Here is a 115,747-nt window from a genome sequence, read left to right as displayed (position 1 = left end):
AGTGATGTAAGGTGGAGTCTGACAATAGTTCTGAAAGTAAGAACCAGAATTTTAAAGTTGATCCTGAAAGAAACTGGCAGCCAGTGAAGAGATTTAAGGATCGGAGAAATGTGAGTTCTTCTACTAGAGCGGGTTAGAATTCTCGCTGCAGAGTTCTGAATCAACTGCAGGCTGCAACGTTTAAGTTTTGTCCACATTTAGTGTTTTCACTGAGCCATTGTTCGATTTTTAGCAGACAATCGACTCAGTTGGATTAAAAGAGCAGTAGAGCTGGATGTCATCAGCAAAGATGTGGTAACATCAGGAAATGTTGTTTATATAATACACATTATGACAGAGGCCTTGAGCCTAATGAACTGCTCAAGGGCTGAAAATGGCCCCCTGGCCAGACTTTGGACATGCCTGATAATGGTTAATATAATGATGTCATGGCATCAGGTTGTTCGCTCTAATGACGAAAAGGTCGGAGAGCTGGCACAGGTTGTTCTCATCTTTCATCCAGAGCGTTTCTTCCTGCCACAGCAGGCACATTAGACCTCATAATGCTGTGAGAAATAATTTCTATTTCTGTCTTAGTGTAGCCAACACTCACGCTGTGTTGAGCTGCTGAGAAGATGAAATCTGTGCTGCGTACACCTGTGGTTAATTTAGGGAAAAGATGCATTCATATTTTTCGTGATTCATCTGGACCATATTACAAGAAGTAAAAAGGAAGAACCCATGAATAAATGAAAACGTCAAGTCAGCTGCGGCATACTTAACAAGACGACCCACCAAAACGACTGAGAGCAAAATCAAGAAATTAACATTTTTTTTGAAATGCCCCGGGTCGTCGTCCACGGCTCAGTTTCTACAAATGCGCGTATCTTTGATGTGCTAATGGGCTGTTTGGATTCCATGCATCAGGCATGTTTTAAATGGTGGTGGCATTCCCAACAGCAGCTACTTCAGAATGAATTAAAAATCCAAAACAGCTGCCCCCAGTTCAAACGTAGAAATCGTTCTTCAAGTCATCTGAAGATTGTTGACCATGAGGAGACGAAGTGTGGAGATGCCAAGGGAGCTGGTTATCTTCTCTCCCGACGAGCTGAAGCCAGGCAGGGTTGGGATTTAATTGCACTTTCGGTTTGTTGATGCCAAAGGTAAGGAGTCAGCAGGAATTCCCTTTGGCACAATTAAAACACTGGTAAATGTGGTAAATAATATCCTGGTACTGGAGTTAATTTTCAAAACAAACTTTTCAAAGAAAATCTACTGAGTTCAATTTAAAATTATTAAAGTTTTATTTGAAGGTGTGCCCCCAGTTTTTATTTCTTCCTTTGATCATTTTTTTTATTTAAAAGGCGGTTCTGGAAAAATGCTCTCTCAATATCAATATAAACAACTGTATATCCTGTAAGGGGTTTTGTTCCAAAGAACCGACCCCTCCCCAGTCTCGATATGTGGTGGTGGTAAAGAAGGACACAGACACAGGAATGAGTTTAAGAGAAAATGCTTGTTTAGTGAAATATGCAAAAGTCAGAGAAACACACATGATTATGGGCTCTTAGCAAAGCAGAGATCTATCACAGACACGTCTTTGAGTGCCAAGCGCAAAGTTCTAACGAAATGGCGGATCTTTTATAGTATGAATATTCAGGTAAACGCCTCTGGTCAGTAACTCTAAACACTTGTCTTCAAAGATGGCCGTGCCACGTGGTGGTTGTGGAAAGTTGCCGCAGTTTGATGTTGTCTAGAGAGAATTTGTTTATCAGTTGACTTACACAGATGTATGTCCTTGTCCTTGACTAGCTGGCACTATCATTCATGCACATACGTTGGACTCACAAATCTGGTTGCAGAACTTATAATTTGTTATAATGGGGTGAAATGTAGAACGCAGTCGATAAAGTAAAATACAATTTACAAAACAATCCTTTAAATTGTTACTTCACAACTCTGGCGTGTGCACTAACACGTCCCTTTGTGAAGACAGCCAACCCTCTAAATAAAAGTTCATTTTAAATGTGAAAACAACCTCACATTTGAACAATTGCTGTCGCTTTACTTGCTGCTGTCTGATTTGATATGGTCTTCACCGTCCAGAGAAATGGTTGATGAAGAAGGAGAGATAATTGATGGCATGGCTTTATATTGATTTTATGTATGTGAAATAAAAAAAATGTACCTGCGAAATCAACAGGCAAGGGGCAAAGAAATGTGTATCGGAGTAATAAAATCCTCCTGGAAACGATCCTTATTCAAGTGCATTATATACACAGTGAATATGAGTTTGACCTTCTATTCAAGTGTGACGTCTGTATCCAAGTAACTGCTTCATTATTTTAATGGAAATATTCTTTCTTTGGGAGCTTCTGCAATCCAGAAACACATGTGGGGAGCTGGTCTTAACACTGACGCGCAGCCATTAATGTCATTTTCTTCAAACTCTGACACTTTTCAGTCCCTGCCTCCTCGTATTCGTGCAACACTTGTCACCGCAAGAGACTGATTTCCATGTTCCTGCTGTAAAGAACAGAAGGATGAAACAAGCGTAGGATCAGAAGATTGTTGAGGAGTGTTGACATACATGCGTTCATGATGTAGGCAGGTGTTTGCGTGTAGGTGTAGGTCTCTTTGTGCGATGAATATGCAAGCGTGTTTGTTTAAGAGTGTGAATCAGCCCGGGGTAGGCAGGCAGCTCATGTTTCTTCTGCTTGGCAAGCAGAAGAGATTAGATCGGACTGACCTCGTCATTTAAAGCCCAAGGCTCTACCTCTGCCAAACAACAAAATTGGCGTGGAAAATGGTTATCTTTGAACTCTGAACCCTCATGTGGGCCTACCTTCCTAAGGAGCGGAGCTCCCATTGCTTCTGGAGGGAAAAAATCAAAGTGATAGTGCAACCTTCTGTGTTGACTTGTAATTGTTCTTTCTTAATTAAACACTCACAAGGTTTTTAGGCAATAAATGTGTTAAATAGAGAAACTTTCTTACTTCTTTATTCAATTGTAGATGTGTGAGGATCTATAAAACCACCTAAATAACTATATAATAATATAATAATAACTATGTCAGTCAGTGTTCATTATTCTAAGAGGCAACTAATGTGTTGATTTGAGTGTCTCTTAAATTGATCTTGGACCTCTATTGTACTCGTCAGTACGTGTCTGTTTGCGCAACACTCAGTTTATTGAAATATTTACATTGGAAAATCTGCCCACTGAAAAGCCGTTTCAAGCCGCTTTCAAGCTACTTGTTGGATAAACAAGGAAGAGAGCGATTAGCGCTGGCTATAGGAGGAGTGAAGCCCATTATTACGTCATATAATGGGTTGTTCTTTGAGATTTCAGATGTGGGAGAACTTTATAGAGTAATAACTTCAAATCACCATCATGATGAGGGACTTACTGCATCTGGGAAAGAAAGACTTAAACAATAAAATTGAGTAATTGAGGAAAAGATATTCACTTCTTTGATAAGAATAGTTCTCAGCCTGGCACTGGTTCCACCAGATGTGTCTTCCAATGTTGCTTTGGCTGGTATTCACATCAGGGGCACCATTATAAAGCTAACCAATGCCAACACTGCTTGTGATAATTCAACATCCATCAAATGAAAGCTAATAGATTTTTTTTTTTCAACAAGTGTATAGACAGAAATATATTTATAAAAACGTATATTATATAAAATATATATTTATTTTCTTTTTTTGGTCTCTTCCACAATTAAAAAACACACTTTTGTTGTGCAGATGGGTTAGACACAATGAAGATATTTGTTATGTTGATATACTGTATATTATATTTGTACCAACAAAAAAAAAAGCCAAGTGAATGTGTAAGGAAATATACAGGAAGATGTCATTTTGTGTAGATAAGATTGAGTCAAACCATGAATATTATGAACTCACTCCTGTATCCAGCCAACAAAAGTTACCCACACTCATGACTGGAGACTCGGCGGCAACAGGAGCTCCTCAGGTTAATTCACTCATTTTATTTTTCATGAGCATTGACGAAAGTCCTCCCAGCTTTAAAAACTAATGAAGTATAAGCAGAGCAACTTACTTGACATTCAATTTAGCAGTTTAATTAATTTGTCTTTGCTTGTTTGTGATTATAATTCACAAGTCTTTGAACGCTTGTCTTTATTGTTTCATCGCTCTGCTCACTTTTTCAAATTTCCCATGCTGTTAATTAGTTCCTGACTTGATTATTTTTGTTTGTTTGTACTTGCCCTAGCATAAGACAAGCTCTTAAATTGATTTTCCATCCTTGGCTCCTAAACTTAACTGAATCAAGGAGCTTGAACATTCCAACAGGCGGAGACAGTTAATATTTATCTGGATGCCTCTTTAAATTCATCACTTGGGTAGCAGCAGGCTCTGATGCGTGTCACGTGGCTGATTTATACACACTTTCTACAGTAACATAAACGTGTGTGTCTCTCACTGGCTGTTACAAGCTTATTAAGACGACAGACGATCTGGACTAATCATTAGATCAGCTTTTTAACCGTCCCGAATAACTGATTATCTCCAGCTGTGAGCCTGTTCAAATCAGGGATTAAACGATTTGTATTTATTCCAGCTTGCTCTTGTATGGGGCTTCTTTTTATCTGCCCCAAACACATCTTAGGAGCAGCTGAAACTTTCCTTGATCTTGACAGTGAAGCCTTGGGATATGGCAAAGCAAAAACCATACCTGTTCTTTTTCCACAAATACGATGAGGATATAGAGTTTCCTGTCAGCTTATGTGAGACTTCAAGAGGATACAGCGCTTTTATTTTACAAGAGAAAAACCAGGAGGGTTTAATCCCAGATCTAAAAATATATATTTTGAAAGGAATACCCCACTGATGTTTCTATCAGCAGATAAATAAATATCAGACGAGGCTGCGGGAACGCAAATGACAGCTCTTGCAACAATTCCCTCAATATTCACAAGATAAAAGTATAATCTTAAAAAGTAGGCATCTATTTAAAAAAAAAATACAAATAAAATAAGTAATTGATATTCAATCCTCATTACAGGGGAAAAGATGTTAAAACTTTCACAAGATACCTTCAGTCAACTGTGTTTGTGTTTCAACACCAAGCTATAGTGTTTTTAACTCTGTTAACTGAATCCATTAAAGCTGAAGTGATTAACTAACTATCTTCATTTAATCTTGAACTATAAACAATAACAAAACATTTCACAGTATAATTTTGTTCTAAAATTAATTATTTAAATCAAGAATGGCCGTGATTAGTTGAGTGTAGTATTTGTTAAAGCAGCTGGGCGATTTTTAATTGAGCGACTCCAGTGGACTAAAGTGGTAGTGTTTAGCCCTACGGGAGACCACATTTCCCATGAGCACTCGCTAAACGTCGCAAAATGTCTGGGTTTGCAGCAGTTCGACGAATTTCCATTGGCTGAATGAAGGACGGATATCAATGAGGCAATTAATCAGATTGTGGATAATGAAATATTATGTGTTATGACGGCTTTGTATATAACATCACTTGAACTTCATGCTCACAAGATCCGTTCACGTGTGCTTGTTCCGAACATAATGTATAGAATGGGGTAGAAGTGACATCTTTTGATAGCTGTAGAGAAATAAAATAAATTAATCATGAGCAGTTCCTAAGGAAACATAAATGTATACACACTGGTAATAAAAGCAATAGACAAAGTAACACAATGGGAAAATTCATCTTCTATGTTTCATCAGATAGATTTAATATAAAAATAACAATAATTACCAATAAATCATACAGTATAAAAAAGAAAATAACAAAAACTATGTACAGTATATAAAACAACACAGTAGATTAGACACACCTAACAGTAAAACCATGTCTTGAGGAAGTCATTTTTACTGGCTCACTTAAAAGTTAGGAGCTACTGAAGTGAAATATATACATCAGGCCTGACTAAAATAAGTTAGTAATGCTAACTAGTAAGTCCTGAATCTATTGTTCTTTCAACTCCATAACAAATCCTTTGTTGTACTTACAAAACTTGCAATTAACGTGTTCTCTCTCAGTGAATTAATCATTGCAAACTAATATCACATACAAGATAAAAACACGGTGATTCAGTATCACTGATTTTTACACATATAAATATTTAAGATAAACGTTTGTTGTCTTCATTCATTGAATGTTTTTTTTCTTTTTAAACATTTGGGTTCGTAGCGTGTCTGGTTGTGTAAGTGTGTTACTGTGAACTATTACATGGTGAATATTTATCGGTACCACGCAGGTTTTTGATCGATAAGATGAATATTTTGACTCGAACATTGTCCAGGAAGAACTCAGCCAAAGCAGCGTCAGCCGTGAATCCTTTCTCGTCTCTGACCTCAGGCCAGCGAGCAAAAACCGGTGACGAGCCTTGACCGTCCTTTCATCCGAATAGATTCTCTAGATTCTTCTTTTTTTTTTCTTTGTCACTACAGACAAAATTATTTTTTTCTTTGGTCCAGGTTCAGCCATAGCAGCGCAATGACGGGTCTCTCGCTTTCTTCAATGCTTAGCCCTCTGTATACGATAGGCGGTAATGAGGAAGTGACGTATGCTGTAAAGAAGTTCATTGTTTACATTTTTTGCGGAGCATGTTCCTACCATCCCCACAAACTTTTAAAGTGAAAATAAAAATCACACGAAACACCTCAAGTCACGGTATATGAGTCATTCAACTAGTTTAAGTTGATGTACGAAGTATTTTAGTACAAAAATATTAAGGTACCAAAAACGACCCAGTGCTGCTTTAACAAATATCTTTCATTATATAATTTTAAATTTTATGGAACACCGTGTAAAGTATGTACTGCAACCACTGCGCCACTGTGTGCCCTAACATAACATAACATATATCAATGAAACCTTCTGGATATTTTTTACAGGGATCAGGTGTTTATACTGCCAGAATGGTGAAAGCTGGTGCTAAGCATACGGAGAAGGTGACCATGCCCATCATGCCTATTTTAGTGTGCCCATAGCAAAACAGATCCTTAGCATCTGGATTTTGTGCATGACATGGAAGGAACCAGAAGACCATAGTCCTGCTGAGTAGAGACCTGTACGCTGCAGTGTCCAGCAACAACTGCTCCACTTAAAGGGCAGGAGCCCAGACTTGAGCTTGATGGATATAGGGGTCCCTGAGATGAATTTGTGGACACCAGCACTGACAAAACACGAGGAGAAGTGGTTTAGCTTTTTCACCTTTGCCCGAGTACTGGGTAGACCAGGTTGTAGGTGCTGTTGGAGGAACATCGACAATTTCCACATGACCGGCATGCTGCAGCTCTCTTTCATCCTGTGCCATTCATCTCCATGTTGTTGTGAGAAGTGGGGTGGGGGGTAATATTCACCTCGATAGCTAGAGCTATTTAGCGGGAATTACATTTGGCCTGCTATTTATAGAATTATAAATAGAGGTTTGCTGCATCTATGATAAAGTTGTCTCACCTGTTCAGCATTACCATACTAGTCGAATAAGTGATATAAAGTAGACAAAGAATAGCAGCTTTCTACAGGTGTATACTGTAGCAGTGAGAGAACATCTGAAGCTTTCAGTCTTTTCTTTAGATTAAAAGATGTGACCATGAAGAGCAAATTATGTGTTTCCAGTCGAGGCTTAATGGATAGTGTCTGCTTTGTTTTTAGCTAGTGGCAGTGGACAAGCCTGAACCTGTGATGAAGTGTGCAATGTGGTGGGAGTCGTGAAGTAAGTCTAAGACTGTTTGCCTGTAAGGCCTTTGAACAGTGTTGTCCAGTACATTATCATCCCTGCAGTAGTTGCTCAATTTAGCTACTCCCTGCCCTGAAAATTAAGTATTAATCACACTTGGATTTAAAAATCATTACCATTAGGCAATTATTACATTGAACTATAACTTATTTTATAAACGGTAAACTACATTAAATGAAGCATAAGGAACCATATCCATTGTTTTGTTTTGCAACTTTGCAATAAAAATAGATAAGAGGGTTAGAAAGCCAAACCATTTTAGATATTGTTATTTAGTCATGAGTTTAAGGGCCCCTGCAATGCCAAACCAACCTTTTCAAGTATTTTAGGATGTTTTTATTTGTGTGTTTAAATTTGAATTAAAAAAATCCATGCATTTTTGTAGGCATTTTTTTTTGCAGAGACCAGATGGGTCAACATATTTCCGCAATATATATACATCACAATGTTGCCATTTTGCATATATCCCACCTCCTGACCACCCCCTGCTGAACATTGCGCCTCCCCTCACTGATGCCCTCAGTTTCTGATGGTGACCTAAGGAGAGAAGAGTTCAGTAACTCAATCTTATTTTTTGGGAGATATCCCACAAAGCTTTCCATAAAATGTATGTAATAAGTAATTTGAAACAATGTATGCATAAATATTTTAAAATTATCATTTGTTGTCCACAATGTTTGTTTTGTTTAATTTAAAGACTAAATATGTAAAAAATATGTTAAAAAGTTTATTTGTAGCGGGAGATCCCAGTCTCTCTGCTCCGGTCTGAAGTCTTTCTCATTGAAACACCTTGCAAGTGAAGTGCCCATGAGCAAGATTTACACGATGGCCTAGTAGCTTCCACTAAAAAAAACAAGCTTAAAATATTGACTTATTTAATATTTTTATGAACAATTCCTAATGTTGAGGCTTCAATACAAGATTGACGTTAAAGACCAGCACCATGGAGGAATTTGGATGTTTTGAAGTGTGTCATTTTGGACGAAGGTGAAGAGGATGACAATTGAGAACGAGTCGCAACATTTAATGGTTATTGAAAATGAATTTGGGTGAACTATTTGTTGCACACTTAGAACTATAAAGTAGATTCCAGGCGTGCATTGGTTTCGATGATTTCATTCCTCTGTAAACAGAAACACACAAGCGCTTGACTCGGCTGCTTCGCACATGTCCATCGAATGAATCTAGAGCCGAACGGGCCAATATTTAAATTTACACATATTATCAAACCTTCCATTTTCCGTCTCACCATAAACATTCACAACATTCTCACACATGCGCACATACAATACATACTTCTAATTTAAATACAATAACTTGTCTCGGGTAATGCACAAACTCAGACGCCTCTTGTCAGTCTAACACACAAACAACTATCACACTTTCTATGTGTCACTGACATTATATTACCATTCGCGTCACTCTTATTAACTTTCTAGTACATTCACCCACCTGTAGACAGAAACACACAAGCACTTGACTCGGCTGCTTCGCACATGCTCGCTGTCCATCGAATTAATCTAGAGCCGAACGGACCCAAAAAGACCCTAAAGCTGCCCAAAGTGCCTGCTAGAGTTTTCCCCGTCCCTGTCTAAAAATAGAAATATAATTGTTCTGCACACATGAATGATACAAATTAACAAAACTCACACAATAACATAAAATAATGAAAAATAAATAAATGAGAAATAAACAAATAAGAAAGGGGTGCTCTTTCAATATACTAAATATTACTATTGCTCCACATATTTCTTTAAGGACAGATTTTCACTGAGTCCATTTTTCAAAAGCACAGGACAAATGATGCGTCATGAAGAAACTTTTTTTCACGTAGTGTGTATGAATTATGGATTTAGTGGCGTTCGTAAACTGCTTATAAAACTAATGTAACAGCTCTGAACCTTGGAGCAGCTGCTGTGCCCTTGATGAAAACACCTGCCGGCTCACAATGATGAAAATTAATGTAAGTACCGCAGTCATTTAAAGGCAAAAATGGTTAAAACGAACGTTGTTTTTTTTTACAGTTACCTGCTTCCACAAAGATGAAAGTGTTCACTTTACACTTGATTTGTAATTACTGCTGAGAGTTCTTCAAAGCCTCTATGCATTTATGTATTCTTGTATATGGGCTGAGATCCTGCAAAAAAAAATTAAACGCTCTAGACAATAGGTGTGTATTGTCTGTGTGTGAGGGTCAGCAATATAAAAACTATGATAGCACCTGCTTATTTGAGAAACAAACACGTTTCTTTTAAAGACAAAATGAGTGAGTTGGAAAGCAACGGCCTGATGCAGACACATGTAGTACATGATTGTTTATACTAAAAAATATTATTAGCTTTTCTTTCTGATTTGATTTTCCAGAGTTTTGATTTGGTTTCTCTTAAAGTTTCTGCCTCTCAACAAAAAGTTGTTTTAATTAATACAGAAGAGTCTCGTATCTAGTATGAATCACAGGAGGGCGGTGGAAGGTGGTACTAAACAAGTGCGCATATTACCCAAAACCAGTAAGTCTAGCCCATCCTCTTTAACCGTGAAGGTTAAAGAGGGATTTGGCTATATGTGGTGGTAAAATAGAGTGAGAGATGTCATCCAAAATGTAATCAGGTTCTACCACAGGTTATCAGATGGCATAGCAATGTCAGAGTGTGGCAGAATGTTTTTGTGTTGTAAAAACTGTGGCTCAAAGTTGATCCTGGTCGCTTTACCTCACATAACACGTCTGGAGGACACTGTAGAGACTTTTTTTTTTGACTGGCTGTGACTCAAAAATATTTTCAGATTCAGTCCTTTTTCAAAGACAAAAACATGTTTTTGTTGAAAGCTTGGAACTATGATAGAATTAAGTGGTGAAGAGATATGAATTGGAAAAGGAGCACACGTTACAGCGGAATAACCAACCACGGCTTCAAGAAAGTAAAAATGAGTTTTTCGGCTGTCGTTGAATATTGATACGGCACATTAAGAGCCCTGATGGTGAATCATTAATGGGCTGGAAAGTGCAGTGATTTGAGCTCCCGCTGGGCTGGTACATTGGAGAGTCAGGCAGAGTAAGTTTGAGGAGACAGAAAATAAACAACTTGACATTGATTGTTGGTTTCTAATGAAAAACAACAAACTGAATCTCTTATTTTCTGCACTAATTGAAATTCCATTGTAGATTATCGATTCACAGAGAAATCTTCAAAGTCAAATTCGAAACGTTTTTGGTGAATGAATGAATGAATTTTAATTAATTTTGTAAGATTTTGCAAATAATTTTATTTACTTCATGCAAGGAATTCACACTGTGACTAGTTATGAGGGATTTGCTTATTTGGAGTTTTCGTTAAAAGTACTCCCCATTTTTTTTATTTGTGTGGCTTTTTCGATCACTTCCATTTTTTTCCATAGTTTAATCCAGCATTTTTTTTCTTACATGTCCATAAAACCAACTCTCCTTACTTAGTCACATCTTACTTACAAGTCTTCCTCTCTAACATGCAGCAAGTATCTCAACATGACGATGCTCCGATTTAAAGTTATTACTTTATAAAGTTCTCCCCCATCCAAAATCTCAGCCAAAGAGAGGTTACGAGAGTAGACTTTATAACATAGTAATGGGCTTCACTCATCCATCAAGATGTCTCCCTTGTAGGTTGAGACATCGTTGACATCGTAGACATCGTTGAGACAGGTTGAGCGTTGTAGGTTGAGACTTGTAGGTTGAGGTTGTAGGTTGTATCATGATAATAAGGTTCCAGGGTTGAGTCAGTACTTGGGTGACTTAGGTCAGTCTGTCAAACTGAGCCTGAGAAACCTGGGTGTTGTATTTGATAAAGACATGTCTCTTGTTCAACACTGCAGAAAACTGACCAGAAACTGTTTCCTTCAACTGAGAAAAATCTCTAAACTTAGGAAAATGTTGTCGGAACATGATCTGGAGCTTGTAATCCATGCGTTTGTTTCTCTTGTCTGGACTATTGTAACAGTTTGTTTTCATGTCTTAACAAGAAGGAGCTGTCTCGCCTGCAGTTGATTCAGAACTCTGCAGCGAGAATTCTAACCCGCTCAAGTAGAAGAACTCACATTTCTCCAATCCTTAAAACTCTTCACTGGCTTCCAGTTTCTTTTAGGATCAACTTTAAAATTCTGCTTCTTACTTTCAGAGCTATTCATGGTCAGGCTCCTCCTTACATCACTGATCTGATCCAGCCTTACACCCCAGCTCGGGCTCTGAGGTCTGTGGATCAGAATCTACTTATGGTTCCTCGCACACGGTTCAGGACCAGAGGAGAGAAATCTTTTCAGGCTGTTGCTCCTAAGCTTTGGAACAATCTTCCTCTCTCTTTGCGCTTGATGGAGTCTACTGACTCCTTTAAGAAACATCTTAAGACGTTTCTATTTGTTCAGGCTTTTCCTTGATTTTCTGGAACTCCCGTTGTGTTATCAGTTTTATCTTGATCTTTGAAATATATACTTTATTGAATATTGTTTTGATTGTTTAAGCGCTTTGTGACCCTGGTCTAGAAAAGCGCTATACAAATAAGAATTACTTACTTACTTACTTACATGTGGGATTGGTGACCTGTGGTGACAAACCCTAATTTGACTAATCAATGCAATAATTCGGCTGTCATTTGTCCAGTTCCTTGTGTGACTCTTGATAATGTCAAAATGTATTTAAAAGTATTAAAAGTCAACAGGGAAACTATTTCTCCATGAAAGCCCAGAATAAAACACAAATTCATATGCTTTGAAAAACTTTTTTTTTTAAATAAAAGTTTTATTTCTAAACATATAAAAATCATTATTTATGTCCTTCCTGCAGTTTTACATACCACTACACGACACTTACATGTTCTGTTACAAAGACCCTGTTTCTTCTGAAATAGTATAGAAAACAGAGAATATCATTCAAACATTTGCATGAGCCAAGGTCTATTTTTCAACTGTAATGTAAAGAAAAAATAGATTTTTTGGAATGTTAACAAATTTCAAACAAGTGGCTCCATTAAGGTGACATGTACAACCCCATAACACTTACTTTCTTTGTATATGTTTAATTTTGAGTTGGATTTAAATGTCAATTGTATGAATCTAAAATTATATTGGGAAATGTATATTCTAAAATCAAATCGAGATATTTTCAAGACTGGACAACATGGAATGTTATGAAAATAATTGTTTAACTGTTTATTGCCAGACTGGATTTAACTCGTGGATCATCACAGACACAGGTGCTCCCAATGTTGAAGAAACAGACAATTCCAGGAAATCCTGGTTTTAGTCTTGTTCCCATCATCTGGATTGTTTTCACATCATCTTGGACCTCCAGTTAGGATGCAGGCTCTTTCAGATCTTCATATGTGCTTCTGCACCCATCAAGATGGATAGATGGTTGGATGGACTCTATTAATCCCTCTGCAGATCTCCATCGGGAAATTGGGACTTACAATGGATTTCTTTTCTCTTTGCCTCTTCTTATTTCATACCTGAAATCACTTCTGAAAATTGTGTGTATGCATTTAAATTATTTGTTTTGTGCAGTCGTAAAGAAAAAGAGTGATGAAATATATTTGCAAACATCCTTGCTCCACTCTCCTGCATGATGTCGGCTAACATCGTGATCTAAGGCTACTAAAATATTAAGATTATCCAAAACTAAGTGTGTCTGCACATCTGAAACAGCATTAGATACATGAAGTGTGTAGCACCCAGGCTGCTCTGTTTCCATGGAGACATGCGATCACCAGCATTCATTTGCAAACATTCCTCTCAATCGCCTCCTCCTTCGAAAACACATTTGGAGAGTTTTCTTCAAAACTGTCTTGTGGAATAAGAGGTTTTCTTAAGTTTGATGGCTCTAACAATGCTCCTACAACAGTCCGGCCGTCACTCATTGCAGCAGAGGAGCTAAATTTAGCAGCTGTCATATGTAGACCAGGTGTGGTGCACGCTAGGTGTTCCTCACCAGAGAAATGCTTCACTGAAACCAGTATCATGCTTTTCCCACAAAATCAACAAACTGATTTAGTTTTGATTCATCATCCATCCAACCATCCATCCGTCCGGCTGGCCGGCAAATACTGACAGCATTTGGATGTCAGGCTTCATTCAGTAGTTTCAACTAAAATTTGCTGAAAATATAGCTAGAACACAAACAAGTGGATGCTTAATGAAAGAGCTGCCATTTGTTTGTGTTGTAGCTGATAATAGGTAACACTGGTTTGATGCAAGGGAAACAGAACAGGAAGAACGACTATGAAAAAGTAAATAAAAAAATATTTGGATCTCTCTGGTTCAACAGACACTTGAGAGGATCTGGGTTCCATTTTTCTTATTGAATTATCTTTATCTGCACATGTCATTTTTGTTTGACATCTCCTGGCTCAAATGTGGGTTTCAATATCTTGAATAATATTAAATATCGTTAGCTACAAGTCACTGGTGGTGAGTGTTGATTCAGAAGAACAGTCCGACAAGGATGGAGGCACAAGCTGTACAGAAACATTGACAATACAAACAGTTTAACAAACACTTATACGCAAACACTAGTGACGCCTCAGGGGCCAAACTCGTCTCACTATTTGCCTTTGTAACCTTATCTTAACAGAAATCCGTTAACGCCTAAAACAGCCACAGCAATGTCTTGAACATCTGCCTGATACGCTGCTCATTTTATCCGCACCACCACTCGTTTTTCATCCCAATGCATTTTTACTTACGCATCTCATGAAAGGTTTCAGCTATCCTGTTTCCCTAAAGACGGAATGTTCACAGCTTCACAGCTCTGCTGCTGCTGCATCCTCACGTTCACCTCGTCTATTTCAGGACTCTAACAACACAGAGTCATGCAAATCAACGAAGCTCACGTCAGACTAATACTCGGCCACTTCTGATCCACATCAAACTGCGAGATAGAAGTCTTGAGAGAAAGCATTTGTTTTTCTTGCTGCTATGTGGCGGCAGCTCATTATGTTGATTGCCGCTTATTGTCGCTATGGTGACGAAAGGTGCGGCTGAGAAAATCAGAGTTATAATAATTCATTTCAGGCTAGAGACTGAATTATTCATAAGCGTGGGCTTTCTACATCAGCAAAGTCAGGTCCGTTAAACACTGTGATTCAAGCGTATCTCTGTTTAACGGCACTTTTGAAGAAGCCAACCATTTTTCTTCATGAATTTACCATGACAAGGACCTAAACATATCACTAATGATCTAACATTGTGTAAGGAAGACCATTTATATTATTTATTTATGGAGTCTCTCTGGCACTTTTCTTTAAACTACAAGCAACTTCTCTGATGACTGATTTTCTTTGTTTATTTGTGACAGTTTTTATGGTTAATATCTTTAATCAGGTAAACCTTTCTATGTAGAATATACTTAAAGTGGAACTAATGTCATAACCCAACTTTCCTGACTTACTCACATGTTTCACAGTTGTTGAAGTCCTTCAAGATGCAGTAAGTCACTCATCATGATGATACTCTGTTTTGAATTTTAACTTTGAAAAATACACAAAGTACTCCTGCTCCAGCCAGCTATAATCACACCCTGCTTGGTTTATACAATGAGTCAAAGTTTGCCCTCAAAACTAAGGAATGAGTCTAATTTTCCCACTTAGAAATAGGACTCAAATAGGATCAAATACAGGTATGTACAATATACTACAAACTCGTTGTACGTTAGCTTGACTAGTCGACATATACTAGAGCAACAAGTTCATTACTAACGTTAACTACATCTCCCTTATTCCCTATATATAATTTCCCCCAAGATGGCAGTCGCATTGACTTCTTATGCTCCTGGATTGACAGTAAACAACAGCATGTCTATGGAGTATTTTGATCTTATTTTAGGACAATTTAAACATGTAGTATGTCACAGCTAATTGGATCAATTTGAAGTCAGATCCAAAATAACAACTCATCCTGACCTCTGAACTAAACATGGCCGTCGGACTGTCTTAAGAACAGGGTCGGAGCAGTTAAGCATGGAGATAAAACACAAGATCAAAGCCAATTTAAAGGCAAAAGAAAGCATTGCACACAGAGAAAAAAGAGAGAGAAGAGGGCTGACTTGGAAAGGAAGCTAAATGCTAGCAGACAACTGATCACTCTTCCTGGCAAATTATAGCATAGCATCTGTGCTATTAAACAACAAGAAACCAGACAACATGTCCGATCAATGGTTCGATAGATTATCTATGTGTGGTCTTTTTGCCTTACGTTTTTTTTCCAAGCCCTTCAGAAAAATAATAATATAATAATATTATTATATATATATAATTATATAATAATATAATTGATTATTTTCATTTGTTATGTGGTTGTGACTCTTAGTCTTTTGACAGTTTTTGTGCTTCCCAATTACTTTAAAAATGTTTACATTTTAATAGAATTTCATTTTCATTTGTTTATATTAATCCCTCTCATTTTTAATCACTGATAATAAAGAGTCACCTTTTACTTTTGTATTTTTCAAACTGTCTCAATGATCTTAGTACATTTTATTGTCATTCCATTTAGGTACTGAATGAAGCGAAATTATTTTCGTGGGCCTGGAAACGACATCAATACAACAGCACATTGAACAATACAAAGCATGAGTGAAAAAAGTCCTGAAGTTTCAGGCTTTAGTCTGGTGGTCTGCTAGTATTCAGCTTCCCTAGTGAGTCAGCTCCCGCCTCTTCTTTTTGCCTTCAATGAAACTTTAATTTTGCCTTTAATCTGCATAAGTTGTTACATCCAAACTGACTTTAAACATTGAAATAGTTCAGCTGAGACATGCTTCATTTGTCTGAAAATTTAGTAAGTAAGCAAGTAAGTAAGTAATTTTTATTTATATAGCGCTTAAACAATCAAAACAATATTCAATAAAGTATATACTTTAAAGATCAAGATAAAACTGATAACACAACAGGAGTTCCAGAAAATCAAGGAAAAGCCTAAACAAATAGAAACGTCTTAAGATGTTTCTTAAAGGAGTCAGTAGTGTCCATCAAGTGCAAAGAGAGAGGAAGATCGTTCCAAAGCTTAGGAGCAACAGCCTGAAAAGATTTCTCTCCTCTGGTCCTGAGCCGTGTGCGTGGAACCATAAGTAGATTCTGATCCACAGACCTCAGAGCCCGAGCTGGGGTGTAAGGCTGGATCAGATCAGTAATCTACACTTATGGTGTTTTTTGGTGTCAACCCAGGAGCTCAAGAAGCCGCTTAACTACTGCGACCATCTTGGATTGTAGCAGTATATGAGTATTTAAAAAATGAAATAACTTCAGTTTGTTCAGTTTGTCATCTTCATACAGACCATTTCAATATTTGGTTGGCAATATAAAGACGAGCAAAATGTGCGTCATTGTCTTCCCGGCGACTGTTAAAAATTCTAATTAAGAACATCGTTTCTTTTAACCCACTTCAGTGGCCTACATCTCAAAGAGACGCTCGCCGTGCGGCGGACTCTCCCACGGCGGCAGGGGGCGGGGCCTCCTCGCGGGGGTGGGCGCTGCCATCCTCCCGCTGCGAAGTTTTCAAAGTGAACAAAGTGCTCGGGCGGACAGGAAGCTCGGGGAGACGGAACCTCGGACTTTTGCTTTGGCTTCAGGACCGGGGGTCAGGTGCGGCGGGTGAGAAAAAGGATTCCACGTTGAGAAAGCCGTGCGCGTGTCACGCCTGGCGCTCTGAAGCGCGAGGATATTTATGAATAAGATTTATTCAGTTGGAGCACAAAGCCGTGCCTTCTTGAGCGGAGCGCCGCCCCTCGGAGCTGCGGCGTGATCGTGGGAGAGATTGATCACCGTGTCTGGTGGGTCTGCGGTGAGGGATCGAGCCAGGACTCCACAGATCGGCTCCCCCAGAAAAAAAAACCCAAAATTTGTGGATTCCACCGTTCTTGCGTTTTCACGACATCACTCTCACAGGGAGCCCCGCAGTCTCGGGTGTGAAGGGGGGAGAGTGGGCTGGGTCAGCGTCCACGCACACGGCCACAGACCGAGGAGGACACACGCCGGAGGACACCGGTCGAAACAAGCATCCAAGGGAGCAGTGGATTTGACTCGAAGATCCGAGCAGGAATATTGGAGGTGGACCCCACGATGGCAGCCGGTGCGCTCCTCCTCGCGTGGGCACTGTTGTGTAAGTCCTTCTGTCTTTTCACTCCATTAACGCTGGGACCTTACAGGTAGAAGTGGGTTAGGCTGCTCACAAAATGCAGATGCCCCGAGGACAGCTGTCCTCAACTGGGTTAATGTCATATTAAGTCTAAGATGAACCCCTCTTACCACCGCCTGACCTGCAGTAGTGAACCTGCTATTGTTATTGGATCATACTTTCCATGACTGACTGTCCTCTGGAGGAGTTCTTCATCTGTCAGATGCTGACACTCTTTGAGGTTTGAGTGTCATTTCATCTGGGGGATGAGTCTGCTCATTTTTCAACCACCAGTCGGTTCTTTCCCTTCCTATCTTATCAAAACCAGAACTCCTCTGGTCAGTTGACAAAATGGCCACTTGACTTATTTGGATGTTGATGATGGAGTCCCGCTTGATAATGGAAGTCAATGTTCGGTTGTTACTGAACATTTATGACGAAGTGCATCTTGATTGCGTGTAAATGCGTATAAGAATACCACCAAGTTATGGTACAATGTACAAAGCTCTTGCTCACAGTACTCTGGAGAGACTGTCAAACAGGATAACCAAAAAAATTCAGTCTGTTGTGGTTTAATTTTAATATCGTTTACACAACAATGATTTCTGTGCGTCATCCTGGTTAAATTTGCTAACGCTTGCGTAAAACAACCCTGTTAATATATTTCCGTAAACTCATAAATCCCATTATGTAATATTTAGCGATTTAAAAACCCAAAATACTGGAGTGTGTGGCGGTGGCTTGAGTTTATAGGTCCAAAAGCTGTTGTCATCATTTACAAAAACAAACAAGAAAAGGTTTATGTCACTAAAGACACCAGCATCAACAGAGAAAGTCATAAGTGGAGGTGTTATTTAATAGCATTATGTTTTTAAATCTAGATAGATAGATATGACATTATTTATCCCTTTGAAATGGTCACATCAAAGCAACGGACAGAAGAACAAAGCGCAAAGAACATGAACAAAGGGTTTTGATCTATCAGAATACAAAGGATAAACATAGACTTGGGTCATCTTCTTCAACACCCACACTCCTCTCTACTGCCCCCAAATGCAGAGTTAAATGGCGTGAGGAATGAAGGAGTCCTTGAGTGTTCTCTGGTTCAGCTTTTTTCCCAGAGGTCAATGGTGCGCAGACTCTAACCGAGGCGAAGATCACTGGTCACATCCTGACAGAGCTAAATGTTACATGCCGCTAAATCCAGCTGTTAGTTCACCAAAAAATAAGGCTTCACTCACTTCCTACTAGCCCTCACATTGACTAAGAGCTGGGATATCTTCAGAGTAACCAGTTCCTTTTTAGAGTTAAATTAATAATAATGTATACCCATTTGAATGAGGCAAATGACCTTCAGTTGTTGTCGTCTTCATCTTCGTCCCAAAAAAATCCTTAATTCTCTGCGGTGCTCGTCTGTAATGTCCATCTTGTATTTAAGCCATAACGAGAGGAATTGTTACAGGAAACTTAAATAATTCTATATTTTAAGCTTGTTTGAAGCAGAAGTTTAAATAATAAAAAGCGATTAAAAACAGGAAATAGTAGGTGTAAATATTTCAAGTGTTTCCAGAGCTTGCATTGTCTACTGTCTACAATGCAAACACTTGCTTAAAATACAAAAAAAAATCTCCAAACAATTTCTCTCATCCAGGCATCAATACAAGATTACATTAGAGACAAGCACCACTGAGATATATGGATGTTTTTAGGTGTCTTTTTGGATGAAGACACAGACAAAAGACCACGGAGCGGCATTCACGTCATTGAAATTGATATACATTATTGCCTTTAATTCTAAAATGGTACAGATTACTCAATCCCAACCCTTAGTCACCATGAGGTTGAGTAGAAAAAGAGTGACGTTAACATTTTGGGTGAACTATCACTTTAAAGATGCATCGCAGTGAAAACACAGTCTCTCTCTGCACTTGAAAATGTAAAACAACAAGACATCCCAAGAGATTGGCCCACTTTACTCTAGACAAATGACTACTACTACGCTAGCCTGTGCAACAAGACCGCATTTGGTGTGACTTGGCACCAAGTTGTTGTAAATTAAAGTCAGAGCTTTGAACCGGCACATGCAATAATTTTGTGCTGCCATGTGAATATGATTAATAACAAACATCATATTATTTAGCAATGGTACACACGAAGATGCTTTACAAAAAGGTACAGAAGACAAATCATGAGTAGGCATTTTTGAACACGTGGGTTTTAAGGACTCATTTCAAAATCTGGTCTGAGTTGGAGTTCCTGATAGGTTGAAAGATTATTAACGACAAAATCAGTCAGACGGCGCATAATTCAACCAAAGAGCTTATGTTACTTGACTTAAAAAAAAACCACAGAATTTAATAAAATCAATAAAAATAACTTCCTAGATTGTAGAAATGTCTTGGTGCATGGCAAAAGCTAAGTTCCCCACACCAGGAATCAAGTTTGTGCTATCAAAATATTCCACTGTGCAATTTATTAGGCTAGCAAAGCAATGAGTAGCCCCGCAAGTGAATGAACACCTTCCTCACACAAGGCCATTGTGAGTGATTCACGCTGACGCTCACTAGCTTGCGACACACCTGGTCTGAGAACATGAAGTCATCTATACTTGTGTTCCTTGGGTTTGTTCAGTTTCACAATACGGGAACACAAACACACCTAATGACACATATAAACACTCACACCAGCATAATTCCTGACACACACACACACACGGCACATCCTGCATGTCTCGAACAAACACCAGATGGCTTTTCTGTTCCGGGATAGGAGGTCTGTGAAGGGGGGGCAAGGGGGTTGCTGAGGGAGGGAGGGGGGCTATCGAAGGCCCGCTAGAGGCCCCATCTTACTCGAGAGGATTACCCGTCTGCGCATCACTTGGCCTTCAGTCAGCTACTTTCACTTGCCTGTGATTTATCCGCATCTCGGCTGAAAACGTGAGTCGACTTGTTCACTTCGCCTGCACACGGAAAGATTCAGACCGGAGCATTCGGATCTGTTACATAACAAGATGCATCATGTGGCGATGGAGGAAGGTGTGAGGTGGATAATTCACGTAGTGAAGGTGTGGGTTTTCAGGAATGATTAATGCCAACCGCTGGAGATTTCCTGTGCCAATTATATAAGAGTTTGCTGCTGTCGCTATTAACTGATTGAGTGATTAGACCTGCATCAAGTTGCAAGATGGAGCCATAAAGTTATAATCAGACAGTAGTTTTTATTTTGGACTTAAGATAAATCTGTCTGAATCCTAGGTAGTTCGAGTGTCGAGGGGTTGTTTTCGTGAGTGAGGGGAAGATAGTGATGTTGGAGCAGTGTCTTCAGTCATGAGTTTAAATGGTTTCTGAAGAGACTTCGTATTCACTTGATCTACTCTCACAAGTCTCGATGACATGAAATGCAAAAGCTATTTGGTCATTTGTGCAAGCAAAACATATATTAAATAGTATAAATATATATACGTTAATGAGACAAAGTTTAATCCACTAAGCCACATGTGGTGAAACCTATCCAACTGTCTTGTCATGAAATTTTGGAAAAAAAAGTTAAGCGATGAATGAAAAAGCTGTTTCAGAGACATCAGAAAACTCAAGTCTTGCAAAGCTGCAATGAAAATTAGTTGAGTTATTGTTGATGGGAACTGATGGATAAATTGTATATTGTCTTCCTAAAAATGTGTTTTTACAAGCCAAACCATTCAAGGATTATGAACTTAAAAATTAATACTTTGACCATTTGCTCAATACTCATTGTCTACTCATCGTTGTTGACGGTGGCTGACGCACAACTTCCTGCCATCGATTTAATGTTGTAGAAGAGTATTTGTCTGAATGTTGCTGTGAAATATTCGCTGCTGCTGTTGTTGTAATCAGCATGAGAAACTTTGCAACCTCTTGTATTTGTTAGTCGACACTTTTACTGGCTGTGTTTATGTGCATAGCAACATTTAGGTGTCAACATCGTAAAAGTGATACTGCAGTAAAACCCGTCTTCCACTCGCACAGAGGTACGCACAACTTTATCTTTTTAAAGTTTCACTCCAAAACACTGATCATAAATAAAAATGTCTTCTTGTGAGGCAGAAGGAACACCAACATTATTTAATTGAAGGTGTACCAAATGTATTCTTTTATCTAGTCTAAATTGATAAAAGGCTATTTTTAAATGTCATAAAAGCATGTGGGTCGTGGTCCGTGATATTCACGTTACCATGATTTTCAGCGCTTCCTTGTGATCCTTTCAATACCACAAGCACATGTTCTTATATCGAATCCTCTCCATAGATTAAGATGTGTCTGTCTGTGACATTTCTTTGTTTGCTCTGTGCCGGCCACATGTCCGAGGTGTAGGCAATACGTCACATGATTAAGCAGAACACAATGGAAAGATTGTTTCAGTGACTACTGTGTTATTGTCATCCAAGAGAAAGCTCATTATGACCAGTAATCACATTTACTGCTGTGTGCATGTGACAATGGTAAAATGCTGACAGCAAAAATTACTAAGCAAGTTTTCAGCAGCACTTCTGTAACTTAAATGGTTGGTCAGCCATTTGCGCAAATCGCTGGCGATCGGGAGCTTGTATTAGCTGGGATTTTTGCAAGCATTGCTCGCTAAACCTGGTTACCAGTGCAGCTCGATATGCAGGCTGGATTCAGAGCTCATGGGCATAAAGAATCTAGAGCGCCATACTCATGCAAGTGTGGACAGACGAGGAGGTTGAACGGTTATAACTAGTCACACTGGACTACAAATAGAAAAAAACTGAGTTTCAACCAGAATTTGTGCGTTTGTGAGGCCCCTGGAAAGATCAAAAATCTAAACTTGACTATCTCATTCGCCACATCTAGCTTAATCAATCTTGATCCTACAAGTCTCCTAGAATACCAGGTTTTGTTAAGAATTTCACTCAACAATTCAACAGAACACAGTCTGTTTCAAAAATGTTAGTGAAGAAAACGACATACAATTTTTTTTGATGAAATACATGAACACCTCCGAATGATAATTGTCAAAGTCAGTTGAAGTCAGTATTTAACCTCTAACATGTTCAAGGTGTCTCTTTTGCCCTTGATTTAATCTTTTTCAAATGTATCATCTTCTTCCTTAACCCTTGTGCAAAACAAATCAATGACCTCCAGCACTGCATATGTATTTCTGTCAGCCAGGGAGGTCGTTCACCTTGACCCAGAGACAATACTAGGGATACCACAAACACATTGGTTTTCGGGGACTGGGTCACCATGACCCAAAGACGACACAAGGGTTTAGTGTTCTTGTTGTTGTCTGGAGATGATAAAACAACAATGTTATTATTGTTTTAACGAAAAAGTTGTTGTCTTGTTGGAAAAGTTGTTAGCACAAAGTCAAGATATGCTGTCTTTCTAGGTTTAGTTTTTCTGGACTTTCTTTACTGACATGACTCAAAATAGAAAAATGAACATGGCAAAGATCTTATATATATATATATATATATATATATATATATATATATATATACACAGTTATATGTGAGGAATTGAGTATTTTGAACGGATGTTAAGAGACAACAGTAACAAAAAACAGGTTTTCAGATGCTTCTGCCAAATTTTGTCAAATATTTTCTTTTCTTTGTGGGTCACAAACAAATGTTCTATGTTTGTGATAATAATGGTGTTTAAGTGGGATGATGATATATATTTTGATTTTTTTTTAAATACTCATGATGTATGATGACATTTCTCAACTGGCTGTACACAAGCATCGTCCGGCTTCAGTGCAACAGATGAGAGAATAGAAATGGCTACCTATAAACCTTTACTGCAAGCTCTCATCACCTAATTACTATTGATTAGTACACATTACTTAGAAGTCAAAGTAACGTCAACAATATCTAAGCTCAAGAAGAAGACAAACAAATGTGCTATCTTGTTCCCTGTCCGGTAAATAAAGGGTTAAACAACATTGTAAGTCAATCGATATCAGAGATTCTCAGCTTTTAAGTCCTCTCCCTTCCAGTGATGCACAAAACTGTTACACTCGTCAAGATGCTGCTTCAATAGTGACGTGATGACAGATTTTCTGGAGGAATGTCTTGCCGCAGAATCACAAATTGATGGTCAATGCTTATGTGCATCTATACGCAGTGTGAATATGTGTTTATGCGTATTGATGTCTGTCAGGTTTGTAATTCTTCCTGCACATTATGAGTCATCATAAGACATTATAAAACTCATGTTGCGAGTTTACACGGCTCAGGAAACTAAAGGAGACATTCTACAAATCCTTAATTATTTCCACTTTTGAATTAAATATGATTTATTTTCTTTAAACATTTCACATTAATTAAAAAAATATTTTCAGCCGTAGACCCGTATGTTAATATATTTTACAATATTCAATGTTTTCCTGTCATAAAAAATGAAGTTATTTTTTGTCATTTAATCTTAGATTTAGAAAATTAACTTTCTAATCTTCAACATATACAAAGATGGAAAAATAATAAAGATATTTTGATTCAAATTGACCATTTCAAGAAAACCTTTCAGATAATGAATCTATGTTAGACTTGTGAAGAAATAGTTTGATTTACATGGTCCATTAAATGTTCTACCTTTTGACATTTAAAGAGTTGTGAATTGAACACATAGTTGCGATATCTTCAGTTATTCGGTTGATTTGGATGAGGACTTTCATCAGCTTCATAAACGAAGCAGGGACATCAAATCTGAGTAGTACTCAATATTGGAGGAGACATCTTGGTTTATAGAAGTTAGCTGAAAGTGTAAAACGTGTGGATGATTTTGGAGGGAGTGGTTTTTGTTTACTAGGCTGGCTCCAGAGGACCAATGCTGGTCCTGAATCAGTCTGAAACTGTTAGGTTAAATCTATTTGCAGTCTTCCATTCTGCTGCATTTAATAGTGATTTAAAAAAAAAAAGAAAAAAAAGTGAGTTTAAATTCATCCTCATTACCTCTGTCAAGTCACCCAATTCTGCCTGCTCGCATAAAATCTTCACACGTTGTGGGTACATGTTCACTAATCTTCTATGCGGAAACAAATATGTCTAAATATTTCATTACATTTGGTGAAGAGATGCTCCAGGCAGCGAATGACCGTTCATGTCTCTGGATTTAAGCTTTTAAACACATGCGTGTTAATACACTTACCTGCCTGCTCACAAAGAACGCAGAGCGCACAAAGATCCCATTGACAGCTGCCTCTTCCTCTCTCAATAGCTGCGGATGCTTAAAAAGCCAGGCATAAAGGATTATGCATATTTTAACTCTAAAAATACACAAGTACATCATCCCTCCTTCTTTATTGATGCTGAATTCAATCATTTTTCCTTGCAGGATTCCACAGTGTATTAATCAATTTGAGAGAAGACACACGCATATACAGGAATAAATCTGTCCTTAACCCAACGATCGGCACCAAATTGAAGCTCCTTTTTGTGATGGTATTATTTTATTAATGCAAGGGAAAGCAAAACAAACTTTAGTGCTCAGAATGCACACTTGAATTTTAACTATAAATCACTTGTGTGTGTCAAACTTGAGCATCACAATAATCACAGTAACATGTTATTTGGCATTGGAAGACCGACATGTGCACACTGGCACTCGAAGCGTTTCTGGTTGAGGCTGCTGTGTTCAGGTTTCTCTGTCAGGGAATTCAGTGGGATGTGCAATGCCAAGCCTCTGGAAGGTTAAAGAATGTATTTTTTTTTTAAACTTTAATTGGTCTCGCGTCTGTATGACCCCTTTATTATTCACGCCTTGTTATCTGATTTAAGAGGCTCACTTTGTTCCACCTCAACACACTAAAATATATATTGACTTTCTTTCTGCTCTGTCTTTCTTTGCTACAACAGGAAATAAGAGTAAAAAAACATCCTCAACCGATGTTTACATTGTGTTCTTAAAGACATTGTCCACATAATCCTCATCACGCTAGTTTAAAGAAGGTATTGGATATTCTGTTGAGTGATGGAGAAAATGCATAAAATAAAATTAAATAATTTACATTGTATTGAATTCTTTAATGTGTTGACAGAAAATGTAACGTGATACATTCTATGCTCCATTATAGCCATCACAAACACATTTTGTTCGTCCTAATATGTCTGAGAACATCCTTAATGGCCTTTAACATGATATTCTGTGTTGACTTCATGTGATTGCACTACATCAGTCATAACTATGTGTTGCATAGTGATTATTTTGACTTGTTGCATTATTAACTTGAGTAATGAATAATCCGGACAGAAGAGTGTAAATACATCCGCAGTGAAAAACCCTAATTTTGGAATAAGGTTCAGTTTGGTGAAGCTGAGGGACGAGAGATTCATAGCTTGGACTACAGGTCAGTACTTGAGAATGCAGTGAAGCTTGCAGGCATCTCAAACTTCACTAGAATTCAGAATCAGCGCTGCCTCTCCCTGAAGCCCATCCTGAATAAGAATGACAGCTGCCATTGACACTCATGTGTGTGTATGTGCGTGTTAGTGTGTGTGTATGTGCGTGTTAGTGTGTGTGTATGTGGGTGTGTGTGGCTCACTCCCTTCTCCGGTCAGCTGTTAGCACGCCGAGGATTCGTCCCATGTGTTTTCCAGCTACAGCTGACACAAGAGACAGTTCTGTCTAGACGGGAAACAATACGTCGGGTCTTTTGATTGCAACTTTTATTTTCTAAATTTGTTGATGATTCTTTGAAAATCTTAGCTGTAGCTTGTTTTCTCTGTGTTTTGCAGCTTCAAAATTGTTGTTTGGATCACAGGCACGACTCTGTGTGAACCCACAACAAAACTCCCTTTGTGCCATTCTTTTCCCTAGATCGTCACTCTGTTGACTCGCATGACAATGGAATGATTGCTCAGCGACTAAAACAGTAAATAGTCGTTGCATTTCAGAGGGAAAACGAGACGTCTGCAGGTCGTCAAGTATCAGTAGACTGAAGGGTGGGTGATTGAGGGGTGTGTTTTTCTCTTATCTGACAAGTTGCATAAAAAAAACCACACGTCAAAATGCTGCTTTTTAATCATGCCCACGAGGCCGGTAAAGTCTATACGAATGACTTCACGGGGAAAACTCTCGCTGCTGTTTCTTTGTCTCGTCTTATCAGGAACACATCTCCCGCTTGCCCCTACTCTGAAAAGATTCCATTTCTCTGCGTGAAAGACTTTTATATCCTTTTAATTCTTAAAACATAACTGGAATTAATGCATGTGTGGAGGTTTGAAAATTAATTTTCCTAAAGGGCAACATGATAAACTGGAGCTATGAATGAATTAACTTAATTTTGAATGAATTAACTTATTTATTCAAATTATTTGTGCTTAAAAAATAACAAAACACCAATTTAACCAAAAAAGCAGAATCAAAAAACATAACAAAATCCTGTAGTTCGGAAAAGGAGTAGGAAGAAGTAAAGTACTTTAATTCTTTTTTTTAAATTTTTCTCTTGTTTGTGGCACATTGCCACATATTTTTACACCGATATCCATTTAAAAAATTCATATATTTTAATATATAAACACTATAACATAATATAGTGTAATATATAAGCATACGCTAAATAGGTATGAAAACACGAGATATAAATAATATACATTATACATTATTACTATCATCGTTGGTTCTCACATGTCCTCTTCCATATACTTGTTTATAAAAAAATGTTGTACCTCTTTTTAAACACATTGATATTTGTACTTTGTTTTATTTCAGTCTCCGCACTGTTCCACAAAGTTACATTTAAACAAGCTTGAGTCTTCTTAAAGTTTTGTTCTCCCCTTTGATTATATCCCCCCTCGCTTTCCATGAACGTTCCCTGTATGTTTTTTGGCAATTGATTATATCTTGCTTTGTACAAGTTACCGTTTTAATTTGACCAGATCTGTAAATTTCAACATGTGGGATTTCATGAAAAGCGGGTTTATGTGATCTCTGTATTCTGTATTGTTAATTGTCCTAATTGTGGTTTTCTGTATTGTTTATATTGGCTTCAGGGTGCTCTTGTTGATGTTTCCCCAGACGTCAACGCAGTAAGATAGATATGGCAAAAGTAGTGAATAATATAGATTATGCATTGATTTTAAGTCAAGAATATGTTTGATTTTCCACAGAACTGCAGAGCACAGTTTTGCATGAATGTAATTTACATGTGGTTTCCAGCAGAGTCCAAGATCACCACCAGGAATTTAATTGAATGTACTCTTTCTACTATAGTGTTTTCCATTATCAGTTTCACATTACAATCCATTGTTCCCTCCCGAACAGCTTGTCTTTGTTTTGCTTAAATTCTGTCATAATTTGTTTTTGTCAAACCAAATTTTCTTTATTTCTGTTTTGATTGTCTTGCAAATTTTCACCAGAAAAGAAAATGTTAGTGTCGTCTGCAAACAGAATACATTTCAGTAGTTGTGATACTTTACAAATGTCATTCATATAAAATATGAATAGCTTTGGACCAAATATTGACCCCTGTGGTACTCCACATGTAATGTCCATCAGCTCAGATTTGTGTTCATGTATCTGCACAAACTGTTTCCTGTTTCTCAAATAACTTGTTAGCTAACTCAGCCCAATTCCCGATTCCTGCTTTTTTTTAGGTCTGCAAATAATCAAATTGCAATTTTTCTATTGTCTATACAATTTGTCATTGTCCTCCATAAGTTCTATTAGCGCTAGTGATGGCGATCTGTCTTTTCTGAATCCATATTGACTTTGAGAAGTTTATGTTTCTCAATGATTTTGTCCAGTCTGACTGCAAAAAGTTTTTCTAGTATTTTGGATGGGTAGAGTAGAGAAAAAGGCCTGTAGTTTGTGTAATGGTGTCTGTCTCCGGCTTTAAACAACGGTATGACCTTTGCTATTGTCAGAAAAGAAACACGTTTTATAAAATAAAGATAGATATATAATTTATTTTTGTACAGTATTATACAAATTCAGAATGTATAGTTGAGATGAATTAACCTCTACAATTGTGGGAGAAATATAGTGAAGTGTCAAATATGTCATCACACAAAGGTGTCATTATATATTTAAAATGTGTATTTCAAAAATATACATTGGAAAACTAACAGAAATATTGATAATTAATTTCTGTGTATATATATCTTTATATATTATTAAAACTTTCAATTCTATATATGTTTATTCAATATGAAAGTCAAATAATTTAAATGTTTCATCTCCTATTGTTGCAATGTTGTTGTTTTTCTTTTCCTGTCTGAATGACAAATGAACGTTTGTTCACCATCTGTTGATGACTTAAAAGCACTTATTGTTTCACATTTGTGTGAAGGATTCCCGCCCAGACATCAGCACATATGCACAGATTTTGAATATTCAGGAGGAGAGTAATGAAGTGCTTGAATGTTTAGTTGAAGAGTAACAAATAAATCAGTGAAGTTCTTGAAACTCAGGTGTTCTGTTACGTTCAAGAGATATAATGTGAGTCATGTGAGACTCGTACGAACCGTGACTAACGTCCCATAAGTCGCGGCTGAAAACTGAACTTGGTTGTATCCTATTTGAGCCACTGATTCTTCCTCCCGACTCAGATCTGAGCCTCTGTGTCATGTGGGTTCATGGGGAGATAAGCGAGTGTGTGTGTGAAGTGAAAATGTTGCGAGAGCTTCCTGGCTGCCACTGAGGGAGGAGCAGCTGGAGCCGAAGTCTTCTGCTTTGTGTCTGATCCGACCGCGGCACCACTGCTGAGTCCATGCAACCTCCTGGTGTCAAGCAAGACTCCTGGTGTGCTCGCCTGTGTCACTGTTCCCTCGTACCTGTCGACCTGTCCACTGAATAACCCCATAATACCTCCCTCCTTCTTCAAATAGTGCTAATTACAAACTGCCTCCCAGTGCGATGAAGAGACATAATTTTATTTCTGAGTCTGCCGGATCTACGTCGGCCAGTTAACCCACCTCGTCCTGCTCACTAGAAAGCGCAGCCAAGCTCCATTCCCTCAGGAATTGATCGTCTCCTCCCCCATGACCAGCCAGCCCGAGGATTGTTGCTGCCGTCGTTCAGCCACACTCCCCTGCTCTCGGCTTGATCCTCTGATCTGCTGGGACAGACTCTGGCGGTGTAGCTATGGTGACCGCTTCACACCTGCACACAGCTGATCCATATTCAGCAGAACACACTTTCCTGAGTGAGCAAGTTCCAGCATGAATTTCTCTATAAAGGAAACACCTTTCTGTTCTTTTCATGCTCGTGTATAACACCTGAGCAAGGATCTGTTAGGCCTTCTTCACACCAAACGGGGGTTTCCTTCTCGCATGCCTATATTTAAAGGGTTAGTTCACCCAAAATTCAAACTTAACCCAAATTTCTACTCGCCCTCATTTCGACTAAGTGTTATCCGTTCCTTTTTAGTATTATAGGCAAAAATGTATATCCATTTGAATCAAGCGAATGATGCTCAGTGGTCTTCATCTTCATTTCCTCCTAATTAATGCATTCAAAAAACATATTTATACATTTGTAATGGTCATCTGTAACATCCATCTTGTATTGAAGCCTTGACGAGAGGAATGCTTCCTAAATTCTTTTTATAAGGCTAAATTTGAAGGTTGTTTGTGGCAGACGTTGAAGGAATTACAAGCGATACAGACCAGAAATATATCTTGCTTTGGATTTCCTTTTTTTTTACAATAACTCTAAAAAGGAACAGGTCACTCTGAAAAAAATAATCCCAACCCTTAAGGCCTTGACTCACCTCGCCGATTACCGGGCGTCGGCGGTGTCAGCCATTCAGTGCATCAAGTACCTGTGGTGTGTCATGCCCAGTCTAGAGTCGAGAGTCTGGCTCAATGGTCGATCTGATTGGTCGAGTGCTAGGCTAAGCTAGCGAATCAGCGCATGACAATGAAACGGAAGTGACTATTGTAAACAAGCAGCGATGGCATGGATGAAACTACACTTTTATCGAAAATCCACACCAATATTATCATGTGAATGAATCGGATCAATCCGGCGCAGTCTAGACATGGTAATCTGGTCCTTTCACATGCATCCAGCGTACATTATCATAACATTGGAACACATCTCATCACCTCCTGCTCCATGAACTCATTCATTTACGTTAATGTCTTGGATTGTTGTCCTATTCACATGTGAGTCACCTTCATCTCAACATTTGTCAATTATCACCGTGGTCATTTTGTGCTAATAATGATACACAATATTGTTGACATGACTTTGATGATCATTCTAAATAATCACAATTATTTCCTTGCTCGACACATACGGAAAAGCCCTCCGAGCTGCTGCTGTGAGATCCAGGCGTTTTTCCTGCGTCGTCTTTCTTCCACGACAAGAAGATCAATGGCTGACGATGCCAGTCGCTTCATTTTCGTGTCGTTATCCATTGTATTTTTATTTCATTTTTCGTACGACGGATTAAAACACCGACCTTTCTCGACTAGTCCCAGAGCATTTCCGGTTTTCACTTCTCTCTGACGTCACGTACAAGTGTCACCCGCTGTCGCACATGCGCAGAACGTACACTTTTGTCTCTTCGGTGTGTAGCGAGGCATTTTTTAGAGGGACGGGGCCAGAATACACTGGACTGCCAGTCAAGTGAAGGCCTTTAGTCGACATGAGGGTGAGTAGAAAATGTTGGAATTTTGGTTCAAGTCTTCTATATTGGATTTCAAAGTGTGTTTCCAAACTCTTTGAATGGAGTTTTGGGTTTTGTTTAACTCATCTGAAAGACATGCAACAGTAGTGTAATGTATTGCCTGGGAGCAAATGAAAGAAATGGGACATGAAACGAATGAGGAAAACAACCAGTGAACAAAAGAGTTAGAATATTTGTGGGCAAAAAAGTTCCATCAGAGTATTCTACTGAGTCATCTTTTTTGGAGAACCTCTGTGGTCGCGTGCCACATTACACCAACCGCTGGTCAGATGGAGTACCGGTGGGAACAGCCTCAAGGGAACCGGGAGGATGTGACGCATTGGAAGCTCACTATGATTCGTAGTGTGAAAACCCCCCCATGTGTCACTGCAATGTCGAGACACACCAATGATTCATGATTTATACTTGTAATCTTTCAGACAATTTAAAAATCAATACGACAAAAAATATGATTTTAATTTATTAGTTCTCTGTGGCCCGCTAACAAGAGCCTCACTGGCCGTTGAGACGTCGGTCTATACAACTGTCTCCGCCACTCGTGAAGGTTGCGCTTCTGCATCAGGGCATGAATGTACAACCGTGTTTTATTACTTCCTGCCTCATGGGAGGAGGAGAAATGAGTGACAAGGGCGGCAACGTCTTCCTAAAGCTGACTAATTAATAGTTAATTAGCTTTCTTCCCATCTGCTGGAACGTGAGGTCTGATAGCAGGCTGCCAGTCACACACACAACATAAAGCAGATCCAGCTGTCAGGCTCAATTGTGCGCGAGTAAAAGATGGATAACGACGGAAGATACTGATCATTTTTACATGGCCTGGCATACATTTTAAGCAATTAGCGCAAACATGGCTGTATGTTCTGGGGAGCACTCACCGAAGACGGAGAAACTCTTGTTTTTCATATTCTAAGAAGTGAACTGAACAGATTGCTTTGTTGGTGAGCGGAGCAGGGGGGTGGTTGTGGGGGATCTGATCTGGGTGGCAGGTGTTCATATGGAGCTAATGGCCTTGGCCGAAAGGAGTGGCCCAAAAAAAACGTGATATGTGTGTGTTGTTGAGCCACATTTTCAGCGCGTGTCAATGTCTTTGTGTTCTGTACAGTTGAGCGTCGGATGATTGCCATCTTTAACTGCTAGCCTCGGCACTTTCATGTGGCTCACTGACAGCCCGCTTTTTATGTTCTATTCATCACCGTCCCAAACTCTCTGTGGCCATCTGTCACTCTGTAAATGTTTACCGAGCTGCAGCAATAAACAGAATTTTTAATCTGACAATATTTTATATGTCCTACCTCAACCATGAACATGTGGTGGGAGGAAAACTATGACACAAGCAACTCATTTGCCATTGACTTGAATGGCAACAAAACCCTTCCAACACTTAAAGCTATTTGAATATGAAAAAAGTAAAAGAAGACCTTCAAAGTCAAATTTGACTCACTGGGCTGCGGCTTAAACAAGGTCTGAACCACATGTTGGGCCTTCAAAGAAAGTGAAAGACAGAAGCTGCATATTTAGCTCATCTTATGAAGTTTAGTATCCTTAAAGTCCTAAAGACCTGCAGACTCGCGGTTCTCGCCTTCCATAAAATTCTGATGTGTTTTAATATAGGCTTAGATTGCACAATCCAAATGTCACAGCAACTGTTATATTAAGAATATTTATATTATTTATATCCTCCAAAACTGGAGGTAAAACCTGAAATCTATGAAATGATGACCTACTACAAGGAAGTGTCTACACTTCAGGATCCAAGTATTCTTAAACAGGAAGCAGTCGTTATTGTTAAATATTAACTGTTAAACATAAATATGATGGAAGATGCCACTTGTGTTTGTGTTCTGAAACTGTGTGAAGGAAAGAGTGTTTTAACAGCCAACGTGGACGGTGTTGGATGCTGTTTCAGAAACTTGGCCACTTTTATACATCTTAGTGCATATTTTTGAGGCTCATTCTCTGTTGACTCTAGAACTGTTTTAAATAATGTCAACTTTGACTGTCATTGTCAATGTTGCTCTGTAGCTAATCCGAACCAGATTATTCAATAATTTTGCCTCATTCAATTCACCTGGCAAAAACCTGGAGCTATAAAACTATTGAACACTAGTCCAGGAGACATTCTTGTGGCATCGTCAGCCATTGATCTTTTCTGAATGATTGATTCTCTCTCCAAGCAGCAAGTTTAAATGTTGCTCATTCCTCACCACCACAGATCTAGACTTAGTCCTCATGATTCAAAGCCCCCAGTTATCCTTCTGACTCTCCATCATCCCCTGATTTGTGAACAACACACACAGATACCTGATATTCCAACAATCATGCTTCTTTTCGAACTCATGGCAAGAGGCGTTCACTTCAGAACAAAAATCAATCCACTCTCTCACTAAGAGGAGCGTCTTCTCTGATTGAAAGTTTCCTCTTTGGTGGATTAGTCTCGGGTGGTTTTCATAATGGATGATGCAATATTTCTATTCTATTATTTCTGCCGAAGCACTTGAACCCTCATCTGCAGCTTGACGAGTTGCCATGGCAACAGCGTGTCAATCCAAGGACCGGGTTGACTTTTGTCTGCTGTGATCGAAAAGGATATTTACTCCAATGACTTTGCAGCGAACACTAAATATTTCACCACAGCCTTTATGATCTGAGGCAGGAGAGACCTTCCTACCCAGCTGCATTTTTCCTCTGTCGTCCTCTTCTTCAGTGAATTATTCATCCATAATATGGTTAGTATAGATCGCTATCCCAACAAACACCACTTTATTTATACATCAAGGCACTCGTTTAGTCCTGCCGTATGTGCATAATGTTTTAGACTCTCTAGACAGAAGAACAGACTTCATGAGCTGTGCTGTATCTTCAAATAAACATGTGACACTCTGAATAGAAAACAATCACTACGGTACTTACATCTCCATCAACGAACAATGGCCTAGATCACATCGGTCATACACAGGCCTGGGCCGGATCCAACCCATCAAATAATTGATGTGGTCTGCAAAAGTTTCATACGGGTTTAAGTGTCTCTCTGTGTCAGTTAAGTGCCAAGACTGTTGGATAGATGGTGTCTCTCTGATGACTGCGGAAGAGGTTTCTGAGACTTCGAAAAGGGATTGAAGATGGTCTGATGGAAGGTTAAATTAAAGTGAATCAGTCCGTCTTTGTCTTCGACCAACATCCTATTGTGCATGTGCAGTAGAAGCCATGACCTCCTGTAACCTCCCACTGCTTTGATTCTGACCCAAACAGCTGTTTCAGGAGAAGACACAGATGGGGTCGTGCCATCGTCTGGGGAGCCATTGTTACACAAAACACTGCTGATTTACAGCATTGTGAATCAGCTTACACTTTGTTTACTGATATTGATGGAATAAGTTGAATACAGCTAAGAATAAAAACTCTTTTAAAGCCCAAAAATAACACTTTTCCACTCAGATGTTTGAGAATAAGCAGCATAGACTTCACAAACGTCAGAAATAGTCCATCTTTCAAGAGTTATGCGTGTTCAACAACTGCGACTTTTGAAGGGCGTTTGTCGTTCAGGTTATTTTTGGAAAGAAGTTTAAAAAAAAGTTTGACCTTCACTTGGATGTTTCCCTGTTAGAGGAGAATGTGAAGAAATGCCAACACAAATGATCTTATCAGTAACCATGACAACTGTGAAGCATGTTCCAGTGACTTTAGTAGAAAGCTGAACAATTGAGCGCTTATTATGTTATCTTTGGCTTAAAAGGAGAGAATAAAAAGAGAATACCAGATTGGTTGATAATTCATGTACTTGATACATGATCAACTTGTTTTGAAGTGTTTGGCGAGACCTGGCTTGATGTAGTTCACATGTTAATTTGTTGCCTTATCTATTTTCAAACATGGCCTCTCTTGAGCATCCCACATGTGATGCCACAGAGTTGCCAAAGTTGGTGTGTACTGGTGAGATTTCTGTAACAGACTTTTAAATTAAATTCTTCCACAGAAATGTTCAGAGTCTGTGGAAATCAGTGTTTTTGTTTCTCATAGATGTGTTCGTAATTGATGCGATGAATCTAACAATGAGTACTAAAATAGAGTGATGACTAGTATTCAACTTATTTATTATTATTTAGTTCTTTTTTTAAAATTAATGTATAGTCTGTATTGAGTATTGATTTCGCTTCCATTTTCTGTTCTGCATAGAATCACTTCAATAAAATTGATTTTATCTTTTTTATCTAGAAATGAAGGGCTGACACTCTCTCTTGTGATCAGTGTAGTTGTGTTGCCATCAACGTTTCATAACTGCTCTTGTCCAAGTCTCAGCAGGAAGCCAAATAGTTTCTAGACATGCGTTTTGACAAGACTGCCTGTCAGGGAGTGTTTTGTCTGATAACAACTTTCTCCCACAGACATGTCTACCTCTGATTCCTTCTCTGCTTCTGTTGTAATCACAACACCTGGACAGTCTTCCCCTGTTTGTAAAATGATGACCTCCAGAACAGCCGCTCCATCTTCCCCACCTTCAAACACGCCTGTGAACTCTGATAAAAGCTGTGTGTGTAATGGGCAGTTGCTGGAACTGTTTGTCAGCTGTGTGCGGCGCCTGTCAGACCGGCCCTAATGGAAGTTGAACGCTTAATCTCGATGTCTCGATTTGTTTCTCGACCTCGGACCCGCTCTCCCACCTGTCTGCCTACTGACAGGCGTCCGACTCTTTGACGTGAAAATATCGCACCGTGTTCCCTAATTAGACCTCCAAGATTCCAAAATCTCAGAGCTGGTGATGGAGATATAAACACGTCCCTGCTGCCTCTGATGTGAAGTGATGATAACGCTGGAGTGTTCCAAACTTGTGGAGGAATGAGGGGAAATGGTCCGAATTGGAATTTGTGATGCCGCCTACAGCCCATCTATCAAAGACGGACGTATTAGAGCGCTCTGAGGCCTCCATCACTCACTCGCATGATTAATATTAGGCTGGCACGAGTCCCTGCTGCTGTGTACATTGAGAGAGCCAAAGCAAATCTCCTTTGCTTAAGGATAGAGTTTTAATAATTTCTCTCATAAGACCAAACACCGGCAGCATCAACACAGACAGGCTCTACGAGTAAACCCGCTTGCCACTTCAGACGCAGACCGACTTGTTGTTCTGTAATTAAACGATTGAAACACAAAAAAATATTATTTGAGTTTATCTTATGACTTCATTTGTGGATTAATGTCTGCATGAGCATAGCAACTGCTTCCTCTCACATGCAGTTTCTGGTGAATTTGACTAATGGTTGTTAAGTTTTGACAATATTATGAGCTGATCCACAAAGTAGGTAAAGTAAGCATGTAGAAATGTTACATGTGTTCTGACCCCCGCAGCTGTTAATTGTATCTGAATTATACTTATTTATTCATTATAACATTTAGTTTCCAATAAATCAAATAATATTTCTATATTTTGTACTTTTTATTATTATTTTTATTTATTCATTAATTGTATTTATTAATATTGTTGAACTTTGATTTAATGAAAATATCTTAAAATAAGACTTGTATCTCATTTACAATATCGTGTTTTAAAAATGGTAAATCCATATCGTTAATAAAAAATATATGAACTATTTAATAATACTTATCATTAACTATAATATTTTATCAGCTATACTTTGCAAAGTGTTGTTTTTGTTAGCTTTTCTAGCATTAACATTACTACTCTCGCCAGCGTCTTTATTTATCTACACAGGCCTCCATCATTGAACAATCATCCATCTCAGTGTTGTAAACCAAATTTTATTACTTTAGCATAATTTATTCAAATAAACAAGAGTGGACGTAACAAATAAGGTGCATGACTAGTTGTGTGAGGTAGTGACGTTGGCTGACATTCAACCTGGATGAGAGTTCAAAGTGCCTTATTTATTGAATTCAGAAAGACAAGTCCCCTAAATAGTGGTCCTCAGGATCAGCCATCACAGCAAGAACATTGCTGGGTGTAGTTTGTATGTTCTTTGTATGCTACTTTTTGGGTCTTGAATCCTTCCACCAGAGACCGTTTAATTGACGACTGTAGGTGTGAGCGTGGGTGCAGGCAGGGTGTCCAAGAAGAGATGCTAGCTGAGAAGGAACTCATCATGTTTTTCAGTGGTGATCAAACATGAAAAAATAATAAGGTAAAACCTAAACCTGTCGCCTGAGTTTCAGATGCTGCTTTCCCAGTCCAGGCGTCGTTATAATCGCTAGCATCCCCCTGCGAGCTAGCACGAGGACCCTTGATAATAAAGATCCACAACATTTTTCACAAGTGTCTCTTTGTGATGGTAATTGTGAAGATAAAGAGCTCTATTAACATAAGAATCAACATTGGCTTTAGCTCAGCAGGTAGGATCTGCTACTCTCCCGATGATCAAGGATGTAAAGCGTGACTCTGGCAACAGAGTGAGTCAATTATCACCCTGCAGGACCCCATAATAAGCGTGTCTGGGTTTATTTTACGGCATGATCCCGGGATACAGCCATGATCTCTTTGCTGGCATATCCTCTCTAAACGCTTTTATTACATATGTGCTTCTTCTGCCTCTTTCATCTTCCTCCCTGCAGGTCTCCCTCCTCTGTCACACTTTTGCTCTTTGGTAATGATGTTAACAGGTCAGATGCTTTTCCCGCCCCGGAGGAAGAAAAGATGCAGATTATTTTGAAAAAGACGCTTGGAGATGCTGTTTTTCATCTGTCTCCATCATTTCATCATGCATGAACTACACATGAGTGCATATTCACTGGGCTCTTTGCATTTTTTTGTGTTGCTCGGCAACTCGCAGGCATCTGTCGCTTTCTTTTTAGCATCTTTTCCCTTCTTCCCCTCTCCTCATCCCGTCTTATATTCTGCCTCGCTGTCTGAGTATCTTCAGAAGGCTTTAGATCTTGAGGATGAGTCTGCTCCTCCCTCGGGAAGACGGGACACTAACTGGGTCCTTTTTAAAAAAAAAAAAAAAACATCGCACTGGTATGTTCATTATTAATTCATGTCTCCATGGCTGGAGTTAATTCACTTCTCTTCGTGGTAAAGTTATTTTGTGCTGAAGTTTAAAAGCTCCAGAGCTTATGATAATAAAATGTGCAGCAGGGTTTTCCGTCTTAACCATTTGACTTTTCAGAACAAGGCCGATGCATTTTAGAACTTTTCTGACACAGTCGTTAAATTATCATTTTGGACCTTATTTACACACTAGATTTAAAACTATTAGGCTAGTATTAAGGAAAATGGGAAACTATAATGCTTAAATATTTCAATTAAAATTAAACCGTGTAACTGAATCATTCCGGAACTAATTTATTTGTTAGATTTTTGTAAACGACATCATAAGTGACAAGGAAGTTTGTCCCTCTGTGATACATGTTTTAACTTAAATCATTCAAAGAGCTGATGTGGCTTTTTATAAGAGTTGTGATATTTTATTTTAAATCATTCAAATTTCAAAAGAAGGCTACTGTCCAGAGGAAATCTCATCATGGGCCATCAACAGCCTCTGTGTATCCTGGACTGACCTGGAGGAACCAGGACATACAGTGTAGAAAGTCTGCTGCAGATGCTAATGGTCTTACCTGATAATTGCTTTATTTAAATGATATATAAAAACGTGGTAAAGTAAAAACCACTCTACTGCCCCTTTATACACACACATACCTGTAATGTTTTCATATCGCGTCTCCATGTCACACAACACTGAACGTACATCTGAAATGTCAGTCCTTGATATTCCAAACTCGATCTGCACCGGATCAATAAATAATGCATTATTGCGCTTCATTGCCTCTCAGTGCCACCGTGTCTGAACTATAGTGTCTGATGTGTAAATGAAATACGGACACATACTTTCATCTGTGGCTAAGACATGACTGTGATCATGTAGCAAACGCTGATGCGGCTCTCATGTTGGGTGTGAAGCCCGATTCAAACGGTGAAACTCTGTATCATAGATGACAATACCCCAGACTGTCCTTCGCCTCAGGGTGGCACTTAATGACTGTATTTCCTGCCGGGCAAAGTCACCCTGCTGTTGTGTTGGGTGGGCTAATGCTGATTGATTTATGTATTCGTCTATGGTGGCTCTGTTAGGTTGCAGATATGAATTCATCTAGTAGAAATATTGGGGGTGGGCTGGAGTGAAAAGGAGGAAGGCTGTGGTGGCTTTTACATATAAATATGAAAATGGGACTTTCATACTTTTATAAAAAAGTTTAAAAAAAATTGGGGTATTCCATTGTTACTATTTAACCTGTTTATGACAGGATAGTTGCACAAGCAATCTGGCATTATTTGGATTTTAATGTGTTAAAACTGAGCTGAATCTGCAGTAATTAATAGTCCTTTATTCTTCCCTCACTTGGAAGATTTGTATTTTCCTGGCAGAAAGTTCACATAAAAACATTAAACTTACATCATTTATATTAAAAAAAGAATAACAAAAAAACCTCTAATAAATGAAATAATGAAGAATAAAAAAAACAATGATCACCGGTAGAAGAGTAATAAATTGTAAAAGATATATATATATCAAATTCAATATTACTGAAGGTTTTTTAATGTAATAACAGCTTATAATTTAAAAAAGAAGAAGGGGGGGGGGGCGGAGAAAAGAAGCTTTCCATTTGTATGTTTTATTGTCCTGGAACAGAAAAAAATGAAAGTGATCCCTGTTCATTTTTTATTGCCCATTTTATGAGAACGGCATTTGATTTTTAAACAACTACAATTATTTAAAGCTCATGTTGGCTACATAGACTGATTTGGAATTTTAGATTGACAGCTTGATACCACACGTAGCTGCACTTTTATTACACACCTCAAGGTGTGTAATTATCCAGTGTCATTGAGGTGTGAGTCTGAGCAGGCTAGTGGTCTCAGTAGTGCCACTGAGAACCAGACACCAGCCACAAATGATTGGATTACCCCCCCTCACCCTCCCTATTTTAACCACTTAGCGTAATCCTCTTTCCAGTCTTCTGTGCGTGCATTTCAATCAACTAAACATGCCGGTAACCCACAAACATTGAGGTTGTTATCACGCTTGTCCGATGACATCGTCGGCATCTGACACGAATTGCATGTTTCCGCATTCAGCCGGCACGCTGTGTGGGAAGCTGCTGGCATCGAAGACTGAGTTTAGGAGAGGGGGTGTGGTTGAAGCGATGCATAATGGTCGACAAGAGAAGCGCTATGAAAGACAAAAAAAAAAGGGTGATTGAGAAAACGGCATCGACAAGGGAGAGAATGGCTGGAAGGGAGGTTGTATTACTAGTGGAGGGCAGTGTGTAGTGGAGAGTCCATGAGCTGTGTCAGAGACTGCTCAGGAAAACATATTATTGCTCAAGTACAATCAAGATTGGCCTTTTAAAATACATGTCAACTCTGTAGTGTGGCTATGGAGATACGTTTTTCTGTTACTATGCTGCCACATCCACTGTGAGTTTTACCCAGCTCCATCGGTCTTGTCATGGGAGAAACAAGGAGGAAAGGAAGCTAAATTAATATATACAGAAAGCAAGTGTTGGTGAGGAACTTATGATGGGTGAAACAACAAAGAAGAGAATTACCAGAACTTTCTGGAGCCAAATGAGCCTCTATCGCCAAGTGTTTCTTTAAAGACTGTGACTAATGTGCATCCTGCAGTTCCTCTGTAACATGAGAAGCAGTGATGCATCTTTGTGGCTGATTTTAGAGAGTAGTGGGAAGAACAGGCCGTCCACTGGAGATAAACAACATCTTTGCAGTTGAGTCAGTGTATATGGCTGTTTTTCACTCATCCTCTAACAAGTGGTGTTATTTAGGATGGCATGGATAAATAAACCTGTTGTTGCGCTGAAGTCCCAGCTAGTAGGTGTTTTGGATCAGTCAGGTGACACTGAGAAGCATCTGGACAGGTGATGACTTGAGTAATACAGGGCAGACCAGCATAAGTTAAATCAAGAAGTGTTTTCTCCAGCACACTCACTAGAGGACTTAGGGCAGATCATCGCTCTGGCAGCGTATCTGGTGTTAATTGCATTTCAAAATGCCAGTTACTGGTTCTTGTTTGGCGAATGTGTCTCTAATTTGGCATGCAGGCAAAGTAACGGTTGCTTGTCTGCTTTTGATTTGATTAAAATTTAATACAACTTGATCTTCAGTTTATTCCCTCTCACAGCAACACATGTCCTCAGTTTGTTGGCAGGAGAAGGAGATGGTTCCCCTGAAATCTGGGTCAACAAGTCATTGGAGGATGGAAAGTCCAACTGCAGCATGAACATGCCAAATATTACCAGTCAGCATTGAATATTTATAAATGATTGTTTACAACTGTAGTCAATCCAATATATTGACTACATTTGTTCAATTGAAATGATGCTGAGATGGATTCAGATAACGGATGCCCACAACGTAAGTTGTGAAGTAAAAATCACGTCTATGTTTACTTCTCTAGAGAAGTGGTTAAAGTTGGTTCGTTGAAAGAGTATAACTTAGAAGTAATAAGACTTGGGTGGGGTTGTTCCATCTTGATTCAGGATTTTGAAAGTTCCTTTTCAAACCGTTGCTTCTTACCATTGCCACTCACGGCCCAGTCCTGATTAGAACCAGTAGAAAATGAAAAAAAACCTTTCTGAATAAACAATAACATTTGTTGTTGTTCTATTGTTTCAGAACACATTAGTGCAATTGTTACAGAGGAAACAACAGTGGATGAAACCCTGCATTTTCAAGTCACAAGTTTGAGTTCAGATCCAGAATCTTGAAGATGTTTTATGGATTTGATTGTTTGATGGGTTTCTATAAAGTTTTATAAATGATCTCCTTTGTAGTTGTATATGTGTTATTAAAAAAAACAAAAAAAAAAACACTTATTTTTATCATTTAAAAAAGGCAGTACTGTTCCATGAATCATAATTTAGATAGTCGAAAAGTTGTTTTATAATAGTAAACAATAGATCATCTTGTTGCAGAGAAACAAGCCCAGATTCTTATTATTAGTTTTGTTTTTCATGCTCTTAACATAGTCACCGTGCCATATTAATAATTTCTGTTTCTATCTGTCATAACTTGAAGGTCAGTCTGTGAGAACAATAGCTGCACGAAACAATCCGTGAGGAAAATAAAAAAGGTTGCGGACCCCTGGTGTAGCATCAGTCCAAGTCTCACCTGATCAACCACTTAAATGAATGAACCATTGTCGAATATGAGATGTTAATGTATGTTTCAGCCTTTTTTAATGGAACTGAGTGCATTAGTCATCCTGGAGTCAAATATTGCTCCATGTCACATGATACGAGTGTCTGACAAACATTGTTGACTGATTCTCTTGCTAATCCTGTTTCCAACTCCTTCATTGCTGCACTTAAAACCCTCAAATCAGAGAAGGATCTTTGAGTAAGCGCCTTATTAATATTTATGAAAAGAAAAGAGTTGATGAAAAGTGTCCTACTTCCTGAAGAGACTCTGATCCTTAGCAGTGCCGGGTGCAGAGTTTTTGTTTAGATCTTGTCGATACATCGGACATCGTCTTAGGAGTCGCATCAGCTCGAGAACACACGAGTGGAAGACCAAGATAGATAGATAGATAGATAGATTGATGGGAGTAGACGGAGAAGAAGGAGGTGACGACTAGACTGTTACCTAGATGGAGATGACCGTTATATCAGAGGTCTGCTTAATATTCCACTGATTTGAAGATATCATCATTTGAAGTGGGTCTTTTGTGTTTTTATTTTACTCTCTTTTCAGTTATTTTTGTGTTTCAGTGGTTGGTTTGACAGCTTGACATTAATATAATTTATTTCCTCTTTTATTATAGCATTTTTATTTGGGTTTTGGCATTTCATAATTGATTTAATTTCTATGCCTCAAAAACCTTTGAGTGGAGTGACTTCCTCTCTGAAGGTTTTTGGCGACTAACTTTCTGAGCTGCTTTTTATGCATCTAGTCTGACTTCTGTGTTTCCCACAACTTGAAAAAATATTGTATTTTTTTTTGGAGATGACATGAGGACATGAAGTGGAGAAAGAATAAGGATGTTTAAATCAAATCATCTTGTGATAAGCTGGACAAAAACATTTTAACAGCAGCTCTGTGGGAAAGCACAGAAGTAGAAGTAGCAACAGGAAAAAAGTACTCTATAAGATACAAGGTTGAGAACTTTAGAAACACAATGGTGAAGGACACTCTGTTGGGTTGTGTTTATAATACGGATGACATGAAGCAGGTTGTTCTTTATGCGAGCCAAAGCTGGAGGAGACCTAACCTTAAGTGGGCTGTTGCTGACGAATAAAGATGATGACATTTGAATACACTTTTTGACAGACGTTCTCAGTGTAAACTAAATAGAAATCATCACTGAAGTTTTATCAACTCAGAACATTAACGCACTTTTATAGGAACATGCACCAGATCATGAATAGACGGACATAAACAATGATGAGTGCCAGCTGAGGATGAATGAGAAGGAAGGACAGTAGAGTTAAAAAGCTGTGTGGTTAATTATTTATGGCCCTCCTTTCACACAACACACATGAAGCTGCACTCTCCATTGAAACGCATGTGTGTTTCCTGCTTACTGATGTTTGTGTTTCTGACACTCCAGAGTCAAAACAAAAGGTTACAATAAATAATAAATTAATGATGTTAGCTCGAATTCCTAAGTTTAGTGATCAAATTACATTTGTTGTGTCAAATAAATATAAATTTGGATCTCCATTTGTGTGGTGGCGGGTCCTGAAGCCAGGGCACTTGAGAACCTGGGCCCTAAAACACTCGCAGGCATGTTAGCAAGCCAACATCAGATGATTATAATTTGAGACCCACATGTGTCCTTGCTGATGACTATCAAGCAGTCGTAGCAGAGTAGCGTGGATCGTTTTAATGGATTGCTTGAAAGCCAAAACGTCACTGCCTTGTTCGAAGCAAAAATAATATTTTATTTTTTAATTTTCTCCCTGAATATGTACCTGATGTTGAAAACTTTTTGAACCTCTTCAAATTCAGCCATATGTGAGCTTCGTAGCCTTTCGTATGCTGCAACAGAGAATGATTTGTGCGGGAACTTGGGCTTATTACAACTACGTTGAAACTCAACTAAGAATCTTTCAATTGGCATATTATTAAACACTTGTATGGACCTTTAAGTTTAATTGATGTGTATCCGCTTAAGTGATGGACAAGTACGTTAAAGTAGTTTTTAAAAAAAGTGAAGGATTTTTTTCTGATATATATTGAATAATTGAAGAAAACGATAAAACTCCTGTGAAGCATGTTGACTTTGTGAGCTGAGCAACATACCCTCTGTAAACTGAAGGAGTGGGTCTTTTTAAGGGTCATTCTGTCTGCGGAACATCATAGGAATCCTCACTGAGAGTTTGAATAGTAGTGATGAGAAGACGACCGACGCTTTCATTGGGATGAATTATTAAACAGTAGAAGGTACTCAGAAGATGTTTCTGACCCTTTGTGGATAACATTTCAAAGACAACACTGCTGTCTTTTGTGTAACTGTGTTTGGTGGCAGTGAGCAGGTCTTGTCCTGTAAAAGGGTAACGGTTTTAAAGATTCATCAGGGTTCAAAGCGAAGATTTACTGTGCAAACCTCATTGACCACATTTAAGACTCGCTCAACTGCACATGACACAATGTTTCTGTATCAAGGTGATGAGTCCTGGATGCTGAATATTTAAAGCCCAGTTTTGTAACTTGTGTTGTCTCTTCTTCCCCTGCAGCCGCAAGTTCTGCCGTGGCACAGAGAGTGGTGACAGTGCAGAGTGGACCTCTGGTCCGAACAGAGGGCTCCCACGTAACCATCTGGTGCAACGTGACCGGCTACAAAGAGGGCTTGGAGCAGGACTTCGAGTGGTCCATGTATTTACCGTCGGCTCCAGACAGAGAGATCAGGATCGTGAGCACGGCGGAGCCGAACTACGCCTACGCCGTGTACTCCCAGCGGGTCAACAGCAAAGAGATTTACGTGGAACGCCTGAGCAGCGATTCATCCATGCTGCACATTGCAAAAGTTCAGGCCAAAGACCAAGGCCTGTTTGAGTGTTACACACCCAACACTGACGGACGATACCTGGGCTCCTACAGTGCACGCACCAGCCTGACAGGTGAGTCACTGAAGCAGCTTATCTTCAGCAGGCAGCCATGTTTGTTAAGAGGAAAGTCTATCACAGTAGTATTGGGGCTTAATTAAATCTGAATATTGAATATTGAATTTATGTTTCAAAGGAGTGGGTTTGCTTCAGACACCAACTGTGTCTCCGATGAGGTATAATGATCATTAATTAATCATGATCAATTCATGGATTTTTATTGTATTTTGCGTTGATGTAAGTGTGTGTGCAACATGCTGCTTATCTTGCTAACAATATAAAAACGTGCTTTACAAAGTATCATGGCTTAGTGGAGTATCATGCTCCACAGAGAAGTTAATCAAATTACCCAAGCTAAATATGATTTTTATAATGATTATTTCTGATCCTTGTTCTCACTTTTTATTTCAAAACGTTTACTCTTATTTGTTGTTGAGGTTACTGTGCTTGTTGTCAATGTTAAGCTGCCACTTTTGGTAACTGTTAAGAGGCTAATGGTTGAAATCAATCCTGAAGGGTTGTAGACTCTAGAGTAACAACCACCCATCTGGGATGGAGAAAACAGGACCAGGACACAGGTCTTGGAATTCATCATCAGAATGGAAAAAAAACAACTCTAAGAACCCAGGCACATATTCCAGGCTCTTCTTGGATCCCTTACACACTGATTTCATCACGGTCCTTTAGGGACATGAACTCATTGCTAATGACGGCTCCTTCTGTTGAGCATCCCACTTCTAACACCGTTTGTCAGGAAGGGGCGACCACACCTGTCCTAACTAGGGGTCACATACAAGTAATTTGTTTTGTGTAGTTCTGATACATTCGGGGGGAGAACATCTTAGTTTTTTTTTGTGAGCTGAACTGTTTTAAATTCTGTTCTAATTGAGAATAATTTCTGCTCAACCACTCAAAGGCTGTTAGTTGATAAGCCCAAAAGTTGTTTCCCTTGTTTAAAGAGAATCATCATTTACATATTTTAAGCCTTCAGCAGTGAGAGGAGTCAGTTTAATACAAGCTCTTCCCTCAGTCCTCTGTCTTTATTTGTTGCCCTCTGTCTTTTCTCATCTCTCTGGATGTCACAGCGGCCCACGGCACTGGTTTGTTTACTCAGCTCTCCGTTGGTCAAAAAGTGCAGTTTTATCATCCCTCTTACTCATAGAAGTGTTTTTTGAAAGTAAAAAAGAAAAGGAGAGATCTAAAGTCTAACTGGATTATTTAGATATAGCTGATAATTCTCATTAGGGAACAGTTGCATTGCATTATGGGTCATATGAGGGCCTTTAATAATTGATAGAGTACATTAGGGAAAGATGGTCATAAATTATTTTATACAAGTCCGATCCAACTCACAGGTCACTAGTTTACAAGACTAATGTGGCTTTGTCAACATGTTTTTTTAAACTTTGTACGTATTTTACTTGCGTCACATCGATGATGACTCCATGTCTTCATTCAAGCTTGAGCGTGGATGGATGGAGTAACAACCAGATAATGGATATAAAGAAGAGAGTGCAGGCAGGGTGGAGACGACTGTGACTTATCAAAGGCGGATAGTAATGATATATTATTTTTGTAAAGAAATTTAATTAAAAGCATGACGATAAATGTTGTTGATGTCAATCAAGACGGTAAGAGTCACATGTCACTTTTCCATGAAAGATTCAACCATTCCGCTACTGAAAGGATTTTGATTATTATTATCACAAAAAACATAATATATCTAGTTATCAGCCCTTCAATTCAAAAAGACTGGCTATTATACTTCCTATAATTATGATTATCCAGAAAAGAATATATTTAGTTGTACCAAATATTAAAATCAACAAGGAAATATAATACAAGTAACAGACAATTTTTGTTTGTAATTAAAACTGACCTGGTATAAACAATATTCAAGAGAACACAATATTCAAAATGTGTTATTTAAGTCCACATGATTTCATTCTTCTTTTAATATTTCTAAATTATAATATTCAAAATCCTGAATTTTCAATGCTTTTAAAACGTTTTTGTCCTGAAAGTTGATTAATGGAAAAAGTTCAATCTCAGTGATACTTCTGTCCAAATCTGTTCTCTGGATTCCTTCTAATGTACGTTTCTTCTGCCTCTCAGACTCACCTGAGTGAAAAAACTCGTGCCCAGGTTTTCTTTTCTTGAATATTTATGGAAGCGATTTGTCGCTGTGGACGACTGTAGACGGATTTGAAAACGTAAGAAAAAGTGAGAGCAGAAAAAGCAAAGGCATCCGATAATAGGTGGACAGCTGTGAGTGTCTTGTTGACACCTGCTGTCCTCGCATCATCGCTACATTCTTCTGGACTCACGCGGTCTGATGTTTGCCAACGATCAAATGAACTAATTTAAATACCAGCAGGATCATTCTGTATCAAAGTCTTCAAATCCAGAGTGGCACGCATGAATTAGCCTACTTAAGATCACAAATGATTCATGACATAATGGGTCATGTTCTAATACTCTGCGATGACGTGCACTTCTTCGCCCTAGAGTACTGAGCTGTCACATCAAGTGACAGTTTGTAGATTTGTTTTAATCGTTTTTACATAACCACTTTCTTGTCCTGACCTCCTCCGCATCTGTCGAGGTATTTTCATCACTCAGCAGACATTACTTCGTCTTGTCTCCATTTCTTTGACAGCGAAGTTAATCTCATCACAGTCACGTCATGATGTGTGAGTGTAACATTAACTTTTCACCACCTGTGGGCGCCCCGCAGATATGTACCCAATGTGACTCCATGTGTGTGTTCAAGTCTCCATCCAAGCCTGAGCATGGATGTGGGAACAACCAGATAATGGATGTGAAGAAGAGAGTGCAGGCAGGGTGGAGAAGACTGTGACTTTGCAGTAGCGCAAGAGTGAAAGCTTTACAGGACCATTGTAGTCACATTATAATAATAATAATACGTTTTTTTTAAAGCACCTTTCAAGAGACTCAAGGTCGCTTCACAATAAAATCACATAATACAATGATATTTTATTTCTAATATAAAATCAAATTGTTAATTTAATTGTAAATAATAATAAAATAATATTTTCCATTAAAAATAAATAAATACTATGTATTTTTTAATTCATTTAACAATCGGTTAAAGTGCAGCATGTGTTTCTGCTACCACAATTCAATGTCATACTTACTTGTCTCACAGAGACTCTTCATATCTATTCATGACACAGCTGTCCTGGACGAGCTCGTCCTTCTTTATCTAAAGCAGACCTAAGCAAAGAGTGTGCTGGCGTTTCACTGTATCAAAACTCTCCCAGACGAGGTCAGAGTGTTTAATTATTATATATTTATATATTTTGTCTGTTGTTTTATGATTTGTATTTAAATTCAATGTAATTTTGTAATGCAATTGTTTTTAAATATGAGGGCTTCATTTAAAGTTGAAATATCCTTGGTTTAAATGCCCTTTTATATTTCTGTTTCTCAAGTGTTTTAAAGGTTTAAGGTCATATTAAAGATCTGTTTTTGTTATTTTGACTTGAGAGACCCTCACAGCAGTCACAGAAGACACTCCGGCATCTGAGGAAACTTTATTGCACCCCCTGGACTCAGGCAATTGAGGTCCACTCTTATAAGTTGGAGAAGAATAGTAGAGAGACACATTTGTGTTGACAGTTCCACACAAGAACAGGGCGTCGGGTCGGGATGGGAATGTAGGCCAAGGCTGAGGCACAGGGCAGCTCTGCTGATAGGACACATTATTTATAGACCCGTGTGAGCGACACGGAATTTGAGTGGAGATTTTGAAGGCCTCTGATCCCGTTCCTGTATCTCTAACCTCTTAACCTAATTTCCCAGGTCAACGGTTCACAGCGGGGTCTGTGTCGTTTCAAGTCCTTCATGAGCTCTAACAGCTGTTGGATCTTTGCCAGAAAGCAATCTCTAACCCTCCTCATAAGCCCCCTCTTTCTTCTGCACCCTCACACTTTCTTGTCGCTCCATCTTTTGTCTCCATTCATCAGCCTCTGACTCATTGAGTAATTTGTCCTCTTTTGATAACGTCGGCTTTATAGGAGATTTGTTACGGGGACAATACCGATACTAGATTTTCCAGATGGGTGTGTGTGGGTGTCGCCGTAATGCACAATACTTTTTTTTTTTTATTGAGAGAAAACTTTTGATGAAAGGAAAGAGATTCAATTTTTCACTTAGCTGAATTGGACCGGACCCGTCTTTCTATTTTCATTGTTTCTTTCCAGGCTGGACTGCCAGTTCACTTGATTCAATCAAATAAAAATCTACCTCTGTTCAGTACCCTAATACCCTTAATGCCGTAGGTGGCTCCATAATGCTCACTGGGATTATTTCCTCTAAATCATACAGGGTCAATGAAGGCAGAATAATCACTGCACTCCAATTGCAGTGGGCTATATTTATATATTCTGATGCTGCATTTTACTGTTACTTTAGTTTCTTATTTAAGTGATGTATGACTCAATTATTACTCCCTTCCTTCTCAGGCTTTAAATAAATACTTTGGTTGCTTATTTTATTTTAAAAGACGTAATCGTTGTAAATGAATGAGCGATGGAAGTACAGAAGGACCTTGTAAAATGAATCCAAAAAAGATAGTTTGTTCAAATATTGATGTCTCGGTGAAATAAACACATCATCAGAGTAAACAACTAAAAGATTAATACTTTGCAGACATTTCTGGATTCATAAACATATTCCAACCACACGTACGAGTGTTTGATCTCGGCTGTTAATCTCGTTCATTATGGAGCATAAACGCAGCTTTTATTAAGCTTCTGCGGGTCAGAGTTACGCATACATTTCCTGCACACATTCCATCTGTGATTCCTCACAAATATAAAGGTGTCCCATGAGCTCAATTAGTCTTTTTCTTTGAAGTGGAGAAGCCAGAGCTCACTTAACGGCCTCTTTAAGTTCCTCCTACGTTATTTGGTAGAAGAAAAAAAGACAACAGCTCGATCCAGTCGTCCTTATCCTACGCACCAGCCTGTGCGAGAGCACGTCCAAGCCCCGGCAGAACAACAGACTCTGGCAGAGAGAGTCGCTTCTGTAACTTACCAAGACCTGCTTCACCCTCACGACAGCAGCAGAGGAGTCACCAGTCTGGCAGCAGTTTGGAATCGAGCCCCCGCACACCTTCTGTGATCGTGCATGTCCCGACAGCGGAACACTTCGGCTTTCAGATCTCTCTGCTTCCAGGAAAAAGTGGTGAGCTGGCAAAAAAAAAAAATCAAGAAAGGTGGGGATGACAAAGAGAAACGGGGACAGAAGTGCAACAATGGGTCACTGCTGTATCTAGTCAAGGATGAGCTCCTCTAGGATTGGTCGCACATCCCAGAGGCATCGAAGAACACAACTGGAGCTGTACATGAAGCAGTCCAGGCCTGGTGTTATACTGAGGTTAACAAAATGAAATCCTAGATGAAATTAATCAGACATTAATACAAAAAAATAGTGGCAATATGTTTCAGACAGAAACTGCAATTTACACAAGAATCCAGTCACAGCAATTTTCTTTGGTCATGCTGAATTTAATTCATAATTTTCTGCCTGCTCTGCGAAGAGAGAAATCCATTCACTGCTTTGAATTAAAAAGTAATTTTTGTTCCTAACAAAAGCAGCAAAAAGTCTTTCCAACGCGCAGTGTGTGGATCGTTATCTGGGTCTTTATTTCAGATGATTCCAGATTCTACATCAGACGTGATTGAAATTGAATAAAGTCAGACACACGTCAATAACTACGCAGCTCAGAGACATGATCACTGAAAATAGTCACTCAAATATCACGGATTTAGTTTCTACTTTGATAATTCAGTTTTCTAAACTATATTGAAATATATTGTAAACAATGGAAATATTTTTAGTCACTAAAAATGACATCACCAGTTTACACTAATAACGAAATATGGAATGATACATGTTGACACAAGAATATGCTTTTCTGAGCATCATACTTAATAGAAATTTAATGGTGATATAAAAAAAACAACTACTGCCTTACAGGGTGAGATTTCAAGAGAGTTATGAGGTTTCAATCCAAAATGACCTTCAATGGATCAAAACTATACGACAATACAAACTTAGTTGAAATTTTTATTTTATTTAAATAAGTTACTTTATTACTCGTCTTATTTTCTCCTCCACTGTGCCGGTTGCTTCTGTAGTGACAGTTATATGAGCACAAAGCTCTGGTTCAATACTTTCAGATGGAGTTTGAATAGTCTCCTTATAGGATTAATTAAGAGGAGATACGATTTCAAACCATTGAACTACTCATGGGTATTGATTTTATAATCAATACTCATTTGTTGCATCTCTATTATCTTCAATCTTAAAAAGAGAATGATATTAATTTTGTAAATTGACTTGATGACATTGAAGCCCATCCCCCCAAATCCTCAGAAATCATCCTTCACCAACAACTCAGAGTTGGGGTCGCTCGGTTTTATGGTTAAGAGCTGTTCGATGAACTTTATCTCAGGAGAGAGTCTGCGGTTGATTGAAACATATTAGATTTCGGGAAAGCCAATGATGGAGTGAGCTCTGAGGAGGGGGAGAGGTGACAAAGAGACATGTTTGGTGGTGAGACAAACGTGATATAGGTAGATGGCTGTGAGTAGAACTGTGAATGGAGGCATTGTCGCGGAGATGAATAGATAAGAGAAGTTGGTGAGTATTGATCGGCCTCTGCATGAGTGGAGCACTTTATCTTTCTGTTCTCTCCTTGGACTGACACCTTTGGTTATTTTACAACCTCGTCGCACCCCTCAGCTTATTCTCACTGTTCCATCACTCCTCCTCTTCTCGTGTTTCTGGCAATGAGTCTGGGAGTCTCTAAATAGAAATGCATTTGAGCAGCATGTCTTCTCAGTGCACCGTAAGTTTACAGTCGGAGACACAGATATGCTGCGCTGTAGCTGTCAGCCAGATGTTACAACTATAATTTAGTCAGACAGTCACTGCTGTTGCTCTCCCTCCAGAGCTCATGTTTTAGTGAACATCAATGAAGACGCTTTACAGCCGGACGATGATCACACTCTATGAGGGAGACCTCCAGTGAGCTTAAGAGCTACAGTCGACCAACATTTTGAATTGGATCTGGGGTTCCTACAGGTCAGGGCACTATTGACCAGACCATATAATCAAATGGTAGATTGCTTTGATCTGAACCTTAGTGATTTACCACAGTGACTTAAGTCTTAAAGATTCCTCTCAACACAAGTCTTTTGGGACATTTTTAAGAGGCCTGTCTGTTTGACGTGAACATGGTTCTGCACTTCTGATGTTGGAGACAGATGACTACAAAGCACACTTGTGACAATATGTTGAGCCATCTGCTGAAATAGTTGCAAAATATGCTGGAGTTAAAATCTGTTCTCTTGAACATGAGATAATGTAGACTGCAAAGTCTTTCTAAATGAGTTGAGGTTGGACTCGATGTTTGAACCAGCGACAAACTTGCGAGTGGAAATGGCGACACAAGAGGTGAGCAACAATTGTTACCGTCCATTAAGCAGAACCAATGGGTTCAATTCAAACCCCAGCAGGAAGAAAGAATTATAAAAGCAGAGAAATAACTACAGTAAATGATGCATGGATGCAATAGGCATAAAACAACCAAAACCCCCTCATTCGCTGCTTTAAAAACACATTGACAGTTCCAGAGTACTCATTCTTGTTACCTTTGGAGTCATGCACTTTTCAGTGGAGTGATTGGCATGATAGCTCCGCTCACGCACATCAGCTTTCTTCGGCTGGTGTCAACGTGGAGCTCGGCTTTATCTGTTTAATGATATGACAGATGACAGTTGATGCTTTGACAAGTGCTTCATTAAATTGCTAATCTGCTCTTCATTATTTGTGATCAGCACGGAGGTTTACTTAAAACGTCTAATGTGCTCTTTGCGGGAGGCAGTGCCCCTGCAAGCTGTTGTTGATGTTTCGCGGAAAATGGGATGTTGTTAAATTCAATTACAAAACCGAAACACGGAACTCCACAACAGAGACATCAGGGGGTCTTACTCAATAATCACAGACCATCACGAAGGATAAAAGGCCGCTACCCCTGCTGGACTGTCCTGAATTTCTGCTTGACCTCTCAGTATCATCACCTGAATAGAAGATGTCCATAACGTGATGATCTGCCTCCTGTGTCAGAATTAAACTTTTTAACCTCTTGTCACATCTTAAATAATATTTGTTTGCTCCGCTCATTAATCTGGTTTATTTGAGGCTTAGGATTTATTTTGCTGCTTGTTTGGACCCCCATGGTTTAATGCACTTACTGTAAGTCGCTGTGAATGAAAACATATGCTGAGTGAATCATTGCCTTATTTGCATTTGAGCAGTTGTTTGTCCAAAATTTAGTGACCAATCTGCTGTGTTGTTTGTTACCAGGTGACCAAAGTTCCTGTTATCTGCCTGTGAAGAACAGCACAAAAAGATTCAAATGAAAGATATAAGTAAACTAATAGAAGAACTCAAGCAAGGAAAAATGTTCAAGCAGTTGAAGTTGAACTCTTTCTTATCTGAGGAATCATTCTTACACAGTTATAGAATTTTGGCTAGAGGTCATCCATGATCATGAGCTCTGGGTTGACAAGGTTAAGGGTAAAGGAGATTTGATAAAGGGCGGCTGGACTCTATAAGAGATCCAGGAAAGACTCGGGGCTCAGCGATATCTATATTTTTCCAATATATCGTGCAGCCCTAAATGACACTATGGACATGGTATGAAAGCCATAGCAACAACTGCATCTCTTTTCTAGACAATACATACCTCTTCTTCAGACACTCAAGCATGTTACTATTTAACTGTGTAGCAAATACAAATACGATAGTAATCCACCACATTAAGCTCTACATTTGCATCAACTTCATAACTAGAGATAAAGTGAATTAATCAACAGTTTAGTCCGAAGTCCAGTTAAGGGGGTTCTGGTTCTGCCTAGGACCTCTACAGAAAAATATGTATTTTCGAGTGTAAGGCCAAAGTTTTTGTAGGATGAAAGTAGGAAGTTACATCAACAAAACATTTAAGAACTTTGCCATTTGGCTCAGCTCTTTCTTTAGAACAACATACTGATACCAAACTCTTATGGTTCACAATACTCTACTATACTATACTAGGATTGACAATCTGACTGTCCCTCACTCGCATCTTTACCTCACTTGTGACAAGGCCGCAAGTTTATTGGTCATTGTGAGAGTGAGATTGAAGTTTGAGTGTGTATTAAGGATAGACGTGTATTAATGTAGCCCAGTGAGACATGTCGGCTTTAAAGCGTCTAAAGATACATTCGTTGCTCACTGCAGTGTCGGGGACTCCCCATCCACTCACAGCCACATGTGCACAGCAGATGCAGAGAGACGGGCGGGTTTTTCCTCTTTCATTCAAGCAAAGAGAGGACAGACATAAGCCATCACCTGTGCCCTGCTGCTGGGCGCCCGTCGTGGGACACAGAGAATGGAGTGGGTGTATGTGGGTGGAGCGGGCTTTGCATATGTCTCGCTCCCTTCCGAGTTGGCAGCTTAGCTTAGACAGTTGCTCTATCATCTGTTGCAGTGCTAACGGTTGCGCAGTAGCCACTTCCTCCACCTCAATGAATGTATTTTCTCACCACATAAATGCGATTGCTAATGCCACATCTGGCCAGATGCCGCCGCTCATCACCATTCCCTGTAGTTTGCCATTGTGTGCACAAAAAAAGGCTTAAGATGGGGATTTAGATATCTCTGTTTTTTTGGAGGTAGAAGCTTCTGGTCGGCTGAACAACGTGGTTTTGTTCATTGATTAAAACACAGTGATATATTTTTGCAAGGTTTAAACGCAGAAACCATCAGATGGCTGAGCCTATAACGGGTACTATCCTCAGGGAAGTCTTTAATTGGTCACAGTGATTTACCATCTGGGGCTGCAGCGGGCGGATGGAGAGATGAAGTAGACAGTTGGAGCTCCGGTTCAGGGTTATGGAGAGAATAAAGGAGTGGGAGAGAATAAGTGCAGCTCTGGGAAGAAGCTTATTAGTTTTCCTTCTCGCTCCACCTCTACCATTAGAATCTTAATATACCTAATAAATGCTGCTCAGAATCGCTGATTCCATGCAAAGTGTTGCTCATGTGATCATGTTTTTCGTCTTTGCATGAGTCCAGAGAGTGCTGATGAGCCAATCCTGGCACGTTATAACAACCTCCATGATGGTAGAAGATGAGGAAGACAATCAAAAAGACGAACAGCTTACTGTCGGCTATTGGGAGAAGGAAGCTCTTGTGACAAGAGTTTTGGACTACTTGGGGCTGTCTCTTCTTAAAGTGGAGAGGGGACTGGTATTTAAATCTGTGTGTAGATGTGACGAGGAAAGGGTTCCAGTCGACGATAGCTTTACATAAAGCTACTCTCACATGCTCTTAGGAAGATTTGTCTTTCATACTCCCACCTCTCCACAGAGAACCCTCCTCCTTTTCCTTTTAATCTTTGGATTTCTTCGTCGTCCCCACACATTCACGGGGCTCCTTCAGTCCTCGGTGAGAGGCAGCATCATGTTTAGAATTTGACCGAGTGTCAGTGTTCACTCCTCCACTGCAGCCTTCTGTATTTGAACCACACATTTCTCATTTCCACTAAAAACATACATTGATTAACTAGCTGGTTTCCCAGCAGACGATGGGAGTTTGTCAATAAACGTCTGCATCAGAGAATAATATTGGACAGTGGACCTGAGAGAGGATTGACAGAAACAATAGTTTGGTTGAGGTGTGTGTCTAACATGGAATCCAGATTTTTGGCAGCCTTATACAAAATCCAACGGTCTTTGATAGGAAAATCTGCTGCTCCCACATTCCGTTGCAACTATTGTTGTTCTCTGTTCTAGTGGCTCAGATGGGTTTTGTGGGGTTAAGTACCTGGCTGGAATTCCTTAAAAACAAGATGATTAAATCACCTTTTGAGTCATATTGATCACATTTTGGTTGACATCCCTGGCATCGAGTGACGACCTATTTTATCATGGCACAGTGAAAGCTAAGCAATTCATTTTCAGGGTTTTTCTCAAATGGTATTAATGATTACTTAAGAGAAGTCAAGTTTCAAGATTTTTACAAGATTTTTTTTACAGTCGGCTCCGATTTCTGTGCCACATCGTGTCAGTGTCATAACAAAAAGGCCTTTTTTTTTATACATTTTTCACGGTATCAGAGTTTTGATGGTTGCTGAAGGCTTTAGTGAAGCAAGACTTCAAAAGGATATGTTCACTGACTGCTAATGAACATGGCACTGAAAATATGGAACAGAATAAAACCATTGCTCAACCACCCACATTGTCGACCTGGTTCTTGAACCGATCACTGCCGCCATAACCCTTTTATGAAGGTTTGTGGAATAATTGTGATCTTTAAGCTCTTGCTGGAAAACGGCTTGTAAAAGCAAGTCTCTGATGGTTGCTTTATCAACATATATTAAGGGTGCTCTATTATTTGAGGCACATTAAATAAATCAAAAATACATTTAATTTTACAGCAGTATTTAATTCAATACATAATAATGGGCTAAATAAAATAATTTGGTGGGCTGGATTTGGACCCCTGGCCATTTCTTAGATAGGCCATCAATGAGGCTCTAAACTGTGCCAAGTGAAGTAAAATATTAACATATGTTTATTGTATCATAAAGATATACAACCGTTGTACACAGCGGCAGTCTACCTTGCTCTCAAGTCTTCATGGGTAAACACTAGAATTGTTCCCTCAAACAACAAACTACAAACTTTTTTTTATTGACAGGACATTTTGACACAACTTCTTGACCCCTGCAGCTGCTCTCTCAGCGAACAGTTTTAGCTCCATGACTGGGATCTGTCAACAACGCAGTAGGCAAAGCTGAAGATTGTTTAGTACCATGCTAGAATCACTGACCCGGCATAACACCGCGATAGTTCTGGAGAAAATGTTTGGCCAAGTGAGAAAGGAATAACTCTGTCAGCCCGTGCGCCCTAGCATGTCGGAGAGCAGCCGTCGCCTCAGGCTGGACGTTTAGGTGAAGAAGGTTAAGCAGAGAAGACGGCTAATTTAGACGTCTTTCCCCTGACGGTGAAACGGTTTGAGGAAATATGTGCTTTTAGCCAACAGTGGACAGAGCCAATATCAGTGGAGACACATGGTCATTATCAGGTACGGTCCATCTCTAGCTCTCATTTCTCTCAGTCAGGTTTCATCATCGACCCGTTACGGCTTGTATTAGAGAGCAGAAAGTCTTTTTTAGAAGGTCATTGCAAATTCTACCTGCAGGGTTTTCACATTAAATCATAAGCAGGGCTCCAGCCTTCCAGTTAAAAACCCTTGTCAAGTAGTTCCAATGTCCTCCAAGATCTTCAAGACTGCGTGACACCACACTACTGATGATGCTGAGCAGGACTTCTTTAACCCTTTGCCCTCTTCAGTTAGTTGAGTTGAGTTAAAAGTTGAATAAAAAAGTTTAAACACACATACATTATCAAAGTGATTTATTTGAACTATATAACATATTTACAACCAAGTTCATGAGTTTTAAGCTGCTATGGTAGCTGTAGCTCACATTCTAACTCAATAAACACTATGCTAAAACAACCAAGTTTTTAATGGTTTACCACATATGGTTATTTAAAAAAAATAGCCTTTTCATTATCAAGCATTTAATAATGTTTATTTTCAAAATAAAAGCATCTCCTATATATTCTTATCAAAGAAAATTTGAACTCTGAAACAATTTCCTGCATTTTGAGGGCCAAATTTTGTAAAATAAAGGCTGAAAATAAAGAAAATCCCCCCTATGCCTCTTGAGACACAGCGTCGGGGCCCAATTCACACCGCAGGGGATCAAAATCCTAGCATAGGGGGCACCTATGCTGAATGGCGCTGGCGAGAACCCTGATTTTAGTCTTCTTAATGGATGGGCCAGTACAACAGACTCAGTGCATAACGTGGCCCCTTAGGAAATGTACTTGCCCGCTCCTATGCTGAAATATGTAAAGGTTGCCGATGACATAAAACGACAATAGCAAACACTGTAAAATGTGACGGCGATGAGAGTTAAAGTGTTTTCAGAGCTAAAGTAGAGATATAGGACATAGTGAAGAAAATAACTGCGATGAAGGTTCAGAGACCCTCTATTTAATGAAAAGGCCGTTTTTGCGTTTGTGGACTTGACCTAGAGCGGGACTCACTCGCCCACTCGGAGAGGTTCCATTAGCACAGACCTCAGAGCTCCTCACCCCAAGTATCATAAGATCCTTCTTTTCCTTTCACCACCGTCCTCAACATAATTTATATTTCATCTCCTGCACCACTCCAGATGGACATGGAGTGTTCTGATTATGAATCGCTGTAATCAGTGTTTGTTAAGCCACTTTTTATCTGCTTGTTTTTTCCAGATAATTGTCTTTTTCAGAGTAACAATGAGCAGTTTGTGGGTTAATCACTTGAACGTTTGTTATTTGAAGTTTATAAATCATCTGTAAAAGAATAGGAAAATGATTGTTCTCTACTCTGAAATTAAACAACATTAGGTTCCTCTGCATCAAACACTCGAAGAAAATACTGTAAGTTTCGACAGGAGAAGTATTGGTTTTGTAAATGTACATTTTTTATGTGTAATGTCCATGTTTTTTGTATTTTGAAAAAAAGAAAAGAAATGATAAACAACACTTACAGGCAAATAGCAGGTGCCCCTCCTGACTACTCTTAATGTCTTCTTCTTAATGTCTCCTTTACCCTATTTTTTTTTCTTGCTCACATGTTCATTACAGTACAGCTCCTCTTTAGAAGGGGTGTGTATTGGCAAGAATCTGGCCAAACAATACATTTTACCATACAGGGTAGGGGTGTGCATCTCTCCAATATAAGACGGTTCGATTCTGTAGGATTTGATCCGAAGGTGTTTCGCACCTTATCAAAGTGGCTTTATCAGTTCGAGAGACAGGCAAGTCTGGCTAGCTTGCAGACACAGACAAAAACCAAGTTCAGTTAACCTGATTCAATTGCCAAGAGAGTAATCCTATATAGTTCCTTTTTTAAAGTGGGTATTTTACATTAGAAATTATCCTAAAGCAATCCTAAAAATGTTATATTGGTTACCTTCATAGTGATAAGCTTAACAAAAGGCTAACAAACAAGTATTTTTGTTGTTTTTGACATGTGAATAAAGAACCATGTCACTGTGTTTGTTACTCTAACACTTTACACTTAAAGAACTTTGGAAAGCCTCTCTGACAATGAAAACAAACTTGATAAACAAGTACAATTCAACCAGGATGTAAAAGAAGTCTGAGTAGGCTCAGATCTCGAGATTTCTGCTGGAAGAGAAAGAGAATCCAGCTGTATGTGTTGTTTCCGCCTAACACTAGGGGGTGCTAGTAGTGTATATGGAGCTGATGTATAGCGAGGGGTTTACAATACAGGGTTAGAACTGTACGAACAAGAATATATTTGTATTATTGTTTTATTATGTTTTAAAAACAAAACAAAAATAAATAAATATAGAAATTTACGCTTTAAATGCTGGCGGTGTCGACTGTATCCTCTCATCCACAGTCGTCGCACGGATCTCGCAGGATTTAATTTTTCCTTATCTGCAGAGGACTTAATGTGGTCTGCCATCTACAATAGAGAATGTTTAAGTGTATTTTCTATATTTTCTTGCATAAATATTCTTCAGCAGTACTGTATATAGGTATAGGTTTCATACTTGGTTAAAGTGAGACTTGCAGTCAGTGGATTTTGTGAAGGCAAACTTGTTCCTGTACGTCTTCTCAGTGATTTTGTGCTTTAAAATGTTTTGGGAAGAGTCTGCTTGGCGTGCCTAGTATGACTGCTAAAATGTAACGGTGCAGCACTCCCAGGTACCTGGTCCTCAGAATGAATCCGAAGTTGCATTTGAAAAACTCTTCAGCAGAGTGGGAGTTGCTAATGGCTTCAGCTCTGTTGACTTCAAATATTTGACAGCTTTGCAAACACAGTTGTGAGAGCTTCACAAACCATTTCTGCTCCCTAATGACTAATGTGCTGTTGAGGTGCTAGCAAACACCCTCGCCGCCACACTCGGGCGTGATGCGTAATTGAGATTCGGCCTCTGAAACCGACTTCGGACCAGCTCTAGTAAGATGGTTGTTCATCCGTCTTTTATTCTTTAAGAAATGGCTGAAGTTATACAAACACACACACATGATAAGTTCAGTCTTAATGACCATGATGTGTTTATGGCAAAACATCAACCTCTTTTGTCAGAAAAAATGTCAATCACAGCACTTTATGGAACATGTTTGATCATTTTAAATACACTTTGGCATTTTGCCACATATAAGTGTAATGATCTATGGTAGAAATCCGTTCTTATACTTGGCAATGCTCTATTAATGCTCCCTCTGCACCAGGTCCGTTTCCGCCGTCTTTCTTATTAATGGGGATTCAATCCTCCTCTCTCTCGTTTACCACTAATGAAGTCACTATCCTCGTTCTCTTAAGTTTTCATAGCACTGGATATGCTTTTGAATAGACAATCAGCGGCATTTGGAAATCTGTTAATTAATTCTATGATTTATTTATGCAGCAAGGATGTTGCATGCATGTGGATGAATCATTTATAGTAGCATCAATGTTTACGTGATTCTGAGGGGAATGGTGAGTTGCAACCGTTAGTCCACATCTAATACCTATGATCTCTAGAACGTTGTGTGTAAATACATTGTAGTGCATAAGAAAAACGGATGAAGAAGTCATGCTTCAAGTTTAAGACTTGATGAGGAGTTGAGCTCCTCTGATGGTGCATGTGTTGTATTATAGATGGACCTCCTGCTGTGAATGGAGATCCCTCCCTCCACTACAAAGACTTGAAAGTGTCTCTTTTGCATGATCCTCCATCCTTTCTCATTTTTATCCTCTGACTTACCCACTAAATACCTGACATGTCTTAAATCATGTAGACTTTTTATTGGCTTTCTTGTAGTGAAAAAAAAAAGTTATTTTAAACAGTGTTGTTAAATGTATCTTCATCGCTCAGCTTGATCATTTGTTAGTTTGTGCGTTGTTTGTGTAGCATACTCCAGTTACCCGATAACTTGATAGTTCGCACATTTATTAAAAAAATACTTGTAATGTTTTAGGTAATGCAGATAAATAGAAATAATTGTATTTTTCTGTATGAAATATTTTTAATTACTTCCACATGCAACAATTGCCTCACTAAATTCACATACTTTTTTAAAAATGTATCCGACACATTTTTCTGAAATATTTATTGACTTGTCTTCACTGTGCACATTGCACACAAATATAAATGACTTACTTACTTGTATTTTCCTGTTGGCATCCTGCTAGTTTTAGACATAAATTATTTTGGCACCGGCATCCGAGTATTGAATGCCAGTGTAATATATGAACGAAGAGTCTATATCTAGGACACAGGCAGGGTGGTTGTGATCCGAACAAGCCTTCCTGTGGAGTGTTGTGTGAGCCGATCAAAAATTATTCTGTGCTTCATCATTTGATCTCCTCCCGCGTGTTTTGGCCAAATGTACCGGAGTAACCACTTCTACTGTGACTCATCACAGCTGTCACAGAAATAGAAGTCGGTGATGTAACCGGCAATAGCGTGTCTCCGGCAGGTGTGTATGACTGTAGTCTGTGTTGTGGGTCCGTGCGTCAACGGCTGACACCTGCTCTGTGATGTCGCTGGATTCAGATGCCCGCTGGCTCGCCTCTCCTCGAGCAGCGTTCTCACTTTCACAGTGTAATTAACAATAATTAGCCTACTGGCTCTGCCAAATGGCCACTTGCTCGGAAACAACAGTCATTGACTCACACGTGAGGCTTTTAAACCTCTTCAGCTCGGATCTTTACTGCTTAATGGAGGCATTAAGAACCTCACTATTTACTGTAAACTCAATAATATGATATGATTGCATGGCAGCTGTCACAAAGCTGCTTCGCCTGAGCAAACTGGAGATATAATGTGAATTAACAGTCAGAAACAAGTCTGCATTATAGATTCACTGTTCTTAATTCTTAAATCATTTCAATCAAATCAACTTTTACATCTTGTTTGCCCCAACTAAGTGATTACAGCTCCACTCTTGTAACCTCTCGTTTGCCGAGATTTAAGACGGGGGAGAACTTAATATAGTAATAAGTTCAAAACATTGTCATGATGAGGGACTTACTGCATCTTGGAGAGGAAGACTTTAACATTTGAATCATGTGATTAAGTCAGGATAGTTGGGTTTTAACATTGTCCTTTAAACCAGAAGGTTCTTAATCTTAATGATGTATGTTTTCATTTCCAGCATGTAAGTAAGTTTTATGTCTTCCACAATCGAGGACGGAGATAAAACTTGACATACTCTGAAAAAAAACTGAAATCTCACCCCACCTTTTTATTTGTTTTTCATGTTGTTTTTAATATAATTATGATTGATATTTATTTTCGTTTACTGTCAATCCCTAAAATCGTTTTATTTGAAAAAAATTAAATAAATTGAAGGGTTGTTAATTATCTGTTTTTCATTAAAAAGCAGCTAACTTGACAAGAGTGTTTTTGTTTTATGAAACCAAAAAAGCAACAAGCATAAAAACTCCCTGAACCTGTTCTGAACAAGGCCCCAGTTGTTTTAAACCAGAAATGCATTACTAAGAATTCCATAACTCCATTTATGGCTGTTGTCAATATCAGGCAGAAGAATCTGTGATTCCTAAATGTGGTTCTTCCATCATGCAGAAAAGAGTAAAATTGATCCATTGATCCATCGATCCATCTCACCTTGTATTCATCACGATGGCCGTGATTCCACAATTCCGCACTCGCGTCACACAAGAAGTCACAGACAATGAGGGGGTTCAGGGGGAATTAAATTGCCTGGATGGGCCCCATAAAATACCGTCTGAGGGGTTTTAAATCAGTAGAAAGAAGGAGTGAAGAAATGGAGCCTAAATATGATGGAAACTTAAGACTTGAAAACAAGTCCTTTAACCGAGATGTAGATACAAGTTAATATGACATGATAAAACAGTCTGCACAGGATGGACAGGCTGAACATAATGAACTAAAATGATTTTAAGTGTCTACATATGGTAGATTTCATGAGCTAAAATCCTGTTAAGGAACTTTTGGAATTCACTGAATACAAGTGTTTTCCTAACAGCAGACTTTGAATGTAATTGTGTGTTAAGCATATGTTTGGGTACATTGGGTCTTATGAATAAACCTGTTGTAAACTGTTTTATACATGAATAACTTATAGAACACTTCAAACAGTAATTGTTCAGGAAGCTTTGTTCTCAAGCACCTCATGCCACACGTTTGTTTGAAACATCGTTTTATGTTTCAACTCTGAGGGACCTACTCTACAACTAAATTTTTAAAGACGAGGTACACGTCCTGCCGAGAAGCTAGTCTGGGAGTATAAGCCACGCGACATACTAACAATCTTTCTTTTGAAACAAAATGTTTTTTTGGGCGCCTGTGTCCTCGTGCTGCTCTACCCATGTGACTGGACTTAAAAGTGCAGCTGGAGGGATGACAGGCTCTCTTCAGGACAGAAGAAATGAAGGTGTAAAGGGAGATGAAAGCCAGACTTGCAGATGAGGAGCAGAAGGAGTAGATTTAGTGCTTCATAAAAGATTGACACGACCACGTAGCAAGAGTCGACTGAGAACAGATTCTCTACTGAAGATGTTTTCAAGACACTTCAAGCAGATCAAAAGTCCATGACACACATTACGTCACTCTACAACACTATTGATGGTCTTTAAGTTTTTCAAAAAAGTCTGGAAAGTCGAACATATATTGATCAGATAGCATATTCATAAAAATGTATTATATCTTCGTCCTGCAGTTCTACACACTGCACTTGCATGTTCTGTTATAAAGCCCCCTTTTTTAGTGACATCATTCAAACTCTTGCAAGAGCCAGGGTCTCAAACTAGCAAGTTCACACACATTTTGTTTATTCGCCTTTTTTGGAAGTTTGACAGCGGTTAACCTACCTCATGAAACGCATACATCAAATGTGTTATAAATGTTTCTTTCCAACTGTGTGTAAAGTTTAACCTGTTAAAATGTGTATCTTGAGACATTTTTATGACAGGTTAATTGAATGTTGTGAATGTTGAAATTTAAAAAGACTTTATAAATGTGTCAACACATTGACAAAACCTTTCAAATGTGCATTTGTGGGTGTTTAAAAAAGTGTGAATGAAGCAGTTTCATAAAGAAAGCAAATAGATGATGCACTAATTTTTTTCCATCCACACTAGTTGCTGGAGAAGTGATTACACTTCACTAAAATTGACATTTAACAGACCCTCAGCTGCACAAGCCTCGTTGAGTCATGTTTTGTTATTATCAAACAACTCTGCTGTCGACAGGGGTCCAGCTCCTGCAGTTTTAAAAAGAAAATGTGTGTGTAAAGCTCTGCCTGAAAGACTCAGTTACAGCTTTAAAGTTGTGATCGCTCTTTTTAAATGAGTCAACATTTCTTCTTTCAATCAACTAGGAAATGGTCAGTCTTGTCCTTCGTGACCAAAAATCATCTCTTGCCCCTGGACCAACTCCTCCGGTCATAATCCTCCTCAGATTGAGGTCAGTGGGGCTGCAGGAGGATCTGGGTGTGTGTAAGACCCTGACGTGCCCTGCTGAGATTGACTGGATTTATCTCCAAGATCCTATCCGCTGAAATACACATCTGATTGGCTCAAAGGACGACAAGTGAGCTCCAGGTCAGCCATTTTAATGGTGGCACCAAGCATCTGGAAGTGTTTGCCAGGAGGGAGGGGGGGTTGTTATAGTAACCCCATGATGTTATCAGTGGTTTTCAGCTTCATGTGGGAAGGTTGCCATGACGGCAGAGTGATGAGTTGTAGGTGTGAGTTGACTGTGTTGACACGGGTGGAAGACGAGTTTGTGTTCGCGCGAAAGTTCAGCAGCCAAAATTCTGCTGTGTGTAAGTCTTATTTTAATTCACGTCGTTCACAATCCAGATACAATCCAGAGGTTTCTCTGACACCTTTAAACATGCTAAGAGATCCTCGAAATGAAATCAGTAAAATGAAAAATAAATCCCTCAAGTCTTGACCTTCGGCTTCATGATGGTGTAAGACACACACTGTACTTCATTTAAGAAGTGAGGGGCTTATTACTACACTTCCATGTGTCTCTTAATATAGTCAAAACAGTCGTTGTTGAAATGTCCTGGTAGAGCTATATTTGATTAGATTAGGTTTTCCTGCACTTTTCGGAGGAGCAACGTTGTCTTGATGCAGTCTGAGTTGCACAGCAGATATCAAGGACATGTCACTGTTTGTAAAGATAGCTTGCTCTTTCAACTCATGTTCCCAGTCTCTATTGCGCCAGGGTCACACAGCAGTGTTTGCTAGTGTCAAGTCGCTGTTAGTTGCTGTTCAACAACTCTCAATAACATTGGCTGTTGTGTGTCACAACATGTCTCCACCCACCATGCTTCATGTCTATTGAGGAGAGGTACTTTGTGATATGAATTGTCATTGTTTTATCGTGCAGTCGTATTTACTCGTATCTACATCTCAGTTAAAGCACTTGTGGAAGACAAATAAATGTGCCATGGAGGAAGATTGTGATCATGATGAGGTTCCACTGGAGATTTGTGAGTCATAACGATGAAGAATCATCTTCTGGCAGAAGTCCATTTGAGTGGAAGTGCTAAGTGCTGCATGTAAACTCTGGAGCCGGAATACTTTGGATCCTGCCTGAGCTGTTTTCGACAATGGAGCACAGACAAGCAAAACTCTTTGATTTGCTTGCATTTAACCATGTTTAGTCAGACTTCTTGGTAATGGATTAGTTATTCTGCAGTGAGTAGAAATCAGAAGCTCCTTAAAGCTTCACCTGACGACTCTTGTGTTTTATCAGCCTCTCTTTTTTCTTAAATGTCTTATTAAACCTCATTAACCAGGTCCTATTGTTTATGTCTTCTCTGCTGTCTGATTTTTTTCCTCCCAGGCATGTTTTAAGATGATAAATCGTAAGCTCTGGTGGTTATAGAATGTTTGATGACTCTCTTAGTTTCAAATACAATCACACCTTTTGTGCGATCACAATGTCTTTGTGGCGTAGGAAAGGACTTTTATTTCCTCAGACAATTGAACGACGAAGGAAGGTCAGTTACAAGGAAATTATATAAATGATTTGAAAAAAAATAAAGGTCAAATAATTAGTTAAAAATGTGATCATGACATTAGGTTGTCATGAGTAACTGATAGGTTAGCTGCATCTAAAAATGTCTTTATTGTGACTTACTTAAAACTGCTTCTGCAGTGCAAGCTTCTGTCAGATCATTGTTATTATACTGCTCTTTGTCTTTATGTTTTGCATCTTGATTAAGTGATCTAACGTTTTCTCACTCTTCGAGTCATTTTCACTCCTGCACCTGAATAGAACACTCCAGGTTCTTTTCAACTTGGAGATGATTGTAATTATAATGTGGAGTGAAAGAAAGTAAAGATTATTTATTTGATTTCTACATTACACAGTTTCTTTTCTCTTTCATGAGGGTTTAAATGACTGTAGCTGTTGGAAATGCCGAGAGGCTCATTTTTTCACAAGATTTTCTGAACAATTTGAGAACAGTTTTTGTTGTCTAACTCACCCAGTAAACATTTTGTAATTAGTTGTGTCAACTTTTACAATTTACAAACACCTCCTAATGATATTACAGCAAGGCTGTTCTAGAAGTTATCAGACTCATTGGTCGACAGTGTCACTTGCTTGAGTTGTATATATTGGTGAGAAACTAACGTGGTGTTAGAGAAGTCAAACTGTTTGCACATGTAGACTTTGACACCGCTTGTTGTAATCTTGAAAACTGATGCTACAGTAAAAGAAATTGAAATCAATCAATGTGTAACATAGATAAGTGGTCGTAAACCTGTGGATCAGGGCCAAAAAGTCTGTCACAGAGATGAAAAACCCTTATCTTGAAACTTTTATAGATTGTAAACACTGATTTGAGATGATACATTTTAATCCCTATTGTCAAACTAAATTAAACAAGGTCCCGACTAATATAATAATAATATAAAAGTATATTTACCAATCTTGACATGGGTCATGGCTCGTCATTACGGGAAGATATATTCAAGTACCACTGACTTGGATGATGGCTAATGTAGAGTGTAACTCAAACATGCAAGCACTGTAGCGTTTGTTCCAGTATGTCCAGCTATGTGTTAATTCGCAGGAGGCTACTCCAGGAGTGCTACAAGACGTTCCCTTAAGAGCCAGAGAAACCGTTAATCTTGACAAAGCACTCCGAAACAAAGCACTTCTATTTCTCCTCTTCTAAAAAGGGGCTTGCAATCATCGGACGGCACCGTGCGAAGCTTCAGCCTTCATTATCAGCTCAGTTCAGCTCAGCTTTTCTTCTGCGGCTGACTGGACATGGATTTGATGTGTACTCTGAATTTACTCACACATGTGTAGCGAAGATAATAAACCCTCCCCCAGTAATTTGTAAATGAAAGAGACTAACAAAATCTGCTCTGATTTCAATTATCAACACTTTTGTTTCCGACTCTGTACAAGCGTTAAATGCCCTAAGCTTATTTTTTTAATTCAAATTATCACATCATGTAAAATCTTGAAGTCTGTTCCCTCCCTGTCCTCACCAGCACCCCTCACACTCTTCTCTGTTTCTGCCATCTGCCTTGAAAATCGGTGATGCGCTTTCATTGAGTTGTGAACGACAGTTTGTTTTTCATTTCTTTCTTACTGCCATTTGTTTAGCCAATAAATGTGATCAGAAACGTTGAGTGGGAAGGAGAGGCGGATGAACAGGCTGCTTGGTACGATTGCTTAGTGGGAAATGCCAAGAGATCTTTGAAACATCTGTGTGGAAATAGTTCTGCTAATGTATGTAGGCGTGTTGACGTTTCCTCAGGACTCACCCGTGCACCTTGTCAACACCTTTTTCTGAACGTCATATAAACAGAAGTCTGTTTTGAATATCAAGGAGACACGGGAGAAGAGTCTGTTCAACAGTTTTTAAAAAGAGGGCCTGACAACTGGTTTGTGTGGGCAGCTCAGAATAAAGTGCGAACCTGTGGCCGAGAGGTGGGCAGATTCAAATATCAATCGTATCAATTGTTAACTCTAGAATCACACTGATACAAGTGTGATGTAATCCAAATGAAAAAGTGAAGCCTGGAGCTTGTGCAAGACATATTTTTATCTTCAGATCTAAAAAGTTTGAAACATCAAATAAATGTTTCTTGTCTAACATCACCTATTTGATCAAATACGTATAAATCGTATAAAAGCAACTTTATATTGAGTCGTGTCTGGGGATAAGTTGGTACCAGAACATCATGTCGCCGCTTTAGAAATATTCGGAACAACTTGTGTACTTGAAATGTATTTGGAGAGATATGAGTGTTTAATAATCCCCAACTGTCGGAACACTCTCTTCCTGGTGCTGACTTTGAAGTGAAATTTGTTAACCTAACCTTAAGACAAAACCTCATCATTCTGTTCCAAAAACACTATTTGATATGTTATAATATAAATGTTGTGTAAGGTGATTTAAAATGTATTCAATAGCTTGTAAATTGAAGCAGTTTTAAAGTCTAAAACAGCAGCTAATGTCTCACCTGGTATGGTTAGGAGGCCTAGTCAGTTGTTTAAAAACAAGTGGCAGTTCTTGATTCTGTTCTTCTTCTTCTTCTTGCAGTCATTGCAGACTCGCTGACGGTCACGGCTCCGGCGCAGACGCTGTCTAAAGTGGAGGGCGACACATTGCAGCTGAACTGCGAAGTGTCTCGCACCACCATGCAGCACACACACCTGTCTGTGGGTTGGTATCTACGAGCTCCTGAGGATGCGGCTGCCCCCCCACAAGAGCTGGTCACCCTGTCAAGAGACTTTGTCCTCCGCTCGGGGGGTCCTTACCGGCAGAGGATGGCGGCCGGGGACCTCCGGCTGGACAAAACAAGCGCGACCTCCTACAGACTGACCATCCACAAACTCCAGCCGGTGGACCAGGGCCTACTTTACTGCCAGGCCGCTGAGTGGATCCAAGATCCAGATGGTGCTTGGTTTGCAATGACACGCAAGCAGAGCGAAAAGACGCAGCTTCGAATTCAGCCCACTGGTGAGTCAAATAAACTGTCTGGCCTCCTTCAAACGTTCTACCACTAACAAAAGTAAATCACTTCTTTAGTTTTACAGTTTAATAAAGGTCCATAAAAATTGTGCATCATTTTGAAGGTTGATGCACAATCTTTTTGACAACAATAGAATTTTCTTCAGTAAGCGAGCAGTAATTTGCTATTTTGCCAGTTAAGTTCAAGTTATCTTGGCCGGTTTGGGTTTGATCCTCCTGTCATGGGACTACAGATAAGATGATCTTAGATAGTTGAGGGACTTCTGAGCAGGAGATGTAGCTAGATTACTTCTCAAATGAGAGACTGTTGCGAGCGGCAGGAAGAGAAGGGGTCAGGGAAGAAGAATGTGAAGGAGATATGAAAGATGTGTGAGACAGGGCAGTGAGGAGGATGACCCATCATCATGATCTAATAAGCTGTCAACCTCCAGCCATGATGGATCTGGCACAAAGACAGCTTTATGAACCTTCACATGCTAAAATCTTTCTCCCGACTCGACCCCGTCACCCCCAAAGACACTCCACACTCCATCTATAACGGAAAGCTTTGTACTTCTGTAAGAAAGAGCTACAGAGCCAGGCGATAAAACTCGCCTGACGTTAGCTACATTACTGATGCGGGACACTGTGGTGATTCTCTCATACCATTAAATCACTTCTTTTGAATCGCTGTGGCTTCCTGCTGTGGACAACGTGATGGTGTCCCAGATAGTTGCGGGTGAACGAGGAGGAGATGTGGAGATGTAAAACAGAATTGAGTTGAGACACAAAAGCTCCGCTCTCGGCAGCCACTGTCACTTTCTCCCTACTCTAATCTATAATGGATGGAGGTGTTGTTGTACGACAAAGAGAATACTGCAAAGTTGAGCAGCCTCCATCTCAAAGTGTGTGATTTGTGTTTTTGTGTACTTATGGAATACAAGGTGAGAGCCCAACTGGCATATTTTGACAGTCCTCTTTACATCGTGACCACAGAGACATTTTAAAAGGTGCGGGAACAGCTTGTCTATTTCACTTCCATTAAAAAAAGATGGAGTAGATGGTGAGACAGACCCATCAGCAGCTAATCACCCGCAGCCCTTTTCAAAGACAGCCGCACGGACGGAATCCTAATCCAGCCCTGCACCCAGCTCTGTCATCTTTATGCTCTCTAGTCCTCTGTTACTTCGTCACTGTCTCCTCTATCTCATCAATGCTTTTTTTCTGATGACTCAAACAATTCTACCACAATCGTCATTTTTGAAAATGCAGTTGTTTAATAGAAACTTATGCTGGCGGTCATAAATACAAATCAATGTCTCAACTGTTCTTTCTGCAGAAAAAAAATGGCAGCTCTTTTGGTTGAATTAAACAAACTCTAATAATCTAAAAGCATTTTAAATAAAGCTGCCAAAAAACACATCTAGAAATTGAAAGGGAATGATGAGGACAATAACAAAAGCTCACAGGATAACCTGGCTCAACATTCCACAGCTGGCCAGCTATTAAAACTACAGAGCAACGGAGCGACCTCTCCTAACGGAAGCAAATCTTAACCCTTGTGCAGCCTATGGGTCAAGGTGACCCAGTCATCTCAGACCTCTATTGTACTCATCCGTCTGTGTCGGTTTGTACAAGACTTCATTTTAATCGAATAATTTTAAAATAAGAAAAATGTACTCAAGCCCTGCCTACTGAAATAGCTTTCTTTTACTGGCGATATAATCTTGTTTACCATAACCAAACCCACTGTGCTGTGATTGGCCAACCATCAAGGAAGTTTTAAAGTGTGTGTCATAAATCCCCTAAGTCGCCACCTCGAAATATTTTAGTTGGTGAAAAGAGTTGTGAAAAAATTAGGTTCTCACATTTGTTGCTCTTTAAAATACACAAAATATTTTTAAAAATGTGATGCTCCTAAAGACCAGTCGTGAACCTATGATACCATTTGGTTCCCAAATGTTACGTTTTACAACGTATATTTTTGTATTCAAAATATGTTGCTAGATTATTCAGTAAAATACATATTATTTCTCTATTTAAAAAAAAATTCAATAAATAATTTACAAAACAAATAACCATAATGTCAGATATAAAGCTATATTGGATGGATTCATTTTTTTAACATTTAAAAAAAAATGTTTCAACTTAATAAAGGAAAATTAATAAAAAGGTACATTATCAGTTTATAAGAGCTCTGACTGGAGAAGAGTGACACTTGAATGTTCTTGATCAATATCCACATTTTGTCAAAATAAATAAATGTATCCCATCGTCAATAACAGATGGCGCATTGATTGTTTTTTGTCTGGTGAAATGTAGGAAACTAGTGTTGAACAAACAACATTTATTTGAAATCTATCTCTATATTATGAGTTCTCGGGGTCTTGGCCTGAAGCACTAACGCTTATACATCCTTTAAATGAGTCGATAGTTTGTCTCTACTATACGTGGAAACATCGTTTCCACCCCCTCCCTAACGTCCTGCATAATGAGTCGATACTAAATGCAGACTTTGAACTTTTCCACATGAGTGTGTCTCAGGAAGTCTTTTAGATTCTTCATAATTACAGCTGCAGGCAACCACCTCACCAAGCCGCCGTGGACCACGTCGACGTACTGTGCTCATCATGTGGAGATTAATACAGCAAATAAAAACGCACAACACACACATGCGCAGAGAACACAAGCAATTTAGCTAAGTGGTAGCAGAGCTTTACTTACAAGTGTTTGGAGAGTTTATGAGGAAGAGCAAAGAGAGCTTGAATGTCTGAGAAGGCTGAAAAGAATTTTAATTGGATGTGTTTTTTATTGTGGAGGTGAAGCGGAGAGAGTTGGAAAGGATCAGCATTTTACTGAAGCGCTGCACTCTGTGAACCTCACTTACTATTTCTATTCTCCTCTATGTCTTCTTCTGGCACTGACACAGTCCTAGTGCCACCTCCCACACACTTGTACAGCTTAGCATACATTTGCAGTGTCCTGAATGTAAAAGAGGAAACAATCTGGAAAAATGTCCAACTTTATAGTGATTCTTCACCCAAAATTCAAATTTCACTCATTTTCTACTCACCTTCATGTGGTTTTTGTCTTATGTGGTTTGGCCTTTTAAAGTGTATATTTTAACTGTGTATTTCTTTTAAATTGTTAAAGCGCTTCGTGACCGTAGTCTAGAAAGGCACTTTACAAATAACCATTACTTGCTTATTTACCTACTTACCTTCATGTCAATTTAAGGTTGGGAATATGTTCAAAGTAATGTCCCTCTTATAATAAAGCCTCAACAAGCAGAATCTTTGGATACAAATTAAATATGTCTTTATTTTAGCTTGTTTATTGCAGAAGCTAAAAGGCTAACATGCTATACAGACATGGAACTCTCCGGGTAAATATCGCGAGAGATCCAAGTGTCTACACTGGTATCTTGCGCAATAATTACCCAACATACAATAGGGACATTACATACGAGCAGTATGGAGATTTTTGGAGGTTTTTCTTTCTGGACGAAGAACAGTAAGCACGGTTTGCTACTGTCATATGGACATGCATTTCTGGCTTTAATTCCCAAAAGAGACTGATTACTATAAAAATAATCCCATCTCTTAGTCAACATTAGAGTGAGTAGGAAATGAGTGAAATTTGAATTTTGGGTGGACTATCCCTTTAATGTGTATTTTTTCAGTTTGCAGTCTAGACATTCTCCCAGTTTTGACGTCAGTCCAGGCAATTAAGGAACCTCTTTCATAAGTAAATGAACAAAGACATGATGGATGCTTTGAAACTGTAAACTCTCCTGTGTAACAGTTTTGAAACACTTCTTCATACAATGGAGTAAATTAGGTTTGAAATACTTGATGTATCAAGGTATTCAAGGCTTGTTACAATTGCACAGAGAACCTTACAGGTTCAGGAATCTGTCAAAAAAAGTTGTGTACCTGACAAAAAGGAATATTGGTTAATGCACAAAGTGTCTACAAAGATCAAAGAGGTCCACACTACTAAAGTTATGAATAAAAAATGTAAAATAATTCCCAGAAATTCTATTAAATCAATGTATCTTGGATCAATAACAATACCAGTAACTCTCTTCTTGTTTTTTATTTTCCGCTCTTTAAAATATGAAACAAAACCATCCATGGGTTTGTGAGTTAGACACCGCTTTATGAAAGCTCTCCGCTGAAGTGGCAAAACCTTCGCACTTGAAAAACAAAAGTATGGAAAAGTTAAGTCAACCAGAACAAATAAAAATAACATGGCTGCTGCTTTGGCGCTCATGTAAGACTTTTGATCAGTTCAATATTTTGTTGTTCTGATGAAGTGTATTTAAGATTTCTGACCTTGGAAAATATATACCGGTGCAAATGAAAATAAAATATTGTAGAAGCAGAAGGTAAAGATAGAAGATAACTTTCCTAATCACATTTTATCGTTGAAAAAATAATAAATACCTGATGAGGTATGAAAGCAACTTTCATTTGGGCTTCTTTTAAACCTGACTGTTCCTCTTCTCCCACCAGATCGCGACTTCAGCATCCAGGTGAGCACGGAGCGACGGTCCTTCACGGCCGGTGAGCCGCTGGAACTTCGCTGCACCATTGATGCCCAGAACGTGCCTGAACGCTTCTTCTCGGTGTCGTGGGTCTTCAGCAGCTTACCGGTGGCCGTGGTGGGCCCAAGTGCCGTGCCAGTCCTGGGCCCAGAGTACATGGCCAGAGAGGCCGCGGGTCACATGACCATACGTAAAGAGAGCGTCAATGTGTACCTGCTGAAGCTGCAGAGCCTTCGACCCGACGATGCTGGGAAGTACATCTGCCGCGTGACGGAGCGGGAGAAGACGCCGACAGGAGACTTCATCGACCGCAGCAAGAGGTCCCGAAATGTCCAGATCACAGTCCAGTCTCTCAGTGAGTAATAGTCGGCTCCAGAAGCCACCGGCCCTTCCCTGTCCTTAGTTGTCTATTACAGCCAGAAAGATGAGCTAGAAAGCTCAGTTTATCTTCATACAGCGAGTATTGAATGTCACACGGCGCTCCACCGCAGCACTTCACTTCCTCTCGCTTTCTCGATCTCAGTCGCCATTGTTGGCTGTAAGTAGAGAAAGCGTAATGCTGTTCTTACTCCTGATGTATTTTCTGTCTGAGTGGATTGCTAAGGACGGCAAAATTATGGCCCTACTTATTGCCCTGGCCAAGCGGGGCGAGTGGAGACGTGAGTTGGATTGTTTGGTGCAGAAGTGTCCAGATTCATGGAGGCAGAACTAACAGCCATGAAATAGAAGAATGGAGCAGACGAAGACTCTGGCCTCTCTGGGGTCCGATAAGTGTGTCCCAAGGCTGAATTAATGCAGCCTTCTGGGAAAGTCCTCTCGTGAGGACCCAGGCTATGAAATATTAATTCAAATATTAAGTCACAGTCTTTGTTTTTATTAACTATACATCTTCGCTGTGAGACCCAAGAAGGAAAGTGGAAGAGGATTACATTCGAATACAATTATTTACAAAATGTAGAGAAATACGGTCAAAAAGCAGTTCAAACTGGAAAAGACCTGGTACAGTGAACCTGTACAAAAACACAGCATACAGTTCCCATGACATGAAAAACCTACATTGTACCAGTCGATGCTTGACCAGTCACAGCAGAGTGCGTTTGGTTAGGGTAAACAAGATTTTATATCCAGAAAATGAAGCATTGTCAGTGGGCGGGGCTTAAGCACATTTTCTAATGTAAATATTTAAATTAAAGTGATACATACTGATGAGTACAATAGAGGTCCAACATCAGTTTAGGAGAGAATTAAATCAACACATTAGTTGACCTTCAAACCAGCAAACAATTTTGATAATTTGTTTCCTATTACCTGTAATGATTGGTTTAATTGATAATGGAGTAGATCTCACTAGATGTTATCTAAATGATACTGAGCAACCAGGTAGATAAAAGAGAAACTCACTCAACAACTAGAGACATCAATATGTGTCTGTTTATATATATACCTTTATATTTAAAACTCTCTTTTAATAAAGGTATATATATATATATATATATATATATATATATACATACATTAGAAAATGTGCTTAAGCACTGAAAATGCCTTGTTTATCTGGAGATTAATATCGTTTACACCAACATCACCCTCTCTGCAGTGATTGGCCAAATAATGAGGTTTGTCATCATTCCCGGAACCTCCAAGCACTCCTTGTACAAACAAAGCGGGGTGTGATTACAGCTGGTCAAGACCAATATTACATCATGATAGGCTCCGCTCTCGTAACTTCTCGTTCGCCAAGAAATCAGATGCGATAGAACTATATTTGAAACATGTGAGTGAGTCAGGAGAGTTTAAGTTTGACATTAGTTGACCTTTAAAGTAGTCATGGTTCAGCAGCACAAACGAGTTAATGATAATATAGTTTTCAAATGTCAATTAAAATGTTCACCATATAACAGAAATGTGTACACAAACAAAATTAATGAAGCAAGACAGTAGATTGTCAGATACAATTCATTTAATTATTTTCTGAATATTCCCAAAGGAACCTGAAAAAATGGCTGCTGAGTGGAGCCGTTGTTAACACTTGATCAAAATACAATTGTTGACCAATATTTCCCGAAGGTTACTAGCACATCAGCCTCGTCCATCTCCGCAAGAACAGAACGGGTGTGCATAACTAGCATAATGATGCATAATAACCACCTCGTTGAGTCGGTTCTACAGCAGCCCACACGACCTCTCCCTGACCTCTTCATGCTTCCTGCTAAATTAGCCAGAAACAATAGCAACACGCCTGCAGCCTCTCTGGGGAATCGCTGAATCAGAAACTCTGTTTTCACAACCAAAGACCTGAGTGTTCTGTAAATGGGGTTCAGTGGAGATAATGGCGGTGGTTACTGAAGATGGAAAGGGGAGTGATTATTAAATCTCCTCGTATGTTTGTTGGTAATCGCCACAGTTCAGGCAGCTTCAATTAGTGGAGTGAGCTGTAGCTGTTGGTAAAGGTCATGAGCAGCAGGAGCAGGTGGATGTGAGAGTTGAAAGACCAGAAGGTTTATCAGGCTAGGTGACAAGGAGGACCACGTCGGCACTGCACCCTTCACACGCTTCGTTGGGTACCCTGCTGAATACGTGAAAGGTACGACTTTTTGCGACTCGTGAGATCTGGTAGAAGCAATTCCAACTGTGCCGTAAGCACAAATCACTACTGCACTAGTGCGTCCTGTGAATGCTCAAGATTGTTGATTCTCCGGACCTTTTCTTCTTTTTCATCCTCTTTTATATTCGTTAATGAGGAACTTTTAAAGCTGTTGAGGTGAGGTTCTGAAGTCTGCCTTATTCAAGTCTTTGCTAAACGACTAATTAAACACTGTTAATGTGACTTTCAGTGCTCTTTGTGAAGGTCTTTTACTTCCAGAAAATGACCTACTCTGTTGATAAGATCTAATTTGTCACCGGATTCTTCGCAGGGTAAAAATTTGTATGCCAACAGACAAAGAGCAAAAAAGTTTACTGGGAGAAGTTTAATCTAAAAATATGGTGATGGAATAACAACATAATAAGTTATGATAGATGTTCTTATCAAAAGTCAAGTTTTTAAATCTATGACTTTACACAGCTTGGTAAATTGCATAGGCTTTTTTTCAAATTCACATTGTCTTTACGGCCAATAAGAAGTAATATATAACCCTCTCTTGAGGAATTAAGCCTCGACGGCATTAAATGTTTTAGTCAAAAAGTTTATTTTGATTTAACAAATTAAAGTTTTGCAAATACGTGTAGTTTTACAACACATCTGTGAGAGCTTGAAAGCAAGTGTAGGTGTAGTCCAATTATTAAAACAAGTGTCTGTTCTTTGTCTAACCAAATATTTCAAGTTACCATTTGCATAATCAATCAAAAATCTTCAAAGGTGTCTTGTGTCCAAATCTCACCCGCTGTTATCTATCATCCTCTGTCTCCTCTTATTAGCACATTTTCTCATCTTCCTTTCACAATTTTTAATGAGATTCCAAACTTCTCTAGGTGAGTTCAAGTGCTTCAGCCACGTTCAAATTCTAATCTCTTTTCTTTGCTTATTAAAACTTTGACAATTTAAATGTGAAACTACAAATTAATAAGGGCTTTAGTGAGAAAATGCTTTTGCTTCTGCTCTCGTTCTTCTCCAAATAAATCAAATTAAGTCGAATGATTGTTTTGTTCATGATCCGTGTCGCTGTAAAAACGACTGCACCACTAACATGGTTGAAATCGCTGTAGTTCACTCAAGCTAGCGGGTAAATTGGTTTAAAAGGTTGAGCTAATGAGTTTGCCTGCAGAGGTGCAGGTTAAACTCCAGATTTGGCGGCAGTTAAAGGGGTCCAAGTTTCCTCACACATCAATCACAGTAAGGAGGATAAAAGAAACCCAAACTGTTTCTTAACTCCTTGAGTTGACAATAGTCAAAAACGACTTCCAGGATGAATTTTCCTGCCCTCCTTCATTTATATCAGATAGAATGGTTGCTATATTCCCGGCCTCCTGCTTATTAGGAAGCGGAGTGTGCTGAGAGGAAGCAGCCGAGCAGAGCCCGAGGGGAGACATGAAGGGTGGCAGAACTCTTCTCCTCTGGTCAACGAGACGCAGGAGGGGTGAGGGTTGACGTCTGAAGTGATGCTGTTTGACGCAGAGCTGCGAGGACTTTTCATGCCGCTCTTTGTAGGGAATGCAGCCTGTTCTATGATGTGAGCCTTTTTTCTGCTCCTTTGAAGAAGTTGATGAAAAGACTGAGCGGACAAATCCTCTGAAGCAGGTTGCAGAAGAGGTCGCTTGCGGTAATCTATGCTTTCCAGGGTGTGTGGTGTCAGATGTAGGATGGTAACTGCAAGGCTACCATCAGGATCGGGAGAAGGCATTTGGGATTTATACTGGCTAGTGGCTACCAAAATGGCATATCAAATATTTTTACCTCAATTTAAATTTCTATCGACAGTATTCATTCATTTTAAATACAGATGATCAAGACGTATTTGGTAACTCCTCACGTATTCTGTCATAGGCACACAATTTACCTCCAACATAATTGTACCACAACAAAACACAGACACGGGTTTGGCACCAGTGTCGGATAAAAACTAAACAGCACTATTGGCAAATCAGAAATCAATACAGAATATGAGTTGTATCAATTCTTTATAAACAATTCTCTGTAGAAAAATAATCTTCAATTTTGTGTCAACATAAAGATTTAAATAGAATTAGACAAATAATTAAAGTGAAGTCGTTGTTCTTCTAGTGGCATTTGGCTAACAAGACAAAAGTTGAAGATTCAATATGATAAAGAAAAGATAACAGCATTAACAACTTCATAAAAATAACCAGTGTAATACACAGTCTGATTAGTCTCCTTAGACATCTGGTGGTGAAAAGATGTGCTCTCCATTGGTTGAAACAAAAACCTGCACCCACTTGCGGCCCTTTGTGAAACACTTTGCCTACCCCCGTTGTAATTAATAAAATGATTAATTAATTTAATATAAGACCATGGTAGTTCATGACGTGAATGTCTATTTTTCCATCTTCTTCTTCAGTGTCTAATCAATCTTTTTCTTCTTTTCAACCAATTACAAGCTGCCGGTTTAGTTGCCAATGTAGAACAATCATGTTGAAATGATCATTGGTCAGGCCCGAGAACATCCAGTACAGACAGCCTTGATCAGGGAGTTTGGTTGAAGCTGTCAAGAGACGCCGAGTACTGATAAAGTAAAATAGCTGAGGGAGTGGGTTGTGGCACCTTGACGTTCATATGAGGAACAGGAAGGTTCTTGTAACAAAACATAAGTCTTTCCTTTGTCAGAATTTTAGTACTTGTGCAGTTTCGCATCAAAAGGATCAATTATTTGTACATTTTTTAAAGAAAAGCAGATTTTCTCGTCTCGGTTTCTGTGACTTTCAAAAGCTCTGAGGCTCAAACAAATTCTCTGGTGTTTGAAAGCAAACCTCCAAAATGGACTGACAAAAGCACTAGAACAGTATTGTGTCATGTCCCTGGAAAAAACGCTACTTAATGGATCTGATTGCTTCTTTCTTCCTGTTCTAGATGGGAAAAGTCTCACTTTCTTCATCCAGCTTTGACCTTCATCTTCGTTTTGTGTGTCACAGAGAGCAACATCACCGTCCTGCTGTCCAGCAACTCCTCCGAGGTCGCAGAGGGCGACGTGATGCAGCTGACGTGTCTGGTACACAGTACCACTGGTCCTCTCTCAGTTGTCTGGCAGTGGTTGGACAAGCAGACGACCGCACCGGGTCAGGTGTTGGCCACCCTGGACCGGGACGGTACAGTGTGGCACAGTCCCACCTACAAGGATCGATCCAGCTACGGCGAAATTCGCGTCGAGAAGACGAAGCCAGATACCTTCACACTGTCCTTGTACAACTCCTTACCTGGGGATGAAGGCCAGTACCGCTGTGTCGTCACAGAGTGGCTGCAGACCGGAACAGAACCAGAACTAAACTGGGAGAAGATCGGAGAGAAGTCAGCAACCAAGACACTCACCGTGAGGACAGTTGGTAAGTTTGTGTGTGTGGAAGGGAACCAGGGGGACAACGTTTTTTTTTTTTCCTCAGAGGACAACTCTGAGAACAACACATCATTCTTTATTCATGTAGCGCTGCAGGGAGCGAGCTATTGTTACACACCCTCAGAACAGCTGTCACACGTCAACTACCATGCTTTGGTGACACCCAACACAGACACACAAAGTAGCGTGCGGATGAAAATGCAGTCGTGTTTCTCAATCTGTGCTTCTGCGCCGTCAGAACATCGTAAGTGCAGAAAACCACTGGAGCAGAGCGCCGACCAGCAACACACATGCAGACACACAACACACAGCGGATTAGCTGCAGAGCCCTGCTGCAGAGGAGAAATGTCACTTTTAAGTGGCCATTTGTTAAGTTGAGGCAACAACGGAAGAATCAGTTTGAGGAAGATGAGGTGATGAAAATCTTGAGTCTTCTGCTCAATTGACATCTCATCTACAGTCTGACATCACTGCTATATCAGTTTCACTCTGTGCAACTTTTTTTGTGAAGAAGATTAAATTAAGTATACAGTCCTGTTTATTGTGGTCTAGACGTGAACAGTTTTTACTTTTAAGAATTGATGTCTATAGTGAAGCATCAGCTGACCTGGTCTGCTAGGTCGGAAGCTAAATAGGCAATGGCAAAGAGTAGAGGTAACAGTAAGGATAGATTAATTTAATTCACAATTTTGCATTGCTGAATTTTAAATTATAAAAGAGTGTAACTCCTTAAAGGTTTATCTAGAATTTTCTACTCCAACTGAAGCAATAAAACCAGGATATTGCATTATTTATCTGTCATTGTAGCAGAAGGTACAATAGAACAACGAACACAGATCGGTGTCACCTGCACAATTGCCTGAGGAACTTCTTAGTACAATAACTCCCAAATGCTCGATTAAAAACAACGATGGTTTTAATTAAAGCAAAAACAAGAGTTAATCCAACTCATCATAAACATGCATCATAAATTTAGAAAATGCACACAGCTGAGTTTACTGAGAGGGTGTAAGAGTGACGCAGAGATTGTCCAGTGGGTGTCGTGAGTTAGACTCACTCTCAGTTCTCAAAACTACCATGAATATTCTATTATTTTAGTTTCAGTATTAAGTCCTACCATAGCAGCTGAAAACCTGTGGACACTTAAAGTGAAGGATAGAAATCCAGGAGTGAACGTTTCTTATTGTTGATGTATCAATAGTTCTAACTAATCAAGTTTATTTTATTAGTTATTCTTCTTTACACTTTGTACCATAACGTTAGAAAACATTTTGCTTACATTTAAACTGATATTACACAGTCGGACTCTAAGATACATTAATATTAAAATGATAGATTATCTTACAAAATGCGACAAAAGCTCAGACCCGGCACATTTGTATGGCTATGGATTCATAATTCAAGTAAATGCAAGTGTTTCAAATTATTATTTAATTGAAGTCGATATTCACCAAAATCAGAAAGTATTCCCTCACACTCGTCGTCTTATGAGAAATTGTAGAACTTTGATTCAACATATTTCCTTTTTTTCCCATTTATTTCACACATTTTAAACCATTCAATTAATATATGGAGATCATTTTGAGTATATTTTACACACGCATTTTCAGCAACATACAATGACCCAAAACCTACTGGCGATGCAATGAAATGAGGTTCTGTCCCGGCCTCAGAGAGCTAATGGTCTGGATACTATATATGATTACTGTATCCTAATTTAGTTCACAGCCTCCTTCCTAATGGACTCTGCCTTTTAGTAGAAGCTGCAGGAGATGGAAGGGGGAGGTGATCTCCTCAGGGGGGCTCCTTTGTTGATGCAGTGATCACAAAGATGCACAGGAGAACCCTGCACTCACCACCCCCATCCTAGTGATCAGTGATCAGATGTAGTTGTGGGCCGGCGAGTGTTGCTCATGGGCAATGAGCTCTGCCTTAAAAACACAATCTCTGCACAGAGGGGGACGCAAACAGATGGCTCTGGTGTCGGAGTGGGTGAGAGGAAATGGAGGAAGGGGAAGAAGACTGCTGAAGGATGGAGCAAGGGAAGAGTTATTGTCTGTTGTAGAATTATGACCTCGGGCGGCTGTTCAAGCTGTAGCCAAGTCTGGACAGAAAGTCGCTGATTACTGCCTGAAGGACACCAGCGATGACGGGTGTCGGTGGAAGATGGGAGGAAGGATGGACCGTGGTGGGGGGGCTCAGGGAAGACTCGGCCTGCTGTTAGGAACATTAAAGAGAAGTCTGAAGGAAACAGTGTCCAATTAGAGGGAGATTTCTCACGCAGGTTTTTCTGGGCTTATAGGCGCTTGTTCACACTTTAAATGTGTTCGTTTTGTGTCTCTTTAATTCATCTTGGATCTCTATTGTACTCATCAGTATGTGTCCGCTGTACAAAACTCTCTTTCAATTGAAATATTTATATTAGAAAATGTGCTTAAGCGCTGCCCACTAAAACCATTTTGTTTTTTCTGGAGTTTAAATCTTGTTTAGCATCACCACACGCTCTCTGCTGTGATTGGTCAAACATCAATGTTTGTCAACGTACGTCATCAATCAGGGAAATCTACATCTCCAAGGCACTCTTGTATAAACAAAGCAGGGCATGATAACAGCTGGCTTGCAAGGGGGAGTGAAGCCCATTATTAAGTCATAATGGACTCCGCTCTCATAACCTCTTGTTTGCTGAGATCTAGTAGTGACTTTAAAACCTGAGAGATGTAGTAGTAACTTTAAAACTTGCATCACAATGATGAGGGATTTAGTGCATTTTGGAAAGGAAGACTTCATTTAAAACACATTTCACTGTAGTTGCCTTTTAAAACTGAAATACAGAACTGGCTGCATTCTAAGAAACCTGACAGACATATAGAGAAGTTGCTTGTGATGTTGTAAAAATGTTTAAAAACAATTTGTATACAAAGAAGTATTATGTAATCAAAACATTGTTTAATGATAACATTTTGACTTGTTTTAAGAGTCAATAAATGAAGGCTTTGGTTTTCGTAGCGTGACCCAGAGATCAGTTATCAACAAGGTTCTCTGTGAGCTTTCTTTATTCCATCACCATCATTTCTCCATCGCTGACATGTAGTCAGAGTAGGCCGTCCGTATGCAGAAGGTTGTGTAAGTGCTTTCACACACACTCAACATCGTCATAAAGGAAGACACTGTCCTAATAAAACATGCTTCAATGATAAACTGAAGCTTAGTTTCCTTTTTGGAATATTCAGAAGAAGGAATAAAAAGTAGATATTGATCAATATGGAGAAGTTACCTACATATTTGACCTGTGACCCTTTTGTGACCCAGGTGAACTGAATCTCTTGAGGCAGTAGAAGGCTCAGCTGCTCTGAAAAGTTCATGGACTCATTCTGAGGATATTACAGTCCTGTTACTAATATTACTCCATAAATTCGAAATTTGTCTTCAATCAATAATGAAATGTTCCCAACAAAGTGTCGGTTTAAGTCATATTAGGTCCTATTTAGGTTCATAGTTTCGGCACCCTTGACGCCTAACACTTTTTTCTTGATCTACTCTCAACCTGTGCAGCTTTGAAGGAAATATTTTATAAAACCTGTTAAAACGAAGGTCAGAGGCTCTCGGTCTTGTCTGTTTGTCCTTGTATAAATGTGTTCCCCTGTGAGTTTTCCAAAACGTTTATAGAGCTTAAGTGTGTCTAACACAGATGTTTTGTCTTCTTTCTCCACCCAGAGTCTTCCTTTGTGGTTTCCGCCTCGTCGCGAACGCCGTCCGTGACTTTCGGAGAGTCCTTTGACCTTCTGTGCCTGGTCAAACCCCGCCACAACCCACGCGTGCCCACATCTGTCACCTGGCGCTTCATGCCCGCCGACTCAGACTTGGTGGAGGACGGTGAGTTCAGGGACCTGGTCACCTTCACCCGAGAGGGCACGCTGCAGTGGGGGGAGCAGCGTCTGGGCCTGGGCACCCGCACCACCGTGGACCGCTCGCACTCCAACACCAACTTCCGTCTGTCGGTGACGAGGGCCGGGCAGCGCGAGGCCGGGAAGTACCAGTGCACGGCCGTGCTGTGGAGGAAGAACTACGACGACAGCTGGAGCAGAGTCGCCAACCGCACGTCCAACCTGCTGGGCATCAGCGTCGTGAAGCCAGGTAAGAGACGCTCGGCTGCTCGCCAGGTAGAGCCGCTGCTAATTGGAAGCGACATCACACAGACGCACACGCAGGACTCGCCGGAGCTGAGAGGAAGTCTGCGGCTCTAATTGCTCATGGTCTTCGCTTTAGCTTATAATTGCCGTGTGTTTGAGCGTTTTGCTGTGTGAGGCAGGGTGGAGGCTGCTAATGGAGGCCAGAGGAGAGATCGCTAAATATCCCACAGGAAGACAAACAAAGTGGAAGAGGTGGAAAAGAGAGAGAGAAGACACTTGGCGAGGGCGTGCGATGCAGAGAGAGTGATCTACCCTTGAACTATCTTTCTCAGAGGAAACTGCCAACGTACACGTTATTGACCCACACACACAAAAACAGCCTTGTTAGTGGACAGACCCACAGCGATACACATCATGCAATCATAGTTTTCTATTGAAACACACAAGACGCTCTTGATGACACAGATTTAGATTTGGGTTTATAATGTGAATACATGAATAATATTAATTGTTCATAAAGTGTTTTAAAAGATAATTAAATCAAAACTTGGGTTGTGTCACTGCAGTCGTGCATTTATCCGAGTTTGTTTTCATTCATTATGACAAAAGCATTCCATTTGAAGTTAAAACTTGACTCGCATGAATCATTGATGAAACTTTCACGCTGCTTCTACTGCTGAAAACACTTTTTTTTCTTCTGTCTATTGGTAGCCATCACCAGAGAAGTATATCTCAGCAGGAATAGATGATAAGATATTGGTGTCTGGATTCAGGAAGGTTTGAAAGGTTTCCTAATCACATTTCTCTACCAGTCCCATTTTAAAAAATCAAAGCTGAATGAAAGTATGAAACGGCAAGATTGACTTGACCTCTTGAGCTGCGGCTTGACTTTTGTCGTCAGAAACCATCAGCAACAATAGAAAATACAAACTAGGCTCTGATTGGTCGATTTGCCGTATTTTTAAGAAATGTTCAAATTGAGAATTGAATGATATAAATGTTGCTAGTAGGGATGCAAACGATGCAAAACAATCGTATCGTCACACATACAGTGTATCGTGACACGTATCGTATCGCCAGATTCTTGGCAAAACACAGCTATTATAGTATTGTATTCTTCTGTTCAGGAATGAATTTTTTATGCTGCTGCTATAAATGCTTTCAATGTCGCAGATAAGAGATGAGTCTAATATCAAGTTATATAGCATTTTATGTTATGTATACAAAATTGCCGCTTATCAATTAATCGATCGATAAGAAAATGAATGAATCAATAATTTGCATCCCTAGTTGCTAGAAACACATTGAAGCGGCAACCCTGCTGCTTCAGACATGTAACATCCACCGCTCCCATATTGTAGTGCAACAGTTTGCATTTAAAGCAACTCATTCATGTAAAGTCTATATAGAGGCTCCATTACAGAGATGTTATATGCATAATCATCAGATAAATTTGTAACCAAAGATAATACATTTAAGGAATATCTGCTTTTCTATTTAATAATAAATAAAGTTAATAATACAAATGTTGTTCTATTAAAGTTGGTAGTGTTTCAACTCAGGAAGTTCCTCTTCTACTTCTATTTCTTTTTATTCTGATCTTTCTGTTATAAGAACACATCAAGTATTATAAATGAAAAAAAAGCAGGACAGAACGTTGTGTGAATGAGAGCAAGGCAGGAGGAGAACTGCAGATGCAGAGCAAGGAAATAGTCTGCAGAGGAGTTTGTCTGTTGGAGGAAAGTCGTGGGCGGTGGAGATATTTTCAAGAGAGAATTGTTTTTATCGACAACAGATCTACCGGCCAGTGTAGGATGAGTGTGCGTCAGAGAAGTGGTCACATGGTCTTCGACAATCTCTCATTTCTGCTGCTATTGATTTAAAAAGAGAACGACTAAATAAACAAGACGCCATGCGAACACACAGTGTCCACACAAAACTGATGCTTAACGTTTTTCTACCTATTAGTTTGACCTTCACAACTAAGGCAGAACACCCGGCGTCTGCTGGCCCTTCAGGACCTATTTGGAAATCGACTTTTCATCGCTGAGTCTCTTTCGCCTTCTTCTCGGTTTTATTCGGCCCCAATACACACACTCACAAATACTTTTAGAACAGGCTGTTTAATGAAGCTTTCTTACCTGTCTTTCAATGATTGATGTCTTCATAACCTGATCAGTTTTCCAAAACTTAGCTCAGCTGAGTGCGAGGAGTGTGTGTACTGAGGTGTGAGCAACACAACATCTGACCAGATACATAATTTAGGGACTCTAAATCACGCTAGCAGCAGCTGCTCAATATGTATGAAGTACCTGTATGTGGTACACGTTGGCAAGTGCATGAGTTAGCAGGCAAGCGTGTTCCTCCACCAGAATGCTCCCCTGTGATGACTTTGTGAAGAGCATCTCCACTCATACCAGAATGGCAGCAATTCTAACAAAAAACAGACCAAAAGTAGATTTTTGGGTGATTCATTTGATTTATTTAAAAATATTTTAAGTTAAAATACAAACCATAAACAAACGAGTCGAAAGAGCCCAGAAATAATTCTGGCAGAGACAAAATCAGTTACCATGGAAACACATTTTGAAACGGCTAAGGGATGAAGAAAATCCACATCTACATTTTGTGGGTCAACCTGCATCAGGATGATCAAGTTTTTGCTGCACATTAAACTAGGATTACATTATTTATTACTACTATTAGATATTATAATTATCTATAGTAGAAGTAGACCAAAATGTAAAAAACAGAACCTAAGAGTGAATCCAGAACTGCAGAGGAGAGTTTTATGGAATATGGCCGCCGTTGTTTGTCAGCGTTTGAGGTGTTCTGCTGCCCGCCTGTCCCACTTCCTGTTCCAGATTGCATTTACAGCGTGGTCCCACAGGTCACTTCAGAAGAGCTTGTTACTGCACGCAACTTTGTTTCTGTGGAGGAAACTCTGTCATGCAAACGTGTTCCATATGAACACTTTAAGCGCACCCCTCACCCTTCCCCAGGAGCTCCTGCCTGATTGTCTTTGGTTAAGTTGAGTATTTGCCCACGCAGCAGAGCTTCCCCTCAACACAACCAGCAGCTACAGTAGCGTTATTAAATTCCTCTTGATTGAGTTTTCTCTCCGTGTCTTCCTGAGATGCAATAATGGTGAACACATGTTCAGCATGGCGGATCATCGGGGAACCTCCACGGCATCATCTCATATCATAACTGCTGCTACACACATGCTCACACACGGCACAAGCGCACAAAACTAATTATGCCGAATCTCCCCCAATGGATAGTGCAGTTTAGATTAATGATAATTTAGGGAGTTCGATACATTTTTCTCATCATATCAGTGGTCCTGGCAGGAGGAGCGGGATATTAAGGCCGTCTGGTTATTGGCTCTGTTGGAGGGATGGAGGGGGGAGGTAAGGGGGGATGTCCCACTTAGCTGCTCTTCATCTTCCCTCACCTACGCTGTGCTCGCTACCTCTGCTCACATGATCACAAACAAGATTTTTTTCTCTCTGTTGTATTTCTGTGTTGAGCTGTGAGTCTTCACTATCTCCCTCAACTGTGTTTCTCTGTGTGTTTTTTTTTTTCTGTGTGTGTGTGTATGTTTGTGTCTGTGAGTGTGTGTTTTTCTATTTCAGTGTGTGTGCATGTTTGTCTTTTTGTTTTTGTTTTCTCTGTGTGTGACTAGTTTGTGTGTGTGTGTTCACATACTGTTTGTAGTCGTGCGGGTCAATAATTGATTATTTGATGTACTGAGTTACTCAAGTCACAATCCAATATCAAAGTTAATCTGTGGTGTGTGTGGATGAATGGTAGTTTGGGATTCATCATCTCAATATTGAATAGTTGTTTGTTCAGGTCTTTGTGAAGCTTCATTAGTTTCCTGGCGTGTGATGCTGCTGATCAAATAACCTTCTTCTCTTGAGTTGTGCTGTGTTTCTGATGAATGTGAAGCCTTCCACGCTGCTCGGAAACTAAAAACAATTTCATGAAAGGCTTTAATGAATCACGTCAGTCTCCACATTTCAAGGTCAAGTGTCTTCCTTTTCGTCCCCACCCCCCAAAAAAACCAAGGGCTCTTATTCTCGCAGACACTTACGCCGGCACGCTTCTCTGTCAAATCCAATTTGGGCCCCGTTTTTGTCCCACCAATCTTCAGACACAATGTGAATCTTTGTGTTGTGTCTCCGCCGTGGCTGTGTGTGGGTGGGTGTGCACGTGTGCGCGCACACCGGTGTCTGTCCTGCAGCAGCTGCTGTAATTGAAGTCGTAACTCAAAGCTACAGTGATGCCGCCGCCATGTAAATCAGTGGCTAATGGTGGAGGAGAGGAGGCTCAGCAGTGTCGCACAACAAACACACACACACACACACACACACACACACACACACACACACACACACACACACACACACACACACACACACACACACACACACACACACACACACACACACACACACACACACACACACACACACACACACACACACACACACACACACACACACACACACACACACACCAGCTGTCTCCTGCCCGACTCAATGACCACTCTTCTCAGTGTTTTAATGAGCACAAATATGTTGTGCTTATGAGCAAACACCTTTCAAACACACAATCATTGGCTTTGTCTTAATCCTGCAATCCAGCAGGTTGATTCATCTCCCAGAATGCAACGCTCGCCCTTGTGACTGTGGCTTTCCCGTCATAGTCCAGAAATCACTGTCAGGTTCAGAAAAGGAAAGGGCATTAGTGCCGAACAAGTGGAAGGAAGGTCCCAATTTTCTACTTGACTCTGAGACAGAGATGAAGTGACATCATTCTGGTATGAGACATGAGCAACAGCAGATCCACGTCCGCTTTGAACTGATGCCTAACGTTTATTCATTTTCCTTGATTAAAATCCTTTACAAGCATGTTTATAAAATAGGATCAAATAAGAGTCGGTTGTTTATAGCATCAACTCTCTTTCTGCACATGAACTCACCCTGAAATAGTCTGATGAAAAAATATTTGGTTAGAACTGTCTCTGAAATGTTCTATGTAAATATTTTTTAACATTATATATTTTTAAAACATGAAAGCCTCTCATAGAATCATGAGTGAACAAATTTATTCAAACATTGTTAACCAAATGTTCATCCTATCAGGAACAAAAGGATGTTCCTTACTCTAAAAATATGCTTCTTTAAATAAAAGTTTCAGTTCTTATATGGTAATCTTGAATTGCAATTGCGCTGCGCTTTAACATACCACACTGGCATGTTCTGTTACAAAGATTGTTTCTTTAAATAATGTCTGGGGTACCTCTCAAGCAGTTTCATCATTGACCTAGAAAAAGTTTCCTCTTTTCACATTGTCACAATCTTAATTTTAATCACTGTTGCAGTTACAGTTGGTGATGTATCAGAGTCGGTGAGTTTTCTTTTGCTCGCATTTATTTACGTCCTGGCCATAGTGAGTCGTTGTTGCTGCTCCAGATCAGAGAGTTTCTGAGCCTCCTCATCTCTGCACGCTAACGGTCCGAGCTGTAGATTAACCCTGGGCTACGCTAATGCTAAAGGGAAAGGCAACCGACATTAAGACCATAAGTAAGCTGAGGCGACCGCCTGCTGCTCCTCAAAATCCCCTCCAGGAGCAGAAGTTCCCTCTCTTCATAGCTCCCCCTCCCTCAATGAGCGTCTGCCGCTGGTGATGCCATTGAATATCTGTGTGTGGTGGAGTGACCCTCAGGCCACCTTCACTCTAATATTCTTTGACTTCTCCCCCCAACTGCAATGACCTTTCACTTAGTAGTTTTTCAAACACATGCAGGCAAAAGTAGCGGCAAATGTTGAAGTTAAAATGAACTCACAAAAACCTCAGAAGTGAAACACTCCTGACACATTTGTACTTGAGGAAAATGAAAAAAACCCAAATGATTGAAATAATATAATTACATTCACTAGAATTAACTATATTGAAAGAAATTAGAAAATTACTTATAATGACATTTGATAAATATAGTCACATTATTCAGTTTGCTTGCAAGAAAAAATGCTGTTAATCAAAGGAGTTCAAGAAGTCTTTTGTTAAAAAAAACCAAAACATTAATACAATCATTTTATTATCTAATAATGACATAATGACACACTTTTAACTGCGTCTGATGAAACCAAAACCAGATTAACTGTTTTATCTCTGATACTACGTTTTTGAAATTCACTGAATAGCACTATCAATCAATCTGCTATTTTTCTAAAAAAAATAAATATGTCTAATGATTTAAGACACTTCTTGGATACATTTTTACTCAGCCGATTTCAACTGGATTATTTTTTTAGATAGTTCTTGTCAAATAAAATGATTTCTCTGCAGGAGCGCTTATGAATGTTTGAACAGTTATGCTGGAGTGAAGTATTCCTTCTACATAGTTCAAATCACATTTTCAAAAGTGAAAGAAATCAGGGTCAACAAGAAGTGATTCTCTTCTGTCGGATGATTTCCTCAGTGTCCTGCTTTTAGAAATAAATCTGTAGGAGATGTTGCGTCAGACAAAAAAAACTCGATATTCCTGACAACAGGTGAAGCTGCTGAATTCTCGAGTCATCATGTGACCAAGAGCGGCGTGAGTCAGCAGAATAAGACGCCAATTGGGTGAAAAGGAGGGAAGTCGTTTGGAGATGACGTTTGGATTTTGGATTGACTCCACACGGAAAAATGGTTTTAAACCGCAAGGAGGATTAAATTCCTGCCTCACTGAAGGAATTGAGAACAACATCCTTTGATTTACATAGCTGCCTGTATCCTCCTCCTAAAAACTTGGACGCGTTGTCTCGTCTTTGAAGTTTTCTGAAATCTTTCACAAGGGTGCGTGTGTTTTCGACTGGAAGATGTTTTCATCTGCGAGCCTGTGAAGCTTCTTGGCGCTGCGTTTGGGGTGCACTTTACTATCGTTCTTCCTTATCAAACCCCCGATGTTGTTCAAGGCAAGCCGACAAACTGCCGTCTTTTTCTGTTGCTATTAAACCAGACAAATTGGCCGCACATGGGGAACGGGCTGAGGAAGTTTCACTGAGCCAATTAGCGGCTGTGTTGTGTGGATTTGCGCAGATTTGAGTACACAGTAATGACGGCACAAAAAAGAAAACCGCTACGCTAGAATATGTGGAGTTTGTGGGGTTAAAGGCACCACGGGGAGACGATGCATCTCATCAGATCTCCATTCCCATAAATTATTCCTCACGTATTAAGCTCACTTCAGATGATCATATTTTAACACCCAAAGACACTTTTTTGTGAGTAGATGTTCTTTCACTGAGAATTGGATCACTTCGAGTTGATTTCAGGTCTTCTTGCAATGAAATGAACTCTTAGTGGAAACTAAGAAGATTCACCTCCCAATGAGTACATTTTGATTTGGTTTCTGTTGGTGACTGTTGTTAATATTAAAAAAAGGCAGGCAAAGATGAGAACTTGATAAGAAAGGTGAATAGATGAATCCAATGGATGGATGAATTGTTAATTGGCTTCCAGTTTCTTTCAGGATCAACTTTAAAATTCTGGTTCTTACTTTCAGAGCTATTCATGGTCAGACTCCTCCTTACATCACTGATCTGATCCAGCCTTACACCCCAGCTCGGGCTCTGAGGTCTGTCGATCAGAATCTACTTATGGTTCCACACACACGGTTCAGGACCAGAGGAGAGAAATCTTTTCAGGCTGTTGCTCCTAGGCTTTGGAACGATCTTCCTCTCTCTTTGCGCTTGATGGAGTCTACTGACTCCTTTAAGAAACATCTTAAGACGTTTTTATTTGTTCAGGCTTTTCCTTGATATTCTGGAACTCCTGTTGTGTTATCTGTTTTATCTTGATCTTTAAAGTATATACTTTATTGAATATTGTTTTGATGGTTAAGCGCTTTGTGACCCTGGTCTGGAAAAGCGCTATATAAATAAAAATTACTTACTTACTTACTTACTTCAGCATAATGCTGTAGTGCACCCTGAGAACGAGGTTTCATGTCGCTTCATCGCCTTCCTTCAGTCTATTTGAGCCACTTCCATGCCGCTATGCTCCTGTCTGCATTTGAAACATTTAAGAATGTGGTTTTTCACTGTGGTGTGTTTTAAAGCATGACATTTCCCACAGTAATGAAAACATTGAAGCAGAGTGGTGACTTTAAATAAGGGAGGAAGATGAGGCTCGTGAATAAAATGCATTCAGCGACAGACAGCCGTGTAAAATTTCACTTCGATGTCTGCTGTTAAAATTGGTCCGACTGAATCTTTCATGAGAAATGGAGTGAAGCACTGAGGCCATGTTTGTTTGCTCCCCTTGCAAATACAGATTAACAATCTCGTACGACCATTGCAGATTTGTCTTCCTCTGCCTGCACCCAGAGGCTCATTAAAGAATCTGGAGCTGGTACACTTACTGCTACGCAGCACTCCGGCCGATAAGCGCAGGTGATGGATGGCCTTGTTACGCTGTGATTGAACCCACTGTCTCATCAATACACAGAAACTTGCTCTACTTGCATCACATAGAGGTTTTAGTGTGTTTCTCCTTGGCTGAAGTCTCTGTAGTTGAGTGAAGTTTTAATGTGAGACTCACAGAGCAGAGTTTCTCCTCCCCTGTGTTTGTTACCCTCAAAATCATATCAAAAAACGATGAGTTATGTTCCCTGTTATTGGACTTAAGAGCACTTGTGTTGATGCAGTTTATCTTGAGATGTATTTCGGTGAAAAGCCAAAGATCATTTTTTATTTTTTATTTGCAACCAGCACCAATGTAGTCCAGCTCGGCTCTTCTTCCCGACTCTCGGAGGCAATTCCCCTGGAATAGAGATTGCAAGGAGTGAACATGGTTGTGTAACAACGCCGGACAGAGAGATTGTCAGTTCCTGTCGGGTCCCTGGTGGGCTACAAAGTAATGATGATAGAAGAGTGAAATACTAATGGCAACGGATGAAGCCAGACGTCCAAGCTTTTTCAAACAAAAGAGCAAGTTTGTATTTGTGATGAGAAAATTATGTGTGAGCTACTTTTCCTAGTTTTTTTTGGATGTTTAAACAAATTTGAAAAATCAATGAATGACTTTCAAATATTGTGACAGGACCAGAAAGTTCTAGCATCACATGGTTTAGTACTTTTTATAAATAAGGCAGGTCAGTATTAGGATGGGTCTGTAAAAGCAGTGAGTGCAATTGACCCTTAAGCCAGTAGGATTATTTTAGATAAACTGAGTGGAATTCAGCAAAGTAAAACTGAAGCATGCCAATGTCGAATAAATCTAAACGCTCTCCTCCCCATTCAGCAGTTACATTTGTTGCCAACTCCATTCTGGGGCCCAGAATTGTGACGGTCGGCCTCCATTTGTTGCTACAGCACTTTCCTGTTAAAGTTTCATAATTTCACTTGATGAGATTTAAGGTCCACATTGTGCAGGTGTGTGCGTTTGTTAATGTGTGTGTCGAGCAACCACGCAATATCAAGAGTTGTCCAACAAAGCAAGACGTTGTGTTTGTGAGTCTGTGTCGTCCTCTGATGGTGATGGCGACTAGTGTGTTTGCACGCTTGTGTGTGGAGCTAATCCTCTCTGAGCGTCTACGGTTGGTCGCAGTCACACTCGATGTACCTGTGGTAATCTCACCGTCAGTGTAACAATCCTGTCAACCACATGTTCTGACATCTCCATCACACTTTCTTTATCTGCTCTTCCTGTTCTTATCTTCCTGCGTCCTTTCTTGACTTTACAAATGTGCAGCTACTTCTTCTTCTGCTGCTCTCTGGCAGCCTGACAGCCCCCCCCCCCCTCATTTTGTCTCTCAGGTTTCCTAATAATATCCTGCCCTCTGTTCCGTCCTCACCTCCTTCACTGCAGCTCCTCTGCACATCATCCCACATTTCTTCTGAAGCCAACACATCCCTGAAGCTTTGTTCATGCGGCGTTTTCTCTTTTCCTCCTTTGCACCTGTCACCTGCCGCCGCCTCCCACGTGTTTCTGCCTTGCTGCCACACAACCGCGGGTCTACTGTCACCAAATTGTATTGTTGCGTTGTCACGGGCGCTCTCATTTCCTGCACCCATGGGAAAGACTTTTGTTTCAACGTCTCTTCTTGTCTTTGCAGAGAGCAAGCTGCGAGTACAAAAGATCAACCAGTCACAGGTGTACCTGGAGGACAGTCGTGTCAGGATCAATTGCTCCGTCACCTCGCAGACCAGCCAGGACTCCCAGCATGCCGTGCGGTGGTTTGTCAGGCGGGCCGGAAGCTCCGAAGACGAGCTGTTCCTGAGGATCGACTGGTCCGGGGCCTTCGAGTACGGAGCCTACGCCGACGAGGAGCGACTGCGGCGGCGCATCCAGGCGGAGAGACTCTCGCCGCGACTCTTCGTGCTGACCATGAACAGGGCGGAGAGCAGCGACTCTGGAACCTACCACTGCCTGGTGGAGGAGTGGCTAAGTGACCCTGATCGAGTCTGGTACCAGCTGGCCCAAGATAAGTCCGGGTCTACTCAGGTCCTGGTCAAACGGCCTGGTGAGTAGAAGTTTTTGGGGTATAATCTCGTAGCTTCACCTTTATGATAGCGAGCACCAAGTCGCCAACTCACATTCATCGACTCAACTATAAATTAACTTTGGAAAATAACTCAGCACTTCTGCTCTAGTGACGCCTATAACACACCAGATTCACCTGCACACGAGTCAAGAGTTACGCTGACAAATCAGGATAGCAAATGAACTCATTGAACACAGAATCTACTTTCTACATTTCTTCGTTTCTTGGCAAAAATCTTACAACACAATACGTATCATGGTACAGGGTCAACGAAACGATATATAGTGATACTGCGGGAACAAGGATACTTCACTCTGGTGTTGTAGGATTTGAAGACCACATGACTCGTAAAGAAATCTTTAATTTTAAGTATGTCCAAATATCAGCTTTAAATGCAGCTTGAGTCAACCCTATCCTCTCGTGCTCAGCTCTCAAATCGTGCACTTCTTTAAGTCTCTAATTGCTTTACAGCACAATGTAAGACAGTGCACTTACTAGCGCAGTGCGTAAATTTCAACAGGGTAGTACTGTCTGAAATCAAACACTGCTGCTACGCACCAACTGGAAATGACAGCTTCTTCTTCTACTACTTTTTAATGCTGATTTGAATACTATTGCAAACACTTGACAGCACTTTTTGCCAATCGAAACAAGTTAATAAGTTGTGTTTCATTGTGTTATTATTGTTGTTTTGTTGTAAAAAATAGTGTTTTCTCAATACATTTACGCAGGTATCTTCTACCAAGACCTCATGAAGTAGCTTCCGTATAGTGTCACACAGATTTCAATACAGTATCATGAAAAGAATTGCGATATTGATTGTGTCGATATTATCTCACACCCCTACTGTACCACAGTTACAAATCCACAGATAAAAAATCATATTAGTTTTTTTCCTCCGAAGAGCTCAGAATGTTCTGGATGACATTTATCCAGGTCAGAGTGAGATGTTTTCATTTAAAACTTTTTTTTAGCTCTAACAAGCAGATTGTTCTCAACTCTGCACCAGCTGATCCCCAGCCAGCCTACTCTTCAGCACTTTCTCACTTTTTCTTTTTCTACAGTGGAAGTGGGTCACTGTTCGCCCCCTGAAGGGATGTAGTACACCGAGACAGACATACGACACAAGCCTTTGGCAACGGTCTAACCTTGCTGGGGGCTGCAAGTCTGGTGACAAACGTGTTCGCCTCAGTGTGATATTTTAACAGTCTGCGACTGCCATGGGCTGCTCCTGACAACAGAGACGTGGAATTATAATGCAGCGGCCAATTATGTGTTCGAACTCCACAGGAACACAGTAGAGTTGTCGGTCGAAAAGTGTGGTCAAATAAGGTTTCAGGTTAAGTCACTTAACTAGAGTCACAAAGAGGAAGATGTCTTGACACACTCAGAGCTATAACTAAAGAGCTTCATTTATTAAGTCATTGGTTCGAGTCTTGGAGGCAAGTCAAGTTGTGGGGTTGAATTCTGCTACACCTTTGTTCACATAAAAGTGACAACTTTTTTGTGCATGTGCCTGTGTGTGTGTTGTGTATAAGGGTAAATATTGTGTGTATATTGTGTAAGTTCATTTAGAGAAGTGTTTGTTTGTCTTTAAATTGTGTGTGTGTGTGTGTGAGTGTGTGTGAGTGTGTGTGTGTGTGTGTGTGTGTGTGTGTGTGTGTGTGTGTGTGTGTGTGTGTGTGTGTGTGTGTGTGTGTGTGTGTGTGTGTGTGTGTGTGTGTGTGTGTGTGTGTGTGTGTGTGTGTGTGTGTGTGTGTGTGTGTGTGTGTGTGTGTGTGTGTGTGTGTGTGTGTGTGTGTGTGTGTGCGCTTGTATTTGTGTGGGTATAAAACCAGCTGTGTAACAGAAAATGCATTGTCCTAATATATTAGCATTAATTAACAGCCTCTTTGCAGGCATTATAATGGATGATTTCACATCTTAAGTATGTGTCGACACAGAACATTAGAAGAAATGTAATGGTTATTTAAAAGGTGAAGCTGAGACGGTCTTTTACATTCTAGTCAGGAAGCAGTGATTATTATTCCTTGTTTGTTTTTTTAAGTGTTGTACAGTGTGTTAACTTCCATCGCTCCTGTCCAGATGTGCGGCTGCAGGTGGACGAGATGGAGTCTAACGTGACGATACCAGAATCCACTTCTGTCCGCCTGGGCTGCAGCATTCCTTCCCAGTCGTCCAGAGACTCGCGCTTCTCTGTGTCCTGGTACGTGGAACGCTCCGAGGAGGACGGCGAGGATCTCGGCGCGGAGGGCAGAGAGCGGGAGTGTGTGTTCTCTATCGGCCATGACGCCATATTCGGTAACGGAAACTGCAGCCCCAGAGAAGAGGCGGGCCCCAACTCCCGGCTGCAGTTCGAGAGGATGACCTCGGACCAGTACAGTCTGACCATACAAGGAGTCCGACCGACTGATGCGGGCCGGTACTACTGCCACGTTGAGGAGTGGCTGCTGAACCCAAGGAACGCCTGGTACCGTCTGGCTACCAATGATTCTGGATTCACCATCGTCAACGTGGTGCAGCAGAGTAAGTTTGGTTATTTTATTAGAACGAGAGCAACTCTCATGTCCTGAACATGGACACATTTTTTAATGCAATATCCACCACTATTATGTTTTATTTTGTGTTTACTTTTTTGTTGCCCCATTTGTAATTATTTATTCAATAATAAGTTATTAGGAATATAATTTATCCTCCACAATAATATATTTCATAAGTGTGAAAGAAACTGATGGTAGCCTTGAAGTCACAGTTGCAGAAATGTTGGTGACCATTTGAAGTCAATTTCAATGCGCACTGCTGTTAACTGATATTAATGTGAAAATGAATTTAAAATCTTGAAATCTGAAAAATCACATACAATCTAGAAGCGGGCCAAGAACTGAGCCGTGTGGCACACCAGCGTTAAACGACTATTTATATTATTTTTATTATTTTTAATCTCTGGTTAATATGAAACATGCTTTATCACTTATTTTTTCTTTAATATTTTAGTTTACAGCTTCATTGAAGATCATGTTCATCAAAGACACGCGAAGAAAAAAAATCGGGTTCAAGCTTTAAGAGCCATGTGGTGCTGATAAACCTAAAACATTCAACAGTGTCCAACGTACTCACAGAATTATAGTGAAAACTCCAATTTAGCGTTTCTAGAAACCCATCGGCTATCGGCCCCGTGTGTCGGCTCTGGGGGATTTTCGGACATTCCTCCTCGGAACACAGCTCCAGCTTCTGGATGTCTGTTCTGCTTCAGGTCCTTCTGCAGCATTTCTGCAGGATTAAGGTCAGGACTTACAAGCATCCTGGTCCCGAGCGGTGAAGCAGCTCCAAATCATGATACCACAGTCCCCGTGTTCCACAGATAGGATAAAGTTCTTACGCTCGGATGAAGTGAGCTCGTCGCCAAAACATGACACATCTCATTCCAGCCAGACACTTACGGTCCTCGGTTGACTTTTTATCTGCGGATAACAAACGGAAGCAGCTCAGAGCAGGGAGGGATCTCACATCACTCTCACTGTGGACTTGAATATGGAGGCAGCGAAGTCCAGCTCAGATTCTCGTCGTTATCTTCACACCAGCTTCACCAGCTCAGTTGTGTGACCTCTAAATCAGGTCTTCTCTTGGACTGATGATGATGTGAGCGTCAGTTGTTTAGCTTTTTGCTTCAGTCTCGACGGGCGAGTTGAGTTATTATTCCGTCTGGATTTGCTACTCAATCTGACTGACAGTCAATAAACAAACTGTCAGGAAATAACTTTTTTTTTTTTTTGTTTATCCTTTTGGACCCGAAATACAATGGAAGCAGTTAGATAAGAACACACAACAGTGTAAATTATCCTCTATTTGATTAAAAAAATGAATTATTTTTCCAGAACATATTTTTGTGTTCAAATCGTCTGCCGTTAACTGAATTTATCTTAACCGATTTTTGGAGATTTTTTGTCACACATTTGTCATACAATTTAAATGCAGCTGGACAGATTTGGATTGAGATAAACAACATTGTGTTTAACTTTAATATCAATATGTATCTATTAATATTTTTAAAATCACGATCAATATTTGTTCCTTTTTACATCTTTTACAGGATGTTTTAGGGCTCCTATTCGTTTCATCTTTTATGTAAAAAGCAGAAGGAATGCAACTGTGACAATTTTAAAATGTGCCTTAACTAACTTATTCATGTAATTAATGATTATTCCATTTATTAAACAAATATATATTTTTCTCCCATTTATGCAATTGATTTTGACAAAAAAAAAAAACTTAAAATGGGTGAAACGAGACAGAAGCTCCGTTGACAGAAACAGAACTGGACATTAAGACATCAGATAAAATATGAAGAGTATAACAACATTGTGATTAAAGATTTTACCTACACAGATGTGATATTCCTGAATCAGAGTGTAGGATGTTTTGGAAAAGATTACAAAGCTACTTGAGTATTCTAAAGACATCTATCTCTCTGCCTACAGTTGCGACGGTGCAGTCGGTGGTTTGCTCCAACCCTGCCCTCTTCTACTTCGTCTTCTTCTACCCCTTCCCCATATTCACCATCCTGCTGATCGCTCTGCTGACGGTGCGCTACAAGGGCCGGAACAACAACAAGAGTCAGGAGGGCAAGAACGGCGCCCCCCTGCTGTGGATCAAAGAGCCGCACCTCAGCTACTCCCCCACCTGCTTGGACCCGCCCGCCCTTAGCCTGCACCCTGGATCTGTGGACTAAACCGGGGGGACCCCGCACTGCGGCTCGTCACGGGATCACGGAGCAGATTTGGACTCCTTCTCTGTCGTTTACTGCTGTGTTGAGTTAGTTGATGACTTTACTTCTCCAACCCTGATGATGCCTGTTCTGTGTTTATGTTCTGAAGCTGTCGGGTGAGTCAGGACCTTCACACCGGACCGCTGCCAACTCTGATAGATATTTAACTAAAGATTTCCTTGCAAAAACGTTTAGGAAAAAGGACCTTTATAGCCAAAAAAACCCCACCTCCAATGATGGAGAGAGCCACAGCCAGTCACTGTGCCCGTCGCCATGGTGATGCTCTGACTCACTGACTCCAGAGCTGACTTGGTAGCAGGCCTGCAGAGACACATGCGTCTGTGTTCTTAAGTTTGTGCTTGTGTGTCGGCCCGCCTGCCTCAGAGCCGGCGACAGAAGCAGTCAGAGGACCAACTCTCTCTTCCACCTCTATGTTTTTCCAGTGAAGTTCGGGCACGAGGGCAAGTTATCCTGCCTAACTGCAGCAGCGGGAGCATCTGACTGAAACTTCTTCAAATCACGTTAGATTTATTGAGAGTGTTGTGAACAGAAGGCTACGTTTATGTTGAAGATTTTCTATTTATTGTTTTATACTACTTTGCATAGCTTTGTACATTTTTTTTTTGCTCTCAGAGATGTGTGTTGCCAGGCAACTGCAGATTATGACAGTCCATGTGATGGTGCCAGTATTGGTGGAAATGCCAGAGAGTTTGTTCTGAACACTGTAAATCTTATTGTAAATAAGACTGTGGCGTACAATAGAGGCCGATTGTTTTTAGTAGCACACACATGACCCGATCAGAGTCTTCGCAGGATCCCTGACAAGAGGCAGGAAGGTCAATAATCGGTGCTTACGGGGCGAAGGTCGAAACCCTTTCACTGCCAGACTGGACCACTACCGACACTCATGTCGACTCGTATATTGCATGACTGCAGGAGGACTTTAATGTTTTGTGAACTCAACTTTGAGACCTTGTGTGTTTGTGTGGCAGCAGCTTTCCTCCTCTTCCTGAGCCGACTCAAATGTTCACTCATTTGTTCAAATGTTTTGCTTTTTTTCATTAAATTATCTGTGTTTTAAAAAGAAAGTTATGCTACATAAGATGATGACCACTGATCTTCATGAGGCTAATACAGCCCTGGGGCTCATGAACATCTGATTAATAATGTTTTAGACTTCATTCACTGGCTTTGCAAACATGAGAGAAATGAGCATCTGGACTCCCTGCTCCTTCTCATGCAGGGCACTACTCCATCTTTGTTACATGCAGACTTGATGGTAAGAAAAACCAACTTGTAGATGCAGTTTTGAAGGAAGCATAGTTACTATAGTTATAGGAGGACATTTTTTAGACAAAACTAGCTATAAAAATAGATGTGTAACTAGCAACTGACGCTGTCAGGTAACGTTAGCAAGTGACCTAAATTACAACCTTGTGTCTCATCAAATACATTTAGTTATATATTTACAGAACATTACTCAACATTACTACAGGTGTGGAAGTCACATTTTTGTGTGATACTTTAACGTGTTGGATACACAAATATGTCCTGATGGTCACACAAGACAAGTTCCAGGTAGAGCCGTCTCACTGCTGCCAACACTGAACAGTGTGTGTGGAGGTCTAGATAGAATATGGAGACATGAAGTAAAGTGATGTTGGATATGGAATTGATAAATACTGTAGTAACAACTGTCTTCATAATTTCCAGTCACACTGTTATAACAATAAACTTTATTTATAAAGAATGTTAATAACATGAGCAGTTGTGGAAGTCGGTGTGTTCTAAAGTGGAAGACCCTAACCGTGGGGCAACCTGAAGAATGTAGAGGCTTTTGTGGCTGTTTGGTTGATGAACCAAAACATGACAACTTTAAAGGGGATCAATAATTATTGACGATAAAATTGACCACTAGCCAGTGAAGCTAAAACTGAGCTGATCTTCTGTTGGAACCACTTGGAAGCCGCTTGGGTTGGACATTAGACACACAAAACAACAACAGAGTTGACTGAGAGTAGAATTACACAAGCAGGGGTGCACTTTACAAAACGGAACCATTTTTAATATTTGGGTTTAGGCCCTACATCACAGTGTTTAACAGGTATTCAGGGTTGTTGATGGAGGACATTTTAAGCATTTGAAAAAAATTAAAATTAAAAAAAGAATTTAAAAGTATGTTGTAAAGTGTGTACCTGCTAATGTAACATGCTATGGTTGAAAGTACTTTCCTTAGGTCAGGTAGCAGGTGCAGCAGTCTTATTGAAGAAGCCCAGACCTCCCTCTCTCCCTCTGCTCTAGTGGGGAACACTGAGCTGCTTCAGGTCCACACTGAGACCTCATCAAGGTTCGTCCCGGGTCTGCCCTGGGACATCCTCCCAGTAAAAAAATGTTTCTTCAAATTCATTAATTTATTTTTATGATTTTATTTTCTCATATCCACCAAAACTGACCCTCAGCCAGGAAGTTTGGGTCGTGTCACGATCTCTGGACCTCTCACTACGACAAAGGCGGGACTGACCGAGCTGCCTCCCCGCTGCAGCTGAACTCTGAGGGGGTGCATGTGCCGGCTACAGCTGTGCGATAGTTTGTGGTGACGTTTTCAGTTTGATGCTCAGTGATGTATTTTTATATGACCATTTTCTTCTTCTGTTGTAATTCTGTCCAATAGTCGTGACCATTTAAAAGGCACTTTGCTATTGTCAGTTTATTGCAATAAAATACATTCAAATACACCGTCTTCTTCTTTTTACACACCTGAAGATGTGTGTTGATCAAAAATATACTTTTAACCTGTTTATTCAGATCTAGATGGGATTAGTTGGTAAGTGTGGAATGTTTGGATTTTCATAATTTGTAAATAATTTATGCAATTAAACTTAAAAAAAAAAAAAGATGTATTCACACTTTTACTTCAGAATTATGTCCCTTCTAATATTCCACAAGGGTGATTACAAAATGCATCAATCAATTGTTACAAGTGACATAGTGCTGCAGTGTGAATATAAATATGTATTCAGTTTTACAACAAGGTAAAAGCACCACAAAGAATTATCGATGCAAGGCCTCAAGCAAATTCTACACAGTTGGATTCAACACATGATAGCAAGAGAGTGTTACAATGGATTTATTTTTTCAACTGTGATGTAAACCAATGGACATTTTAAACTGAATTCTATATTTGCTAACTTTGCTATTGGCTTACAGGATTGAAAATAGCACTCCTTTAACACGTATGAATTCTTATATTAAATCGAGACATTTTCATGACGGGATTGAATGTTGTGAAATAAATGTATGTCTCAAATGGATTCAAATGTTTCTGTTGGGGTGCTCATAATAAATATATACTTTTTGTGTTATGGGTAAGATGCATCTTTAACAGTTTGAATCTCATTAAAATGTCTCAATATTCCATAAATTAGTTTTATGTAAGTTACATCTTTAATATTAGATTCTTGCTGGTTTTCAGACTTCCAAACTTACATTGGCAGACACAAAAATAAATCTTCATTCCAGTTGAGACATACCTGACATCCCAGTAGTAAGAAAATGTAAACTTCAGGAGTTAATAGTGTGTTAATTCAGCTCAAAGGTTTCACCGTGAGTAAAAAATAGCCGCAGAAACTTGACTGTTATGATTCTGAACTCACTCAAGGTCGAAGCAACGCAGTTTGCGTTGGAATCTGACCTACGACACCCTAAACAAACACGCAGGTCTGGAGCCCTCTTGACCGGTTGCGTTGCCATGTGTGTTTGACAAGCAACATGTCAGAAGATAAATACACATTAAGGTAGGGGTGTCAAACTGTTTTAGAAAAGGGCAGAGCGTTTGATATCAACATACTTTTGTTCCCTTTTACATTTGTTTGTTTATTTATTCATTCTACACAAACCTCACAGATGGACTTTATTTTTTTATTTTTTTTACTGTATTGATCACTGAGTGTTGATTTTGAACAAAGCTTTATTTAAAAATACATGCAACTTTTAACAATGTAAAACAGTGAACACGCTTGTATAAGCGTGAACGAAAAACTGAAGGAACTGATACTTAAACCTTCGCCCTCTCTAGCTGGGACAAGCTTGAGCCACAGGTAGAGGAACAACTATGACGACCATGTGCGTCGTTTAATTTATCTTGTGTTACAGTGTCAGAAATAGACTGGCCGTGCGTCCAAGCAGACGTAGCTACAGAGACATGTGATGACTCACCCGGTGATGCAAGTGTGAGTCAATCACCAGGTGAATCATGACAATCTTCTCTTCTTTACCAGTGTTGAAATGAAGGCGGTGATCTCACATTTATTAATGTTGTTACAAAGAGATTCAAAAGGTTTTGACTCAAAGTCTGCTCATCTCATTTGATTTTGGAATTTGACAAATCCCCTACTTTTCATCAACTGACTTCCTGTCTGGATGTTACCACTATCCTTCTTATTGTCATTTCATTCCATGTGAATGGGCTGAAATAGGTTTCTGAGGCCTGGAAAGGACAGAAATACAACAGTAACAGTAACAAATCACATGAGCAACAGCGTATGTGTAAACAAACGGAGCAGAATCACAACAATAGGCATCATAGCATTGTCAGAGGAAGTCCTACATCAGGGGTGATCAAAGTCAATCACAAAATGGGCCAAAACAACAGTCCATGCAACAGTTTCTCTTTTAATTATTCATCTGTTGCTCTTCGAGTCAAGAGGGCAGCAGCTGGACATACCTCTTTGATAAAGCCTCCTCCAGCTCTTCATTCCAGAAGATATATGCCACTTTTCCACAAAACATTTATAGCCCTACTGGAGGCAATGGCGCACCTACCAAACACAAAAAGGTTTGGACCTCCTTCACAGACCAGGGACAACATTTCAGTCCAACATTTCTTACTCCTCACATTTGTTTTTAATGGCTGGTTTATTTCTGGTGTTGGGAGCTCTTCAGTGAGTGGCAGGCAGTTGGTCAACTCTACCAGCATCGACAAACCGGGTGGAGTAGAGTCCAGTTGGGTAGAGAAGGGATAGGACTAGTCGGTGGAGAAGGGGCAGTGTCTACATTTATGTCCTTGTGCTGCAACAGGTCTCCCCCATAGAACCCAATGCTGTGGTGTGCATTTTTAAAAATGTAGAAACTATTTCAAATCACTACATTCTTCCTGTCTCTTCGCCTCCTTTTCTCTCCAACCCCCTTTTTCCTTCTTCCTCGCAGCAGAAGATCATTAGCACCGAGTCTGGTTATGCTTGAATTTTCTGCCTGTTAAAAGGAAGTTTTTCCTGACCATTGTCACCAAATACGTTCTCATTGTGATTCACTGGGAACTATAGTGTTATTTAAACTGTAGAGTATCTTAAGATAACTGATAATTGGATTAAATATCACACTTGATAGCAAAAATATTTTATACCAGGAAAATAATAAATGAATATCAACACTCACCAGTAACACCCACTGTCTCACAGATTGCAAAGAACCTTCCTCCTTCTATCGGCCGATGTCTACTTCTAGTAACGTTCTGAGACTATACACTTGGAATCGAATGACCTCAAATCTCTTCTTTAGTCCACAGCACCTCTTAACTTAACATGACCCCAATCTTTTTCTTTGTGTTTTATAAAAGCGTGACTAAAGCAATATAAGTTGTCCACAAAGTTTATGGTGAAGTACTCATGCCAGGTCTCTGTGTGGCGCTATTACACGCTTGCAGTTAACCAGGCGGACTGGTCCATGCATAGAAATAAGTGTGATATGACACCGGTACTGGTTTACCAGGAGACTACAGTCTAATTCATCTCTACATCGTTCCTTCACTCCTCCCCTCAGACAGCATTCAAGTTACTGCCCTGCCTCGTCTGCACAACACGCTTGTGACATCATCAGTATAATAGCTGCAAGAATGTTTTCATCTGTCCCTTTTGTGCACATCTCGATTAATCATGAAGCTCCTTTTTTTCTCTCCACCGAGCCACCGACTGAACCGACATGCCAACAACAAATATTGAGTCCCAGAGCATCTATTATGGATCACAAACATGCAAAACACTTACAAATACACAAACACTATGAATTTCGTATCCATAATTGATGAGGACTAAAATTCCGTCCCTCTCTGGCGCCCTCTGAGATACTCTTGAACGTTCAGACTCAGGGGAGGTTCTCCTGGGACGTCACAGTCCTATGAGGCGGAAATGGAGAAGAAAAGAACAACCTCTGATACACTCGTAAGTCTCGAATTTCACGAGTGACATCCCTGCGGACACAAGGTTTGGAGACGTCGCTCTGAAGTTCCTCTCGCGAGACCATGGATTACTCTAGCTTCAGAACATCAGAGTGATTCTACGGTTTAATTCCCAACCAGTTTTATCAGAGTTCTCAGAGGATACTGACGTGATGAAAAGGATCTTCATAATAAAGTGCACACACACCTTAATATTTATCTGATCACTGCTTTGATTGTGTTGTACCTGATCATGATACTGGACAGTAGATCTTTGTGGAGAAGAAAGATTTATTTATGGTTCGCTGGATTTTCTCACACTCAGACATGCAGAACATCTAATGCCCCAGTATCAAACTCAAGGTCCGTTAACTAATTTTATGTAACCCTCCAAATGGTTGGCTCAGGTTAAAGGAGATTAATGTTCATGTTGATATCAACACCTATAAAGATACACATTTTCAAGACAAAATGATTAACTAAGATTATTCATGTCAACAATACAGACATGACTTAAACTAATGTTCACTAAGTTAAGTGCTTAGTAAGTGTCAGAGATAATTGTAATATATTAAACCTTCAAGAATAAAAAGAAAGTATCGCAATCAGACTTTAACTTTCTACTGGATTTAGATCTTTGTTCCAGCAACTTGAAAGTCTAAAGAATTTTATCCTTTTTGTGATTGAGTTCAACACCCCTGATCTAATGGATAAAGTTTTACAGACATTTGGATGCATACATATGTACTAATGAAGCATTGGTCGGCACAGATGTTTGACCTAAACCAAGGAGCATAATCTGGTTTTATTCATGAGTGAAGTCAATGTAGAGGTGTGAAAGGGTGCAGTTCATTGAGTGTCCATGTGAGGCTGGCTGAGGAAAGACAGGAAGTCACAAACAAACAAAAAACAACTTAAAAAATAATATTTAGAGCCTGGCTAAATTAAAGCCTTGACACTAATTCAACCCTCATCGCACAATGTACAGGGTGAATATTATACCAATATTTTCCATTTGATCAATTCTTGTTCGTCTTTTTTTTATTTGCATAATTAGAGGCGGAGTGGATTTGACTGACATAGTAATAACATGCTATTTTTCTTATTTAAATAATACAAGAAAAATTCTCAAAAACTATAAACTAGCAGATAGATAGATAGATAGATAGATATGGAATGAAGCCATGACTTCCTTCTGCTGCCCACTACACATATATTCACACATCAAATCATCTTGAGAAGACGCTCAAGGGCAAAGCAGAGAGCCGTTGTGAGCTCTCAGCAAGCTGCTTGTAAATTGTTAATAATGTTACACACACTCAATCAGCAGCAGCTTTTACGCACCAGAGAAGGTGGTAACAACAGCGAGCTGATCAGGGACGAGCCTCGGCTTCTCCTGTGGGATGTGAGTAATTATGAATGAGAAGAAGCAGAGAGAGTCCACTAAAGACAGAAGGTTGAGTGCAGAGAGTGACACGAGGAGGGAGAGAGGAAAAGGTTAACATTGTATTTTAAACCAGACCTTGGGCTGTAGATGTATGCCGATATAATGAGGTCACATCCTGAAGAAATGAAATTGCATTTGTGAATTTTTAAAATATTTTTTCTTTAATTTTTACTTTGTTTTCTTTGTACTCGAGTATTTCTAGTCACTCAGAAAAGTCACTTGGCAGAGGTATGTTCTGTCTCAGTGACTTTCTATTTTAGTTAAGAATAAACACTTTTATTGTTTAAAAGATGATTTAAAATGTATTGCCTGCACTGGACCAGCGCCACCTAGGGGATGTGTACACTACGTAAGTAAAGACAACAATGTCATGTGGAGAAAGGTGGACACACCTTTTAAATGTCATTTTTATCCTTCAACCAGGTCATATGACGACATGACGAGAACACATCGTGGCCTGACTTCAGAATGATGCTTTGTGGAAGGAAGGGTTCACTATATGACCTTTTCTTCATGCTCTCAGCTATGGGGGACATGATTCTCTCACACTGAGCTCCTATCACAGCAGAGGAGGGAGCGTCAGGCCGTGGTGGGAACATGTGGAGATCTCGGATCATCTTGAGTCACACAGAGAGTCACAATCACCAAACATTTGGTCCAAGAGCTGACGGAGATCTCCTCTTTCACTCACTTGACCACAAAGCAGGAGTGGGAGAGAAACCCACGTGCCTGAGCTGAGCTCTGCGTCATGTTGCCTCAACCGCTGGACGAGAAGCTCTTGTATTATTTACAGTGCAGCGGAGGAAGTCGTGTTTCTGAGGAGAAACATGAGAAACTGAGACTGTCAAACTGTACTGAAGGAGTCAAACACATCTGATCGCGGCTTTGGCGAAGTCAAGCTCTTACTTCCTTTCCTGCTTAGTCTTCTTCTCTATGTCTTCTATGCTCTCATCCTCACTTTTGTCACCTTTGGTTGGATTCATTTTAAATCTCTTCTTGGACTCTTTACTGGCAACGTTTTTTTTATCGGTATTACAGTGTAGTTTACAATGAAAAATATATTTAATTGAATTTGAATTTTTTAATAATCCCCACCTTTATTTATTTCTGTCAACCGTATCAATAGATATAATAAAGCAACCAACAGAAAAGTTCATTCATCAGCTTAGTAAATATACAAAAATAGCCCCATAAAGCAAAGGCACAAGTACAGAAAGAAAATACCTAAGAGCAAATAAGCTTAAATTAAGTTTACAATTTGTTAATAGCAGAATACAAATGTTCATTGTTCATGCACAGACAAATCAATAGATCAATTTCTTGTAATGAAAGTGAAACAACACTGCTGTACCATGACATTTAGAGGCTCTGCACCACTGACAGCACACAATACAACATATGAACTTCAAACAATAAATAAATAAAGCTAGAATAGGAATGAAATAATATAGATATCTTCTTTAAATAACATTGCCACCAAGGTTTCATATATTTCTACCACTGATATGATGATGATTCACTCACTCATTCACTTATTATAGCAATTTGTCTTGAGATTAGAAGTTCCGAGTTGATTCTCATTTATTCATTTCAGCAGGCGGGGTGTGCTCCATAGTTTCCATTGAGAACAAAATAAAGAAGTGTGTGGAGTATTGTATGTTCTCCCCGTGTTGCAAGGGTTTACTCCAGGTACTCTGGTTTCCGCCCACAGTCCCAAAACATGGAGAGGTTGATTGGGAACTTTGAGAAATTGTCAGTAGGTATGAGTGTGCGACAGGACCAATGACACTGGGATAGGCCCATATAATGGACTAAGTGGTTAAGAAAATGAAATGAATGATAATTTCATTGCCACATTTCTCACGTGCTCAAGACTATAAGAACCACAAATCGAGAATGGAGACACAACAAGAATTAACAACAGCAACAACTTGGACTAATTCACGTTTCTGAATCAGGGTCTGAACTACAATGAAAAAAACGACCGTCTCCATGAATCAGACCAAGGACAGCTCGCAGGAGTCTCTGGGCATCAGCGTAATATTATCAGACACACACTCTGAGAGTAAACACCCCCCCCCCCCCGATGGCCTCCCCCTTCATTACGAGCGATCGTGATACAAAAATACAGATTTCTGCCATGAATATTTGAGAGGCCTGCGAGTCGCCTCACAGCCATCGCTGAATTATTGAGAGCAGCTCAGTTTGAAGTGTGTCAAGTTTGATTCTCATTGACAGGACGGAAATGACTGTACGGTCGACAAGTCTCCCGTCCTCCGCCTCGTGATGAAGAATCTGCAGAAATCTCTTTTGAGTCATTCTGTGTCAAAACACCTTTCTGGTGCTCCTGCTAAGATCCTGGTCTACTTTATGAAGTCGCATCAAAGGCAATATTTCCACTTAAGCCTTCAGTCTGATGAAAAACATGAAGGAGGTAATCAGCTGGATTGTTGGATTCTTCTTCTTCTGTAAATGCAGCAACTCAGAGATTGACGTATTTCACACCAAGAGAAAACGTTACAAACCACAACTTGGATACGAATAAACTAAATAGTTTTAATGTTGGAGAGCTAAACAAAGTGTTTAAAAGGCAAACTGGTACAGAAGTTACACACTAATCCATCCTTTTTGTTTTCAGCCCGAAGCTTAACCTGTTGGGATTTCAACAACCCTCTAATACACAGTGGTTACGACCCTTCAGACTCACAAATGTGCCAAAGTCTAAACACAAGTTTAAACTTTTTAAATTGCATTTTCCTTTCTGCACTCCATCTGACTTTTACTCCTCCGAGTCTCAAAAGTTGTAGAAGAAACTTCACGACTATTATTTCTGAAGGAAATGCCGCTTGTTGCTCGAGAAATTTCTGGTGAAGATAACGATCAGAAGCAATCCAGCTTTTCCATCAGGTTTCACAGAAATATGTTTTCACAAAAACACAGTCAAGTCCTCTCGGGACACGAGATAAGGGACACATTATGTTTTACAATTTAGCCTCCAGACAAAAACACAATCTGAAAAATAGGACGAGTCACAACACCTCCGGCTCACACAAACACAAAATACTTCTTACAAGGCTGTACTGTCAAATTAACTTGATTTCATTAAAGGGAATATATTGTTTTGGTAACACAAACATCAGTTCGCTTAGTCAAGGTCATATTAAAGATGATTGACATATGCAAATTAGGTATTTTTAAACAACAGTAGGTCAGAGACTCATGGAGCTGAACAACAGCAGCCAACACTTATGTATCAAACCGTTTAATGGATGCAGAAGACGACAACGTTCACAAGTCAAAAATAAATCAGGGAATGTTTGACAAAAGTGGCGACAGGCGGCTGAAGTTCACACGCAGTCGAGGCACATTCGCAGTTTCAAGGTGACACGTCTTCCTCGGCTCACAAATGCTGCTTCTGTTCTCCGTGTCGTGGTCGTGTTGAGGTCAGCGTCTGACCCGGGGGCGCTCACACGCATGTCGTGACCGTCTTAGCGGTCCAGTGAGCGCTTCTGGATGGCTTCTGCCACAGCCGTGCGCAGCAGAGCGATGACGGATCGAGGGTCCTCGCTGCCGATCACGGCGCTGCCAGACACGATCATGTTGGCGCCGGCCTGGAGCAGACATGATCAGATGATTATCTTGGATCGGCTGGAGGTGTGTTGGTGTATCAAACCTCGGCACACTTGTGGACGGTGTCTGGGCCGACTCCTCCGTCCACTTCGATGTCCAGTGAGGGGAACTGACTTCTTAAAAAGGTCACCTGACAACAGAGAGCAGGGAAGTCTTGATGCAGAGGTCAAGAATTTATGGAGATGTTAGAGGCAGAAAAAAGTCTCAACATCAGGAAGATTCTACGCCCTCAGCCATCAGTTCTCGAGGCCACTCCAGGTAATCATTTCGGAGGTGGCTGGACTATCATTTATCTTGAGTGTCATAACTCTTACGACACAAGAAAGCAATTTGTTTAGCTTTCTTTTAAGAACTATTTTTCATAAATGCTTTGTTGCTGCCAGAGCTCACATGCTGCTCATCTGAGATTAATTCTTCGACATTTTATTTACTTCATGTCCTTCTGCCTCCTACCTTGGGCATCATGTCTTCCATGAACTTCTGTCCTCCGAATCCTGGCTCGACCGTCATGACCAGAGCCATATCAATCTGGGAGGCCCACGGAGCGAGTTCTTCTACAGTAGTGCCAGGTTTTATTGCCAAACCCACCTGTCAGTACACACACAGTAACCCCTTTAAATAAAAATAGATATTTAGAAAATAGAAATTTTAGGGTGAACGTTTATATTTGACATCCTTACTCAGCGTTACAACTAAAAATGTGTCTGATTCAACAATTATAGATTATAACGATTGTACATGCGTGTACATAAATAAATCCAAAAAATGTGCCATTACATTTTTCAATTAAGAGTTTTGTGCAAACAACACATAGATGAGTACAATATAGGTGCAAGATCAATTTAAGAGACACTTAAATTAACACATAAGTTGCCCTTTAAGGTCTAACGTACGGTCGTTTAAAGTGTTCTGCCTGCCGCCATGGGAGCTTGTTACAACAGTACCACCTGCTGTCCAACTAGGAAAGTGCTACTTGAATAACTGAACAATAGTAAGTAAGTACCGGTAAGTAATTTTTATTTGTATAGCGCTTTTCCAGACCAGGGTCACAAAGTGCTTAAACAATCAAAACAATATTTAAGAAAGTATATATTTTAAAGATCAAGATAGGGTTAAACAAGTCATTTCACTTTAACCTTGTTAATATGGGCAATTTGAAATAAAATGTTTAATCAATTTTAATAATATATGTTCACTTTTTTTTTTACTTTGTTATTTTTAGCATTTCAAGTCAAGTTATTTTTTATTGTCAAATATACATGAATCCAGACATACAACATAGATGGAACTGTGCTCCTCTCAGACCGATGATGCAAAACATGAAGACTCTTAAGAGGACATTAAATAAGACATTCAAGAAAAGAAAAAAAAAAAAAAATGAAATAAATAATCAACAATTCTTAAATAATTAAATAATAATAAAAATATACAATAATTAGAAGTTCGTACACAGCATCCTATGATGTTTTCATCTTACATATGTTTTATCTCAGTACTCATACATATACAGGGCTCTCGCAAGCACCATTCAAAGTAGGGGCCCCCTAGGCTGTGATTTTGTAGGTTTTCCCAAGAGGAGATTCATAATAATATATATATATATATATATATATATAATATATGAGAGAATATAAAAAAGCAATACATGTTATCAGAACTTCGTCATACATGTTATTAGTGCTTTAGAATTAACATTACGCCTGTTCACTAGCATTAAGGTGGCGTATTCACAACAGTGGCACACTTGGACCAGTGCAAATTTCCAATGATTAAACTGTATTTTAAAATGTACCAGATCTGATCTGAGCAGTCCTAACCCTGGAATACACACACATGTTTAGTTGCACGTTTAAAACAATCTAAAAGCGAATTTATAATGTAATGTCAAGCATTTGTGGTGAGAGAAGCAGAGCAAACAGAGCCAGAAGCATGGACACTTGCTGACTGCACCAGACATCCCTGTTTGTATATTATTGACCCTCTCATGTGTCACTTCTCGTGACCTTCATGCCAGACCTTCTCACCTTCATGCCGCTCTCCCTGATGTCCTTGATGAGGTTCCCTGGGTTGCTGGTGGCCTCCAGGTGGAACGTGTACTGGTTGGCTCCTGCAGCAGACATGGGCTTCACCCACTGCTCCGGTCGGGACACCATCATGTGCATGTCTGCAATGACATGTCACCTGAAGTCACGTTTGCAATATGACGCGCGTGCTCAGAACAGAAGCGTCCTATTACCAAAGAACGGCTCTGGACCGACTGACTTTCGCAAACACTCCACCATCGGGTGACCAAAGGTGATGTTGGGCACAAATTGTCTGAACACACAAGTAAACAAAATCACGTGATGAAATTGTGTCATAGTCTGCTTGTGCATGGTTTTATTAAATTCAGTTAAGTTTCTATGTCGTCCTCGGTAGGTGGAACACGTTCAGAACACAAAGTTCTGTCACTTCCTTGGATTAACTTCTGACTAGTTAGCTTAGCTTGTTAGCGTGCGGTAGCTTTAGCCGTTAGCATGCTTCTTCTCTGTATATAAAGGAGAACAATGACCCGTCCATGACGTCCAGGTGCAGGTAGTCCGCGCCGCACTCCATCATGCGAACACACTCGCTGCCCAGGCATGACAGGTCGCTGCTGAGGATGGACGGACCGATCTTCGCGCTGTACGACATGCTGCTGCAGAACACGCGCCGCACCACGGACCCAAACATCCGGTGACGTGTAAACCTACATCGGTTAGTCACTTTCAGAATAAAGGCTTCATTTACGAAAATAAGATTTCTCATGTAATATCGTGCATCTGATCTCCTTTTTACTTTACGAAAATTGTGTAATTTTTTTTTGTATATTTTGTAAACTAGCTATCAAATATGTATGAAACGTTTTCAACCATCAATATGTCTGTTAATATGAGACTCCTGTGTTGTTCTCGGTGTTATCTTGATCTTTACAGTATATATTTTATTGAGTTTTGTTTTGATTCTTTAAGCGCTTTGTGACCCTGGTCTGGAAAAGCGCTCTATAAATTTAATATAATGTACTTACTTACTTCAAGAAACAGCTTAAGGCACTTTTATTCTTGCAGGCTTTTACTTGATTTTATGAGTCTCTTGTGTGCGTCTCTGTGTTGTCTTGACCTTTTAAGTATTTATATTATTAAGTATTTTTTGATCGTTTAAGCGCTTTGTGACCCTGGTCTTGTAAAGCGCTCTATAAATACTAATTACTTACTTCATTTCAATTTTAATAATTAATATTAATAATAATTTCTTCCTGTCGTCTCTCATAGCAGCGCCTTCGTTCAGTTTACTCCTTCCAGAAGGCACTGGCTGTTCCTCAACACATGGTGGCGCACAGTTTCAGACACGGGTTCTTCTGAATGAATAGCTGGATGCAAAACACTCACTTCACTGTGCGTGCACAAACACACGATGGCTGTGAGCTGCAGAGGAATATTAACCACCTCACTTCATCTCCATAAGTTTTTCCTCTATTATTTAGTCCGATCTGCAGGATTCATACAAACCCCAATATTGATCTTGGCTTAGAAGGTTTGGGGTTCAAATCCCATCGAGAGAGAGAGCAATTTGCTAAAAAGATTTTTTTTTACCTCCAGTAAGAACTGAGCCATGACTCTGGCTTTATAAGGTCCGAATCCTTAACTATTGTTTTCAGAGTTAGTGGAAAAACATAAAGAAAACACTGTGTTACCTTTATCTGATTTCCAACCATACTAGTCAGTGTGTCTGCCTGATGCCCCTTCTATGAAGGAGATGATTGTTTTGAGCATCACATTTGATTTTTGGAATGTATCTTTGGTTTAGAAAGAGGAGCAGCAGTATACAATCCAAACAGTGACAAGGCTCTGCAGAAATTTCTCAATCAAGTTCTCGCCTTGACTATTGCAAAATTTTGTTTTCATGTCTTAACAAGAAGGAGCTCTCTCGCCTGTAGTTGATACAGAACTCTACAGCAAGAATTCCGACCTTCTCTAGTAGAAGAACTCACATTTCTCCGATCCTTAAATCTCTTCACTGGCTTCCAGTTTCTTTCAGGATCAACTCTTAAATTCTGGTTCTTACTTTCAGAGCTATTCATGGTCAGGCTACTCCTTACATCACTGATCTGATCCAGCCTTACACCCCAGCTCGGGCTCTGAAGTCTTTGAATCAGAATCTACTGATGGTTACTCGCACACAGTCCAGGACCAGAGGAGATAAGAGCTAAGTATCATCTGCAAAATAAAGACTAAAACTATTAATAGTGCTTCTTAATGCCCCACTATATGAAGCAGTGTGAATTACTAAATCATTGTATTATCTCTCATATGTATCAGCCTCCTACTGATTTTGTTTTTTGAAACACATACACATATGAAGATGCTGTTTTTTACATGCAGTCCAGGCCCTCAAACATTTTGGTTTGTTGGTTTGCGTTTAAACAATGTTTTCTGCTAAAAGTCTTTGTTGGTTTGTCATGATCCAGATCAATGGTAGTCAAGCTTGTATATGAAATTTGTGTTCTACCATTCATTATGTACAAGTTGGGAGCAGCTGGTATTTATTGACTTCACTGCAGACATGGCATCATCACTGTGTTTTGTAAGAGCTATAAACAACACAAGGGTGGAGATGGAAGAAAAATTGGGTCTTTGATATACACAAACACATCGTCACGGAGCGTCCCATCCTGTCTTTGTGCTCTTGAGCTACACGCCACCAACCACATGAAAGATTTGAAAACTGTATGGAGGTTTGAAGACCTAAATCAAC

At 39.7% G+C, this 115,747-nt stretch overlaps 2 protein-coding genes across 2 annotated transcripts; one reads left to right on the top strand and one right to left on the bottom strand.

The window, feature by feature from the left end:
* Positions 1-17,262: 17,262 nt before the first annotated feature.
* On the top strand, positions 17,263-102,417 carry igsf3 (immunoglobulin superfamily, member 3). The gene is made up of 9 exons (XM_087804862.1): positions 17,263-17,837; positions 45,189-45,572; positions 69,284-69,703; positions 74,212-74,598; positions 79,830-80,237; positions 83,963-84,382; positions 94,493-94,900; positions 97,007-97,447; positions 99,400-102,417. The coding sequence occupies exons 1-9, from the start codon at positions 17,798-17,800 to the stop codon at positions 99,648-99,650; spliced, it is 3,159 nt and encodes a 1,052-aa protein (XP_087660988.1). The 5' UTR covers positions 17,263-17,797; the 3' UTR covers positions 99,651-102,417.
* An 8,173-nt stretch (positions 102,418-110,590) lies between these two features.
* On the bottom strand, positions 110,591-113,680 carry rpe (ribulose-5-phosphate-3-epimerase). The gene is made up of 6 exons (XM_087804681.1): positions 113,526-113,680; positions 113,211-113,290; positions 112,999-113,138; positions 111,428-111,562; positions 111,018-111,104; positions 110,591-110,955 (listed from the first exon to the last, which is right to left on the bottom strand). The coding sequence occupies exons 1-6, from the start codon at positions 113,645-113,647 to the stop codon at positions 110,833-110,835; spliced, it is 687 nt and encodes a 228-aa protein (XP_087660807.1). The 5' UTR covers positions 113,648-113,680; the 3' UTR covers positions 110,591-110,832.
* Between the last annotated feature and the right edge of the window lie 2,067 nt (positions 113,681-115,747).

The sequence above is a fragment of the Callionymus lyra genome, chromosome 12 (genome assembly GCF_982586985.1).
Source record: "Callionymus lyra chromosome 12, fCalLyr1.hap1.1, whole genome shotgun sequence".
Classification (NCBI taxonomy): domain Eukaryota; kingdom Metazoa; phylum Chordata; class Actinopteri; order Syngnathiformes; family Callionymidae; genus Callionymus; species Callionymus lyra.
Note: the sequence above shows the minus strand (reverse complement) of the source record. Positions and strands in the feature narration are given on the sequence as shown.

Bases quoted from the DNA above. Each gene is read 5' to 3' on its own strand.
- rpe (XM_087804681.1), bottom strand. From the start codon at position 113,647: ATGTCGTACAGCGCGAAGATCGGTCCGTCCATCCTCAGCAGCGACCTG. The intron at 113,291-113,525 runs GTCATTGTTCTC...TTGTGTGTTCAG, and splicing joins CACCTGGACGTCATGGACGG to ACAATTTGTGCCCAACATCA. The intron at 113,139-113,210 runs GTAATAGGACGC...ATGTCATTGCAG, and splicing joins CGGTCCAGAGCCGTTCTTTG to ACATGCACATGATGGTGTCC.
- igsf3 (XM_087804862.1), top strand. From the start codon at position 17,798: ATGGCAGCCGGTGCGCTCCTCCTCGCGTGGGCACTGTTGT. The intron at 74,599-79,829 runs GTGAGTAATAGT...TGTGTGTCACAG, and splicing joins GATCACAGTCCAGTCTCTCA to AGAGCAACATCACCGTCCTG. The intron at 84,383-94,492 runs GTAAGAGACGCT...TTGTCTTTGCAG, and splicing joins CATCAGCGTCGTGAAGCCAG to AGAGCAAGCTGCGAGTACAA.